The sequence below is a fragment of the Arachis stenosperma genome, chromosome 9, assembly GCF_014773155.1.
Source record: "Arachis stenosperma cultivar V10309 chromosome 9, arast.V10309.gnm1.PFL2, whole genome shotgun sequence".
Lineage (NCBI taxonomy): Eukaryota > Viridiplantae > Streptophyta > Magnoliopsida > Fabales > Fabaceae > Arachis > Arachis stenosperma.
In genome coordinates, this window is record NC_080385.1 from 160723128 (window position 1) to 160867306 (window position 144179).

Sequence of the window (144179 nt, forward strand, 5' to 3'; positions counted from 1 at the left end):
ACGTTTTATTTCATATTAAAATCGTCCTTTTAACTTTTTATGGACAAAAATACCCTCCACCACTACCAGCACCTTTACCACCACCGTCAGCACTTTTACCACTACCAAATACACCAAATCAGATTCAAGAACATCAAATTAGATTAAACAACATCAAATTCACCAACAAAATCAACACACAACAACAATAAAGTAAAAAAATAACAAATCAAAATTAGAATTAGAAACAAAGACAGAAGTAGAAGCAGAAAAAGCAGAAGGAGACACAGAAGCCGAAGAAGTAGAAGAAGCAGAAGCAGAAGCAGAAAAGAGAGGGGGAAGAAGAGGTGACGGCGAGCCATTGACCAAGGGGGGAGGAGTCGCTGCTGTCACACGTGTCGTCGTTGCCATCATGACGCACCCAAGGGAGAGAGAGAGAAAGGGACGTGAGCCAGTGACCAAGGGAGAGGAGTCGCCGCCATCACACACGTTGCCGTCGAGGTGAGGAATGCGTCGCGCCTAGCCGCCGCTCAGACTCATCCCGCCGCGAGGTGGAGGTCGTCGCATTGCCGCTGAAGAGAGAGAGAGAGACAGACAGAGCGAGCCCACGAAGATGGGGAAGACGCGACGGTGGTGGTGAGTGGTCACCAGTGTTGCCGCCGCTTCCATCTCCCCTCCCCTCCCTCCCCTCTTCCCCTTCCCCTTCCCCTTCCCACCCCCTTTGCGTACCCTTTTCCTCCCCCCCAACGCATTCTATTCTTTTATTTTTTTGAAAATTTTATAATTTTTTATTAAAATAGGGATAATTTAGTAATAAAATTAAAAAGAATGATTTTAATATGAAATAAAATGTTTGAGACGATTTTAAATAAAAAAAATTACGTTAGAGACAATTTCGATTCCGACTCTAAATATTAGGGACCAAAACAATACTTATCCCTTATGTAATTAAACATATCTCTTTTTAGTTTATTTGAAAATATCTAAATTAATATCAACCATTAGTAAACAACAAAAGAATAATTTATTAAGTTGTAAAATTAGCTATTTCAACATATCACTGCAATAATTTAGACATTCATGGCATAATTATTTAACAAAAATTTCTAAAATTAGAGATAAGAAAAAAATAATTATAGAATACTTAAGAGTCAAGATGATTAATTTTCTCTTAAAATGACCTTAACTAAGTATACATCTTGAATAAAATAGATTATTGTGAGGGATATGTGATAATGGTGATCACTTCGATAAAGATGCTTTATTCTCTTGTGATATTGAAAAATTTAATATATGACAATTATGATTTTTCCTTTTTTTCTCTTGCACTTGGAAATAAAAAAGAGACAGTATCATTTTAAAATTGCTTATCAAAGAGGTACGTTAGTCTTAGCGCAAAAGTGGTAAGAAAGGGATATATGCTTAGCTTCAGTTTTCAATACAGTAAGGGTAAAGTATATTTTTTGTCCTTAAAATTTGACAAAAAAATTTAAAAATATCCATAAGTTTTATTTGGTTTTAATTTTGTCTCAAAAGTTTTCGATTTGCATCAAATATATTCATAACGGTTAATTTTTCAAAAAATTTAAAATCAATTCAACAACAATAACGTAAGAACAACCCTCAACACAAGCAAATCAAACATAATTGCATTATTGTTAGATTGGTCTTAAAATTTTTTGAAAATGCAGCTGTCGAGAATATATTTGATACAAATCGAAAATTTTTGGGACAAAATTGAAATAAAATAAAATTTAGGGATATTTTTGAAACTTTTACCAAACTTCGAGAATAAAAAGTATACTTTACCCATACAGTAAAAGAAACATTCGAAGAAAAAATATTGCTTAATTGAGATGGTCAATATAAACGGTTGTGAGCAATTAACTTATTTCGTTGTTGTTATGAAATTGTGTTTTTATTATCTACTTATTATTCAAATTAATTTGGATACTTACTTTTTTGTTGTTAAATTATAAATTAGTTCTTCATATTTTTTGGTCCAATTTGTTCTTTTTGGTATTAAGTGATTTTTTTACTGAAAATTTAAAACAACCAAACAGCAAAAGAAAACAAAGTCCTAAGGGATTCAGAATGTGTGATGCTGCGAATGCAATTTCAAAGTCGTCTTTGTCATAATTTTCGCTACTATGTGTGCATCTCGCAAGATTAAGCAAAAATCAACGTGCCACTTCCAAGTCATGATATCTCTGACTTTAAGCACCAAAAGATCTACACACCCATCATTATCTTGAGAATTGTTAACAAGAATAAATGCCTCCTGACAATCCGTTTCGCAAATCACATCTCTTTGTCCCAAGTCCGAGACTAAAAGAAATCCTCTCCAAATATATAGCAAACAACTCTCATTGAAAAATATTGTAGCCCGCTATTGTTCCCAAATAGCTTTGTTGCTAATTTTCGTTTCCATCTCTGTTAACACAGGCAAAACCAATTCGGTCCCTAAAACCAGAATAACTAGCATTACAATTGATTTTAAAAGCACCCATCATAGAAAGAATAGAAACTCGTTGCAATTAAAAAACATTCCAAAGCTCCTTCTCGAAGACTAAAACCATATGAGTCACTTTAAAAGGAGGCCAAAGCTCATGATGGTTAAAAATCTCATTGTTTATAGCTCTCCAAATTCACCACAGACTAAAAAAAGAATCTAAAAGGGTGTTGTTTGCTATGGGACAAGAACTAGTTCTCCAAATCCAGAGGATGATTGAAAATTTCTAGAGTCTGCAAAACAAACTGAGCTTTCGAACAATTTCGAATACAGTAGAAAATTGTTTCCTGGCAAGTCAAGCAATTAGGGCAATTATCTATAGGTGAAAGGCCTCTCCTAAGACAAAAAACAGTAGTGAGCAATGCCTCTCGCAGACAAAGCCAAGCCAAGAATTTGATCTTTTCCGAAACAAGCTGACGCCAAAGTCAAAGCCAATTCCCTCTCTCCTTCTATTCAAACATATTCTTACAGAGCCATAAGTAACCATTATGGACATCATAAACCTTAGACGTCTCACTAGACCAAGCTTAACCTACCATTGAACCCGCTTGCACATTTGAGTTGTAGGAGAGAATGCTTTCATGCAAAATCTGGTGAAAATAGAATAGACCTTCTCAAGGTGCCACGCTCCAATCGATCATAGATCTAAAATCCGGAGATCCGAATCAGAAATGTGAACATAATCCATCTTATTACATAGTTTTCCCCCTTTCCTTTATTTAGAGAACCAAAATTTTTAGTCCAAATCTCTAATGTACTACTTAAAACCATCCTTTAAAATATTTTAAATTTTACATAGACTTCTCCAAACATAAAATCTGTTATCTGTAAAGTAGCAGAAAACGTCACAAAAAAATAGTATTTAGTTGACAACAGATAAACTCAAAACTTGACATATCATGTTTAAGCATTTAAATTAGGTTAAATAATAGTTTTTATAATTTTATTTAAACTAAAGAATGACAAGTCATGTGTTAACTGAAATTTTTATATAAAAAGACATATATAAATTGGATTTAGTGATTTTTTATCCTACTGCTATAATAATTTTTGTTGTATTTGATAAGAAGGCTACATTATTTTTGTGTTTTTCTATTTTTGTGGATTTATTTTTTTCATACAAAAATAAAAAAGCGGGATGATTGAATAGCCTCCGAATTTTACATAATTATTAAATAAAAAAAAATTATATTTAAAGTGAAGTTTAATAGTAGAGATAATAATGAATGAGGGTTATTATACATATCAGTTTTTTTGGTATATAAATTCATATAAGTTGGTCTAAATTTAACAAAAATGACCTTCAGTTTAGATTGGGTGTAAACACGCGCTTTCCTAATCTCTTGAATAACATAAACGGTTCTTTTTCCTCAATCAAAACTGCAATGCTCAAAATTCAAATAAGGATCAAAATTTTTGAAAATCGTCGCAAAAAGTTGAAGGAAGTTGCGAAGCTGAATTCAGAAAGAATTATGAGAAAATGAAATAAGAAGATGATGAAGAAGAAGCAGCAGAAGATGAGGAGGAGGAAGAGTTTTGAATTATGCATAACTTATCAGCATACATACACCGAAAATTCTTAAACAATACACTCAAATATCTTCGTGTTACACCCAAATTTGTTGCAAATACAAAAAAAGGTTTCTTGTAATGCTGTATTTTTTTCTTCTTCTTTTTTCCTTATTTCTTTCTTTCTTTTAGTTTAATGAATATAAGTTCATCATCTTTCAAGTAATTTTGCAGCATTATGTGTTTTTTCTTCTTATTTGTTTGATTTTTTTTATTCTTGTTAAGAAAGTAAAACAAGAAGAAACTTGAGAAGGTAAAATAAAAAAGAAAAGATGAATAAAGAAGAAGAAGAAGAAGATGGTGATGATGATGAAAAAAAAAAAAAAAGAAGAAGAAGCAGCCGAAGATAAAGGAGGAGGAAGATGAAAAGTTTTAAATTATGCAGAACTTATGAGCACATACATACACCGAAAATTCTTAGACAATACACTCAAATATCTTCATGTTATACACAAATTTGCTGCAAATACAGAAAAATATTTCCTCTACTATTGCATATTTTTTTCTTCTTCTTTTTTTCTTATTTCTTTTTTTTTTTGTTTAGTTGAATGAATTTAAGTTCATCATTTTTCAAGTAATTTTGTATCATTATGTGTTTCTTCTTCTTCTTTGTTTGATATTTTTTGTTTTTATTCTTGTTAAGAGAGTAAAACAAGAAGAAACTTGAGAAGATAAAACAAGAAAAAAAGATGAATAAGAAAAAAAAAGATGATGATGATGATGAAAAAGAAAAAGAAGAAGCAGCAGAAGATGAGGAGGAGGCAGAACAAGATTTTGAATTATGCAGAACTTATCAGCACAGATACACCAAAAATTTTTAAACAATATACTCAAATATCATCATGTTACACCGAAATTTGCTGTAAATATACAAAAAAAATTCTTTAATGTAGAACTTTTACATTACATTCAATTCAAACCATCAATGATGAACAACAATTTTCACAAACAAAAACAACATTATTCACCTACAGAATCATAAACTACTAACGAAAACATTAACTAGAATCGAACCACACTTTAGCCACTTGATTAAATTCAAAACAATAATCAATTTCGTTCTAATTCTATTGACAATCTGAACTTGAATTACTCATTATCTTTAACAACGAGATAATTGTTTAAAACTGATTTTAGAGCTTGATTTAAAAAATGTACAGAACGAACGAAGAGAAAACGCAGAGAACATAGATCGAAAATGTTGAGAAAATTCGAAAAGGAAAATAAAATTCTTTTGAAAAAGACAGTTATATATTTGCACGTTGATTAAAAAGTTAGTTAGATTAAGAGGCGTATAAGGTGAATTAGGGTAAAATAATTTGTACAGACTTATATAAAAAAAATGATACGTGAGAAATAATTGATAATGAATACTTATTTTACTTTGAAAAAGTATAAAATGATAATTACTTACTAGTCTCAAATTAAACTTTCATTTTAATAACGATTTTAAATTTTTTTTAAGATAGTAATTACTTTGTGTATTTTTTTAAATATTTAAAAATATAAATACAAAATCTATGCACTAGTTTGTTTAAATTTACAAGAGAATATGGAATTAACAGTTTTTCTCTCAATTTCCCAACGGTGCCTTGTTTAATTTTTTTTTTCTTTTATTATTTTTTCCATCTTTCAGAGACTACCAAATGGGATCAGGACCGGTCGATAATTAGGGTTTGAAAATTTGATTTCATTGCGAATTAGGGTTTGTGATTGACACCTCGTTCTTTGTCTTCGCTCCATCCAACCCCTGAAATCCATCCACTTTTGCTATTTGTTTCGATCTCTTGCCATGGCGGATGGCTTCTGGAATCGGCAGCAGGCGCTTCCTCCTTCTTCCGCTATGTTCAAACGACCTCGTACTGATTTCGGTTCGTTCTTATCCCTCCTCCCCCGCCCAAATCCCCAATTTTCTTCAATGATGTTTACTTTTCCCGTTAAATGTCACGCATCGTCGCTGAAAAATTCGTTTTCAATTGTTCAGATGGCAAAAGTTGAAATTTTTTATTTGGAAATTTCTTTTCTTGTAGTAGTACAATTAGATTGATCTGTGATAGCGATTTTGTGTTCTAAGGAGCTGAAATTTTGTTGAGGTTGTGGTTATCTGAATTGTGTAACTTAGGGCACGGGGGATGTGTTGTGAATTGTGAAAAGAGTAAGTGTTTCTGTGAGCTTTACACGGAGGATAGTTTTTATTTGCAAATTGAGAAGGGGTTTCATGATGATATCTCCTTTTAAGCAATAATTCTTGGATTCTTATAATGCCTTAATGGTAATCAAATTGGTTGGCGACTTTGTTGGTAAGTGATGTATCAATAGATTATAGCGCCTGCATATCTATATCCTGCCTAGTATGTTTTCCTTCGAATTTGAGTTACTATTGTTTTAGAAAGTTTAATAGGTGAATATAATCATACTAATCATTTCTCGCTTTTGTGCATGGTGAATTGGTAAAATATTAGTTTTTGGGCTTTCAATATTAGGATTTGATGTAAGAACACAAAGGATCCTGTGGAGTTTTGAGTGTCAATTCTGAAAACAGATGAGCTATTCTAAAATGAACAAGTTGGACAGACTAAGAATATAGAGTTGCTGCCTGTTGTATAGTTGGTTGTTCCAGTAGTAAGTTTGAAATTCCGGAAGGTGGAAGGTGCATCTTGTAGCATGGACGTCTTATTTTTTAAGAGTATTTTGCATTGTAATTGTGGGGCGCATGTGCCATTTAGTTTGTGAGTCATGTAGCATCCAGCATAATTTTTAGTTAGATTTGGTATTTCAGTGTTGTCGGTGATTATCATAGTAGAAAAAGCTATGGTGTATGATATTGTAAATAGATGGAAGTGGTTTTTGTTAGAGACAGAGTGTGTGCTTCAGCTTTAGTTCTTTTTGCTAGTGAATAAATTGTAAGAATAGATTTTGTTTTGATGCAGAAATGTCAGCTTCTGGTCTGACTTCGGGTAATGAGATGCATAATTATATCACTCGAGATGATGACCGCCGAATGATAAAGGACACAAAAACGCTTGGGTCTGCTTATGACCGCTACCTTCAGAGTGGAGGGGTAACATCTGAACCCTTTTTATTTACATGATGCTCTTGTGCCTGCATGCACCTCCGTTGCTAGTTGTTGAAAATATGTCATGTTTTACTTTGAAGCAGCTTACATCTTTTAATTCTGGTGGAGAAGCTAGTACAATTGGCAATGTTGGATTAGGAAGGAGTGTTGGTGGGTTGCCAGGTCCTTCGCTAGCTGATTCTGCTGTCATGGGGCGTCCTGGGGGTGGTCCCCCCGATATTGCACGAAATGGAAGGAATGTCAGTTATGGTGGTCAGTTAGATGCAGTTTCCAGGCCTGGACCTGAGACAGTACCGCTACCACCAGATGCTTCAAGTACTTTATATGTTGAAGGTCTTCCGTCTGACAGCACGAGAAGGGAAGTGGCTCGTATCCTTTTGTTGTTGATTCTGATTTACCAGATATGTTTATATTTTATTTTCTCATACCTCTCTCTCTCTCTCTCTCTCTCTCTCTCTCTCTCTCTCTCTCTCTCTCGCAAGTTATTCAAATTCCTTAATGTCATCTTTAGATATTTTCCGCCCTTTTGTTGGATATAGAGAAGTGAGACTTGTGAGCAAAGAATCCAAACGTGTAAGTGTACTCTGTAACTTGTCTTGCTTTTCCTGGCTTGGTTTGTCACTATTCTGGTAGCATTTTGAAAGTTCAATTATGTTCTTCATGATGAAACTCCTGGTCATTGCAGCGTGGTGGAGATCCTTTAATCCTTTGTTTTGTGGATTTTGCAAACCCAGCTTGTGCAGCTACTGCTTTGAGTGCCCTGCAAGGTATCATTTTGTTTCCTGCCTGTTATAGGAGATTAATTTTCATGTTCTAATTATATAATATTCGATTATTCGGCCTTCTATGTTAATATTAAGTAGTAATAAGTTTTAAATACCCTATAATTTTGAATCAAAAAATAATTTAGTTATACTGAAATTCGATAAACAACTGCAGAAATATGATATGCTTATTTGACTAAGGAAATTTCTCGATGATCTATTGAACTATAAGGATATCATCTTAAAAGTTGTAAATTATTGTTACAGTGGATATCATTACTTCATATTTTAAGGTTCATTCAAACTATAATGCACAGTAAATAAGTTCCAACTTCCATGATTTCTTAGAATGAGCAGACCAAGCTACCATCCTGCTCACTAATGACTACACCATCGTGATTGAAATGTAATCCTGTTCTCTAATGCTATGGCTTTAACTTGGCACCGTGAATTCCCGATCATCAAATATCGTGAAACTTTTTTTAATTAGTCCAATCCCCAAAATTCTATTCATTTTAGTGTAGTAGGTCATGTGCGTGGTCAGCAGCAGGTACTGGTACTTGCCATATTCGTTAGTACTTTAGTCATTCAAAGCTCGTAGATTTGGATATAATTGGTCAATGCTTTCTTCACAAAATTATGCTGACCCTGTGGTTGGATGGCACAGGTTATAAAGTGGATGAGCTCAATCCTGAGTCCAGTCACTTGCGGCTCCAGTTTTCACGGTTCCCCGGCCCTAGATCTGGAGTTGGACCTCGCGGCAAGAGGTGAGCTGGTTCACCTAAGGCATTTAGTTTTTTATGCTCATCATATTGTCCATGTCCTTTGTACATCATCTTCGCGCGGGTGCGAGAGTGTTCGTTAAATGCTTGATGCGTGCGAGTTTGGTTTAGTGTCACCCTCGTGGCTACAATCGCGACTAGAGTCCTTGACATGCGCATAGTATTATACTATTATTAGAAAGGCCGAGTAATGAACTCCCAATTACATTTGAGCAAATCTAACAAACAGATTTTGGGGTGGTCGTAGCCAAATACCGGTGTTGTATAAATATTGTTAAGTTTAATCTGAAACAGGATTTCTTGTTAATCGTAGCATTTGCTTTGAGATGTCCAAATAAAAAAGTTTGTTTCTGATTGGCAAATAATGTGTCTATATCCTTGGTATGAACTCTTTGGGAGTGTTCGGTTCTTGTTTTTGTTTGAGTAAATAACTATTTTTGACCATAGAAGATTTAAATAAATTCAGTAACCATCAAAATTTACCTCTGATTGACAAAACTAATAAAATGTTAACTATTAAAAAATTCCGCAAATATCCTTTTTCCTTTCTTCTTTCCTTCTCATTACCTCTTTCTCTACAGAAATTCTCCCAACAATAACCTTTCTTCACATTCTCCTTACTCTTGCTCCCCCATCTTTAAACCCAAGCTCTACCATCTCTACTGTCTGCTACTTTCTCTTCTCCATAACCAATTGTCCTACCACTACCGTACCAAAGCCACCTCCACAACCATCAAGAACCCGCCAAAATTTCAAACCTTGAAAATCAATGAGCACATCACCATGGTAGCTTCCTCGGTGGTATCATAAGTACCCAACCATAACCAGCCTCATGCGCTGTAGAGAGTTTTCGATGAGAGAACGATTGGTATGTCCTAGAATCGGAGGGTCTTGTTATCTTGTCATGGGAGGCGGAGACCAAGAAGGGAGAGTCTGAGAAGGACAGATATGACCTGCTCAAGGCCCTCCTACTCTATCAGATTGCAGTGTCGAGATTGTGATGTAGGATTTATTTTCTATTTGGATTCGATTTTAAAGTGTTTTTAACAGCACTGATGGTGATCAGCAAGAAAATTTTATAGAAAGATGAAGGAGAAGGGTATTTATAGAATTTTTTAAATAGAATTAATATTTTGTTAGTTTTATTAATCGGATATATTTTTGGTTATCAAATTTATTTAAATTTTTTATGACTAATTTTGTTAGTACCTAAATCTTCTTTTATGGTTAGAGATGATTATTTATTCTTTTTGTTTCTATTTTTAATGTTTTTCTATTTTAGTATTTTATTCTATGACCAAACACTAGAAAATATTGAAAATGTTTGTTTTTTGTTTTATTTATTTATTTTTATAAAATCTTAAAAAAATATAAATCTGTTTTTTTTTTCTTGGTCATGAAAATCAGACTTATCATTTACCTTTCCTTTTTTTTTTTGGACTGACATTTACCTTTCTAAAATTGACTCCATTTTTGTCGTTCACTCTCGGGCCACTTGACATCAACTATATTTATGACCTTCTCTTTGGTCTTCAATCCGTTTTTACAAATATTATTTTATGATATTTTATAATTTTTTCATTTTTGGGCCTTAAATCAATCTTATATCTCAAACAATTAAACTAAATTTGGTAGACTATTGGGCTTATGTACTGACCAAAATAATAGAATACCGTTGGGCTTATGGGCTTGTGCAGATAATGGGAAAATGACATAATAGAACGCTCCACTATAAATACCAAAAAAAAGGGACGCTCGTCTATTTTTTTCCTCTAGGTATGTGAGTGTTGTGTAGTGGGTTTCTCGTTTCCCAATTCCCAATGAGTCTGGTTTTATTTTTTTGGTGTCTTTTAGGCTCCGTTTGGTTGATGTATTTGATGAGACATAGACACAGAGACACAGATATTAAAGACATGGACATAAAATATTTGTGTCTATGTATTGTGTTTGGCAAAAATAAGAAATTAGACACATATATTTAAAAAAGACTAAATTACCCTTCATTCAACCACAAGTTTTATCACTATTACAATACACCCATTATCCCAAACAATGCATGTCATCACCATTAAATTTTTATTTCTTTTAATAATTTTTTATTTCTTCTAATACCATCTTAAATTATCATTTAAATATTAAATATATAATTATTCTTGAAAAAAATAGAAAATTAAAGTTCAGAATTTATCAAAGATTAATCAAAATTTAAATAAATAAAAAAATTAAATGTACAATTTTTTTTTTGAAAAAAATAGAAAAGTAAATTTAGTTGTAGAATCTAAAAGAGAAAGAGGAAAAAAAATTTGGGAAGATAAGAAGACAAATTTTAAAAACTCAATAAGGGTAAAAGAGTAAAAAATTAGTGTCTCACAAGTTGTGTCTCAGTGTTTCACCAAATTGGAGGTACACAAATTTAGTGTCTCCGTGTCCATCCGTGTCCTCCCGTGTCCTTCGAAAATCTGTGTCTCACCAAACCAAACAGCAGACATGTGTCACCGTGTACCACTGTGTCTATGTCTCAGTGTCTGTGTCTCAGTAACCAAACGCTACCTTATTTAGTTGGTTTGTGTGACCTAATGTAGTTTCTAAAAGTTAATAATTTCAGACAATTTTTTTTTTCAATTTTAATGTATTTGGACATAAATATTATATTTTAATATTTTAACAAGAAAATAATATAGAAACATTTTTGGTTTTTGGTTTCCTTGTTTTAATGAGGATACTGATATCCTTTCTATTTGATGCAATTTATTTTAACTACAATTTACATAGTCTTTTTTTCCGGCAATTACAATTTCCATCATCTTAAAAAAAATGTTATATTTAAAAAAAAAAAATTTAATACAGGAAGTATTTAGAGAAAGATATTTATTTGAAAACACTTTATAACAATTTAACTTAAAGAAAGCTTAAAAACTATGGCTTAGGCAATAGATTATCATTTCGGATGATGAAAATTCAGTTCCATCTCTTTCAAAAATCGACTTCACATTGGTTTATATATAAATTTCTTTGACAGTTTGTGTAGTCGGCAGGTGGTCCATTCTGCTTCTTTTACGTACAAAGATTACACAAGTGAAAGAAAATTGGCTATGGTAAAAGACTAATAAAGTTAAAGCAATTATTGTTCATGTCAGAATAAATAAATAAATAAATAATTGTTATTGATGAGTACTTTGTTTTGTTGTGATTATAATATTTTCATTGCAAGGAAAAACAACTTCTTCCATTTTGATGATTGATTATATATCAATAAAACGTCCCACACATTAAATATCACACATCCTATATAAAGTTCATTTATTTTTTCGATTTTTTCCTATAAAAGTTTATATGAAAGTTACATGGTATCCTATAGTTGGACTACTCATGAACTTGCTGCATTACTTTCCTTGATTGTTAGAAAATTGGAAGATGAAATTTTAATTCACTGAACTGTAGTGTTATTTATTTATTATCCATCTGAGTGGTTTTACTTACTAAAAATAGAAAAAGAAAAATTAATACACATCAGCATGATATCAAAAGACTAATAGATTGAACCAATGGATAGCTTCAAGTGCTATTTTTATTAATTAGAACTATAAATGCTAGTCTTATATAATTTATCTCTGTCAGCCCTTTTTCCCTTGGCATGATTGTAACTTGTCAGAATTTAATAATTTTCTTTATTTTCTTTTTCTTATTTTGTAAAATCTCCCAAAGCTAAGCAATAAACAAAATAGCCAATAAAATCATCATCCCTGCTTGCCTAACCTTAGCCATAACCCACTTTGTGTTTTCTTCTTATTTGTTGTATTGATTACAGTGGGGTCTCTTTTATTCAGTACTACCAGGGTTGTATTTTTTTTTAATTTTATTTTAATTTATATTTTAATTTTCTCCAATGTATTGGGGATTCCTTTGCCAACATCTATGTCCAACATACTAGGACATTGTAAGAAGTGTGCAGTTAAATTTCATGGTTAGATCTGAGACTATGACTAAAGACTTATATATGTATTGGGAATTTTTTGGGATTCCTTGGACTGTAGTTCAATTCCAATGCCATGAAACTAGGTACGTATGTTTTATTTTAGTTAAATAATTATATAATTATAATACATAGCTTAATTTGATTCTGTGGTGATGTGAAGTGATGAGTGAGTGATGTGCAACTTTTAATTGTGCTACAAGAATTATTTATTTATAGCAAAAGAACAAAAGGAAAAGCTTGTGTAAGCACCTTTAATAATAGGGGATCATTACTTGAGGAAACAATGGTTCTTTATTTTCTTTAATTTTTTTTCACCCAAAAGGTGAATGATATTTCATATTTGGTGCTGTTGATTGCATGCACATGAATATGATTGCACTTCAAAGCTCTGGGGCCAAGCAATGAGAGGGAAAAAATGGAAAAAGGCAAGATCTGGATAAAATCACACTTGTCCCCATGTGCTAAACCTTGCATTTTTTCAAACTTTGGAAATCTTTTTCTCTTTATTTGCATGGCATCTGCAAAAGCATATACTCCTTATATTATCATTTGTCTTCCCTTAATTAATTAATAATTATCATCAACACTTGAGTTGCGTGCAACAATATCATTTCATTAAATATCACCACTTGATCTATTTTATGTATGTATATATATATAGTCATTTTATAGGTTATTTTGATCCTTTAATTAAAAAAAGAAAGAAAGAAAGAAAAATCCTTACCAACTAGGGACATGATTTATAGGAACTAGGGAGCATTATTAGGTTTTTAATTAGAGATGAGTCTTGATTATATAGGTGTGTATTATAAAATTGAGTAATTATTAGTGTGATTAAGGAGGAATATGACGGTGTCAGCAATAATTAAGCAAATTTACGAGTCTTTAAGAAAATGTTTTTGGATTCTTTGGGGGGAGGTGGCTAGCTATATAGGAAGAGAGGTAATTAAGGCTTTAGGAAAGAAAATGGAAAGAAAGAAAATAAGAGGAAAGAAAATGAGAGGAAAGAAAGTAGAAAGAAAAGTAGAGTTATTTGTATGGTGTTTGGTTCTGAGAATAAGATAAGACATTGAGAATAAAATATAAATGATAAAAATATAAAAATTAGTTGTATTTTATTTGATGATAAATTAAAATAAATTATGAAAGTTTAATTTATTCTCATTTTTTCATTCAAAAAATTTAGAAAAAAATATAATAATAATAAAAATATAATTAAAAATTTATAAAAAATAAATTGTGTTATTCGTTAATGTCTAGTGTTTTTGTCAGTATAGATATAAAATACACTAATTTAGTATTTCTAACAAATATAATTTTATATTTTTATATTTCTGTTTCAGTGTCCTATTCTTATAAACAAACATCGGCTAAAAGAGATGAAATCAGGAAAGAGAGATACCTTACAAAGTTACAATTTTACATATTCATATAGTGAAAGTAGAGTCCACCATCAAAACACAACCAAATCCTTTATTACAGATATACTTTATTAAATTATTAAATATATTTTTTAATTTTTTTTAAAATAACTTAGTATATTTAAATGAATTACTTAACCTAATATATGTAAATATTTTTATTATTATTTTTATATAAGGATATTTTCGTATAAATAATAATCAAATAAATAAATAAATAATCGAGTACTGGAATCATATGAAACTCGGAAACCTTTAGAAGAAGCCAAATACTAAACACCAGATCGAAACTGAATCTGAAACTCGAGGACCTTTGAAGGGAGGCCACTGGCCACTTTGACTTCGGCTGCTTGCATTTTTGTTGGATAAAGATACTAAAAATATTTTTTTTTTAAATATTTACATGTGTTATATATTATTGAACATCTTGATTAAATCAGTTAGTAATTTATTTTTAATAAATCAGAATAAAATCGGCTTATGATAATAATAATAAACTTAATTGTTCGAATTATAATTATTAGACTCGATTTGATTCGATGGATTTATACCATTTAAATTGAATCATGTTTAAATTTTTTGATAAAAAAAACAAATATATTCTTGATTTTTGTTTAAAAAAATTATCACAATTGGATATGTAAATTGATCGGTTCGATCAGATCTGATAACAATTAAGTTTATTGTTATTGTTATAAAAAAAATTGGTTTTATTCTAATTTGTTAAGAAATTAAAAAATAACTGGTTCATTAATACGTTCAATAACAATGCCACACATAAGTATCTTTACAAAAAGATGTTTTACGCATTTAATGGGAGCATCCTCATTTTTTTTTCTTTTTATATATTTGATATGTGGTGTGGATGCAATAACAATGCCATTTCACTTCTATTTTAAGGCACTCTTCAATTGGATTATCAAGCACTTTATATTATAGGTTACATGTTACTTATTTAAACTATAACTTGTATGATACACTTATTTTAGGTTATGTAAAGTATATTTTGTTTATCTTTAATATTTTTTTAAATATTCTTAACATTTAATTTTATTTCTAATGGTTTCAATTCATTCAATTTTATTTCTAACGTTTTTTATTTGTATCAAAATTATTTTTTAAATTTTTTTTATTTTATTCCTAATATTTTACATAGAATTAATTTTGACATAAATAAAAAATATTAAAAATAAAATTGAATATAACTAGATGTTAAAAATAATTTTAAAAAAATCCTAAGTATTAAGAATAAGTTAAAACTACTTTTTAACTCTATTATTAAAGTGAATTGAGTGTCCATTAACACTCCATTCTTTAATTTATAAAATCTTAAATACCCCAATTAAATTAAAATAATATTAAAAAGATAATAACTAAAATGGTTTTATTTAATTTAAAATTTATAATTTTATGTATGTAACCTTTATAATGATATATTAATTATATCTAATATTATATATTTATTATAGCATTAATTAATGAATATAAACAAAAATAAAAATAAAAAGTAAATCATGACTACCTATAAATCTAAAATTTTAGCCCCAAACATTTTTGTTAAATTAACGCACTTAGTCTATTAATTTAGAGAGGTAAATTTGTAAATACTTTTAGCTCCCATCAATTCTGATAGCTACTTAACCTTATGAAATTATAGCCGTCCGATCCACCTTGTGGCAGTGATGGAGTAGGTGTAAAATCTGCAGTGCCACATGGAATTATTTCTGTGTCGGTATAAGAATAAACTAGAGACTTTAATTATCATCCTTTTCAATTATTTATGCCCCATTTTTCAAACATGAATAGAGCTAAGTCAGCTAACCAAGCATAAAACAAAAATGAGAATGCATCTTCATTTTCTCTTGTATTATTTTTTCTCCGATTCCCCGAGTATAATTATTAATTAATTAGTGCCCTGTAGCCATCAAAAGAATATGTTTTTCATTTTTCACCTTGCTACCTTGGCATCTTTTCTTCAATTGTCTTGCTTTCACATTGCCCATGTATTAAAATAATTAAATCAATACTCCTGTTTAGATATAATTAGTTATTTGAATTTTTTTAATTAGATGCCTGTTATCAATTAAAGCAAACAAAAATTATTCATAGTGATGATGATGATGATAAAAAGGGAGAAGTTATTTATTAATAGTTGATGATAAATTCATAGGGAATTAATTAATTGAAGACAACAGCATTGACTTAGAATTGTGTTATAGGACTTGAGTCCAAATTTTAACTAGAATAGTATTTGTTACTCTTATAATAAATTGCATTATATTTATAGGATTTAGCTATTTTATGTTTTAAGAATATATTTATACATTTAATGTATCAAAAATATAAAATAATTATACTTTTCATAATAATTTTTAGTAAAATATTTTTTATAATATTTTAAAATTGCATCCTTATTACATCATACATTAGTAAGATACATATTTATACCTCATTTTACTTTAGGAAAATTTTTAAGTATATCAGTATACTAGTATTTCAGTAATTTTTAATCGTTGATCTTAATTATAAAAAATATATATAATATATATAATTAAGATTCATAATTAAAAATTACTAAAATATTATTATCTCAGTATACTTAAGAACTTTCCTTTACTTTATAGTATATAGTAATAATTTTCGATATACATACATTTTGAATAAGCTAAGTACGTATAGTACAAGAGTTTGACAATAATATAGTATGCAAGTTTCTCCAAGGAATATAATATAATCTTGATTGCAACTTGCCACAGATCGGAAATGATATGGACTCCACTAAAAATAATTAGTTATCGTAATTAATTGTGTAAGCACTTATTTAATTTCAGTAACCTTATGAATATCTCAAAATTGTACTAATGCATAAACGACTTTGTACGAATATCTCAAATTTGACCTTATAAATTAAAATAATGTGTACTGCATTTAGAGCTTAGCTGTAAAAGCCAATTCAAAGTTTTAAAGCGGTTTTGCGTGGCTTCTAGTGCTATATGTGTGCACACCTCGCAGACACCTTGATTGATGTTTCCCCAAAATTCACATGTTAACTACCCTACCAACTATTAAATAATCAAATTTTCTAGTATAGTCTTTTAATAGTTATACTTTTACTAAACCAATTCCGTTCTTATTTATGATATTTATTATCAGAATTTAATTTTAATACACAATTAGTATAAAATAATTTTAAGAGTCATCAGATAAAAACGTTTAAAATATTTTTTTAAAGATATTTTTTTAATAATTAAAATTTAACATATATAATCAATTAAATCATGTTATTTTTGTCAAAATTATGTTAGACAAATTAATTTAACCAAAAAATAGTGAATTAAATTTTGAACTGATCTAAATTAATATTATTTTTTTATAAAAAATTACTATAATACCATTATTATAGAGAATGATTAACATACTCTTATTATATATATATATATATATATATTTTTTTTTAAAAAAATTCTAAATTCTAACCCTACGATAAAAAAATAAAGGACTAAAATTTAGGATTCTCAAAATTAATATATATAATAAAAGTATTTTAGTCATTTTCTATAATAGGGTATTGTAGTCATTTTTTATAAAAAATATTATTAATTTAGACCAATTCAAGATTTGATTCACTATTTTTCGGTCAAATCAATTTGTCTAGCCTAATTTTGACAAAAATAACACGATTTAATGGATTATATGTGTTAAATTTTAATTATTAAAAAAATCTTTATAAAAAGATATTTTCAGCGTCTTTATCTGAGTAGCTCCCATAATTTTATACGTGCACTAAATCATATATAACTACATTAGTAAAAATAATTATTTTTTATTAACTGTGTGAATGATTATTTGAAAGAATGGATGTGATTGGATGATTGTGTAAAACGTTTTATACTGTGTCAGTTTATTAAAATTAATTTCTTTTTATAATATTAATAAGAGTAAAGTATCGTTTTTGTCCTCAACATTTGGGGTAAATCTTATTTGTGTCTTTAACGTTTAAATCGTCCTATTTGTATCCCTGACGTTTATAAAAGTAATTCAATGTTATCCTACTATCAATTATACTAACAAATCAGATTATATTTTTCAATTATTCTCACTTGGATGTATTCATGGTCAATTAGGTCTCACTAGAATGTGTGCGATTTTAATTTTATACCCACTATTTGTGTTTAAATTCAATTATGTCCCTAGAAAAGTAAATTATGTAAATGTTGTAGAAATTAGTTTTAATTTTTGATGTTGGAGTGGATCATCGATTTTATCCCAAACATTTGTATTCTAACTTCAAGAAGAGATTTTTAAAACTCAAACTAAAGCGTTTATGATGTGTAATTGACGACAGAATAACATTGAATCACTTTTACAAACATTATAAATACAAATAGAACGATTTAAACGTTATAAATACAAATAAGATTTATCTCAAACATTGGGACAAAGACGATAACTTACTCTATTAATAAAGTGTAATCATACCATTATCATTGTTATACAATAGATGCTTGGATGTTGTGATAATGGAATACATGGACCCAACAATTAAAAATACATCACAAAAGTCTTCCCCGAATAATCCGATCATGAATTTTGATTGACAAACTCAGAAAATTACCATAATAGGTTCATCTATCTAATCTAATGATAATAACAACCTATAGAATAAAGTGATCCAATTAGTGATTAGTCAATGTTATTACTACTAACATGTAATTTTTATTTTGAAATTTATCGCGTTGTCTCGAGTTTGTCTTATAATGAATCTGTTATAGATAAAACCAACTTATAATAATTACGTTCACGTACATTACTTGTTTTCTATTTATTGTTAATATTAAAACAAATAAATAATATATTCATTAAATATATAATTATTTAAATATCTTATCTTGTCAATTTAAATTTTTTGAAAAAAAATCTTATAACATAATATTAAAATTTATCTATTTTTTTATTGAGCCACTTTTTTACAAATATTTATGCTCTAAATTATCATTTTAGATAAAAAAGAATATTATATTGCAGGTCTTATATCTCTTAAATGTAAAATATTTAATTAAGCTCATCCAATTTTAATTCTAACGGTTTATTTGAAACTTGTAAGAATTAATCCGAAATCATTTCCGATTTTAATTTTTAGTTTCATGTCATCATTATTTATTTATTTTTAAGGAAAGAGAGATTAGTTCTAGATTATTCGTGAACCTACTTGATAAAAGTGTATTAATCAAACGGCATATGCTCGTGACACAGCGTGGTAAAGGGCCACAACTCAAATGAAATTATGACATCTTTGTGAGGATAATTAATTAATACACTTTTATCAAGTAACACGCTCATGAAAGTTAAATGCCTTTTGTTTCTAATTATCTTTCCATTTAACAACCCGATTTCATTAAAATCCCTTGGTTGTTGCCTTCCCTTTCATATAATATATATTAATAATATTGTTCCTTTATCGATTACTATATGTTATACTGCCCTGACGGTGGATTATATATCAAATCATCTTGTAAGATACTCCTATTTTATATAATAAGGCCTTGATTATATTAGGTGTCATTAATTTATATAACTTATATTAACACCATGTTCTGCTTAAATTACTAATAATTAGTCAATGACTGATTAATTAAAATTACCCACGTTTCATTACCATTGTTTGACTCTACTAAAGTAACATCATCTAGTTACGTTGCTATCTAGCTAGGCCATATTTTAAATTATTTCTTATAAAAGGTAATTAATGTACTAATGTACGTATCTGATGTAGTAAACATATATTATCTTCTAGTTTAATTTTATTATAAAAGTATCTCTTCTAATTATAGTTTAAATTGATAAAAAAAAAATATACATAAATGTTTATATCACTAACACATGTCCTCATCGTAAAGTTTCTTTTGAGTTACATAAATTTTTTATATAATTTTTTTTAATTATCTTATAAATTTTACCTTTTTAATAATAATAATAATCGAATTTTAGATTTTTAAGATATAAACATTCTAATGCTGTATTATAAAATAATTTTTTTAAAATTTAAACTAATAAAAAAACATGCGTGAATAATTATATCTTTATCAGTCTTATCATTTAACATTGTTGTTAATATAGAACTAACTCACAAGACTAGTTGTGTGTTAATTAGTTCAAGAAGACAAGAAACATTATCAGCTAAGTTATATATTATATATTAATGATGATATTATATTTAATTTAACGATGCTTAGATGATATCTTAGCTTGTAGAGTTACCGTAGCGTTGGTTTTAGATACATTATTATTGAAATAAAAGTGATATTCTTTCCGAACCTTTATGACTAGGTAGCACACTCGGTAAAAGACAAAATGATAAATGATAAGTCCAACCAAATTTTTTTACTTCATTAAAGGGCATAAAAATCAGGTGCTACTTCCATTTTTCTTTCCATGTTCTTAAACAAGTGAGGTAATATATGATTCCCTCTCTCAACCTTTTGAAGAGCCTCTGATAACTCTTTTCAGTAGAAAGAAATGTTCTTTCATCATTTTCCATGCCCATTCCCCCTGCCATCACGTCTTCTTTTTGGGGTGAAACAATGTTTTATTGTATTCAATAATTCGTACAAAGATGATTGAATTAGTTGTAAACTATTCTTTTTTATTACTAAAAAAGATATGTTAAGATAGGAGAGTAAGTGAAACAATGAATGCAACTTTTTTTTACCTTAAATAAAAAAAGATATAGTTTGTTATGGGTTACAAGTAATACCATATGTATCTATGATGAACTGTCATTTCATTTCACCCTATAGACCGATACAAATTAAAAGTGAGAGAATATAATTAATCAGGTCTAAAGGTTCCAGAACATAGCTAGGTGTGTAGTATGAATTAAATAATTTAAGTTATCCAAAATATTCTGTTTGATTTATTAAACTACGTGGCGAGGTTGATGTACATGTACAATAATATGAGCAATAATAATAATAATGTATGTAACGTAGAAGATATTTTATTGGATTTAATTACAGAAATGGACAACCTAACCCACCACAAGCTGTGAGGATGGAAATTATATTACAATACCAAGAGTAGAATGCGAAATAGTTGACCAAGAATTTTCAATACCTAAGTATAATACTTTAGACGGTAAATAATCAAATAATTAAAAAGGTGGAAAGTAAAAGGCGTCATATATTGATGTCTTTATCCCCAAAAAAAGGGTACTATTAACTATTCAGAGATAATAATAATAATAATGATGAGGCAATGCCATGCAGAATGTGCAAGGAGTGGACTAGTCTATACTCTATAGTCTTGGATAGTAGAGTGTCTCAGTTACCATAAATTTATGAATAGAATTAAAAGAGAGAGAGAGAGAATGGGGAACAGATAATAAAAAAATCATTGAGGCTGCTATGGGCCATGTAGTGGTACATGTTTCTTCAAGTTATCCAATTGGAAACGAGTTTTGCTTTCACAAGTTAATTAGAGGCAGCTACCATGCATTTCACACTTAGATAATCAAGTTATTTATCAATACTTTTTCATATCGAATTCAAGAGATTGATAATATCACAAGATTACAATACCTAATTAATGGAGACATAATAAACCCTACTTTGTGGAATATTTTGAATTATTAGCTACATTTAGATTTAGGATTAAGTAAAAATATATCTTGTTATTTCTTAGTTTTTCTTTGTTTTAGTAATATATTATTATTTCTTAGTTATTAGGTACTTAATTAGCTTGGAGGGTCCATGATTAAAACGAAGGAAAAGCCCGCGCGCGCCTTGAGTCTAATTGGTCCCCGGAGAAAACAAATAAGTAATAATTTACTTTGTTGAAAACAAAGCACATAGGACAATCGTTATTTAATAGTTAATAGTTTGAGTTAATTAAATTAATTATAGCATGGTGAAAAAATATAAAGTAGATGTTAAGGGGGGTAAAGAAAAGCAATCTATATAAAGGGAGTGGCATTGGGTTGAGAAAGAGCAAAAGCAAAGGTTACCCATTTGGAAGAGAAAAACAATGAGGTCCCTAATGGCCTCTTCTCTCATCCTTGCATTGGCAATGCTTTCTTCTCTAAGCTTGCAAATCTCCGCTGATAACTACCTCTATTCATCACCCCCACCACCCAAGTCTCCGCCGTACCATTATTCTTCCCCTCCTCCGCCGCCTAAGAAGGCACCTTACTACTATCACTCTCCACCACCACCCCCTAAGAAGCCTTACTACTATCATTCTCCACCACCACCGGTGTCTTCACCTCCACCACCCTACTACTACCATTCTCCACCTCCGCCGGTGTCTTCACCACCACCACCATATTACTACCATTCTCCTCCTCCACCACCTAAGAAGCCTTACTACTACCATTCTCCACCTCCTCCACCAAAGAAGCCTTACAAGTACTCATCACCACCGCCGCCGCCATACCATTACTCATCTCCTCCACCACCACCAAAGAAACCCTACAAGTACTCATCACCACCACCACCGGTTCACATTTATCCCCCTCACCCACACCCACATCCACACCCACACCCTCTCCCTCACCCATATCCACACCCTCATCCTCACCCAGTGTACCACTCTCCGCCACCACCAAAGAGGCCTTACACGTACCCATCTCCTCCACCTCCGGTCCACCACGTACACCCTCACCCAGCGTATCACTCTCCTCCACCTCCTAAGAAGCCTTACTACTACCACTCTCCCCCACCACCACCAGTGCACCATCACTACCCTCACCCTCACCCCCACCCTCACCCTCTCCCCCACCCTCACCCTCACCCTAAACCAGTTTACCACTCTCCTCCACCACCCTACAAGTACCCATCTCCTCCACCTCCAGTTCACCACCACCACCCTAAACCCCCCTACAAGTACTCATCTCCACCACCACCAGTGCATTACCCTCACCCTCACCCACACCCACACCCTCACCCTCACCCCCTCCCCCACCCTCACCCTCACCCGCTCCCCCACCCTCACCCACCTTATAAGTACCCATCTCCACCACCACCTGTTCACCCTGCTCCTTACATTCCTCACCCAGTTTACCACTCTCCTCCACCGCCTTATAAGTACCCGTCTCCACCTCCACCGGTTCACCCTGCTCCCTACATTCCTCACCCGGTTTACCACTCTCCTCCACCGCCCTACAAGAAGCCCTACAAGTACTCATCTCCACCACCACCGCCATACAAGTACTCATCTCCACCACCACCACCATACAAGTACTCATCTCCACCACCACCACCACCACACTACGTTTATGCATCTCCTCCCCCTCCTTACCACTATTAGATAACTTAGTTTAGCACTCTTGGTAACTTACTTTCTTTCTTCCTTTCTTATCATCTCTTATTTTTTAAATAATTTTATTCTTCATGCGATAACGGTACCTATTTAATATCGTAAACAACTACATAATTCAGTCTCGCTATATTTATCTCTACGTAAAAATGTGTTACCCTTTAGTATAATAATACAATCATAACATATAAAGTCTAGCTAGTTAGTTCAAGATATATCACTACTTTTTCAAAACATGAGTTTTTGTCTAGCTAGTTCAACATATTCTCTATGTATAATAAAGTCTGCACAAAAAAAACAAAATAGGAACATTTTTTCTCATTTAGGTTTGGTTATGATGACATGGACTTGACATGCTAACAATGATACGGCCGGGTCTACTGGTTTTTTTTTTTTTTTTCTTGTAGGGTATGAGGAGAGAATATATAAATATGTGAAAATAAAGAAAGCGATAGATGGGGATTGAAGAGGAATGAATGAATGAAGAACACACAAGAAGAGAAGAAGATTATTATGCAATTGCAATGGAAGCAAAGTTTCCGCGTTTTGGCTTTCGCATAATAATAACAATAATATAAGGCGTTAGTTTTATTATATGTTTCTATCATAGGATTGGGTCAAGTCATTTTCTATGCTTTTCTTTAATTTACGAATTATGCTTTGTATTTTTCTATTTTGACAGTTGTAAAGCACTGCTGCTTATTATATATATATAAAATTATGGATGATGTATGATGGTCCATGCACGCTTTCCTGTTACCCAATAGTACAAATGCATGCATTGTAGTTTTCAACCTCTGCTGCATTTTGCAGGGGGTTGAAAAACTAATTATATGTCAAAATTAAATAAAATCTATTCTTCCATTTTCGTCTCCCAAAATGCCAAAATATGTTCCTCCGCTTCTTTTGCCGTAAAAAACAAAATACTGTACACAAAAGAGAATTAAAAAAATATCCATTTAAAATTTTCAAAGAGTTTTATAAAGTATGTGACCATTTATTTGTCTTTATTTAATAGATCTTGTTTTTGTGTCGAATAATTTCATTATATGGAATAATATACCTGACAAGAAGGTTAACAATTAGATCGTTATTATCCTGTATAAAGAAAGGAAAAGAAGTACGTTCAAGGCATGTAAGTGAAGATTATTATTTGAAGGTAAAAAAAATATGTGATAGTACATGATAACTTTTTTTTTGTTTTTTATTAAAAAAAGTAATTAGCTCTTTATCAATTTTTTTTTCTTTTCACTACAACATTATTTTGTCTAAGACGGTCAAAATAAATTACACCCGTCGGATTGTCGTAAATGGAGAGATGTTTTATTAAAAAATTAGACCTGCAAAATAAAAAATAGATGAGTTTCTCTTTAATTCGAAAAAAAAAATTATTCTTTGATTTTATTTAACCTGTTTATTTTTATTTTTTAAGAAAAAGTTTCAAAAAATCTATAACCAATTTCATTTTTCACCTAAGAATAAAAATTAAGAAAATGGATTATAAATTTGATATTTTTGTTCCAAAACTAATTTTATTTTTTTAATAAAAAAATATAAAAATAAAAATATATTTTTCATAAAATTTAATACAAATTTTAAAAATATCACTAAATTTTATTATTTTAATTTTATCTCTAATATTTTAATTTAATTTAATTTTATTCCTCTCATTAAACTTTGCTTATATATCAACATATGGTCGATATTTATTTTTCATATTTATCCTACAAGGACTATTCTTGACGAAAAAGAAATTTATTATTTCTTCAATTGAATAAATATTTCTCGTGGTTTCAAAGTGAAGGATGTGATATATATCGTTATAGACGATGGAGAGTTGGAGACATTCCCCCTACCTATTTCTTTTTCCTTTTTTATCAGTGAGACAGATGTCGCCCACTTACTTGCTAAAGAAAAGTCAAACAAATTTATTCATATTTATAGGATATTTATCAATTATTGGGTTATTGAAATAAAAAGAAAATAAAAAGATATATTTACAAAAGAATTTAATTTTGATATTAGATAATATAAAACAGTTTTTTATTTATATTTAATTATATAATAATAAAAAATTATTTTTTATATTAACCGTATAAATACTTATTTAAAAAAAACAGATATAATTAAATAATTTTGTAAAATTTTTAATTTTACAGTGTATATTATTAAAATTAAATTCAAAATAAAACCGAAAAAAGAACTAGAGACTCAAACCAAGTGTATTACTAAACACGGAGTGGACTAAAAGTAATATTATCAAAATAGAAGTAATAATATCTATTTATCGAATAATATTGTGAAAATTATATATAATTAAACTCATAAATCATATCATATAAAGTTATACTCGAAGGTGAGCGGATATTACACTGAAAATACTCATATACATCAGAAAATCAGTAAAATTTATTTGTTATACAAAAGCATATATACAATTAAATATTTACAAGGTAAAAACACTTATATATATATATTGTAAGTTATTTAATTTTGACTGCATCAAAAGTAAAACATTTTAAAAAATATTAATAAGCAAACTAAACTCAATAATGATCAAGACACCAAAAAAAAAAAAAAACTCAATAATTATGTTGTACCTAATAATAAAAAGTGATGGTCCTATTTATTTGTCTTTCTCTTCTTTAGTCCCGTTTGCCGTTGTTAATTGGTAAAAGAAAAAATAAATAAATAAATAAATAATGCATGGCATTAATTAAGTCAAGAAATAAAAGAATGGACACCGAATCAGATTTGAAGAAAAAAGACCAGACACTTGGTTGAGTGAGTTGTGAGAATGGCGAGTTTGTCACTTGCTCCACGTTTTTTCCTAACACCTTTGGACATCACACATCTAATCACAAACATTATTGAGATGTACCAAGACCCTACCATCCAACATTTCATTTCTTATTGTGCCACATGATCATCCATGTGATCGAGTTGGTGAGTTTGTGACGCTCAGATTATTTTGTCTCTTATTTCTTTATCTATTTTTATTTTCTTGTCATGAATCTGGACACAAACTTTAATTAATAAATTACTCATATAAAATTAATAATAAGAGCCAAATCCATCAAACAAGGTTTTAAAAAACCACTTGATTATCAACCCGATGGAATAAAGGTTTCATGGTTTAAAAGTTTAATCAACATTTAATTAAAATTGAATTGAATATAATAAAATAATATATTTATATATTAATATTGTTTTTTTATATTTTATTATTTTAAATCGATTAATCACTACAAAATTAGATCAATTTCACTGATTTATCGAATTTTTTTACTAATCTACTGTTGATCATCTAAAAAATTTTAAGTTGATAAAATGAAGTAATATGAATGGTTATATACACTATAAAAATTTGATAAATTAGCGATGAATTTTTGCGAAAAATATTTTTTGTCACTAATTCGTCACTAACTTGCAAGAAATTAGTGACGCATTAACGACAAAATTAATGAGCGGTCACAAAAACAAATTTTTCTTGTAGTTAGATACTTATTGATTTATTACTAGGTTAAAAAGAATTTGCGATGACATTTGCAATTGTAGTTCAACTAATTAAATACATATTATTTCCTAGCAAATTAGTGATTATTTCGTAACTCTACTTTCTCATTTAGAATAGCTTTGTTTTAACGACAAAATTCATACAAATTTGATTAAAGATTTTCAAAGATTAGCTATAGATTTGTTACAAAATGTGACAGATTTGCGATCATATTAGCGGACAACTTGTGATGAATTAGGTTAGGAAAATTCCTTGCTAATTAGCATCAACTAAGCATTCCATTTTATCTACGAAGTTAGCTTGGAAAATTAGCGATGATTCTGCTGCAGTAGAGTTTGTCGCTATTTAGCGACTACCTTTTAGTATATTTCTTCTATGGAATTAGTTTTTACTTTAGTGACGGATTTACGATTATCTATTCATTAGCTAAAAAACTTTTCAATGAATTAGTAACTATTGTATTTGCATTGCCTCACTGATCTGCGACTTATAATTAGCAAGGAAAGTATTAATTGTTAAGTGGTAGTTAATCTGTCACATATTATATTTTGCGTCAAATTAGCGATTATTTTACGATTCTTTTTGTAGTAGCTAATAAGCTATATTCTTGTAGTGTATCTTTAATAAAAACCTCTTTTTGAGGTTATTTTTTACATATAAAAATAATTATAGTGTAACTCAATAAAATAGAAGTTTATAAAAATATTTACATTGCTATGATATAAGTGAAAATGACAGGTTGTGTTTTGCTTTTTCAATTTTTTTTGTTTGTTTTTGTTTTTGAAACACAAAATGCGCATTTTGTGTTTGTTAACCTTTTCTTTTTTTTTTTTTTGTTTATTTTTTGCCTACTTACAAAATATAGTGGAACCTAATTAATGTTAGAACCGTTGCAACCATCTCGTTATAAATTTTTGGCAAATCAAATTTTTTGAGTAACAATTTAAAAAAATTATAATAATAATAATAATTAATTAAAAAATAATACATAACAATAATTAATAAATAATAATAATAATAATAATAATAATAATAGTAATATTATTTATCTTAATACTATTCATAATTATATATAATAAAAATATTAATAGTCGTACCATTTTCCAGTTAATAATAATAATATAATAATAATAATACTAATAATAATATAATAATAATAATAAATATAATAATAATAATAAAATAATTTAATAATATATTAATAAATATTAATAATATATTATTAATATAATATTATGATATTATTCTGAATAATAATAATAATATTAATAATATATAACAAAGACAGTAATAATAATAACAAGAATAATAATAATAATAGTACTTATTAATAACAAAAAATATACTAATTATACATTATTCATAATATGCTAATTAATAATAATTTGTTAAGAATAATATATAACTCATGATTATGAATATATTAATAATATATTATTTAAAATAATAATATATTATTAATAATAACAGTTAACAATAATAATCATCATCATTAATATTAATATTATTATTATTATTAATTAATTAAATAATAATAATAATAATAATAATAATAATAATAATAATAATAATAATAATAATAATAAAACTAATAGTTAAATTATAACAATCTACTAATAAAATACAAATAAATAAATTTATTTATGATTAAAATGCAAAAAAATAGTTATTCATTTAAGATATTCATATATTTAATAATATTTCTTAAGATAATGTAAAATTACAAACCATTTTTTTTCTCTAATTTTATTCTTCACTCGCTCAAATTACTCTCTGTTTTTTATGGTCTACTTCTTTCTTCCTCATAACTAGGGGTGAAAACAGGTCAGGCCAGGTTAGGTTTTACTCTTAACAGGCCTGGTTTGTCATGTAGTTAATTAGTCTGGGCCTGACCTGCAACTTGTTATAGACTTTTTTCAAAGTACTAAGTTTGGTTATTCAGTCTGGCCTGATCTATAACCTGTTAAAAAGTCTGATAATTTTTTTTACAAAAATTAAAATATTATTTTAAAAAATTATTTTTCTCTTAACAGGCCTGGTTTGTCATGTAGTTAATTAGTCTGGGCCTGACCTGCACTTGTTATAGACTTTTTTCAAAGTACTAAGTTTGGTTATTCAGTCTGGCCTGATCTATAACCTGTTAAAAAGTCTGATAATTTTTTTTACAAAAATTAAAATATTATTTTAAAAAATTATTTTTTAATAAAAATATTTATATGTAATATGTCATATTAAATATTTATAAGAATTTTTAAATTTTTAAAGATTTAAAATATACAAAAGTATTTATAATAAAATATAATAAATTTAAAAGATATCATAATTGTATTAATAATAAAAAATAATTAATATATTTAATTATATTTTAACAGGCCTGCCAACAGGCTAATAAGGCTAATTAGTGAGCCTAGCTTATTAACATATTAAGGCTTTTATAAAGACTTGAGTCTGTGCCTATTTTATAACAGGTCAAGCCAAATACAGACTAGATTGTAGGCTCCTGACAGGCCGCCTACCCTATTTCCATCCCTACTTGCAACCGAAATGCAGAAGTAAAATGTAGTGATGAAACAAGCTTACCTTCCTTGGAACTAAGACGCATAACGTGCTATAAAAACTTTTTTTTTCCTTCACCAATACGTGCCGGACATGCAAGCTACTTCCATGCCAATCGCAAGCCGTGTTTTGCTTTGCACACCTGTCAAACACAGGTCACGTTTGGTCATCTTTAAATATTATCAAATAGTACGTCTTGTCTGCATGCAGGGAACAAAAAACACGTTTTCACATCTGATTTTTCTCCATACCAAACGCGGTAGTGTTTTGCAACAACCTTTTTTTTTTCTTCCATGCAAAACGTGCTTTGCATTTTGCAGGTCTCCGAGCTTACAAATCCACATATGTGGATAACACACTATGCACAAATATAGTTTGATTTTTGCATAGGTTTTTTCGTTATTTATTTATTTATTTTATTTTTTAAATTTACTAACGATCGAATTTTAGACCTTTTAAACACAGAGAATTCTGATATAATATTATGAAATTATTCACTCCAAAAATTTAAATTGATAAAAAATAATATAAATAATTATATCTAATAAAACTGCTCCAATAATCAATTTTCAATTAATCTTATATGCCACTAACGAGTTGTAACTCAAATGACATAATTTTTATTGTTCGAATCTCACTTCTAATTTAAAAAAAATTTATATGCCAATTTGATTCGGTCTAACTTTCAAAACCACCCCATAAAGAAATAAGTAGAAGTGAAGTTTTACCTAGAAACAAAAATGGATTAATTAAAATCTTAAAAGACATTTTTCTTTTTTGATGGGTTTAAATAAGATTTTGTAAAAGAAAAGTATGAAGAGCCAATGGAATTTTTGTACAATATGTACAATTAAGGTTTATGGAAAATTAGAGATATAATTATTAGTGTTATCTTCTTTTATCAGCTGAAGTTTTTGGGATGAGTGGTATCATGACATGGTATTAGAATGTTAGATCTAAAATATCAAGAGTTCGATCCTTGGTGAGTATTCGGATGGTTATTCTAGATAATATGAAAGATATTTATTTTGTAACTCAATAACCCATTATACATATTATATAAATAATCCATTGTCTCCTTCACGGAATCCAATATGGAGATGCAGTATTTTATCGGAATCTTTATATCCAGACTCCAATAATGAAAGAATTTATGGACGCAAATTGATTACGAAAAGAGAATTTATTAGCTCCCTTATTCTCAGAGTAGCAGAGTAGCTAGCAAGCTAGCAGTGTTAGTCAGCAATGACAAAGCTCTAGATTCTAGAATACTCATTCCTTTTTAATAGGGAAGTGGATTTTAATTTAATTTGGAATCAACTCTCTATCATTAGATTTTAGCCTATATATATATATATATAGTTATACACTGTTTATCTTATTGTGTATTAATTATTTGTTAGACTTCTTGTCACTTTTGTTTAATGAAATCGAAGACTAAATTTTTCTTTAATCAATATTTACGTATTTAGTCAACAAAATAGTTTATAGTTGGAGAAAACAAATTCAAAGAAAAAAGTTAGATTATTGTCAATTTTTTACCAATAAAATAAAATAATTTTCAAACAAATGAAAAAGGTATTACACAATACACACTGTCTACATTGTCGTTGACCTTTAGCTCCATAACTCACTTCACTTCGACAATTTTTGCTTTTTCGCTTCCCCAAAGATGGAATATATATTTTTTAATTAAGTTTAATTGATTTTGCTCAAACCATCCTGAAATTATGGAAGGATCAGCGGAATCATGAATTTTTTACCCGCTTAATCAAGGCGTACGTTGCTCTACAAGTCCAATACTGTAATGTTCATTAATTAATGTTTCTTGAAAATTAAGAGAAAATATCAGACATCAGAGAGACACAAATTATTATTAGTATCAACTGTTTAATACTACTATGCGTTAATCTTATATAGGAGTAATAATCAATGCTGTGGAAGATGTGGGATAGTTTATGCATGCATGTACTTGCTTAGAATCTTAGGTTTTAGTGTTTTACATGGGGTTAGTTATAGTTATAGAAAATTTTTAAATATTTCTTAAACATATTTAGTATTTTAATAATTTTAATCGTTGATTTAATTAATATATTATATTTTTTAATTAAAATCAAATTATTGAAACACCGGTGTTATAAAAACATTTAAAATTCTTCCGTGAGTTATAACTTGCGATGCAAAGACCTTTTATTCTTCTTATAATTATTATTAATTTTTCTAACTCTCATTGCCTGATTTGAAAGTGTACGTATCTAAAAAAATTTACATGACTCTTTCTGCATCTAGGTAGGCGATATTTATCAATGATTACCTTAGGATCGGGTAATATTGAATGTTTTGAATAAGGTGAATTCTATAGTACTTTTTATTATTGTGCCTAAATTATCTAATTTGTTTTTATAAATAAAAAATAAGATATATAAAATAAAAATAAAATATTTAAAATTTATTAAATATTATTTTTTTACTTTTTTTAGTAAGTTAGACACCATAATTTAAGCACCATAGTATTTACCTTTAAATAATCAAAAAGTGGAGTAAAAATTGTAATAAGTGAGACATGATGAGACGCATAGTAGGGTCCAATAACAGTTCCATCATAACGTGAAAGCATGATCCTGTTTCATTTTATGGGACCCTCTATAATTTTCGACCCTTTCTTTACCTGCCCTCAAATCCTCAATGCTTATGGAGGTAAAGTTTTTTTTTTTTTTTTAATAAATATATGCTATTCTCAAAAGCACAAATATTTTATTTTGTATTTAGTACATTTAAGAAATTATGTGTGTGTTTGTAATTCTAATAAATTCAAGGTGTGTTTTAAAATTAATTTATACTTTATAGTTGTTAGAATTAAAAATTTAATATAATCTCATATATTAATAAATATTAAGATTTATCCTTAATTAAATTATAAATACCAAATTTTATTCACAATTAATTTTTTTCTATTTATATATGTTATGATCATTTTAAATTTTAAAAATAATTTTACAATGTACCATTGTTATTATGTATATTTATTAAAAATTATTTTTAATTTAATTTAATTTACTAAATATAGATATTATAATTTTTAGAAAATTAAATTTCAAAAGACAACTCTGATACCAAATCTATGTCTTGCAGAAACGATTACATTCATGTCTAATTAAAAATAAAAATAACAAAAGTCACATACTCTGTTTCTTTTTTTTTTTCAATTTGAAATTTGATTTTCCATCACATAAACTGACAAAAAACTTGACCCTAATTCATAAGGGATAATCCGGGCTGATTTTTATTTTATATAAAAATTATTGTTTTATTATTTTCGATTATAAAAAAATTGTGTATTTTAATTTAATATAAAAATAATTACAAATTGAAGATTTAATTTGTATGTTTAAAAAAAATTAATACTGAAATATCAATCGAAAGATCAAATTTATGTTTTAAAAATTAAAGTTTATAAATTAAAAAATCGGTTTTATGTTTAAAAAATTTTAAAAAGATTAAACTTTATAAATGGAAAGGTCAAATTTATAATTTTTATATAAAAAAATATACTAAATTTTATATATTATTAAAAATATTATTATAAATTTAATATCAAAATTAAAAAGCGGATGCTCCGCATAGGATTTTAAAAATGAACAATAAATTAGCTGGTTGACCCCTGACATGAGACATGTCCTATGCATTTGTTAGCTTGTCCATCAAATCAGTTAAATTATTAAAGGCCCACCAATGAAATTAGGTTAACGTAAATTTCATTGTAAGAAAATGAATGGTTTCTGGGAGTCGATGCCGAGTTGCTATTTTCGGTGTCAATTTTTGAGTTTTTGTGGAAGTCTGAGTTTTTCTCCAAGGAGATGTCCAATTGCGCAGAGCATGAGCAAGGAACAAGGGGGGAGTGTACCTGCAAAGGCACTCCGAATATTAAGTCAATATTGAGAATTCAATCTCTCCTTTGAAGATAAAATATCATACCTTTATAGGTGAGATAAAATAGGTCGGTTACGTTTCTATTGATCATCTGAATTGAAGATCAATTAATAGGTTTTAACAAGTGATAATGTCTGATTGTAACGTATAACGTCGAGTTATAACGTAAAGTGCCGAGTTATGGTGTAAAATGCCGAATTATGACATCGGATTTGTAGCGGCCGTATCATAGCCCCCAAACTTAGCCTGGCTATATTTTGATAAAGCAGGTTGAGCTTTTTTTTAGTTATAACTTGGCGATTTGAGTTATAGGTATGGAGCCCCCAGATCAACTTACTTTATTAAAATAATGAATAATTTAAATTTTCAGACATAATTTGAAGTTAATGTGTATTGAAAAGTGTAGTAGTCTTGTCATTGATTGTGCCTTTGATTTGTCCGATCAAATTTTGAATCGTTGATTTAATAGATGCAACGGTTAGGTTTTTTCATGGAACCGAGTAGTTAATTTGAAAAGTTGCTGAGACGATGTTGATAAAAGTGAATTGGTTGGGTGAGAATATTGAGTTAGTTCACTGTTGTTTAGTGATTTGATTGAGTTTGATTGCGCATGTGTAAACGATGCGACTTTGAATTAAAAAGTTGTTGCGAATGGATAAGTGTTTGTACTTGTATGATATGTGATTGAGTTTGTTGACTGTTTATAGTCATAGTTCGGAATTGAAGACTGAGTTTGATTGCGCATGTGTAAACGATGCGACTTTGAATTGAAGAATTATCGCGAATGGATAATTGATTGAAGATTGTGTTTGATTGCGCATGTGTAAACGATGCGACTTTGAATTGAAGATTGAGTTTGATTGCGCATGTGTAAACGACGCGACTTTGAATTGAAGAATTATCGCGAATGGATAATTGATTGAAGATTTGTTTGATTGCGCATGTGTAAACGATGCGACTTTGAATTGAAGATTTATCGCGAATGGATAATTGATTGAAGATCGTTGATAGTCATAGTTCGGAAGATAGTTGATATAGATATAATGATAGTTGATATAGATTTGACAAAGAGTGATAATGATTGATATAGAAATGATAAAGATTGATATAGCTCGGATAATTATTGATATAAATATGAAAACAAAGATAATAGATATAGATTTGAAAATAGAAAAATAGATATAGGTCAGCGAATAGGAATAACAGATATAGGTCGGCAAATAGAGATGACAGATATAGATCGGCAAATAGAGATAACAGATGTAGATCGACAAATAGAGATAACAGATATGCAAATAGAGATGATAGATATGGATCAAAAAATAGATATAACAGATATAGATTGGCAAATAGAGATAACAGATATAAATCGACAAATAGAGATGACAGATATAGATCAGCAAATAAATATAACTGATATAGATCGGAAAATCAGATTTAGATCGGCAAATAGAGATATCAGATATAATTTGGCAAATAGAGATATCAGATATAAATTGACAACTAGAGATAATTGATAAAGATCGGCAAATAGAGATAACAGATATAAATCAAAAAGTAGAGATGACATAAATAGATCGGCAAATAGACATAACAGATGTAGATCGGAAAATCAGATATAGATCGGCAAATAGAGAGATCAGATATAAATTGGCAAATAGATATAAGAGATGTAGATCGGAAAATCAGATATAGATCGACAAATAGAGAGATCAGATATAAATTGGCAAATAGAGATATCAGATATAAATTGGCAACTAGAGATAGCTGATAAAGATCGACAAATACAGATAACAGATATAAATCAGAAAGTAGAGATGACATATAGATCAGAAAATCAGATAACAGATATAGATCGGTGAATAGGGATAACTGATATAAATCGAAAAATAGAGATGACATATAGATTAGAAAAATAGAGATAACAGATATAGATCGGCAAATAGATATATCAGATACAAATTGAAAAATAGAGACGACAGATATAGAATTAAAAAATCGAGATAACAGATATAGGTTGAAAAATAGAGATGACAGATATATATTAGAAAAACATATATAGATCGACAAATAGATATAACTAACAGATATAAATGGGCAAATAGGGATAACAGATATAAATCAAAAAATAGAGATGATTGATATAAATCGGAAAATAGAGATGACCGATATAAATCGAATAATAGAGATGACCGATATGGATCGGCAAATAGAGATTTTTGATATAAATCGACAATTAGAGATGATTGATATAAATCAGACAATAGATATAACAGATATAAGTTTGCAAATAGGGATAACAGATATAAATCGGAATATAGAGATGATTGATATAAATCGAAAAATAGAGTGACTGTTATAGATCACAAATAGAGATTTTTTTATATAAATCGGGAATTAAAGATGATTGGTATAAATCGGACAGTAGATATAACAGATATAAGTTGGCAAAAAGGGATAACAGATATAAATCGGAATATAGAGATGATTGATATAAATCGGAAAATAGAGATGACTGATATAAATCGAATAATAGAGATGACTGTTATAGATCGGCAAATAGAGATTTTTGATATAAATTGGCAAATAAGATGATTGATATAAATCAGACAATAGATCTAGATCGACAAATAGATATGACTGATATATAAATTGAAAAATAGAGATGACTGATATAAATCGGCAAATAGAGATGACTGATATAAATTAGAAAATAGAGATGACATATATAGATCAGAAAACAGATATAGATCAGAAAAACAGATATAGATCGGCAAAACAGATATAGATCGGTAAAACAGATATAGATCGGCAAATAGATAAACCAGAGATGAATTAAAAAATAGAGAGATGACAGATAATGATCTGAAAAACAGATATAGATTGGCAAATAGATATACCATAGATGAATTGAAAAATAAAGATGACAGATATTGATCGGAAAAGCAGATATAAATCGACAAATAAATATATAAGATGATTTGAAAAATACAGAGATGACAGATAATGATCGAAAAAACAGATATAGATCGAAAAAATAGATATAGATCGGCAAAACAGATATAGATCTACAAAACAGATATAGATCGGTAAATAGATAAACCAGAGATGAATTGAAAAATAGAGAGATGACAGATAACAGATATAGATCGACAAATAGATAAACCAGAGATGAATTGAAAAATAAAGATGACAGATATTGATCAGAAAAGCAGATATAGATCGGCAAATAAATATATCAGATGATTTGAAAAATACAGAGATGACAGATAATGATTGAAAAAGTAGATATAGATCGGAAAAACAGGTATAGATCAGCAAAACAGATATAGATCGGCAAATAGATAAACCAGTGATGAATTGAAAAATAGAGAGATGACAGATAATGATCGGAAAAATAAATATAGATCGGCCTTTTTCGGGCCTTAATGATTTACCATATGACCTTTGTTTACAAAGGTGCAAGTAAGTTTGAAGTCATTGGAAGGAAATGTGGCCTATAGAAAGAAGGGTGTTTATTTAGAGGCCCCACGGTGGGTGCCAATTGTTCTTGTATGGATACCTGAAGGGAGAGCTCGGTCCCTGGGAGTCGACGCCGAGTTGTTATCTTCGGTGCCGACCTTTGAGCTTTTGTGGAAGTCCAAGCTTTTCTCCAATGAGATGTCTAATTGCGCAGAGCGTAAGCAAGGAACAAGGGGGAGTGTACCTGCAAAGGCACTCCGAAGATTAAGTTAGTATTGAGAATTCAATCTCTCCTTTGAAGATAAAATATCATACCTTTATAGGTGAGATAAAATAGGTCGGTTATGTTTCTATTGATCATCTGAATTGAAGAGCAATTAATAGGTTTTAACAAGTGATAATGTCTGATTGTAACGTATAACGCCGAGTTAATGAGTTATAACATAAAGTGTCGAGTTATGGTGCATAATACCGAATTATGACATCAGATTTGTAACGGCCGTATCAGATACTAAATGGTGGATCGGAACTAAGGTTCAGAAAATTCAGTTGATTATTGAATTGTTTTAGTTATTGATTTATTAATTTAGGAGTTTAATCGATTTAACTATAGTTTAATTAAAAAAATTATTTTATAATAAAATAATAAATAAAATATAAATAAATATATTAAAATATAATTACAATCTAATATAAATTTTAAAATATTATCTAAATTAAAAATATTATATAAACCATAATATTATGATTTTGTTTAAATATAAATTCAAAAATTAAATAACAAACAACCAACTAAATATAAAATGTCAATATCTAAATTTATCATCAATCATCAAAATCTATCATAACTTGCTGCATATTTATTTTGTTAATATCATCATCTTCATTTTTACTATTTGGACTAAAAAATCAGATGATGCAGTATAAAATATATTATTACTATCACCACCACCACCACCACTTTGATCTAAATCAGCATAAATATCGTCTAACGAAATATATAACACATTATCAATAAATTTTTTAATAATTAAAATTATCGTAATAAATAATCAGAAAATAAACTATAATACTCACAAAGCAAGTCTTCAATATTACTAGAAAAATCAGACTCTTTTTCAACAACCTCTTTCGTCACCAAAAAGTCAACCAAATCAATACTTTCATAATCAATTGGATTGTATTGTACCTTTTGCTTTATTTTTTATCTTTTCTTTCTAACAAATTAAATACAATATATGATAAGCATAGTATAACATATTAACTGTACAAAATCTAATGATATGAAATGAAAGTATGAAACATATATTACCTCGATTTAAAACGCAAATTATATGTAACATACACAATATCATTTAGCCTATTATGTTTCAATCTATTCCTTTCTTTGTATGAATATGATAAAAAAAAATTTTCAATTCCTTTCACATCCTAAAAAAGTAGATGTTTGGCTAAGAATGCGAACTGCCATATTTTGTGAACATAGAGCATAATTACTAAACAACATTCACCATTCGTTTACAAGTTACAATCCCATAACCCAACTATTAATTATCAAATTAAAGGAAAAAAACATAAAATAAGTTACTATCAAACAGATATTCTTACCAAGTTGAAGTTTTTTTGCGGCTTGAAAAACTTGAGGCCTATCATAACTTTCCTTTCGATCTCTATACAAATGTATTTGGTAAAAAAAATTTCAGGCCTATCATAGCTTTCCTTTTGATCTCTATACAAATTTATTTCTTTCATTACCTCAACTAAATCTAAATTATTAACCTTACAATGCAATGTAATAAGATCAAGTAAACCTCGCATGACATTAGGTGCTTCTTTATAATTTTCATTGAAAAAAAAAGTAGGATTCAAGAAATAAGCCGCTGCATGAAGATTTCTTTTCAAATATTTGTCTCATCTTGAGTTGATAATCTCTGTATAAGGTTGATATGCAGTCTTACTATACTTGAATAGGTCAATATATGGTTTAAGACAAGCATCAAGGGAATGGTTCACAAAATCTCCACTGTGCTGGTTTGGAGCTGGATTCATCCAATCAAAATCTGACTATTCTTTGTTTCATCGAGGCACAGTTAAGAAACTTGTAATGGTGTTGGTTTATGTTGATGACATCATAGTGGCAAGCAAAGATGAAGAAGTCATTGCTCAAACAAATCAAATACTGTAGAATCTATTCAAACTGAAGGTGCTAGCTCCTTTCAAGTATTTTCTTAGTTTAAAAATTGCAAGATTCAAAAAACGCCTATGTCTTTTTTAAAGAAATGATGTCCTGTATGTCCTTGTTGGATGATATTGAATTCTCAGATTTCAAACCTACTTCATTGCCAGTTGACCCTAATGTAAAGTTAAATGCCTCAAATGGTGAATTGCTTCAGGATACCTAGCAGTATAAAAGTCTGATTGGTAGACTGCTTTATGTCACTATTTCTGGACCTGATATATGTTTTGCAATTAATAAGTTCAACCAATACATATCTGCTCTAAGAACTATCTGTTCTAAGAACTACACATTTGGATGTGATACACCATGTATTGCGCTACTTGAAAGCTGCTCCAGGATAAGGATTGTTGTTTTCATTATTATCATCTTTGATTGTCAAGGCTTATGTTGAAGTTAATTGGGGAAGTTGTGCTACGTCCTCTCAAGTATTTTCTTAGTTTAGAAATTGCAAGATTCAAAAAATGTATATGTCTTTCTCAAAGAAATTATGCCCTGTATGTCCTTGTTGGATGATATTGGATTCTCATATTGCAAACCTGCTTCATTGCCACTTGACCCTAGTGTAAAGTTGAATGCCTCAAATGGTGAATTGCTTGAGGATATAGGGCAGCATAGAAGTCTAATTAGTAGGCTACTTTATCTCACTATTTCTAGACCTGATATATGTTTTTCAGTGAATAAGCTCGGCCAATACATATCTGCTCTAAGAACTACACATTTGGATGCGGTACACCATGTATTGCGCTACTTGAAAGCTGCTTCAGGCTAAGGATTGTTACTTTTATCATTATCATCTTTAATTGTCAAGGCTTATGATGATGCTAATTAGGGAAGTCGTGCTAGATCCTCTCAAGTATTTTTTTTAGTTTAGAAATTGTAAGATTCAAAAAACGTATATGTCTTTCTCAAAGAAATTAATCCCTATATGTCCTTGTTGGATGATATTGGATTCTCATATTGCAAACCTACTTCATTGCCACTTGATCCTAATGTAAAGTTGAATGCCTCAAATGGTGAATTGCTTGAGGATGCATGTCAGTATAGAAGTCTGATTGGTAGGCTGCTTTATCTCACTATTTCTAGACCTAATATATGTTTTGCAGTGAATAAGTTCAGTCAATACATATCTGCTCTAAGAACTACACATTTGGATGTGGTACACCATGTATTACGCTACTTGAAAGCTACTTCAGGCCAAAGATTGTTGTTTTCATCATTATCATATTTGATTTTCAAAGCTTATGATAATGCTAATTGGGAAAGTTGTGCTGAAACAAGAATGTCCACAATCGGTTATTGTGTGTTTTTGGGTGATTCCTTAATTTGTTGGAAATCCAAGAATATGATACAGTCTCTAGAGATCTAGTGCAAAAACAGAATATCGTGCTCTAGCTAATGTTACTGCTGAGGTTGTGTACGTTGCAAGGTTACTCAGAGTTTAAAGTCAAAGTAGAGCCATCATTCACTTTTTGTGATAGCATGGCAGCCATACACATTGCTGAGAATTTCACATTTCATGAGCGCATAAAACACGTCGAAATGAGTTGTCACTTCACGCGAAAAAGGGTTTAGAATGGCATAATAGAATTAGCTCATCAAATTGCAGATCTTCTAACAAATTGTGTCCAACCAACTTTATTCAAGTCCTTAATCAGCAAATTGAAAATTATTAATATTTTTTCTTCAACTCTAGGGGGAATATTAGATATTAAGTAAATTGTGATTAAACGTTTGTTTAGTCATTTAATTTAGCTATAGTGCTATTAGCTATATTTAGAAGTTAGTGAATACTTAGTTAGTCAACTAATTAACCGAGTCTTCATCCGTTTATTCGTGTATATATATCAGACTAAGCACCATAATGCAGAATTGATTTTTTCCCAAATTGAACAAATACAGTTGCTAATACATTGTTTAAGAGTATGTCAAATTTTATTTTAGGTCCATAAAATATCATATTATGAAATTATGTATCATAAAAAATTTGAGTTTATCTATCCAAATTTTTTTTTTGAGTTTTAATATGAGATTTATCATTTTAATATTTAATTTCAATTCAATTTAAATTTTTGATATTATTTTTAATTATTTTATTTAATAAACTATATAAATAGCAATATTTAATTAATCTTTTTTAAAGTGATATAGTTTTTTATTGATATGAATCTCATTTTTAATATTATATCTAATAAAAATTTTAATTTTAAATTAGTTCAATTACTATAAATAATACCAAAAAAATATTTTTATTAAAGTTTCTCAAAATCCTATCATAAAAAATGAGCTCAATTATAGGATCGGCAAAGAATTTTTTTTGGTGACTTAAAAGAAAAATAAACAAAAACTAAGAGAGAAAAAAAAATAAGAAACTGCTTAAGAAAGGCAGTCCTACTGAATACTACTCTCAAATTCCTTCCAATGCAACGGAAGCTCCACTTGGGGAGAAAGGGTCCTCATTGCGGTGTCCAAGACATGATATCTCAGATTTTTAACACCAAAGGATCAATAAACCCAGAGCAATCTTGTAAATTATTGACAATAGTAAAAGCCTCCACACAATCTGTTTCACATATAATGTCTCTTTGTTCCGAGTCTCATGCTAAAAGAAAGCCTCTCCAAATAGCAAACAACTCTCCTTGCAAAATGCTACGACTCTCAATTGTTCCCAGACAGCCTCGTTGCCACATTCCCTTCCAATCTCTACTAACACAAGCAAAACCAACTCGAGCACCACTGTCAGGAGCCCAGGATAGCTAGCATCACAATTAATCTTAAAGGTACCCACTGAGCAGGGAATCCAAGAGCCACTAATGGTTGAGGGGATAGAGAGTCGTTGCAACTCAAAAATATTTCGGAGCTCCTTTTTCAAGGACAAAGTCATACCAATCACCTTGTCTGTGGTCCAATGCTCGTGAGGATAAAAGATCTCGTTATTCCTCGAACACCAAATCCACCAGAGACCAGAAATGAATCTAAAAGGACCCTGTTTGCTATTATGTAAGAACCAACTCATCAAATTTACTGGTTGATCGGAGATTCCTAAAGCTTGTCAAACAAATTGGGCTTTTGGACAATCCCGAATATAATGTAATACCGATTCCTGACCTGAGAAACATCGTGGACAGCTATCCATGTGCGAAATACCCCTCCTAAAACGAAATACAGCAATAGAAAGAACCTCCCGAAGACATAACTAGGCCAAAAATTTATATTTTTCTGATACATGTTGACGCCAAAACTAAAGCCAAAGAATTTAAATGCTTTTTGTGACGTTGGTTTGAGGAAAATTGTCAAAGCGCAATAAATAAAGCAAATGGAAATTGAAAAGGAAAAGACGAGAGGCAAACAAAAAGGTAAGGTATTAGTGCTAATTAGTCCAAACCTAATTAAACATCAAATCTAAGTAAAAAGATGTGTCAGCCTAAATGTAGCTTGCCTAACAAAGTACATTGCAACCACGCATCGGACTAATAGATATAACGTCGACACCATAATTTTAATTATATTAAAAAAATTACTTCTTTACCTTTTATTTCGAAAATAAATAAATCTCTCATTAAATTTAATTACAAATAAATTCTTAAATTTTGTAAACAGAAAAGACATAAATCTTTTCGTACAAGATTCAAACCATTATTAAAAAGATCTATATATCTTCTATTTATAAAAGTCAAAGGTTTATATTTTAATTTGATAAAAAACTTATTTATTTTTTAAATAAAAATTAAAAATTTATTTGTCTTTTTTATAATTATTTTTATCGCCGCGACTGCATCGCCGGTCACCCTAACAGCGTTAGCGGGACCCAAAAATGTTACCATAAGAAAGAAAATGAAGCTCTCTAAAAACTAAAATTTTGAGAAACGAATGAGTTATTGAACCATTCTAGTTTACTGGTTTATTAGTCTAATCAGTCTAACTGTAGTTCAATCAAAAAACTATTTTATAATAAAATAATAAATAAATTATAAATAAACATCCTAAAATATAATTATAGAATAATATAAATTTTAAAATATTTTTCAAATTTATACCATGAAATTTAGACAAATAATCTCTATGACCTAAGAACAATTAAAAAATTATTAGAAGACCAACAATCATAGTTATTAAAACTAAACCGGTAATCAATCCGGTCATATGACTGGGTCATTGAATCACTGATTCAACCGGTGGATCACTAATTTACCCGGTTAATTCGGTTATAATTAAAAAATATATAAAATTATATAAATAAAATTAAGATAATGTTTTAAAACTTAAAATACAAGTTTTTACAAATATTAATAATCTAATATCAATTCTTAGACATAATAAACTAAGCTCTAGTACAAAATACTGTCTCAATTTAAATGAACAAGGGCGATCAAAAGATTACACATTTTGAAACTACAAGTCTTTGCTGATGATGCTTGTTCCTGAGATGGCGGTATTTTTGACCGTGAGTGATAATCAACAACAAATTCAACTATTCAGTATTCACCTCTATTATCCAGCAACAAAATTCAATCCAATGATGTTATCCAGCGATAAAAGAAAATGCTCAGGTTCAGCAACAATTGTAAAAAATTAAATATAATAGCAACAACCACCAAGATTCAACAAAAGTTATAATTAAAATTTGCTCAGGTTCAAGAACAATTCTAATTTATTCAAGTATTCAACTGTTATCCAGCAACAAAAAAATTGCTCAGCAACAACTGTAAAAAATCAAATACAGCAGCAACAACTACCAAATTCAACAAAAGTTATAATTAAAATTTACTTAGGTTCAACAATAGTTCTACTTTATTCAAGTATTCAACTCTGTTATCCAACAACAAAATTCAATCCAATGATGTTATCCAGCAACAAAAGAATATGCTCAGACTCAGCAATTGTAAAAAATCAAATACACAGTAATAATCACCAGATTCAACAGCAATTCTAATTTATTCAAGTATTCAACTCAATATCCAACAACAAAATTCAATTCAATAATGTTATTTAGCAACAAAAAATTTGCTCAGGTTTAACAACAATTGTGAAAAATCAAATACAACATCAACAAGCACTAAATTCAACAATAATTCTAATTAAAATTTGCTCAAGTTCAACAACAGTTTTAATTTATTCAAATTTGACACTGAATTAGTGAAAGATCACGGTCGAAAATTCGAACGGAGTTCACCCGGTTGATTGGTTTCGAGACTGCGACGAAACAAGAAGATAATGACCACCACCACCACCCAACGGAGCAGATGCTGCTAGACTGCTTCCGTCTGCTTCTGCCGCTAATGAAGCGAATGCAAGAGCACAAGACCACGACGACAAGCTTATGAGCGCGAGACCGAGAGAGTGACGAGGTGAGCCTGTGAGAGACTGAAAGTGACGCGATGAGGGTGAGACATGAGTGAGGCCGTAGAGCGTCGAGAGAGAAGAGAGATGAGACTGGGAGTGGGGGTTCCATTTAGATTAGGTTTTAATAAAAAGGGAGGGGGAAAAAGCATTTGAAACGATGCCGTTTGTAGGAAAATTAAAAAAAAAAACACAACCCAGTCTAGGTTGTATTAACCGGCCGAATCACCGGATTTGATGAAAACCGACCGGGTTGAACCGGCTTCCACCGGGTCTCATGCTTATTCGGTTCAATAAGTGGCTCGACCCGAATTGATGACCGGATAATCGGGTTTCTGGTCAAACTGGCCGGGTCGAGCCAGGTTTGATAAATATGCCAACAATAACAAACCAACCAATTATAGCAGTTCATAACCACCCACTCAACATATTAGAGTCAGTGAAATAGTTACCTTTTATTTTTTATCCCATCATACTTGTAAAGAATACAATAGTATGGTACATTACATTGCAATGCAAAAAAAAAAAGTGGAAACTATAAACCAAATGATAATTACATTGAAATGCTCAAATAAAATAAGAATTCATCAATGTTCAACAGCACAATATAGCTACGTAACTAGCTTTTAATTAGTCTCAAAGCCAAGGCTTAATATTTCTATGAAAAATGTTTGGTTCATAGATTGACCTAAAAATGAGAACAAGCAATGAAAGCTGCAACCAATTGTATAACGCAACTAGAACAGAGGCAAGCAGAATGATGGGAGTGACAATCCATGATCGGTTTTGGAGCATAAGGAAAAGAGCGACACAAAAGACAATTGCTTTTTGATTAAAACTATCATTTATAACTGAAATCAATAAAATTTAAACAACAGCAACACAGCAGAGTCAAAAATCAAATAATTATTCAACAAATAATCATTCATAACTAAAATCAACAAATTGACACCACAGTGAAAAACAACAGCTCTCATAAATCCAATATAAACACCAACAGCCCAACAAAACCAAAAATCAAATGAATCAGCAATAAAAATTAAAAAATAACAATAAATAATCACCCTAAACCCTAAAATCAATAAATTTATTAAGAAAAATTCAAAAACAGCATACTCAAAAATAAAAAATAGCATCAATAGCATAACAAAGCTATTTTTATCAATAATTTCAACTCAAAACTCATGTAATCTTATCAATGATTTCACATTCAGAAATTAAAAATTTAGAACAGAGCCTAAAAAGAAAAACTCCTGTGAGCACTACTACTAATCTTCGAGAGCAGTGGAGCGTAATAGAGACTAGGACGATGATGAGTAGCGAGAAGACGACAAGCAGCTTGAATGAAGAAGCCGCAGAGGATGGATGCTGCGTTGAGATAGAACAGAAGGTTTGATTTTGGGACAGGATGAAGAGAGAAGTCGCGGAGGCACCGACAACTACGAACAGCAATTGTAAAATCGTTAAAGAAATTAGGATTTTGGTTATAAAGTGATGTACGAAAGAGGAGAGTTAGGGAAAAGTTGCGTGACTCACGCATATTTTTTCTTTTTTTTTTTAAATCTATCAAAATGATGTCATTCGGTAAGAATGGTCGGTTTTCACTTCAGTCCAATCGTTCAATTTTTGGCCAGTTCAATAATATTTGGTCGATTTTTTAATTAGCAATTTTGGACATAAAATTAAATTGTTGATATTGTTGATTCCGATTGAATCGATTCAACCGATCGATTCGGTTCAACGGATCGATTCAATCTAATTTTTAGAACTATACTAAAAATTGCTAATAATCTCGATAGATAGAATGTTATATAATCATACTTACATCTCATTATTTGGTTGGTGATGGAATTTATGGGTGTAATAAAATGTCGCAATCTTATCCTATAAAAATACAAATTACTTATTCAAATTCAACTTTTTGAAAAGCCACCCGGTCTTAATCATTTATATGACAAGCAATGTTTGATGAAGAAATTTACAATGTCAAAATAGTATTTACACTTTACACTATTATTATTTTTAAAAAAATAATCAGACCAGTGTGTAGTTTTATTTTACTCTTTTCACGAGGTTAATAAGACAGATAATAAAAATGATGAGTGCCAGCTAAATGAAAAAACTGAAGCGAGAGCTTAATAATGAATTGACTGGACAAATCTCCACATCTCATCAATAACCGAAGCCATGTATATGTGTGATATTTGTCATATCCATTGTCTCATAATTCCTATACATGTCATAAATCATAATGCACAGTTTTATTTATTTAAATAATAGTTATACTATTCTACAACTTAGAGAGAGAAAAAAAAATAAAGCAGCCATAATATTAGGAGATTAAACTCACTTTTTAATTTGAATATGGAAGAAAAAGTGGTGTTAGACTCAGATGTGGGGAATACAGGTGCTTTACAGCCATGTGGTGTCAGTGAATTGAACTCGGACCATGCGAGTTCTTCCTTTCATAAAAAAATTGATAACAACAAACAACTCGGAGGGTCCGTTTTCTAGCTTTCGAAATTCATATTTGTCTACCCACAAGTCGGACCATGCAATTTGTTAAGCAAAATTTTAAAATCAAACAACTCGCATGGTCCGATTTGTGTACTCTGAATTTTTTCAAATTTTTTAACACAAATCGGACCCTCCAATTTGTGTACTCTGAATTTTTTTAACTTTTTAAACACAAATCGGAGGGTCTGATTTGTGTACTCCCACAATTTTAAAAAACACCAAAAATTATCATATTAAAGTATATCACTCATTTTATTTCCATATCAAAATTTTTTAACCGATGAAACTTGATTAGCAACTTGATATGGTAAGAATAATTATGGTAGTAAAATTGGAAACAAAATTATATAGTGGGAGATAGTATGGGGTCACTCTACTTTATCTAAGTGTCATGTGAATGTGATATATATAAAGAATATGAAAAGAAAAAGAAACGACAACCCATAAGATGCTCAAATTAAGGACAAATGAAAATGAACAAATCTAAATTCCAAAATGTATGTATCATATCAAGTTTTAAGCTTTTTATGAGGTCCACCAAGTTGTTTCATTTCTTTAAGCTTTCAACAAATCTTATGTTTATAACCAAAACTACAAGAAGATGGAGAAAAACTTAATTAACAAAGTGTTCCTTTATATATCTTAGTTATTTAATGCTCAATAAGGAATAATTAAACTTAAGCATTTTACTGTAGAATTATTCCTTAATGCAAGGTATTATCAAACTGATGACGAGTAACTAACTAATTAATAACATAAAAATAATCTCCTAACATGTATCAATTTTGGAGAACGCAAATGCATTAGTTTTGGAGAAAATAGAAAATCCGACGTTCTATAAAAATAACAGAAGTAACAAAAAAAATAGTAAACTTTGGATTTTTATTTTTTTATACTCTTATAAAAAAGTAATTAACTAGATTAACATGTTAATTTTTAAATTTGAACTATTTATATAAAATGTAACAAAAATGAAAAATACTAGGAAATAATATCTTTAGTATAAAAAAGAAAGAAAAAATTCACTAATGTTAGCTAGTATTGATAAATGAAAAGAGCACTATACAACTATTTAGAAAGAAAAGAATCTAGGAGACCAACTACAATATAAATTAACTCAATCAATTTTTTATTTTTAATTTTAAAATTTAAAAAATTAGGATAGTAGGATTTTTTTTTTTTTTGGTAATGAAAAATACTTTTTAACTAGTTAGCTCTAAGTTAACTAGATCTCTAATTGGTTTCCTAGCGGGATGATTTAAAAGGTTAAGAAAGAAAATAATTGAAAAAAAAAAAAAAAACTGGGACAGGTTGCTACTCTTAGAATGTATTTGGACAGGTTGAAAGCAAAATTGAAGTGATGCAGTCAATTTCAGTTGGTTATGATTTCAGTTTTCAACTTTATTATTTTGCACATGAGACTGGGTCCTGCAAATGAATTTGGACGTGTTTATGGTAACCATCACACAATGACTCCAATGGGTTATGAACTTATGAGTAGTGCCTATTGGTCAAAGTCAGCGTTTGTCCACACTTGACACTTCACAACACTCTCATTACATCAACTCAAAGTCTCAACACAAATGCTACACCAACAACTAATAGTTTGTACAACTATTGCAAATACATGTATTTTGGAATAGTTATGTACTATAATGTATTTCTAAAACTACCCATTATCCAAACTACACATATTTACAATAGTTCACACAATTAAAATTTAAATTTTCATGTAGCATTTGTGAAGTCTCAAACTATGGGATTTAGACTATTTATACTACTCTAATTATATCTGGATACTAGTGTTTTTTTTTGGTATTAGAATACTAGTATCCTTTTTTGGTATTTAGGCTACTAGTGTTATATAAATATAAGTCCATTTGTTGAAGTTACAGTTGGGCCTATGTTATATTATTATTCTCGTATATAAAACTACTATGTTGGGTATCGGGTTCTTTGTCTTCAGATGCTAAGATGGGCCCTGCCTAAATTTTAGGATAACCTAATATAAAGTCCGATCGGTCTTGTTTGTTGATTGGGTATAACTGAGCTGGATACAGTAAACCGAAAACAAATTCAGCTGGTTTGATCCCAAAAAAAAGAAAAAAAAAACCATTAGCAAGATACCGTTGATCACCAAAAAAAAAAAGATTCATTAGGCCGTTTAAGTCATTATCGGATAATGGCAAAAAATCTGCAGTTGGAAAAAGTTTTAATAGAGTCAGATAATTTACAATTAATTCAATCAATTAAGTCAAATTCTTAGATAGGTGAAATACTAGCTTATTTAAAGGACATAGCACATCTTTTGAAAGATTTACCGGATGTCGGGATAACCTGGACTCCAAGGGAGGGAAATCATTTAGCGCATCTCATAGCAACACAAAGAGCTACAGGTATACTTTCAAGCAATTGGCCAGTGAGATTACCAGCGACAATTGAAACCCAATTGAGAAGAGAAGCAGAGAAAGTTATAAGAATTGAAAGAAGGCCTACACATCACGAAGGTGCAATCGAGCAAAAGGGATACCAGATGTTAACGGTACCCAATCAGGTGGTCATTGAAGTCAGGAAAGGAACCGGAAAGGAGCAACGGACAGAGGAGCAACCTGCGTTTGAACCAAAAGACAGTTTTAAACAGGTATAAAATCAAAAGTGACAAAAATACGGCAAGAAGTTTACATCAGAATTGAGCAATTTAGTAGAGAGGAACTCCCAGTGAGAAATTGTGAGTTCCTTCACCCTTTGCAACAGAGCTTCCATCAGAGGCGCTGCCAGCGGAGGAGACCTGAGCAAACCGACACAACCATACCATGCATCGAATTCAGATCTCAAAAAAAAATAAAAAATGAAAGAAGATGTTGAAAAGAAGACCGGTCTGAAAAAGAAGCCATAGGTGCATAATTTTCAACTCCTTTTTCATTCAACTTCCACAAGAATTAAGACATTAAGTTACTAGCGTAGTGTAACTGTCTTTGTAAAAAAGGGGATCTGGGTTTGGGATGGGTGGGTTGTAGGGTTTGGGTAGGGTTGAAGGGCTTAGCCCAAGACCAAAAAAAAAAAAAGTCATTATCGGGATTAAATTTTTTATTTTTGTGTGTATGCATTTGAAAATCAAGCCGGTTCGAATGCAGCTTGTAGGACAAAATACCGTATAAGTTATGGCTCATTGGCTGTCACATCAGCGTCTAAAGTACTTTTAAAATCTATATAAAAACATCAACAAAGTGGTACCCTGATTTTTTTGCATTCAAGCTTTTTTTTTAGCTATCCAATCTGCACCTTGATGGCCTTCAATCTAATACTTCTCTCCACTGTGTTTGGGTGCTCTTTCAGATTTCTACCTTTTCTAAGAACCTCCACAGATGCCTTTGAGTATGACTCAAGAATAATTTTTTTTGAATCCCAATTCCCAAACGATTTTCAAAGCATAGCATATTACCAGAAATATTGTTGTTTGTTGATGATGTTATGGAAGCCAACATATCCCGTCTAGTTCTATTGTAATTTTTTTTTGCTCTGACCTCATTATTCTTTTCCTTTTTTTTTGTTTCTTGTCGTACATATTAAGAATTAATCTATTGCAAATTTAAATTTTATTTAAAATTTTGTTATTGACCAATGAATTACTGCATTCACAAAGTAGAATTCGAACTTCAATATTTATGAATTTGTTAAAATTTTTAATTATCAAAAATAACTTATCAAATTTGACTTTTGAAAAATATCTTTTTAAAAGTTGTAAAAATATTTTTTTAAAATTTATATATAACAATAGCCAGGTACTAAAATGTCAGCATTTAAATTTTTCGGGTACTAATTTGGTCATTACCTCTAAACATAGAAATATTTGGTAACTAAACGAAATCAATAAAAAACAACTAAAATTTATCTTATTTAACATTTATTAATTATTACAATCATTAATAAATATTAAATAAAATAAATTTTAATTATTTTATTTATTTTCCTAGTATTACCAAAAATATAATAGAAATTTGGAGGATATTAAATTCTTATTGCTAAACATTGATTTAAAAGTTTGTTACGTTGATGATGGTTTCAGTGGCTAAGAGAAGGGGGTTGAATCTTAGCCCCCTTTTCGCTTGAATACATTTTCTGGTCTTTGAGGAGACTTTTCTGTTTTTAGCTCGTTTCTAGTCACGAGACATTTTCATTTTGTCTCGTCACTTGGCACGAGACATTTTTGGATTTTGCTCCTGAACAGTAGAAACAGAAATGAAGTAGGAGAGAAAGAAGATTACACCCAGATATATCCTGGTTCAGCTGCTAAGTGCAGTGCAGCCTACATCCAGTCTCCATCACAACAATGATGGAATTTCACTATAATCAACTTGATTACAAACTATAAAATGCTAACCCAACTTATAAGGGGATTCCCACAGAATCATGAAACACAACACAGATGTACAAAGGAACTCTAAGGACATCTATGGCTTTTTCTTTTAATTTTGCGCTCTCTGCCTTTTTCCGCTCTATGGCTTTTTCATACAAACCTCACTGTTTGCCTTTTTCCATGAGACTCAAGACATGACAAAATTAAACAGAAAAATTATAAAACAGAAAACATTGAAGGAGAAGAAAATCTGTAAGCTTAGGTAGCTATGAGACTTCTATGCCTTGCACTCTCACTTTCTTTCCTTGAATCAAACCATGACTGTTCACCATTTTATAGAGAAGTGAAGCCTTCACAGTTGAAACACAAAACCGAGCTTAGCTTCTTTTCCTTCAAAACAAACCGGTTCGGCCACAGAGAGAGAAGAGGAAACTCATGCAAAAACCAACATGCAAATACCTCTAGTCCTTCCTTGGTCATCACTCTTCATCAATCCGAGCGCTCCATCCTTGGCTTCCTCTCCAAGATGGATTTCTGGCCCTTGATGCTTCATGATGATGATGGCTTCATCTGCTCAAATCTCTGCCTCTTTCATCACTTCGCCACTCTAGCTACTTCCTGTGGTGGTTGAGCAGAATCAGAGACAAGCCATACCTCCAAGAATCTCCTCCTTGCTGGCCGAATCTCCTTCTTTCTTTTTGAGTATGAAGAAGCCAAGATCTCATCACAAAATCTTACCAAAAGTGATAAGAATCTCAGCCACTACATACTTTATATTTTCTTTTTCTTGATGCCATCATCACAATGGTACTTTTTCTTGGTCCTAGCTTCTCTGTGATTTTTACTGATAGCTTACTTCATTCCTCCTTTCCTGCGAGACAAGACCGAAAGAGAGAGGAGAGAGAACAGAGAAAAGCTTGCTATGTAACTAAGGAAGAAAATGAAAATGAGTTAAGTTTACTTACTCATGCCTAGTCTCTGCTTCCTTTACTTGCTTCTACCATTTTCTTCTCTGACAGTGAGGTGACCAAATACAAAGAGAGAAGAGAGAGTAGAAAGAAGAAAAACAATGGAAGTAATGTGTGATATAAATTATAATCAATTAAAATCAATTAATCCCACTTTCCATACTTTTGCCTTGTAACGTGCATATTTCAATAAATGCCATCAAATCAATTTTCAGATTTTTCTCTTTCCATTTACCAAGGCATTAAACACAATTGAATAAATTTGAAATCCATTCCTTAGTGGGAGATTGGTGTCCGTGGAAACATGCAGCTATATAACAAAAATTGGAGTTCACCATGATGATAAAAGAATAGCTTAACCGTTGGCCCCATTTCCTTTTTAATTTTGGACTAACCTATTTGGTCTTGCACCAACAATTGATTTAGGCCTATACCATTAAATCTGACTCAACTATCACCCACATATTCTTAGATATATTTTTGCACACGGCTGAATTTTATTTTTCCATTGGGCTTGCTATTTTTTCGGCCCGACACAAAATTTACACAACAAAATTATTAATTAAGCAAGTATGAATTAAGATCAAATTAATAATTTTATAATTAATTATTTTTAATAATATTTGTTTATCATCAAATTAAATTAGAGTTTTTCAAACTTATCAGTTGATTTATTAATGTAATATGTGGATGTATATATTATTTTTTGTCACTTTGATAGTTGAAATTAATATGTTGAATGTAATTAATTGTATCTGATATATCTTTAACTTGAATTCTTGAGTCGATGTTAATTGAATATTAATTTATAAAATCAAATATGAATGTCCACGATAATGTAATTTGTGTAAATGAAATTGTTAGCAATAGTTTTTATAAGTATTGTATGGTTAGATAAATCTATATTTAATACGAAAATTTGATTGTATCTATTTGTGAAGTTTAAAAATTTAGAAATTAAATGACGAGTATTTAGTGAATTATCTTTATAAATTATACAACGTGAAATATATGCTAAGAAAAACTTAGAAATTAAATTATAGACAAACATTGTACTAACAATTGTTGGGTCGACTGTGGGGAGCTCTCGACAATCGGGGAGAATTTGGGGAAGAATCAAGTGAGAGAATATAAGATAAAAAGACACCACATCTAACTCAAAACCTTAAGATGTCAAGTTAATGGGTCTCTCATCTTATAAATTCCTCACTCTTCCATACTTTCTTAGATGTGAGACTAATTTTAACACTTCTCACACTTTCAACACTAACAACAATTTGTTCATGTATAAATGAAGGCAGGTCTCATAAATTATATAAACTATACATTATTGATTAATGTTTTTTGATTGTTAATTGTTGTGGTAATACTTGTTATAAAATTGTTAACGACAATATAATTTTTTAGATAGAATAAATTGGTGAGAAAAAGAATACCAAATTTTTTTCATTGGCATAAAGGGAAACTAAAGTAGACAATTTTTTAGAGGATAATTTGGTTCATAAGAATGATTTTAAAAATGTTTAGCCTCGTTCCGACAAAAATATTTTTCCATATGATGAGGATGTGTTGAGTTTGAGTACAGATGAGATATTGAAAAAGGTCTTTCAAAGCGAAGAGCGCACGTATGATGAGTTCTACATGCAATTGAAAAAATATATTTATTATATTTTGATTTTGAACTCTTAATCTTCCACTGTACTACTTGAATGGATATTAAATATAATTTAAATATTTATAGAATTAATGATTAGTCAATATAAAATTTATCATCTATAAGAATGAGTTTGAGCTCTACGATTATAGGAAATGAATTAGATAAAACCTTGACCAAAAGATTTAAATGAATATGGATTAATCAAAAGTTAAAAAGATAGAATAAATTATATTTTTTTTCTTCAATTTTTAGTAAAAATATTATTATTTTATACTATCGAGTCGTCGATGAGTATTATTAGACACTAATTTTAATAATTAAATTTAGTATGACTAATTCATTATCCACCGTGGATACACATAATGCCATTATATTATCAAAAGAAAAAACATTTTCATTAGTGTATTCAAGTATTAATATCTAATCTATTTTATTTCAATAAAATTTTTACCACAAAATATTAATATACATATATACCAATTATCCATTAACATAATTTTTTTTAATTTTCAGTTCAAAACAAAAATATTTTAAAGTATTGCATTCAATTTTTATATACATATTTTTAACTCCAATTTAAAAATATTTTGGATTTAAGATTTTCAAATAAATCTCATAAATCACTTTTTAATTACTGGAGAGTATAAAATAAGTCATCATCAACTCTAAAGTCTATTAATATATAATACATCTTAATACATATATAGATACCCCAATTATCCCTTCAAATTTTGAATTTTTTTAATTTTTCAATTCAATACAAAAATATTTTAAAATATTATATTAAATTTTCTTTTATTCATATTATTTTTTGGGTGAATTTTATTTTTGGGTCATAAACATTTTGTTTTTCTTAAGTTGTCATAAGCATGTTGTGGTGTTTTTCTAGTCTGATCGATAATAAAACTTCCATCCTCCTTTGAATCCTTTCATATTTGATCAATTTCTTTCTTTAGCACGTTAAGTTATGCAATACGATAAGCCTAATCATTAAAAAAACACAAAGGTCCAATGGCAGCCCATCATCAGACTAATTTCACAAAAAACACAAGGTCCAACAACGGCCCATCATCAACACTAATCTTACTTGACTTCATTACCTTAAGTCTTTAAGAAAAAGTATGAATTTAATCTTCAGTATTTTTCACGTGCATCCAATTATATAACACTATATCAGTAAAAATAATTATGTTTTAGTTAAGTATTTATAACCTTTGTGCTATAAAAAATAACCAATAAATATACATTGTTGTAATTTAAAATCAAATTTGACTGAATTAAAATATCTTAAGTGTGAATAACAAACACTTTCAAAGACTTAAAAATTTATAATTTGATTTAGTGTTGAATAATTTTTCATATGAAGACTAATTTTCTAAACCTCTAGAAGGCAATCGGTTAATAAAATGGCAGTTAAAAAAGCATCATCCCAATACAATAGAGGCATGAAGACAGTAAAGAACATAGCTAAATTTATCTCTGTAATGTGTTTATGTTTTTTTTGTTGTCTCATTTTGTTCGAAAATGTAAAGACAAGACATTCTATAAAAAAATATCTGATTCAATAAAAAAATTAGTAAACACATTAGATGTAAACTCCTTACTGTTATCAGATTGAAAACATTTGATTTTGTGGTTTGTCAAATTCTTCATTAAAACTTTAAATTATTTAAAGGCATTGAAAACCTGACTTTTATCAACAAGTAAAAATAGACAAGTGTATTTTGAATAACCTTCTATAAAAGTAACATAATATCTGTAGCCTAAATAGGAAATTAAGGGGGTTGGTCCCATGCATCTAAATAAATAATTTTTAAGGAATGATTAAATGTAGAAGTACATATAAAAAAGAAAATTTTATGCATTTTAGCATAAGTATAATGTTTACACACAACTTAATTAGAACTAAAATTGTGAGTTTTATTAGTTTTGTCAAGATTACAATTATTAAGAATATGCTGCACAGTTTTGTGAGAAGCATGACCCAATCTTAGATGCCAAAGATTAACAAAATTACAAGAAACAAAAAGTAACAGAGGTTTTTGATCATTGCTTCTAGATTTGGGGATAGTAACATTATGAAATTGATAAATCTCTTGATTTCGAAAATTTTGTAAAAGAATCTTCCTAGAGTTCTCACATTTAACATAGTAATGTCGAGCATAAAATTCAAGAAATACCTGATTGTCCTCAGCAAATTTACCAACACTAATTATATTCTTAGTTAATTGTGATGAATAAATTAAAAAATATAAACGAAATAAACGATTAGAATCTTTAGCAAGTAATAAAGAATTACTAATGTGAGTAATATACATATCTGCCCGATTGCTTATCCAAATTTGTTCAAATTCTTCGTATTCTGTGCTAGTGATGAGTAAATTGAAGTGATCATTAGTAACATGATGAGACTTGAGAGGCTCCTGTATCAGGATGCCATGCCTCATAAAAAAGAGTGAATGGAACAACTGTGTAAATAAAAGGGATATAAAATGATATTGTTGGAGGAGGTGAAATGCAAGAATTCGGTATGGAGGTTGAAATTGAAAATTGTTGAGGAGTTTGAGTAGCAGATTGATTTATTTAGGATTGAGAAGGAGACGGAAAGTTGTGATCAAATCGGTAAAATAATGCCATGCCACATGTCCAAATTTTTCACAAACTTGGCATTGTGGCCGATTGGATGGAACGGAGCCTTTGCCACCTCTTCTAGATCTACCACCCCTTCCTCTGCTTCCACCAAAAGAAGACTGGGTCATATTTACTTGCACTGGAAGAGATTTAGGTTTTCTAAATTTGGTAAGCATATTTTCGTGAGAAAGAACCATATTCTCAATTTCAGTAAGAGAATATATCTCTGGCTTGGTATTAACAGTTGTTTAAAGTGATTCATAGTCTTCATTCAATCCGTCTAAAATAATGTTAAAGTGTTCTTCAGATGAAAGAGGGCTTTTCAATGTAGCAAGAGAGTCCGTCAAAGTCTTGATATTCGAAATGTACTCTAAAACTGACAATCCATGCTTCTTGACCTGTTTTAATTGCTTCTTGATCTGTTTAATATTGTATGTGATGGATTTGGCGAAGTAATCTTCAATTCTGCTCCAAATTTTATGACATAATGGATACCTGACTATCTTGGTTGTAAAATCGGATTTCATAGATGCAAGAAGAAAGAAAATCAAATTGTAATCTTCTTGGTGCCATTGTTTGTAGGTTGGTGATTCTGTTCTAGCGAGTTTGTCAGCAGCTGATGCAAATTGTAATAAAATTGACTCATTTAAAAGATGACTCTCCAAATATTGTTCCCTTATTGCAGCGAAAGCTTGTTGTTGCCATGTCTTGAAGTTCTTCTCTCCATCTTATTTGTAATAGAGTTTTGAAAGGATTTGAGAGTGAAAATTGAAAGAAAAGATAAAACATTGTTAGTGGTAGGTTCAGCCATGGATCAATGTTAGATTCTTGATACCATGATATGCAAAGAAATCTGAAAAACAAGTATAACAAGCAAATAATGAAAAAAATGAATTGTATCAAGACTAAAAAATGATTATTAATTATTCTTGATCCTTGTATATTGCTATCTTTTACATTGACCACGTATGTAAATAGTCATAAAAATAGATATGATTGTACAACTATGTAAAACATTTTATATTAGCAATGCACCAAAATTAAACTCAAAAAAATATTGAGACCAACTCCCTGGTAAGACAACATAAGCCAACTCTCTTTTATTTTTATTTTTGAAATTCAAAAAATAAAAAAAGTAGAGGATTAGAATTTTTTTGTAACAGACCTATTTTTTAACTAATTACCTGCAGTTGGTTGCACGCCTAGTTGATTCTCTAGCAGAATCATTACCTTAAAAATAATGTTACACATCCAAATATTTTTGTTAACTAAGTCTAACTAAATTAATTTAACATCAATAAAAATCAATTATGAATACAATTTTACTAGAGAATCAACTAAGGATAAAGTCAATTCTAATCAACTAGTTAAAAAATAAATTTGTTACAAAAAAAACCCTTTCATTATCTTAACTTTTTAAATTTTAAAATAAAAAAAATTAATTAACTTATATTATAATTAACTTTTTAAACTTTTTTCTGAATAATATTACTCTAAATTTTATTATTTAACTTAATTAAGCTTAGTTCATACAAAAACTTAAATATATACTATCGTTCTTACCTTAATTACCATATCTTATTATAAAAATCATCACGTGCGTGAGGCATAATAGACATAATAGGCTAGGGAGAGACATTGTCTCCTTCAAAAAAAAACACACTTGCCAATTTTTTATTCTGCCACCTCAATTCTATACATGTAGAATACAACCCCTCTTCTACGTTGGAGAATTGGCCTTTTTGGTCCCTCATTAAAAGGTTATAGCCTGTGTATGCACAACAGCCACATAAGAACTTGCCTACTAACGTTAGGCTTAGCTTGCTGATGCAGAAGGCTGATTAGAGGTGAGAAAACGAGGAATGATGGGAGAAGCGAGGAAGAAAACAGTTTTTGCTCGTGGAGAAAAATGATCGCTGATTAGAGGTGTTCTTCCTTAATAATGGTGGTGGCCCAGAACTCATGGCTCATTCATGACTTTGTTGTCCCTTTCTGTTTGCCCATCCATCTGTTTGGGCGATAGTTAGGTCACTACTCACTAGCTAGGTGTGTCTATATATTTGATAGTTGCTCATTTGCTGTATTTGGCTTTTAATTAATAGGTGGTTATTTTAAAGAAGATTTTATAATTATTATTATCGTGTAAAGATATTTTATTTTTATCATTGGATAATAAATTGTGAGACTTGATTTTTATGTTATGAAAATTTGATTTTGTTTTTATGTTAGTTGTCGAAAACCTAACACAACCCTCGTTATTTATCTAGGCTTGGAATTTGTTATGTACTTCAAGTGTAACATAGACGAAGTTAAGAATTAATTTTTATATGTTATAAAAATATTACCTTTATTAAAAATGTGGCAAAACAAATAAATCACACTATTAAATAAAGATCATCATAAAAAAATATTTTTGACATCTTTATTGAAATAGTTACAAAAAATATATTTCTACGCTAAAACTAGTTTTTAAGATTAATTATTATATATATTTATATATAAATATATATTATTTAATTTATTTTTAATATATATTTTATATTTTAATATATATTTTATCAACTATATATAGAATTAGTTATTAGTATAAAATAAATATTAAAATATAAATACATTTTAAAAATAAATTAAATCACATATGTATTTATACACAAATATATTAGTAATTAATTTTAGTGTATAAATAATATTTTTAAAGGTATAAAATTCAAAAATATTATTCATACACAAAAATTAATAATCATTAATATATTTATATATAAATACATGTATAATTTAATTTATTGTTAATGTATATTTTATATTAACGATTGATTTTGCGCATTACATACTATTTATACTATAAATAGTGTGTGTTAATGTCGCCACTATTCTTCGCCTCTACCAAACAGAGAGACTTGGAAGAATCAAGGGAAAGAAGGTGCCAATGGCATTGACTCCACCACCTCATACAACAACAGAAGAGGAACAAGAACACAATAACAATAATGGGTGCCACATGAACCTCGCTATCTCCCCTAACTGCACCGGGGAGCCACTAGCAAATTTGAGTGCCGTCATTAATCACTATCTCCACACTCTAAATCACTTCAACTTGCGCAACTTGGGTAACCTTTAATTTTGATTTTAATTCTTAATTATATATCAATAAAGAAAAAATGGTTATTATGGTAACTACCACTTTTGGCAAGAAGTTCATACATTATTAATAATCATGTGTTTGGTTTGTATACTTGCGCAGGGTACCCCACGAATCAGAATTTCAACTACGATGCATTGGCACCATTGCTACAATTTCACCTAAACAATGCAGGTGATCCATTTGTTGGGAGCAGCTTCCGTCTAAATTCAACATCATTTGAAGTTAGTGTTCTTGATTGGTTCGCTAATTTGTGGGACATACAAAAGAATAAGTATTGGGGATACGTCACTACTGGTGGAACTGAGGCCAATCTTCACGCCATTTTAGTAGGGTCAGTTTCTTCTTCTTCTTATTATTATTATTAAAATAAAAAGGCGTATTATCCTAACGGCACATTGATCTATCTAGGAGAGAACAATTTCCTGATGGGGTTCTATATACTTCAGAAGATTCACATTATTCAATATTTAAAATAGCAAGAATATATCGAATGCAATGTGTTGAAGTTAAAACTCTTATCTCCGGTGAGATTGACTGTGCTGATCTAAAAGCTTCACTACTTCATCACAAGGACAGGCCAGCCATCATCAATCTTAACATAGGTTTTGCTTGCTCTCATCACTTTTTTTTTCTATTTTTCTTTTTTCATAAGGCATTTCCTAACTTAGCAAGCTAAGAACTTTATCACAAATCTATTCTCAACATTTATTTAAACAGGCTATTGAGCTAATAATTAGATCAATCAATTTAATTATTTGCTCTCATCTTTAACATATTATGAAATCAATAAATTTATGCACCTATTTCTGTAAAGGGTTTTTGTTATATGTATACAGGTACAACGATAAAAGGAGCTATTGATGACATTGATCTTGTAATAAAAACACTTGAAGAAAATGGTTTCAGTCGTGATAGATTCTACATTCACTGTGATGGAGCTTTATTTGGAATCATGCTCCCTTTTCTCAAAGCAGTGAGTCACAATTATAAATAAAAATAAGCATGTACACCAGAATAAGTCATATTTAATAAGAATTTTTTTTAATTATAAGTCGTATTTTATTTTAAAAAAATTTATTTATATTTTTTTAAAAAATTTTTAAAATAAAATACGACTTATAATTAAAAAAATCCTTGTTAAATATAGTTTATTCCAATGTACCTGTGTATTTTTGGAGACGATGATAAAGGTTGTCATTATTAAATATGACTTATTTTTTTTAATTTATAATTAAAAAAATCTTTCAAAAAGTCATGCTTGTTGTTTATATATTTTTATGTACTCCTATATACTATTTGGAGATGATGATAATGGATTAAAATTGATTAAAAACGTGAGATTCAAAAAAGTTGAAGGGAGTTCGCCGGAGTAAGGCGAACTTGTTCTAAAAAAAATGATATTTAAAAAATTAAAGTTTAAAAGGTGTTTGGGGAAATATTAAATTTTTTTTATTTTATTTCAAAAAAATCCTCTTAAGCTTAAATATTACATGTGCGGATATTTGTATTTTCGTTTTCCATGCTTATTACATATGGTTAAACCAATTATACTCCCAAGATTTTATGTCGTTTAATTACGATTCATATGCTACTCACTAAATTTAGTGTAATTATGATTGAAAACTCTTTATATAAAAATTAAATTGTTATTCCACAGGCATCAAAGATAATAAGTTTCAAGAAACCCATTGGAAGTGTGAGTGTTTCAGGGCATAAATTCTTGGGATGTCCAATTCCCTGTGGGGTTGTCATAACGCGTTCAGAATACATGAATGCGTCATCAAGCGATGTTGAAATCATTGGTTCAAGGGATGCAACAATCACAGGTAGTCGATGTGGACATGCTCCAATCTTCCTTTGGTATGCTATCAAAAAGAAAGGCTCAATAGGGATTCAAAACGAAGTGGAAAATTGCATAGCCAATGCACGTTATTTGCACAACCGACTAAGTGATGCTGGAATTGGTGCAATGTTAAATGAGCATAGCAACATTGTTGTGTTTGAGAGGCCTCTTGATCATCAATTTAGTCGTAGGTGGAACTTGGCATGCCAAGAGAACATTGCACACGTGGTGGTCATGCAGCATGTTACCATTCAAATGTTGGATTCTTTTGTTACTGAGTTTCTTCATAAACAATCATTTTCACGGTTCGAGGATTATGGCTCTTTTCAGCCTCTATGCATCGCAGAAAAAGTTGGCGCTGCAAATTGTTCTTGCTCAATGCACAATTTGATATCTTGATTGAAATTAATTATTCGTGTTGTGCTAGCATATTGTATACGAAGCTTACGATAATTAAGATATTGACATGTATGATTTTCGTAGGCCAATAACCTATAGTTAGTAATTCTGCCCTATTGAAACACCAATAATTAATTATTTATTTGAGAGCCACTCAAATAAAAATATCTAAAATATTTTTTTTTAATTTTTTTTAACAATTAAAATTTATAACATATGTAATCAATTAAATTATATTATTTCTGTCATAATTAGATCGGACAAACTGATTTAGTAAAAAAATTAATGAACAAAATCTTAAACAAATTTAAATTAATACTTTTTTTATAAAAAATAACTACAATATCCCTATTATAGAAAATAATCAAAATATTTTTATTATATATATATATACTAATTTTAAAAATCTTAAATCTTAACTCTATGATAATATAGAAAGAAGAAAAAGATTAGAATTTAGGGTTTTTAATATATATATATAATATGAATATTTTAGTTATTTTCTATAATAAAAATATTGTAATATTTTTTTATAAAAAAATATTAATTTAGACCGATTTAAGATTTGATTTACTAATTTTTTGGCCAAATCAATTTATCTAATCTAATTTTAATAAAAATAACACAGTTTAATTAGTTATATATATTAAATTTTAATTATTAAAAAATATTTTAAAAAAATATTTTAAATATTTTTATCTAAAGTTTCCTAATATTTTGTATTCTACCACCATTATTTTTTCACCTAATATACGGGCCCTTATAATAATAATGTACTAATACATTCACCCACTAATCATTTTGTATTCTAATTTCTACCACACCATTATTTCTTTACCTAATCTACGGGCCCTTTATAATAATGTACTACATATACACCCATTAATGTTTTGTATTCTACCATCGTTATTTCTTTACCTAATCTACGGGATCTGTATAATAATTGATATGATGATATATATGGTGAATTTTATCTTATTTTCTTCACGTTATTTTTTTTTTATTAATTGACTTTATATTTTTTTTAAATTTGATAAAAGTGTTATTTTTATTATCTTTATTAAATACACTTCTTCTTCTTTAATTTTAAAACTCTAATTCCTTTTAAATTCAATCACAATTTTCAATCAATTAGGATAGGATTTTAAATTTGTTTTTACACTTTTAACTTTTAATTTCAACAAGTACATTTATCAATTTTTTAATTCTCTCTTTTCTAATACTTCTTTTAGTATTTTGTATTTATGATTTAGATTATATTTCAAAAAAAAAAAAGATGTCATGAAAACCAAAAAATATTAAGTTCGGAGAAAAGTAAGAGGATATGAATATGTATGGTAGATATAAATTTAGGACATAAATAAAATTCCTCTAGGTAAATAATGACATGAATAATAAAATAATTAATTAATATTTAAGACGAATGTGAATATTAAAATATTTATTTTATTTTATCTCATTGTTATTTGGATAATAATTTAATATTTTTTGTGATAATATAATAGTTTAATATGCTCTTACTAATACACCAACTTTTTTTTTAAACGGGAAAAGAAGAGATGTATTTAGTGGGATGATAAAAATGACAATGTTATTAAGTTTTAAGAAAAATATAACCTCAATTAAAAAGAAAAGAGAAAATAACATAAAATTTAAAACTCTGATAAAAAAATAATTTATCAATAATTATTATATATATCATAAAAAATAATTTACTCTTTATTTTAGAATAGATACAATAGAATTTACTATATATATATTCATGATGGAGCATAGAGCATTCATTAATTTATGATGCCTGCATTTAAAGAGTTAATGCAGGTGAGTCGGTGACCCATTTCTAGGTAGCAATTGCTCTCTAAACTCAACTCATTTGAACCCATATATATGTAACAAATTATCTGAAATAAATGAATCATAAATTGCACATGTGATGATGTCCAATTACATGTGGAGTTCGTTGTAAAACAACTCTCTTAGGAATAATAAAAGGAAGATTCTATGGTATTTATAGTTGAAAAAAAGTATAGTATGCTGATTATATGTGTCAAGAGAAGAAGAGTGACACGTAATTTTATATGTTTGTTTCTACTTTACACTGTTATTTTTACACACATAGTCACAGTTACACATAATTTTTTGTTTTTTATTATAAACTAAATTACAGCATAATATTTTAATTAATTTTTGAAAAGCTGAAATTTATTTTTGATAATGGATTGAATTTATTTAATTTTTAGACTTTTAACTGAATTTATAATAGTTGATATTTTATAGACCAAAGCTTGATTGAAATCATATATAATAAATATATATAATTTCTTAAAACTTAAAAAGAATATATATAACCCCTTCCGTACAGTAAAAAAAAGATATACGACGCAACTTTTTTTAATGTAATTTTTTATAATTAATATCCATGACACATCAAAATAGAAAAAAAATATTCTTAAAAAATTAAGAATAATTTTATAAATCCCGTAACATTGGTTATTATAAAAACTATTTCATAATATTCGCAAAAGCTACTCAAATAATTAAAAATTGAGAAAAAAATTTATTACTAATAATAGTGTATAGAATAAACTAAGTGTGAGTAACAGTAATTTTATTTTTGATAAAATTAGAAGTTATGAGAATATGATATCTTCTTGCTTTTAAGAATTTGAGTTTAAATTTATATTTAGTATATAAAAAATATTATGTACATATTAAAATTAATTATTATGTATTTAATCATAAATACATGTATTGTATGTTTAATTAATTTTTAAATTATTTTAAAAAATGATCACATTAAAAATCATTTACCAAAAAAAAAACATTTCTTTTAAAAAATAAGTTATAGATTAAAAAATGAGAAATGATAATTTTATTCCTATTTTTTGATAATGTTACTCTATATATAATTTTTTTTGGTGTATCTTTTTTTTTTTACTATACAGGAGTTATATATATAAAGAGCAAATAGCTATTTCTGACCATGAAAGATTTGGACGCTGACAAAATTGACCATAAAAAATTAAAATTAAAGTTATATCCATATAAAATAAGTTTTGTTCGACAAAAATAACCAATTATTACATTTTTGTTCATAATTCCATAAACACTCCTAATCTTTCATTTCCCTTTATCTCTAAAACCAATCCTTAACCCTATCAATCTAACCCCGCTCCCTCTTCCTCTTTCTTTACTCTTCAACCTCACCATCCCCTTCCACCATCACCATCCCTTCCATCCCCCTTACCCTCCCTTTCCTGTCGACTATCACCAACTCTAACACCACTACCGCTTATATCTTTCCCCACCTCTCCCCTCTAACCACTTCTTTCACTGCCATTGAAGACCCTCCTTAGCTTCTTCAGAAAGAAAAAATTTTTCAAATTAGAAACCCAGTGTCGATGATGCTTCCGGATTTGTCGATGCCGTAGTTAGTGAAGTTCTGGCCGTCTTCATAGCCAGTGAAACTTTGGCTCTTGTCTCGCTTGGAGAGATTGGGCTTGAGGTCCAGAAAGAAAAGAAGGTGTGTGGCTGAACAAAACTCAGGGAGGTGCGTGGTGGGGGCATTGGTGGCAGCGAGTTTTAGCGGCTTGGATGGCGGTTAGTGGTGAGGCCTAGTAGGCGAGGAAGGATGGCTTTGGAAGCGTGTTTCGAATGGCTTTGCCCCAGTATCGCAGCGCGGATTTTTGTCTACATCATTGCCGCTGCTAGAGAAACCGATCTGCATGTTAATAATGCGTTTGATGAGAAAAATGTTATTAATTTCTTTCTCACTTTTCAATTTCAATCAAATAATGTGTTAGACTGAAAATTAATATAGAAATTTTAATTCTAGCTACTTGTACTTAAAAATTTTTGTAACAGGATTCCAATTTGCAGGCGAAATAATTATTGATGATTGATGATGGATAATACATATATAGTAAGTACAACGGAGTTTTCAATTTGAAAAGTTTTTCTTCTCTGGAGAAGCTGAGGAGGATCTTCAATGGCGGTAGAGGAAGTGGTTGGAAGGGAGGGTGGGGAGGAAAATGAAGCGGCGGTAGTGTTGGAGTTAGTGATGGTTGACAGAGAAGGGATGGTGAGGGAATGGTGGTGGTGGGGGGGATTGTGACCGCAGAGAAGATTGGAGGGTAGAGGCAGAGGAAGCAAGATAGGGTTAGGGATTAGACTTAGAGAAAAGAAAAGATGAAAGGTTACAAGTGTTTAAGGAATTATGAACAAAAATTTAATAATTAGTTATTTTTGTCGAACAAAACTTATCTTATATAGATATAACTTTAGTTTTAATTTTACATAGTCAGTTTTGTCAGCGTTTAAATCTTTCATGGTCAGAAATTGTTATTTACTCTATATATAAAATATTCTTTTTAGGTTGAAGAGATCATATATATTTATTATATATAATTTCAACTAAGTCTTGGTCCAAAAAATATCAACTATTATAAGTCTAGTTAGTAGTCTAAAAATTAAATAAATTCGGCCCACTACCAAAAATGAATTTCAATTTTTCAAAAATTAATCAAAATATTAAGCTGTAATTTAGCTCATAATAAGAAATGAAAATTGTGTGTGTGATGATAACTGTGTGTATAAAGCTAATAGTGTGAGGTAGAGAGAAGCACATCAAGCCACGTATCACTTTTTTTTTCTTGACACATATAGTCAGCATAGTATGCTTTTTTCAGCTGTAAATAGTAGGGGTGTTCGCGGTGCGGTTTGGTTCGATTTGGAGGAACTTAGGAAGGCTTCGATCTAGGATTTGGAGAGGGATTTGGAGAGGGAAGCTGTCGCGCATGGGTTTGGCCGTCTGGGGAAGGAGAAGGATCAAGGACGTGTTTGGGGGACAGAGGGAGTGGGGGTGTGGGTGTGGCCGTCTCACACTCTCATGTCTGGGTCTGGGTCTGGGGGTGGGGTAGGTTTAAATTTTTAGGATTTTGGAAAGAACTGGTTCGGTTCGGTTCGGTTAGGGTTTTGGTGGTGAGAACCGAAAACCGAACCGAACCGTAAAAAAAAACAACATATAATTTTTTCAGTTTTTTTTAATTTCGATTAATTCGATTTTCAGTTTTTTCGGTTCAGTTCTTCAATTTAGTTCGGTCCGGATCGGTTTTGAACACTCCTACTAAATACCATAGAATCTCCCATAATAAAAAACATCCAAAGGCAATAATAAAACAACTCTCATATTTTTGTTAGACTATTAGTACAACAAAGAAAAGCAAATTTTAGTTTAAATGACGGTTTGCGGGGTTGATTCTTAAAACATTAAACGATAAAATTTTCAGGACCCTCGATTTAAATAAAAAATATTAAATAGTTATTTTTGTAGTGCTAGTGAGATTGTCTGCACTGATCTAAATTAGTCTTCGCTGCTATTATTAGCTTGCTAGCTTACACAAGGACAAGCTCACCATCATCGATCATAGTAAAAAATGATGAGACAGAGAAATATAAATGAATATGATTTTGGTGAATGATTATTTTGTTTTTCAAACACCACCATTTTATACATGTTCTTGCTTTCAATCCACCCTTTTCTTTATTTTTAAACCGTCGCTAAATTCAAGTGACACAATTTTTAGCATGTTTACCGGTGATTATAAAATTGCCGACATTATTTTATTATTTTATTATTGTTCAAAATTTTTTTTATAGTTATTTTTAATTATTTATTATTGTTCAAAATATAAGTTCTAATTTTTTTAATCTCTCTTTCATCCCATAAAAAGAAAGATTTATAGACTTACATCTTTATTATATAATTCACCATAATTTAAATGCCATAATTTTTTTCTTTACCTAAAAGTTTTGAATTCGAATCTCACTTCTAATTTAAAAAAAAATTAATTATTATATATAATATATAATATTTAATTTATTTTTAATATATATTTTATATTTTAATATATATTTTATAAATTATATTATATATATATCAAAATTAGCTTATGATTCAAAAAAGTTATTCGTATACCAACATAATAATAATGTATTTATATATAAATATATGTGTGATTTAATTTATTTTTAATGTATATTTTATATTAACTATTGATTTTGCGCTTAACATACTATTTATACCTATAGAAAAATTATCCCATATTCCGCTGATGAAAAGTTGAACATCATATTCTATGTACGAATAGGTTTTCGTTATATATTTGTCATGTAGTGAGGTGTTAAATTACCATATAAGCCTCTGAAATAGCTTTTAAATTACTCAATTGGTCAGCTCAAAAACCTTGATAGAGTGGAAAATAATTTCCAGCTTAAATAGCAGCTTAGCTTTGGGACTTAAATATGTAAAGTTTCCCCATCTGTAAGCATGAGTTGCTAATCCATGAACAAAAGAATTCATTATCCTCTCCTCTCTTCTCTCGCCGTCCGATGCTCTGGTGCTGTGCAACACCCCTTCGCCGTCGTGATCCGCTGCTCCAACTGCTTCGCGGTCGCTAAGGGGCCGTGATCCGTGACCCGTAATCAACCGCTGATGCCAGTGATTGCCGTCGACGGCGCCTGCTTCTGATTCCAGCTTCAAGTCCAATTGTTGTGTGCTTTCAACCCTTTTGCTTCCCTCTTTTGATTTGTGCCGATTTGAGACCCTGCTTAGCTCTTTTTTCAAAGGTTTACTTAGCTCTTTAGATCATGCATCGAGCCACTACGATTCATGTATAATTTTTTTAAAATTATTGCTGCTAGCATATAACATATTTACAGTGTTGCAAGTAATAATTTATGTAAATGTTAATAGTTTGGGAATATTGTCTATTGTTCACAGTTTAATTTGATTATTTGATATTGTTGAAGTTGATCGTTTAGCCGTCAATTATAACTATTATTATTAGATAAAATATGACTATTTGTATAAATAAATTCACAAACCATCTAATAACTGATGGATTAAAAAGTAATTTATTATGATAACTATGTTTGTGGTGGATGTTTGTTGTATAATTTCTGTGATTTGTGATAATTTTTTTTGTCAAACTATAATATACGTGAACATGAGCTTGTGCACTGAGGAATCCATGAATTATCATTGAAATTGGCTTTGTGCTTCTTGTGTTTTCTTGAATATAATTTGTGAGATGTGAAGAAGATGGAATTTTCCCTTATTTTGCTTGTCATGCATGATCCGTTATATTCCGGTTTTACCTAATTGAATTTAACATTGCAGAATCTAATCTTTTGTTTATAAATATTAGTATATAATTTGTCTAATATAAATCTTTTCAAATAACAAGACACGAACAAATGTTGTGGATTTTTTGCATATACAAAATTCGCAACATAATTCGCGAGTGATACAATGCCGCAAAAATTGCATATAATTTTTTCAACAAGTTTCGCAAGTAATGAATGTCCAATGAAAAGTGAAACTAAACCTTTTAAGAATCTGACAAGTAGTTCCACTATAACAAAAACTACTTGTAGATATCAAAATATTTTGGCTTCATGTTTAACATTTGCAAGTATATTTAGTTGTATATGATTCTTAACTAAAATCTGAAATGAAAACTGCAATAACATTCGCAACTAAGAAGTTAAAGCAAAAACTGGTTAAATAAATTCATTAAAACTATTCTTATATAAATAACTACTGCAATGTGATGTACATTAACCAAGTTAGATAAAATGAAAAGTAAAAAGGACTAATTAACAGTTTACATAGCCAATCAAGTATTCTTCATAAACTATCTTATCAAACGTCTAAATATTACTAATCATGAGTCTTCAAGCACATTTTATTAATCATTTTCATTTTCATAACTTTGATCTTAAGAATTAAGATGTATATCTAAGGCTATAAACTCAGCAAGCGCTGCCTCCTCTGTTCCATCATTTGGATGCTTACAATCGTACCCTGCAAATGTAAAGACAACATATTGTTCAGCCAAACTCAATGGAGATATTTCAAGCTTTACATTTTTAGATTTGCTTTTTCATCACTAATTAATAGCTTACTCATTTCAACCAAAAAAGTGTAACAAGAATACATCAGAACTTAAAAAAGAATTATTGAATTCGAGCAATCAAACCACAGATTTTTAAGGTCACAACAATGTCAATTAATCTAAGAAAAGGTAAATTATCAGAAAATAAAGAAAATTCAATGGATAATAAAATAACGTATAGAATATAAATAAAAAGAATTGAAAAAGGAATATAATCTCCTACCTCAAAAAAAATCATGCTCAAGAAACAACTATAAGCTATAGTGAAAAGACATAATAACATCAAAATTCAAAACTTGCATCAAAGGTAAATAAATTAACTCTTGGACATAATGAGAGCATAAGCACATGATCACAATAACCTTAATCTTACTATATGTTCCATCTTGTCCATGAAAACCATTGTCCAGAGAAGACAAAATCTTGCTTTGCATGCTTCCTGAGCAATCATGAATGTAGATTAAAATAATTTGATTATAACTTGCTTTCTGTTCATTGATTGAAAAATATTAGTAAGGCAAAAAACTCACCTTCAGCTCCACAATGATTGTTCTTTATCCAATATTCTAACAAACCCACTAAATCAGTGTAAAAGATACACAAATCACTAAATTAGTGTTAAAAGAAATACAAATCCTCAATCTAAAATCACATTATTATCACAAAACTGCTTTCTACGCAAAACAAATCAAATCTTAATCTCCCAAAATTATTAAATAAACAGATGCACGTTGATGAGGTAGAGATGGGAGGAGGAGTATGACGATGGAGAGACATGGATGCACAACGAGCCCATGACAGAGTGAGGCACGACTAGCCCTCGACGGAGAGAAGCCGAGAGAGCCGAAAGGAGAGGGTGGGCAGAGGGAGACTCGTAGACTGTGGGGGTGTGCTGGTGAGGAAGGGGCAATATGAAGGCTGAGGGAGGGTGGAGACATAGGCGCAGAGAGCTACATTGAGACGATTTCTGCTAAAGGCAGAGAGTGAGAAAAAGAGGGTAATAGAGCTGGAGAGAGAGAAAGAAAGTTGGACACACACAACATGCTTAATGTTTATCTAAACCCTTTATATATTTTAAATTAAATCTGATTGGTTTTAAAAGAATGAAATATGATATTTCACTAAAGCAAATGGCATGTCAGAACCGCTTCCCTATACTATAAATAGTGTGTGTTAATGTCGCCACTATTCTTCGCCTCTACCAAACAGAGAGACTTGAAGAATCAAGGGAAAGAAAGTGCCAATGGCATTGACTCCACCACCTCATACAACAACAGAAGAGGAACAACAACACAATAGCAATAATGGGTGCCACATGAACCTCGCTCTCTCCCATAACTGCACCGGGGAGCCACAAGCAAATTTGAGTGCTGTCATTAATCACTATGTCCACACTCTAAATCACTTCAACTTGCGCAACTTGGGTAACCTTTAATTTTGATTTTAAACAGAAACGCATTTCTGTGACTTTATTATTCTTAATTAATACATTGTTAATAAGTCACCAAAAAAAAAATACATTGTTAATAATGTGTTTGGTTTGTACTTGTATGTGCAGGCTACCCCGGTAATCAGAATTTCAACTACGATGCGTTGGCACCATTGCTACAATTTCACCTAAACAATGCAGGTGATCCATTTGTTGGGACCGGCTGCTCTCTAAATTCAACATCATTTGAAGTTAGTGTTCTTGATTGGTTTGCTAATTTGTGGAACATACAAAAAGATAAGTATTGGGGATGCGTCACTACTGGTGGAACTGAAGCCAATCTTCACGCCATTTTAGTAGGGTCAGTTCCTTATTGTTGTTTACAATTGTTGTTGTTGTTATTATTATTATTATTATATATATAAAAAAAAAAAGTGTATCCTAACGGCACATTGATGTAGGAGAGAGCAATTTCCTGATGGGATTCTATATACTTCAGAAGATTCACATTATTCAATATTTAAAATAGCAAGAATGTACCGAATGCAATGTGTCAAAGTTAGAACTTTTGTCTCCGGTGAGATTGACTGTGCCGATCTAAAAGCTTCACTACTTCATCACAAGGACAAGCCAGCCATCATCAATCTTAACATAGGTATATCCTCATGCCTAGCAGTTTAAAGACTGATTCGTCTTAGATCTGAACTCTATTTAAAGATTTGTTACTAAACAATGAACTTCTACATGTACAAATTATTAGATAAATCTAACTTGATTACTTTCTCTCATCTTTGATATATTATGAAATCAATAAATTTATGCACCTAATTCTGTAAAGGGATTTTGTTATATGTATACAGGTACAACGATGAAAGGAGCTGTTGACAATGTTGATCTTGTAATAAAAACACTTGAGGAAACTGGTTTCAGTCGTGATAGATTCTACATCCACTGTGATGGAGCTCTATTTGGAATCATGCTTCCTTTTTTCAAAGCAGTGAGTCACACTTAAGTTTAGGGCCAACAACTTTATTAAATTTTAGTCAGTATGTAATCAGTAAAAGAAAAAATGAGTAATTTCACATTATTAGATAAAATCTCACACCATTAAAAATATATTAATAGTTATTTGATGACTACAAATCACAAAAGTTGCTATTTGTATTTGGAACCACTTAAATAAAAATACTTAAAATATCTTTAAAATAAAAATAATTTTTAAATAATTAAAATTCAACATATATAATTAAAAAAATTATATTATTTTACTCAAAATTAGATAAAATAAATTGATTTGATAAAAAATTGATGAATTAAAGTTTGAACCAATTTAAATTAATATTTTTTTTAAATAATTAAAATATTTTTATTATAAAAAATAGCTAAAATTATTATATATATAATAAAAAAATTTAGTTATTTTTCTATATAAAGAGCGTTGTAGTCATTTAATTATCCAAAATTATTAATTATGATTTAATTTATGTGGTTTTCTAATCCATAAATAAATGACACTTATTTTTGGAATTACATGGAATAATTAATAAGGTTAATTCTATAAAATTAGTTTAATTTATTAAAAGTCAAAATGTTTATAATTATTTTCTTAGAATTATAATTAATTAGATACTTATCTAAAGTGACAACAGATACTAGTATACATCCCCTCATTAGAGTAATAATAACATGTAATTATATCTATGTCCATCTAAAAAATATACGAATAAACAATTATTTTACGAGTTTAATTTTAATGTAGTAAAAAATATTTCAAAATTATTAATCAAATTTATGTGTTTAAATTAAATAAATTTTTAAGTAATAAATTTAAAAATTAATATTTAACTTCTGTAAAAATTAGTATGATTGATTGTTTATGTATAAAACTCTTTCATAAAAATTAAATTATTATTCTACAGGCACCCAAAGTAATAAGTTTCGAGAAACCCATTGGAAGTGTGAGTGTGTCTGGGCATAAATTTTTGGGATGTCCAATTCCCTGTGGAGTTGTAATAACCCGTTCAAAATACATGAATGCTTCATCAAGAGATGCAACAATCACAGGTAGTCGATGTGGACATGCTCCAATCTTCCTTTGGTATGCTATCAAAAAGAAAGGCTCAATAGGGATTCAAAACGAAGTGGAAAATTGCATAGCCAATGCACGTTACTTGCACAATCGACTAAGTGATGCTGGAATTGGTGCAATGTTAAATGAGCATAGCAATATTGTTGTGTTTGAGAGGCCTCTTGATCATCAATTTAGCCGTAGGTGGAGCTTGGCGTGCCAAGGAAACATTGCACACGTGGTGGTCATGCAGCATGTTACCATTCAAATGTTGGATTCTTTTGTTACTGAGTTTCTTCATAAACAATCATTTTCACGGTTCGAGGATTATGGCTCTTTTCAGCCTCTAGGGGTGCACATGGGCCGGGTGAAGCCGGGTTTGATAGGACCCAGACCCGACCCGAAATATATACCGGGTCTATTTATTAGACCCGAACCCGACCCCTAGACCCGATGAAACCAATACACTTTCGGGTCACAATTATACCGGGTAAAAACCGGGTGAAACCGGGCCGTTAATATTACATTACGTTAATACCTTCTTGTAAGCTAACATGTAAAAATATCCAAATTTCCAAGACTCCAACCATTATTTAACATGGTAAAATTCACTTAGAAAAATATAATAAGAACCAACCCTTCTTTAAAATTAAAGCATAACCACAATCAATATTAAAGCAAAACCACAATCAATACTAATATTGTCTAATAATACCAAATATTTAAATCAATACAAATAACACAATATTATGCATTAGTCTAAAGTCTTATGCATTCTAAACATAAAACATTAACTTATAGTCTTATAATGACTAATAACACAAAATATTAAGGTTTACAATACTTAAATTCCACATAAGAATAGTCATGATCCATCACTAATAACACAAAATATTAATTGTGTATGATGACCGGGCCACCGGGCCGACTTCGGGTGACTCGAGCTATGGCCCGGACCCGACCCGAAATAATGACCGGGTCTATTTTTGAGACCCTTACCCGGCCCTAAACCCGATGAAATCACACCAAATTAACCCCTAAAATGTTCGGGACCGGGCCGGGCCTTCGGGCCGGGCCGGGTCTGTGCACCCCTATCAGCCTCTATGCATAGCAGAGGAAGTTGGCGCTGCAAATTGTTCTTGCTCAATGCACAATTTGATATCTTGATTGAAATTCATTATTCGTGTTGTGCTAACTGCTAACATATTGCATATGAAGATTACGATAATTAAGATATTGACATGTATGGTTTTCGTAGGCCAATAACCTATAGTTAGTAATTCTGCCGTATTGAAACACCAATTAATTATTTGGGAGTCACTCAAATAAAGACATTTAAAACATCTTTTTTCAAAAATATTTTTTAACAATAAAAATTTAGGAATCTGCTACACATATAAGTCTTTTTAGCTTACAAGCTATACAAGTTGGCCCAAGTTCAAGAAAAAATACGCACACCACTCCTTTAAAATTGAGCATCCAACGCACGCGCACTTGTAATCGTTTTCCACAACACATTCATTATGCTGCACTCTTCCTCTTCTGAAGAAACATTCCAACTCCTCGCGAAGAGTATAAGAAATCAAGAAGAAAAGATACAAATCTCCACAAAAAAAAAACGAAGAAAGATTATTGAAGGCATTATTTTACTGTTCTTCTAGGTTTTTTCTCTAGATTGTCTCTGTCATGTGCCTCATCCTTAGCTAGCAAAACATTAAAAGATTTCAAGAAAAAATATACTGTCTCCTCCTGATATTGGGTGTATTTCTGTAATCCTTTGAGTGTATTTCTGTAATCGTTTGACTTATTTCTGTAACCGTTTAAGTATATTTCTATAATTATTTAGGTGTATTTCTGTAATCGTTTGGATGTATATCTAAAGTTCCATTATCTTCAAAATAATTTCAAAGCTTAATTTCAGAAACCATGAAAATCGAAAAAAACAGAAAGAGATCAAGGACAAAAAAAGAACGCACGAAGGAGATCGAATAAATTTGGCAAGAAACACGAAAAAGGAAACGAAATCTTTTGAAAAATGGAAGTTATATATTCACGCGTTAATTGATTTAGATTGATTTAAAAGTCTGTTAAAGAGGCACGTAATATAAGCAGCGTTTAGGAAGTTTCGTTCTCTTCAAGCTTGTAAAACTTGTAAGCGCAAAACACTTGTATGTAGAGATTAATCCTAAAATTTAACATATGTAATTAATTAAATCATGTTATTTCTGTCATAATTAGATCGGATAAACTGATTTAGTCAAAAAATTAATGAACAAAATCTTAAACAAATCTAAATTAATACTTTTTTTAATAAAAAATAACTACAATATCTCTATTATAAAAAATAACTAAAATATATATATATATATTAATTTAAAAAACCCTAAATTTTAACTCAATAACGATCCTAAATCTTAACTCTATGACGATACAGAAGAAAGAAAAATTAGAATTTAGGATTCTCAATAAATATATATATATATATATATATATATATATATATATATATATATAATATGAATATTTTAGTTATATTTTATAATAAGGATATTGTAGTTATTTTTTTATAAAAAAAATATTAATTTAGATTGATTTAAGATTTGGTTCACCAATTTTTTGGCTAAATCAATTTATCTAATCTAATTTTGATAAAAATAACACAGTTTAATCAGTTATATGCTTTAATGCACGGACACTGACACGAACACGGGACACGCTGACACGCGAATTTTAAAATCTTACATGACACAGGACACACATACATATAAAATATAAAGTATTTTTTAGATAAACTGTAATGATACTTTAATATTTTATTGATATTAAAATATAAATTAATTTTTTAAATTATTTTTAATGTCTTATTTTAATTATATCAAGTATTTAAAATATTTTGTTTTAATAAATAATAATATATACTATATCTAAATTTATTTTAAGAATATATATTAAGAATAAGACCGGACACGTTGATACGTTATGGTATTTAGGTGTGTCCAAGTGTATCCGGAGAAATTTTTTTTTTTTATTGAGACACGATTTGGACATAGCCAGGGACGGACCCAGGCACAATAATGAGGGGGCACGTGCCCCCATGGTGTTTTTAATTTTTGTTTTAAAAAATATAGTTATATATAATATGTCTCCATTTTAAATTTTAAATGACCCCACTACAAATAAAATAAATTCAATTAGCTAAAGTTTTAAGTTTATTTTTTTTATTTTTCTATCATTTTGACTATTATTTCACCTAATCAAATTTAATTATTGTACCGTCACTCTTTTATTCTCTTAAACCCTCTTCTTATTTTTATATTTTTAACATTCTTTTTCTATTCATTATCTAGTGGTTATCTTCTCTTCATCAAAAAGTAAATTTTAAATTCTCCAATTTTTTTATATAACTCTTCATGACTCTGTATCTTTTAATTTCATTGTTTTTCTTTTTGATATTTTCAATTGTAATTTTTAATTCAAACAATTATAGTTTAGGTATTAATCTAATATTTTATTTTTTTGTGAATTTATATATTTTATTTTATTCTCAATTTATTCATCTTTATTATTTATTTTTTATCTTTTATTCTATTATATGTATCTATGTTGCATATAAAATTTTAAAATGAACTGATTAATTTACTAATTTAGAATATATTTTTTATTTTTAAAAATAATATTTTTTATTACAATATATAATTAAACAGATGCATAAAATCTTTTATCTAATATTATATTAAAATTAAATTAAAAAATATATAACAAATTTAATTATTTAAAAAAAAAAAGAAAAAAATTGTAAATTATGTTTCTATTATTTTATATAAACATATTTTTCATATAAAGATTTAATTTTTCTAGTATTTATATATAATTCTAATTTCAAATTATAAATACTAATGTATTATTAGGTGTTAATGTGCCAGTTAATTCAGTCTTTTATTATTAAATGTCTATAAAAGATTAGTTAGGATAATAAGTTATCTATAATTTAATTAAAATATTTTAATTTCAAGTTTTAAAAATAAAAATATTTTGTTATAAATTATATATAATGAATAGTATTTTAAGAATAAAAGTGTTCACTAACTCTTTTTAATTTTTATATCTCCATGTAATTAATAATATTTAACAAAATTTATTTAATATATATATTTTTGCCTCCACTCCTAAAATTTTATGGGTCCGTCACAGGACATAGCAGACACACGTGTCGGACGAGTGTCCGTAAGGCTCCGTTTGGTTGATGTATTTGATTAGACATAGACACAGAGACACACACATTAAAGACATGGACATAAAATATTTGTGTCTATGTATTGTGTTTGGCAAAAATAAGAAATAAGACACATATATTTAAAAAAGACTAAATTACCCTTCATTCAACCACAAGTTTTACCACTATTACAATACACCTATTATCCCAAACAATGCATGCCATCACCATTAAATTTTTATTTCTTCTAATAATTTTTTATTTCTTCTAATACCATCTTAAATTATCATTTAAATATTAAATATATAATTGTTCTTGAAAAAAAATAAAAAATTAAAGTTCAGAATTTATCAAAGATTAATCAAAATTTAAATAAATAAAAAAATTAAATGTACAATTTTTTTTTGAAAAAAATAGAAAAGTAAATTTAGTTGTAGAATCTAAAAGAGAAAGAGAAAAAAAAAGATTTGGGAAGATAAGAAGACAAATTTTAAAAACTCAATAAGGGTAAAAGAGTAAAAAATTAGTGTCTCACAAGTTGTGTCTCAGTGTCTCACCAAATTGGAGGTACACAAATTTAGTGTCTCCGTGTCTATCCGTGTCCTCCCGTGTCATTCGAAAATCTGTGTCTCACCAAACCAAACAACAGACATGTGTCACCGTGTACCACTGTGTCTATGTCTCAGTGTCTGTGTCTCAGTAACCAAACGCTACCTAAGTGTCGTATCTAAAATGTGTCTGATACGCAAATACGACAACTCAACAAAATATCCATACTTCATAAGTTATATGTATTAAATTTTAATTACTAAAAAATAATTTTAAAAATAGATGATTTAGATGTTTTTATCCGTGATTTTATATTCTACCACCATTATTTTTCACCTAATATACGGGCCCTTATAATAATAATGTACTACATATACACCCACTAATCATTTTGTAATCTACCACACCATTATTTCTTTACCTAATCTACGGGCCCTTTATAATAATGTACTACATATACACTCATTAATATTTTGTATTCTAACACCGTTATTTCTTTACCTAATCTACGGGACCTGTATAATAATGGATGATATATATGGTGAATTTTATTTTACTTTTCTTTAAATAAAAAATAAATTATTCATTATGATATATACAGTAATTATTAATAAATTATTCTTTTATTAGAATTTTAAGATTCACGTTTTTTTTAATTGACTTTATATTTCTTTTAAAATTTGATAATAGTATCATTTTTATCATCCTTACTAAATACACTTCTTCTTTTTTAATTTTAAAATTCTAATTTCTTTTAAATTTAATCACAATTTTCAATCAATTAGGATAAGACTTTAAATTTATTATATTCTTACATTTTCAATCTTCAATTTCAACGAGCATATCTATTAATCTTGAAGCTCTCTCTTTTGTAAAACTTTTTTTAATATTTTGAATTTATGATTTAAATTATATTTCAAAGAAAAAAGATGTCATAAAAAAGATATTACGTTCAGAGAAGCAAGAAGGTATGGTCTGTATGGTATATATGGATTTGGGCAATAAAATTCCTGTAGATAAATAATGGCATGAATAATAAAATAATGGTTTAATTATTCTGTTAGTTTTTATAGTTTTGCGAAATTTTCAATTAGTTTTCTATATTTTTTTTTAATTAAATTCTGTACCAATTTTTTTTTCAATTAGGTCCATTTTGATAGTAATTGGCTTAATTTTATAAGGACCCAACTAAAAAAAATTGGTGTAGAAACCTAAATAAAAAAAAAGTGTAGGGATCCAATTAAAAAAAAAAATTGGTGCAAGGACTAAATTAAAAAGAAAAAAGTATAGAGACCTAATTAAAAATTTTGCAAAACTATAGAGATCAATAGAATAATTAAATCTAAAATAATTAATTAATATTTGAGACGAATGTGAATATTAAAATACTTATCCCATTTTATCTCATTGTTATCTGGATAATAATTTAATATTTTTGGTGATAATATAATAGTTCAATATGCTCCTATCAATACCTTAGTTTTTTTTAACGGGAGAAGAAGAAATGTATGTATTTAGTAGGATGATGAAAATTATACTGTTATTAAGTTTTAAGAGAAATATAGCGTCAATTGAAAAAAAAAAGAAGATGATATCAAATTTAAAGTTCTGACAAAAAAATAATTTATTAATAATTACTATATATATCATAAAAAAAATTATTTTTTATTTTAAAAAAAGTATAGTAGAATTTACCATATATATATTCATGATGGAGCATAGAGCATTCATTAATTTATGATGCCTGCATTTAAAGAATTAATTCAGGTGACCCATTTCTAGGTTGCAATTTCTCTCTAAAGTCAACTCATTTGAACCCATATATATGTGTAACGAATTATTTGAAACAAATGAATCATAAATTGCACATGTGATGATGTCCAATTACATGTGGAGTTCGTTGTAAAACAACTCTCTTAGGAATAATAAAAATCATCCAAAGGCAATAATAAAACAACTCTCATATTTTTGTTAGACTATTAGTACAAAAAAGAAAGGCAAATTTTAGTTTAAATGACGGTTTGCGGGGTTGATTCTTAAAATATTAAACGACATGATAAAATTTTCAGTACCGTCGATTTAAATAAAAAAATATTAAATAGTTATTTTTGTAGTGCTAATGAGATTGTCTGCACTGATCTAAATTAGTCTTCGCTGCTATTAGCTTGCTAGCTCACACAAGGACAAGCTTACCATCTTCGATCATATAGACAAAAATGATGAGATAGAAAAATAAAAATGAATATGATTTTGGTAAATGGTTATTTTGTTTTTCAAACACCACCATTTTATACATGTTCTTGCTTTCAATAATCCACCCTTTTCTTTATTTTTAAACGTACGAATAAATAATTATATGAATTGAGTAAAATAATAAAATCTTAAAAAAATAAAATTATACATCAAATCATACGTATATATAATATCTTCGTTATATATATCTAGAATGAGTACAAGAAATAAGATTTTTTCTATAAAAGATACTATCCTTATTACAAGGGAGGCGTAAAATATTGATTTTTTTTTATTAGTGGCAGTTTTAAACCGTCATAAAATCAAAGGTCAGCGACTAACTAGACCGCCATGGTTATGGATGTTGAGATTAGATTTGGCAGCAGTTTTCAGCCATCGTTTCAACAAACTACCGCCAAATTCGAGTGACACGATTTTTAGCATGTTATTTTTTATAGTTATTTTTTATTATTTTATTATTGTTCAAAATGTAGGTTTTAATTTTTTTTTAATCTCTCTTTCATCCCATAAAAAGAAAGATCTATAAACTTACATCATTAACATATAATTCACCATAATTTAAATGCAGTAATTTTTTCTTTACCTAAATGTTTTGGATTCGAATCTCACTCCTAATTTTCGAAAAAAAATAATTATTATATATAATATATATTATTTAATTTATTTTTAATATACATTTTATATTTTAATATATATTTTATCGACTATATTACATGTATATCAAAATCAGCTTATGATTCAAAAAAGTTATCCGTACACCAAAATTAATTACCAATGTATTTGTGTATAAATATATGTGTGATTTAATTTATTTTTAATGTGTATTTTATACTAATAACTGATTTTAGTGACTAATTTTAGTGTATACATAGTATAGCGTTCTATAAATAGTAAACAGAGACTTGAAGAATCAAGGGAAAGAAGGTGCCAATGGCATTGACTCCACCACCTCATACAACAACAGAAGAGGAACAACAACACAATAACAATAATGGGTGCCACATGAACCTCGCTATCTCCCCTAACTGCACCGGGGAGCCACAAGCAAATTTGAGTGCTGTCATTAATCACTATCTCCACACTCTAAATCACTTCAACTTGCGCAACTTGGGTAACCTTTAATTTTGATTTTAATTCTTAATTATATACCAATAAAGAAAAAATTGTTATTATTGTAACTACTACTTTTGGCAAGGAGTTAATACATTATTAATAATGTGTTTGGTTTGTATACTTGCGCAGGGTACCCCACGAATCAGAATTTCAACTACGATGCATTGGCGCCATTGCTACAATTTCACCTAAACAATGCAGGTGATCCATTTGTTGGGAGCAGCTTCCGTCTAAATTCAACGTCATTTGAAGTTAGTGTTCTTGATTGGTTCGCTAATTTGTGGGACATACAAAAGAATAAGTATTACAACGGTATATATAGAAACAAAATATTAATTTATTAACAATCACAGGTAGTCGATGTGGACATGCTCCAATCTTTCTTTGGTATGCTATCAAAAAGAAAGGCTCAATAGGGCTTCAAAACGAAGTGGAAAATTGCATAGCCATAATGCACGTTACTTGAACAATCGACTAAGTGATGCTGGAATTGGTGCAATGTTAAATGAGCATAGCAACATTGTTGTGTTTGAGAGGCCTCTTGATCATCAATTTAGTCGTAGGTGGAGCTTGGCGTGCCAAGGAAACATTGCACACGTGGCGGTCATTTAACATGTTACCATTCAAATGTTGGATTCTTTTGTTACTGAGTTTCTTCATAAACGATCCTTTTCACAGTTCGAGGATTATGGCTCTTTTCAGCCTCTATGCATAGCAGAGGAAGTTGGCGCTGCAAATTGTTCTTGCTCAATGCACAATTAGATATCTTGATTGAAATTAATTATTCGTGTTGTGCTAGCGTATTGTATACCAAAAGAGAAAGTATTAGGAATCAATATTAATTGTGTACAATATGTAAAATAGATAAAAAAATATAATTAAAAATCAGATTATTAATTAATTATTTAATTTTAAATTTTAAATTTTAAAAGATTAGAATTTGTATTTAAACACATTCACACTATGTACGGTTATTTCTAATTTTACCGTAACCTCTAATACACGTTTAAAACTCACCGTCATCTTCTCCGGTCCTCATTTCCCGTCATTGAATTTTTCGTCGGCCATACTAACGCCGCTGCATCCTCCCACCAACACCATCTTCACCTTCACCGACTAGTCCGATGCGCCTCGCTCTCCGACGCTCAGCCTAACGTTGCTGCCGCTTTTTCGTGCGCCTCTCTTCCGGATCGGCTTCGCTTTCTTCCATTCCTTCAAACCTCCTCTCACCGATAATACTACCATGCTCCTCTTCTTCTTCGAATTCAAACATGGTTAGCTTCTTTTATATTTGAGCTCTATGCTTCACAACAGCTTTCGTCATGCCTAGTCCTTCAAAACTATGTTTTCACCACAATAATTGTTTTTTCTCGTTATTCATCTTTTTCTTCTATTTTAATGGTCAATTTAGAATGATCATTTTAGTAGGTATGTGGATAGTTATTTTAATTTTTATATAGATGATTATTTTGATTGGATTAAGTTTAGTTATATATAATTAAAATATATTAGATATTCAATTCATTAGATATACAGATGATTATTTTTATCATTAAGTACATTTAAAATCTTTACCAAATCTAGCATTAGTCCAACTTACTTTTTTCAAGCTTTTATTTTAAAAACTCGTGTATAGTTATCATATAATTAAACAAGATCAATTAATACAAAAATACTATTTATATACCAAAACTAATTACTATATATTTTTATATAAATACATATATAACTTAATTCATTTTTAATATATATTTTATATTTTAATATATATTATATACTAATAACTAATTTTAATAGTTAATTTTAATGTACACCTAATATAATTATCATTAATATTATGTTGTAACCTAAATGCACTGGGCTGATGCATTAATATTTGGCAACACTAGTACTCTAATAGTCAATCGTAATACATATAGTTAGTTATTGACTATTGTCTATTGAGGCATTTCTCTCTGAGTTTGATTTGGAACCATCCATCCATGCTTTCCAAAATTGAGTTTCATGACGCGGGTTATATCTTGTACTTAATTTTATTTCCAGGCTTCACCCATCATAATCACGTTTCTTTGATGCTGCCTAATCCGCTGCATTTGGCTTTTAATGAATAAAATTAGGCAGTTTGAAGCGAGTTAAGCCCATTTAAAGTCAATTGAATTGACGAGATTTTGAATTAAGGGTGAGTTTGAATAAACTCAACTTATTAATTCATGACTTAATTATATATTATTTATTATAATTATTTATATTAATAAATATATTATGTATTTTATATTATGTATAATAATAATAATATATAATTTTACATACAAATACATATTTTTTATATATAATAAAATATATAAATTATAATTAATAGATATATATTAATAATTTTTTATACGAAATTATATTTATTTATATATAATTATTAATTATATTCAAACTATTTTAGTCTATTCATGAGTTTAAATTAATTTATGTAATTTTGATAAGTTAAATTTAAATTTTGTAAATAGATTTAATTGTTAATAAATCAAATAGTGAGTCGAATTCAATTTTTGGTAAGTCGAACTCAATTTACTTTATATCTAAATCTAATGTGTGTAATGAGTGGCGTTTGATGTTTTTTCTATAATTTAAAAGAAAAAGGTTTATGATTCTTTTTAAGGGCCCATTGTGTATATATACCACAAAAGATATGTGGTATTAGCTGTTAAGTGTTAACAATAAATTGAATCGGTTTCGTTAACAAACTAATTGAAAAAGAAAAAGAAAAAATTTAAAAATGTAAGGTAATTGTTGATTTAAAAAATTGATTTCAAATTGTTTTAAATTAATATCTATCACGTTTTTTACATCACATATAACAAGGAAGATTATTTCACAGAAATCAAGGGCACTGCTATTGATGAATGGAGAATCTGCACACGATCAGGGTGGGGACGTAATTATTTACTCGAAATTCAATGTTTATTAGTTTAATTTGCATGCATTCTGCGTTGAACGAGCTAGCACAAGATAAGATCTGCAACGATGCATATATATTATTTAATTACAAAGAAAACGTTGTGCTCATCTTTCATCGTACACTAAAGACCATAATCTAAACTAAATTTTCTGAAATTTTGTTTTTTTGTACGTTTAGTTAGCATTATATCAAAAGCTAAGAATCTTTATTTGTTTTAAAATATGTATGAACTGGGTTACGCTCAGGATTGCAGAATTGAGATGTTGATGTTATTTACATGGTGCACCTATTTTAGTAATAGCTAATTTAGTAGTTAATTTTTAAATATATAATATTTTTATATAAAAATTATTTATATATTAAAATTAGTTATTAATATTTTTATATAAATATATATTATTTAATTTATTTTTAATATATATTTATATTTTAATATATATTTTATATTAATAATTAATTTTAATATACATATTGAATGATTATTTTTTATACTATATTATTTCTCATATATTAATAATATATCTTGTATTCAATCTCTAACGAAGCATGCGTATCACGTGGTAGCTAAATTGATGAGGACTCAATAAGCAAAAAGTAAACCATTTTTTAGGTCATGGGAATTGATGAGGATCGGGTATTTAAGATACTGAAAATCACTCGATCAATTGAGAATCCATTGCCACTCTAACGACTTTCCTCAACTGTCTCCATTATTACAGATATACAATACCAAGCTCATCAACCGCTCCTTTCATTATTATTGAGGTCCCTGTATATATTTAGACCGCAAAAGAAAAATGATAGGCAGATAAGTTATTTTTTTAATTAAGTCTAATTATTTTTTAATTAATTTTTAGTATGTTATTAAAATTATTGGATCAATTTAATTATTAAAATAACTTAGTTATGTAGTATTATTGTTTATATATATAGGTATCATCAATTATTATACAGGTCCGTATATTAGGTAAAGAAATAACGGTGGTAGAATACAAAATAGGGTTAATAGCCAAATTTATTTATGAAAGATCACTTATTTTTTAAATTAGTTTTTAAATAATTTTTTTAATTATATTAGTCATTAAAAGATAAACATAAGTCAAATTGGTCCGTTCGTTAGTTAGATGATGACATGTCACGTTAAGTGTCATGTGACATGATGTCATGATAGATTAATGCCACGTGTCACAAGATGATTGGTTGACGTGTCAGGTTAGTGACATCTGACATGTTACGTGTCACTTGACATGTAAACAAGTTATTTATAATTAAAATAGTCCCTAAAAGTCTAGACGTAAATCATTTTTATTCCTAAAATTTTAAAAGTTAATCAAATTAGTCTTTATATAATTTTTTTATTTTTCTTTATGATATTAAATTTAAAATATTTTTTAATAGTATTAATTTTAATATTATTTTTTAGACTTTAATAAACAATTCTCTTAAGATAAAATAATTAAATAATTAAATTATTATAATGTTATTTTTTATTTGTATTTTAAAATTTTATATTTTTAAATTATAATTTTTTGTAGTGAAATTTTTTATTTAAATAAATTTATCAAATTATTGTTAATTATATATTTAAAAATTTAATATTTTAAATTTATTTGTATTTTAAAATTTTATATTTTTAAATTGTAATTTTTATAATTTATGTAAAAAATATTTTATATTATATTTTATATATATATATATATATATATATATATCGTATATTTGTCTTTTATAAAAAAATTAAAATTCATATATTCGCCGTGTGATGTCGTGTGATATTCCATATTTCGTATGCAATGTCAATGCAAGAAATAAAAGCAAATTAATTTTATTATGGAGCCACAGTTTGTGTTGAACGACATTATGGAGAGGAGAAAAACTTTACAGTATAGTGTCAATGCAAACAGAAAAGGGACCGAGCGAGTTACCCTAGTCAAATTGGACCGTGCGAGAAGTGGATTTCACGCGAACCGTTCGAGTTGTGGAAGAGTTGTCCACGCGTCGCACGCCCATGGCTCCCCAGAACAGTGCCCCCTTTAACCCCATAAGTCGTGGTCCTATCCTCACTTTCCCCTTTCTTCCCCACCTAGCGAGTTGCATGCCATCTTTTTCTTTCCTGAAACCCTGAAAGTTTGGTGCTTCTCATCTGTGGACTGTTCCAAAAATTTTGAAAATGTCAAAGAGATCACAAACCAGAAAGATTGATCATCCGAAGCTTCACATTGTAAAATATCTCAACTATTCTGATTATGTAAGTTTATTTGTTAATTTTTTTATATTTCATAGTTCTGTTTATTATTTTTGAAGTTTAGTTAAGTTTATTATTGTTAGAACTTCAACTGAGAATGATTGAGTTTATAATTGTATTGATAGAAATTTAGAAATAAATGTTTAAAAAAAAGTGTAAATGTAGTTGATTCTTGTTTAAAATGGTTTATAATATAATAGGTTATAAATAAATAAAACATATGTTTTTAAAAAATTTTGGAGTAATATTAGAAGTTATAATTAAGTAGTTATAGTTAATTGTAGAAATTTAGGAATATATGTTTAAATAATAATTAGAAATATATATGTTTAATTTGCGTTATTCTTGTGGCTGACTTTTTGGTAAATATAATGGATTAGAAATTAAAAAATAGGTTTTTAGAATTTTTTGTAATAATAGTAGAAATTATAGTTAATTAGTTAACTATTATAATTAATTTTAAAAATTTAGGAATACATATTTAAATGATACTTAGATAAGTGTGTTTAAGTATAATTAATTCTTGTTTACAATTTTGTTCCAATATAATAGATGAGTGTTAAAAATTACTTGTTGATAAATTTTTGTAATAATATTATAAATTAGAGTTAAGTAGGTAGTTGTTATAATTAATTTTAACAATTTAGGATTATATGTTTATATAATAGTCCGGAATATGTATGCTTAAATGTAATTAAGTGAGTGTTGTGGAGAATTTTTTCAATATAATAGTTTAGTAATAAAAATGATTTATTTTTAATTTTGTGTAATAATTTTAGTAATAATAATTAATTAGTTAACTGCTATAATTTCGTTCTATAATTTTTTGGATTAATTTTTTTGGAATAATGTGGACAGAAATGTGTTATTTTAGGGGAAGTTTTAGTATTATCAGTAAAATTATATGTTTTAATAAGATATGTTTACATTATGTATGATAGTTGTGTAATCACAATCGTGATTTTGCTATGCGTGTGCAGGATTTACGGATGTTGACATGTGATCACCTTGTCCCTCCGAATTGGTACAATGAGAGGGTGGAGGAGCATTTACGATCTACTGGTTTTTACCATGTCGCCCAGATTTGAGTTGTTCAATGTCAGAAAGCACTGGTAAACGCTTTAGTGGAAAGGTGGCACCCGGACACACATACCTTTTACCTTCCGGTTGGTGAATGTGTCGTGACACTGGAAGACGTGGCTATGATCTTCGGTCTTCCGACCGATGGTCTTCCAGTGACAGAGATGACTTTGAGTAGTTTTGAAGCCTTACAGACGGAGTGTCTGCACCAATTTGGGGTCGCACCGTTAAAGTCGGAGTGTTGAGAAAGCGGCATAAAACTTACGTGGCTACGAGATTTAAAAGAATGGATACAGTTGATTGATGAAAACAGTATACAAGTTACGTTAAGTGCCACATCATGTTGTTGATTGTTTTATATGCAGGTGGCACCCGTACTCCAGATGTGACAGGCAAAGGCTACAACCTCAGGATTGATCCACCGCGTCGTAGCACGAGTCGATACACTCCGTCTGTGTTCAAAAAGGCCGCGAAAAATGCAAGAACATCGTCACCTTTGGAAAGTGGACAGCGAGGAAGTAGTTGTAGTGTAGTTAGTTTTATCTTTGTATCAGTTATCTTTCGTCATGTATACCGTAATTATCTATGTATGACTGAAGTTTTCTAAATACCAACTAAGTATTGTATGTTTCAGTTGATGTTTCTGAATTTCATTAACTATTATATGTATGATGAATTTGCATGTGATGCTTTACTTGGACATAGATTACAATGATTCTATTATCATAAAGTACATTAAAGTAGGTTACAATGATTCTATTATCATAAAATACATTCCCTATGATTACAATGATTCAATTATCATAAAGTGTATTGAAACATGTTACAGTGATTCTATTATGGGAAAGTACATTGACATAAGTTACATTGTTTCAAATATCATATAAATCTCCAAATATTTTTTCAACTGACTTTTACTTAGCCAACCATGCTTTTCGATAGCTGGCGGTGTAGTTGAACTTCGACTGCACTTCTGCAATAACTGATTTTACTTTTAAAGAGGGGTCAGCCTCAACCAACGGCTTTATGGTTTCTGCAATTGTATTTGAATCAAGCTTTGAATGATCCTGGGAAATGGTTGCTCTGGTACAAGTGTGACTACCGTTGTACCTCCTAATAACCCAAAAGTACTTTCTGCTGATCATGCTAACTTTGATAAGCCAATCACACCCTGACCCGTATTGTGTACACTTCGCATAAAATGTCAACGGCTCCGACTCATACACACGGTAGTATACAGATCTTCGGAAGGTATACTCCTTCATCGCCTTAATAACAGCTTCCTTGTAACTGAATTCCATCCCCACGGCGAATTCACCATCTGCGACAAAAGGAACTTCTGCCAATACAGCAGTCATACCATAAGTATTTTAATACACGATTGTTTAATGACCAAAATTAAATATTAAATCAATACTCACAACATCAATAATGATATACAAACACATTAATACATACTGTTAACTAATACAAATTAACTAAATAAATAACAATAAATACTAATCTTTCAAATAACTTCATAAATACTATAATAAACACTCATTAGTAAATCCTAATTAACTAAATAACTAAATAAATACAAATTAACTAACTAAGTAAAAATAAATAGTAATCACCTAAACAACTAAAATTAAATACTATAACAAATGCTCATTAATAAACCTTAATTAGCTAAATAACTAAATAAACACAAATTAACTAAATAACTAAAAATAAATATTAATCGCCTAAATAGCTTAATAAATACTATAATAATTACTCATTAATAAATAAACCATAATTAACTAAGCAACTAAATAAATACAAATTAACTAAATAACTAAAAATAAATACCAATCGCCTAAATAACTTCATAAACACTATAATAATTACTCATTAATAAATAAATCCTAATTAACTAAGCAACTAAATAAATACAAATTAACTAAATAACTAAAAATAAATACCAATCACCTAAATAACTTCATAAATACTATAATAATTACTCATTAATAAATAAACCCTAATTAACTAAGCAATTAAATAAATACAAATTAACTAAATAACTAAAAATAAATACCAATCACCTAAATAACTTCATAAATACTCTAATAAATACTTATTAATAAATATTAATTCACTAAATAAATACTGCACCCTAAATACTAATTAACTCAATTTATTTTTATCTTAAACTTGCCTAAATAAACTATTTTACAAATGCTAAACGAGTACCTGCACTCATATAGTCCGGAAACTCCGGAGCATGCATGGCTTCCAAATTCAAAACTCGCATGAAAGATGGCTCCTCAAATGGCACTTCGTTCGCGAGTGCATTTGCAATGTCTGTCACATTCGGAGCCACACTGTCGTTACCTTGATCTTCATCTCCGTCTGGACCAACGACTTCGTAATTGCTTTCGAACTCTTCCTCACTGTCACTATTGTAGTCTTCCCGTAAAATATTTTGGTCGTCTCAGATTGTTCGAATTCAATGTATAACTCGATGAACGAGATTTGAGCACGACTTTCAATATACATTGAAAACATCTCCTGCATGCTCGCTTCGTCCGTTATATATTGCGTCTGAAATTGAACGAATCCACCAAATACTGGTACAGGATATCTGTATAAAATATATGATATTTTTCTTGACATCTCCGAATCAATCTTCTCACAAATCACACTTTTAAGCTCTTCAAATGAAATTGTGAACGGAATAACAACATCCAACGGATCTTCACAAACGAATTTTACTCCTTCAGGCGTCTGCAATAAAATCTGACCAAAATAATACACTTTCAAAAGAATTCTATCATCCATTCTTCTCACTCAATTAAATAAACACAAATACTTCACTATCAATTTTTTCCTATCCAAGCCAACCAGCTCCACACCAAACCAAGAGGAAGAAGAAGAGAAGTCGAAGAAGATGAAGATTGTTAGATCTGGTCGACGGATTAAGATCTACTACACCTTCGCAAGTGTATATATACACACACAAATCGGACCAAGCGACTTCTGTAACCTAATTCAAATAAACTATATAATAATGAAAACGGACCATCCGATTTTTTTTAGTGAAAATAAAAAAATTTCCTCCTCCACAACTCAGACCCAGCGAGTTGCTCAACCTAAATCCAAAAATTCATTATCAAAGAAAACGAACCATGCGATTTCCTTAAAGTAATATAAAAAAATTTTGTTCATGTACAAGTCACATGGTCCGATATCCTTTATGTTATTTTCATATCTTCTCGATCTCCATGCAAAACGGATCATCCTATTTGCTCAAAGAAATCTAAAAAAAAAATCATATGATCCAATTTCTTATCACTAATTCTGAACAAAAAAGCTGTCCCACATATTGGTCTAACTCTTCCTCATCCCATAATCTGACACAACACACCCAGCTCTTCCATAACAAAAAAAATAAGCCAGAAATAAACAATCAGTGAATTATAAATGGGTAGTGCTAGGGAGCCAATAGCCTAAACGTACAATGTGTACAATGGGCTAAATCTTTGATCCATGAATAAAATGAATATCATCGATACTATCCAGAATAATCATCCAAATACCAAGGATAATAAACATCTCATGTCATAAAATCACTCATCCCAAAAACTTAAGTTAATTTTGGAGTTCACCAAAAATCGAACTCTTGACCTTTCGGATCTATAACTCTAATACCATGTCATGAACCCACTCATCCCAAAAGCGTAACCTGACAGAACAATGTAACACTAATAATCATATCTCTAATACTTCCTAAACCTTCATTATTCATATTGTACGCTTAGATTATTGGTTCCTATACTTTCTCATTATAAATTAAAGCAAGGGAATCATCAGCATAAAAAAAGGGAAAAGGGGGAAAGAGTTATCAAAATGGCCAATTTATTACCAAGACAAATCATGGTTTTATTTTATATTTAAAAAATGAGCTGTACATACTTAACACTTCATGTTTACTCATCAAGTTGCTGTGTCGCTCAAAGGTCTAATTGAGCGTCATTTTTAGCCATGTCACTAATAACGATAATGCACAGCATAGTTTCTCCACACACATGAATTTGAAGACTAAAAAAGGTTATTATGTTATATAAATTCATACACCTACAAGAATATATAGTAGTATGTACTTCAACAATTTATAAATAAATTACCATTTAAAAATATAAAATTTTAAAATATACATAATATAAAATATTTTTTACATAAATTATAAAAATGACAATTTAAAAATATAAAATTTTAAAATAAAATGAAATTTAAAATATTAAATTTTTAAATATATAATTAAAATAATTTGATAAATTCATTTAAATAAAAAATTTTCATTATAAAAAAATTATAACTTAAAAATATAAAATTTTAAAATACAAATAACAAAATAATATTATAATAATTTAATTATTTTTATTATTTTATCTAAAGAGAATTTTGTTTATTAAAATCTAAAAAATAATATTAAAATTAATACTATTAAAAAATATTTTAAATTTAATATCATAAAGAAAAAATAAAAAAAATTATATAAAGGCTAATTAGATTAACTTTTAAAATTTTAGAGATAAAAATGATTTACGTCTGGACTTTTAGGGACTATTTTGATTATAAATAACTTGTTTAAATGTCAAGTGACACGTGGTATTAACATATCACGTCATCATGCCACTAACTAACGGAAGGACCAATTTGACTTACGTTTTATCTTTCAAGGACTAATATGACTACAATGCAAAAATCATTTGAGGACTAATTTAAAAAATGAGTGATATTTGAGAGACAAATTTAACTATTAATCCGTACAAAATATTAATGGATGTATATGTAGTACATTATTATAAAGGGCCCGTAGCAGATTAGGTAAAGAAATAATGGTGTGGTAGAATACAAAATGATACATTTCTATTTGTATATATAAACATTGGTTAGATTCCACGATTGAGTGAGGCTGTAATATAAAACATCTTAGAACACCACAGGTAAAAATTAAGGATAATAATGGAGAATTCCGTGGGGGAGAGTAGCACCACCGCGGCCGTGACTTCCATATATCATGGCTTGCCATTGCTAACAACAAGGCTTGTCAGTAGTAACAACACCAACAATAATAATAATAATACACAAAACAAAATGAGTCTTGTTATCAATGGCGACAGCCACACACAAGCTCATTTGGGTCAAGTAATTACCCACTACTTGGCCTCATTGCAACCCCACAAGCAACGCTTTCTTGGTATGTATCATAATTAATACTACAAGGCTACCAGAATTCATTGTTTTTTACTTTATCTATGTATCAGGGTACCCGACGAATGAGGAATTCAACTACGAGGCTCTGGCTCCATTGCTTCATCTTCATCTTAACAATGCAGGGGATCCGTTTCATGGGAGCAGCTTCACTCTGAATTCAACAAGTTTCGAAGTGAGTGTGCTTGATTGGTTCGCTCATTTGTGGGACATTCAAAAGAGTGAATACTGGGGATATGTCACCACTGGTGGTACTGAAGGCAATCTCCACGGCCTCTTACTTGGGTCTCTCTCCATCCTTCTCTCTTTATTTATTATTACTACTTAATTAACACACTAAACATTATTATTATTCATTATTATAGGAGAGAACAATTTCCGGATGGGATTCTTTATGCCTCCCAAGATTCCCATTATTCTGTATTTAAGATAGCAAGAATGTACAGAATGCAATGTATCAAAGTTGCAAGTTTGATTTCCGGTGAGATTGATTGCCGTGATCTCAAGGCTTTGCTACTTGCTAACAAACACAAACCCGCCATTATCAATCTTAATATAGGTATTCTTTCTTTATTTTCCTCTTCTTTTCTACACTACTCACTAAATATCCATAATTAATTAATATATATAAATTATTGCAGGGACAACAATGAAAGGAGCTGTTGATGACATTGATCTTGTAATAAAAACACTTCATGAAACTGGTTTTAGTCGTGATCGATTCTATATTCACTGTGATGGAGCTCTGTTTGGAATCATGCTTCCTTTTCTCAAAGAAGCAGTGAGTAAATAAAAAGTTTTCCTTGATTTGATTACTATATATATTATTTTGAAAGAAAATAACGATGGTAGTGGATGGTGCAGGCATCAAAGATAAGTTTCAAGAAAGCAATTGGAAGCATAACGATATCTGGGCACAAGTTCTTAGGATGCCCAATTCCATGTGGAGTTGTAATAACACGTTTGGAACACATGAAGGCGCTATCAAGAGACGTGGTTGAAGTGATTGCATCAAGGGATGCCACAGTCACAGGAAGCCGTAGCGGGCATGCTCCGATCTTCCTTTGGTACAGTCTGCAGAAGAAGGGTATAATTGGAATTGAGAAGGAAGTTGAAAGGTGCATAATGAATGCACGTTACTTGAGGGACCAACTTGGCAGTGCTGGAATTGGTGCAATGCTGAACGAGTTGAGTTGTACGGTTGTGTTTGAGAGGCCTCTGGATGATGAATTTGTGAGTAGGTGGAGTTTGGCTTGCAATGGAAACATCGCGCATGTTGTTGTCATGCAACATGTTACTCTTTCAATGTTGGATTCTTTTGTGTCTGAGTTTCTGCAAAACAGAGTCATTTGGTTCCGTGATGGACTTAGAAAGCCTCTCTGCATTGCAAACGATGTTGGTGCTATCCATTGTACATGTCCATTGCACATTTCAATTAAATTATTGGACATATAGTATAAATTGAAGAGCCAAATTTAAATATCGAAGTGGATTATTTTATAAAATTGATATATATGCTGGTAGTAGTTCTTCTTTTACTATCTTTTGAAACCTCAATTTGAAAGAGGGAGGGGGGGGGGGGTATAGAAATAGGTTTCATGTGATTTTGTATGTGATGTTTAGTATAAATTGTGGTAGAGACTTACATGTAAAATTAATAATTAAAGATGGGTAGAAAAGAATTGTTAAATAGTTTGACATGTTTTACTAAATTATCATATAAGAATTCTTAATTATCAATTTCACATGAAATTAATTGTACCTATGTTTTTACTTTAAATACCATTAGATGATAAATTAATCAAGTACATTTAATAATTTAACCATTTTTAACTATTAACTTCACATGAAGATAATTGTATATAAGTTTTTACTGTATAATATTTGTCATATAATATTGACAGTAAATAAAAAATATGAATAATGCTAGATAATTAACTAAGTTAATTTTTTTAATTATTTAACTTATCTTAAATAATTCTGCCTATGTTACATATGCGTTATATAATCGGTCCCAAATCCAGATAAAGGAGGAGGGTTGTTTTAAGCTTTCGACAACCAACATAAAAACTTAGCTGAATCTTTATGACATGGATCAAAGACGTTATTGCGCTAAAGCCAGGTCGTTACCCAGAAGCCACGAGCTGTATGGCTCGCGTACAGTGTCAAATGAGCCAAAGCCCGCTGTATTGGTATCCAGGTGTAGTGTTAAATGAGTAAGTGTTTCCGTATTTTCGTGAACGAACAAGGGTAAATAAACTAGTTCACAAAGAAAAAGGTAATAGTAAAGGTCGGAGTGACAGAATATTGAGATTCGGGACATGGAACATATGCACTCTAATAGAAAAATCCATGGAGGTGGTGGATACCATGACAAGGAGAAATATTAACATCATGTGCCTACAAGAAACAAAATAGGTCGGCGCGACAGTTAGGGAGTTGGATACCTCCAAGTTCAAACTTTGGTATATAGGAAAGGTGAAGAATAGGAATGTGGTAGGTATTTTCGTGGATAAGCAGTGAAAGAATGACATAGTGAATGTCAAGAGGGTGGGTGATCGAATCATCTCTATCAAACTTGAAGTGGAAAGAGGTAATTTTTCATGTGATTAACGTCTATGCATCACAAGTGAGTTCGGACGAACAGCACAAGATAAGTTTTTGGGACGATCTAGAGAATTTGGTCCAAGACATACCTTCGGGAGATAAGATTTTTTTAGAAGGATATTTAAATGACCAAGAGAAGTGACTGGGTGTGAAAGTATTCACGGACGCCATGGTTTCGAGGTAGTCAATACCGAGGATAAAACTATTTTGGACTTTTCTTTAACCTTTGACCTTCTCATTGCAAATACATGTTTTAAAAACAGAGACGAACATCTTATAACCTATAGGAGCGGCATGACAAGCTCTCAAATCGACTTCTTCTTGTTGAGGAAGTCGATCGAAAATTTTGCATTAATTGTAAAATTATTCCGGGAGAGAGTTTAATAACACAATATACGATGTTTGTCATGGATGATGAGTTTGGAAAACTCCAAATTAATATTTGTGATGACTAAACATTATTAAAATTAATAAATTGCAAAATTATTAATCTGAATTTTTCATTTAACATATATTGACTAAATAATTTTGCTGCAGGTTTCATTTGGGCCAGAATGAATATTATTGATGCAGGCCCAAGTAAATGCCTTCTTGTGTGATAAAAGCCTGATCCATAATTACCAGGAAAGCAAATGCTTTTATTGGGCCAAAGTTCAATAAGCCAAATGTGTTATGCATGCTGAGATCCGAAAATATTGTTTGGGCCAATTTAAATCCTAATATTACCAAGCCCAAACATTTCTTTGATGAAAGCTTCCAAGTCTAGCCCGAAATCAAGTTTGAATGGAAGCATAAAGGCTTCTTGCTCTCCAACGGATTCCATTGCTTGCTAAGAATGGATTTCAAAATTAATATGCTAGTCTTGGAACTATGAGAGAGAAATTGATTTTGATGTGATGGGAATCATTATGATTACACGTTAATCCACCAGGGAGTAAAAGCAACTCTTCTAACTTGCAACATATCACTTTAGTGCTTTTACTTTAACTTCATAATCTCTCTCATCTCTTTCTTCTTCTCTCTTCGGTTAATACACAGGAAACAATGGCCTCCATGGAAGCAAATGAAAGCTACCGAAGCAAGGGAAGGACAAGCTACAAGTCCATCACTATGATGGCAAGAAAACAAAAAGTATGTAGTGGCTGAGATAATCACCAAATATGGATAGATTTGGTGAGTTAGTCTCGGATCCTCCATACCCAAAAAGAAAAGAAGATTCGGCCAGCAGAAGGATCTTGGAGGCGTGACTTGTCTTCGTTTCTGATCAACCACCACAGGGAGTAGCTAGAGTGGCGAAGTGATGGTTGAAGGCAGAGATTGAAGCAGATGAAGTCATCATCATCATGAAGCATCAAGGGCCAGAAATCCATCTTGGAGAGGAAGCCAAGGATGGAGCGCCCGGATTGATGAAGAAGGATGAACAAGGAAGGACTAGAGGTATTTGCATGTGTTACCTCTTCTCTCTGTATGGCCGAACCGGTTTTTGTTGAAGGAAAAGAAGCTGAGCTCGGGTTTGTGGTTCAACCGTGAAGGCTTCACTTCTCTATAAAAGAGGTGAACAGTCATGGTTTGAAGGAAAAAGAGTAAGATTTGAGAGTGCAAGGCACAGAGTTCTCAGAGCTTCCTAAGCTAGTAGTTCTCTTCTCCTTCAATGTTTTCTGTTTAGTATTTTTCTGTTTAATTTTGTCATGTCTTGAGTCTCATGGAAAAAGGCAAACAGTGAGGTTTGTAGAAAAAGCCATAGAGCGGAAAAAGGCAGAGAGTGCAAAATTAAAAGAAAAAGCCATAGATGTCTTAGAGTTCCTTTGTACATCTTTGTTGTGTTTCATGATTCTGTGGGAATCCCCTTGTAAGTTGGGTTAGCACTTTACAAGTTGTAATCTGTATGATTATAGTGAAATTCCATCATTGTTGTGATGGAGACTGGATGTAGGCTGCACTGCACTTAGCAGCTGAACCAGGATATATCTGGGCGTTATCCTCTCTCTCTCTCTCCTACTTCAATTCTATTTTCATTGTTCAAGATGCAACATCAAAAATGTCTCATGCCAAGTAACGAGACAAAATGAAAATGTCTCGTGACTAGGGACGAGATAAAACAGAAAAGTCTCATCTAAAGTCCAGCAAGTGACAGCAAAAAGGGGGCTAAGATTCAACCCCCCCTTCTCTTAGCCACTGAAACCATCAATTGATTTTCGCATTGAGAAAAATTTAAGGAAAAGACATCATACGAAGAACCTAAGAATGAGGTGGTGGTGAATGAAAGGCAAGGAACAAAGAAGCTTCCTAAGATGGGTAGGAGAAGAGGCGAAGTGGGAAGGGGATGGAAGCGCGGAGGAGATGTAGAGGGAGATGACAGAAGTTATTAGAAAAATAGCAAAAGAAAGTTTTGATGAATCTAGAGGGATAGAACCAAGAGATAAGGAGTCCTGGTGGTGTAATGCAAGTGTACAAGAAACGATAAAGACAAAAAGGGAGTGCTTTAAAGAGTGGTCTTTGTGCCACAATGCAGATAATTGAAAAAAAATATAAGGCGGCTAAGAAAGAGAAAAAATGGTTGTAAGTGAAGTAAGAACAAGAGCATATGAGGGTTTCTACCAATTTTTAAGCACGAATGAAGGAGAAAAAGGTATATATAGAATCGCAAAGATCCGTGAAAAAAGAATGAAAAACTTAGATCAGGTTGCATAAAGGATAAAGATGGAGAGGTTTTGCCTTAAGATGAGACTATCAATGAAAGGTGGAAGAGCTACTTCTACGAATTATTTAATGAAGGATAGAAGACTCTTTTGAGCCTTGGTCAATTATGAACGAGGGAAGAAGATCAAAACTTTGACTATTATCGAATGATTCGAGACTTCAAGGTAAAAAAGGCTCTAAAGTGGATGAAAAATGGTAGGATAGTAGGACTCGATAATATTCCAATTGAAGTTTGGAAGGGTCTTGGAGATAAATGCATCAGTTAGTTAACAAAATTATTTAATGAGATGTTAAGGTCAAAGAAGATGCCAGATGAGTGGAGAAAGAGCACATTGGTACCTATCTACAAGAATAAAGGGAATATATAGAGTTGTAGAAATTATAGAGGGATCATGAGCCATACCATAAAATTATGGGAAAGAGTGATAGAATGAAGGCTGAGATAAGAGACACAAGTAACAGAGAACCAATTTGATTTTATTTCAGACAGATCCACCACCAAAGCTACATATTTGTTAAAAAGGATGGTGAAGAAGTATCATAGTAATAAAAGAGATCTACATATGATGTTTATTGATTTGAAAAAAGCGTATGATATAATACCAATGGAGGTCTTTTGGAAGGTTTTGGAAAGGAAGAGTAAGGATCACATATATTCGTGCAATTAAAGACATGTATGATAGGATTACAACTTTTGTAAAGACTGGTGTGACAGAGAAATTTTCTATTTGTATAGGATTACACCAGGATTCATCCCTAAATCCATACATTTTCACATTAGTTTTGGAAGTACTCATAAAATATATCCAAGAGCCTGTGCTATGGTGCATGCTTTTTGTCGATGATATCATTCTTATGAAAAAGTTAAGGGAATACCTAAATAAGAAGTTAGATTTATAGAGAAAAGATCTAGAAGTGTATGGTCTACGCATAAGTCGTAGCAAAATAGAATATATGAAATGTAAGTTCAAACTTATTGATCAAACTTCAATTGAAATTAAATATGTTCAATCTATTGCTGAATGAATCTTTTCAATTGAAAAGTCTAATTGATCAAACTTTAAAGTAAAGATTTCTACTACTTATAGCAAGCAAGAGCATTGAACAGGATTCAATGCCTCTCCATTTCTTCTGCCTTTGTCACCTACTGTTAACAATTATTATTACTTTTATTTTGGTGAAAATTTCTATTATTTTGGTTTATTATTTTAAATATTGATTATTGTGAATCTTTGTTTTATCTTCTTCTTCTATGTTTATACATGCTTAATCTTTGAGCATCATGTCTTTATTTTAATTTATTATGTCCAATGATATTTAACACAAAATATATTGAGACAGTAGTTGTCTATAATTAAAAATTTCAGACTCTTATTGGGAGGTTTTGATGCACACCATTAGGTTAGTAGCTGTCTGTGAGCATTAAAATTTTTTAAGGCACAAGATCTGAAGGAACTCAACATTTTTACCCACTTATACTTGGAACTTTATGTGACAAAGTTTATTTGGTTTTGATAAGACGATGTGACTTAAATAGTGCTTTAGTTATTTTAGTGGCTTAAATTTATTTTACTCTATTTTATTCTTAATTATTTAAAATGTTTTATTAAATTTTTTTGGTTGAATTTCTTTTAATTGAATGGTTGAATTTTTGTTATGCTGGTATTTTTTGTTCAAATTGGATTGTTGAACTTTTATTGTTGAATTTGGATGGTTGTAATTGGCATTGAACACAATTCAATAATTTTTGTTAAATTGTTGAATTTTTGCTGTGATATTGAACTGATTTGTTGAATATTTATTGTTTTTATTTTTTCTGAACAGAAATAGCATCGAGCCAAGCTAATGTAAGTGAGAATCCGACTAACATTTCAACTTCTCAGTCAGAAAGTACAACTAGAATTGCTAGTAAAAGAAAAGTTGCTAAGAATATTCTTGGAAGTAGAACTGATGTAGGATGGGAGCATGGAATATCTATTGGAGAAGATGGAAAGAAGATAATGTAAATACTGTCATAAAATTTTTTCAGGAGGAGTTTATAGATTGAAACAGCACTTAGCAGGAACTTAAAAAGATGTTGGAACTTGTATAACTGTTAGTGATGACGTTAAAAAATAAATATAGAATGTTGTACGTGAGTTGCAAATAAATTCGATGAAAAAAACAAGCATGGGTGAGGCAAGGTGACACTACCAGTGAAAAAGAAAAAGAATTAGATGGCAACATATTCAAGAAAATACGCATTAGTACTCAAACAACAATCAACAATATATTTAAGAAGAATTTGAGAGAGAATGTATGTTTAGAGATTGTTGCTTTTTTCTACAATAATGATATCCTCTTTAATGTATCAAAGAGCGAGGAATGCAATAGAATGTTTGAGAAAGCTATAAGATATGGGCAATGATTCTAGTCACCATCCTACCATGAATTAAGGGTGTCTTTTTTAAAGAAACATATGGAGCTTGTTCAATAATTACTAGAAAAATATAGAATATATTGAAAGTAGGTTGGCTGCACAATAATGACTGATGGTTGGACAAATAAGAGAAGACGGACTATCCTAAATTTTTTGGTTAATAGTCCTAAAGGAATTTTTTTTAATCTATTAATACCTCTCATATTACTAAGATAGCTGACAAAATCTTTAAAATGATAAATGATGCGGTTGAAGAGGGTGGTGAAGAAAATATCATCTAAGTTATCACCAACAATGCGGCAAACTATAAAGCTGCAGGAGAAATGCTAATGAAAAAGAGAAAAAAACTGTTTTGGATGCCTTGCGCAGCACATTGTATTGATTTAATGTTAAATGAAAAAAAAATAACACTTCCCAAGGACACAATTTATAAAAGTAGAAAGATTACTACTTACATATATGCTTGTACTACTTCACATCCACACTAAGGAGAAAGATTTGGTGAGGCCGAGTATGACCCATTTTGTAACTTCTTACCTTACTTTAGGATGCCTCAATGGCAACAAAGGTTCTTTAATAGGAATATTTTTTTCTGATCAATGGACTTCTAGTAAATTTGCAAAGACAAAAAATAGAAAGATAATTGCAAGTGTGGTGTTGAATAAGATGTTTTAGAAAGAAGTGGTAATTTGCTTGAGAGCTGCTTACTCTCTTCTTCTTGTGCTTAGTATGGTGGATTCAGAAGAAAAACTGACAAAAGAGTTTATTATGAAGAAATCAAACGTGCAAAGAAAAAAATACAAAATGCATTTCAAAGAGTTGAAACAAGGTAAATTGCCTAACTATTTTTTTATTAATGCATGAAAATATTTTTATTTTGTAACTAATTTATTAATTTTTCTATATTTTAGTTATATACCTATTTAAAATATTATTGATGTAAAATGGGACAACTAATTTCATAGGTCATTACATGCTGCAGGTTATTATTTGAATTCTCGAATTCATTATTACTCTGATTTTAAAATTGCTTATGAGCTTAAGAAGCCGTTTTATGCTTGTATAAAAAGGATGACAAAAACTACAGATTTAATCACTAAAATGGATGTTCAACTTGAAAATTTTAAAACTCGAAAAAGGTTTTTCGATAGTAAAATAGCTTAGAATGTAATTTTTACTGAAATTCCAGCTCATTGGTGGGATTCTTATGAAAATTAGCATCTGGATGTGAACGCAATTGAGCGCTTTTGAGATGATTAGTAATTAAATATAATTTGCATTTTACTTCTATAAATTTGGTTGTTAATTTTTCAATTCTATCTTATCGTTTGACTAATATTTTTTATATACTTTTGAAAGGTTCACACAAAAAGGAGAAACTGTTTGAAGGCTAAAATCATGAATAATATTGTGTTTGTGATGCCAAACTCAAGATTCGCAAAGAAAAAACAAGAGTAAAAGACATATCGGTCCCTGACCTTTTTAAAATTGGACATTTTCGTCCCTTAAGATTTGAAAATACTTTTAAACTCCTCACCTTGTAAAATCTGGGACAGTTGAACCCCTCCGTTGATTTGGGTTGAAAAACGTCATCGGAGAAGGCTGATGTGGCTGGGAGGAGTGTGACCTGTCCGTTTAGGTTGCTGAGCTGGAGGGGATACTAAAAGTTGAAGGACAGATCGATCCCTCACCCACAAAACGACGTCGTCCCCTTCCCTGAGCCCTATTTGATCGAAAACCTTGGAGGAAGACATGGGTGTTGATGCTGCGATCGTCCATGATGAGTGAAGGGAGCTCTTCATGCACAAGACCTGGAGGGGGATCTTCATGGGCTGTGCCAGGAGGATGTGAGCGAGTTGCGATTGCGCCCAAGTGTTACTGTGGCGTCTACGCCATTATGTACAAGTCAAGAACGACTAGTAACCCTAATAGAGTGTTTCTTGGGTGTCCACTGTTCAAGGTAAGTGAGCGATTTTTACAGTAGTTGGCTTATAGTGTGCTGGGTGTTAATGGGTGATTCACTGAAATTTTGTTCCAGGCTAAAGAACCGTATTGCCGGTACTTTATGTGGCTGGATGAACATTTGAAAAAAATTAGGGCCATCGAGTTTGAAGCCTTGGGTGCGGTGGATGAAGCTGATAGAGTAGCCATTGAAGAACAGCTGCTTCGAAATAAGGATATTGAGAAAAAAGTAGAAGAGTTGGAGAGGAAGCTGTTGTCTATTGAAAGCCAAAAAAAATTGAGTTTGTGGCATATAATTGTGATTGGTGTAGTAGTTGTTGTTGTTGCTGTATGTATGTTTAGGGTGTAAACATGATTGATGTTCATGGAGTTGGTTGTAATGGTTGATGTAAAAATGGTTGATGTACATGGAATTGATGCAAAAATGATTGATGTACATGGAATTTGTTGTGGTTGCTGTATGTATGTTTTTTTTTTGGAATTCTTTGTTGCTGTATGCATATAATTTAGAACATTAAGACATTATTCCAAGCATTAAACAAGATAGTAATTCTGGATAGATTTAAAGCAAAACGTTATAATGACATTGTATCTGAGTTAATCCAAAACATAGCTAAACAACATGAGTTAACTCCAAAATATGATAATTTCTGGTTGGCATGTAAACAAGTTTGCCAAGATTACTTCGCTAATAAGCATTGTCTAATGTCATGCTAATAACTAGCCAAAAAAAAAACACAAAAATCATGCTGCCTTGTTCACTTCTTCTGAGGCTTGAGAATTCTCTTTGTGGCACTGGTAGCTGCTTTCATGGTCTCCTTCGAGGGTCCCCTGCTGGTTGGAGTTTTTCTATTGTGTGGTGTTGGATTTGGTGGTGGATTTGCACTTGTTGGTGGTCGAACAATTGGTTGCTTGGGTCTGAAAGTATGTGCAGCAGCATTGGAGTCTGGTTGGTCCATTCTTGGCAGCTGGGATGGAGGTCTGAATGGAGTCTGTGCTGGAGCTTAAGGTTGGGCCATAAATGGTGCAGGAACTGGTGCAGACCCAGCTGCCTCCCCAGCAATAGGTTCACCCAATGTTTGACCCTGTGACTGATTTTGATGCTATGTAAGAAAGACACAGCAATGTAACCAAATGGGGGGTAATTAGTGCTTAAGCAGTATCAATTTTGTATTACTGACTAATAATAAGAAGCGTAAAATGGAGGGGCTGATTAGTGCTTTACCAAATGAGGTCTAAAGCATTTTTGGGTGCCGGCTTACCTCTAGTTGAGGGGCTGATTGTGAAAGGGGAAGCAGCACCAGAGCTTGTGAGTTGTCAACTGTCTTCTTGGGTTTCTTCTTCTTTGGTTTTCAGTTCGGGTTGCTTGGAGCTCCTTTACAAGTTTTATAATTATGCCCTTTCTTGTTGCACTTGCTACATGTAACTTGGAAGCTCATTTTCAGCTTTTCTCCTTGAATATGAGCTTCAGCAGGGTCCTTGTTGCGGTTGTGCACCTTTGGCCGCCCAATAGGCCGTTTGATAGGTGGTGGGGCAGGCCTCAGCTGCTCAGTTGTGGTCCAGAATTCTTCACTTGGAACGGGCTTGATGCAATGTGCATATGTCTTGTGAATGGACTCCATACACAACCATGGATGCACGTAATCCTCAACCTGGTCATGCCTCTTTCTGATAGCAGCAATAGCATGTATGCACGGCATGCCTGCATAAACAGCAAAAGTTACATGTAAAAAAGCATAATTTTACATACGACCAAAATATATTAGTTGGGCTTAAAGTCTTTACCAGTTAATTGCCAGGTGTTGCATGAACAGGTGTGCTTGATTAGATCCACGTCCACTTTCGTCTTCTTTCTTGTGACCTCAAACCTTTTTCTTTCATTGTCCCCCACCCACTCAGCTATCCACCTACTGCTTGGTTTTATTTTCATCTGCAACCTTTTCTCTTGAACTGGTGCTAACTTACCCCTATGGTGTTCTAACAATCTAATGTGCTTGGTCATCCTTCTCATTAAGTAGCACCTAATCTCCTCACACATTGTCAAAACAGGTTTTACTCTGTATTTTACTACCTTTGCATTGAACACTTCACACATATTATTAGTCAGGTTATCCACCTTGGATCCATGACTAAAATAGGCTTTAACCCAGGTGGTAGGTTCAATTTCATCAATATTCCCATGCCGCATTGTTTACCCCCTTCAGCCTATCCATTTTCTCCTTAAATTCTGGTTCAGTTGTACACCTAGCACACTCCCACACAATGTCTCTAATGTGCATGTCTTTGAACCTATTAATAAAGTTCTTCCATATATGCATGACACAGTTTCTATGATGTGCCCTTGGCATTACCTCTTTTAAGGCTGGCAGCAGGCCCTACTCATTTCCACCAACAATTAAACAGCATTATAGGCTACCCTAACAAACTCTAGAACTAAGCACATTATAAGCTAAGTCAATAACACCAAAATAAAACAAATAGGCTAACTCAATAAACACCAACATCTAGACATGTTATATGCTAATTCAATAAACAACAAGATACGAACAGATTATAGGCTATTTTCCTAAACATCAACAACTAAGCAGATTATAGGCTAAGTCTATCAACACCCACAACTAAGCACATAAAGGAAAGCAAGATTGTTACCTTTTGCTGGTCGGACATAAAGTTCCAACCGAATTGGGAGGCATCACCCAGGTCTTCCTGAAGTAGTGTCAGGAACCATTTCCATGACTCCTTCGTCTCAGATCTTGCAACCGCAAATGCCACAACATAGAACTGATTGTTGGCATCCTGTGCCACTGCTGATAGTAACTGACCTCCATGGTATGTCTTAAGAAAGGCCCCATCTAGATGGATGAAAGGCCTACATCCACTCTTGAAGCCTTGCTTACAGCCCTCGAAGCAGATATACATCTTGTCAAAGACAGGAAGGGACTGAGGGATAGGCTTCACATCAATTCTTGCTGTTGACCCAGGATTACTCTTGAGAATCTCCATCCCATACTCCCTAAGCTTTCCATACTGTTCTTTTTCGTTTCCCACTAGCCTTTCCTTGGCTTCCTTTACTGCCCTATATACCATCTTCGGATGCACAACTAAGTTAAACTCTTCCCTGAGGAAATCAGTTGCCTCATTAGTTGTCATATGAGGTTGACTTCCCATTCGCTTTTCCACCTTCTTACTGATCCAGTGTTGATCAGCAGCATTACTACCCAGATCTCTTGCACATGTGTGCTCAGACTTGTAAGTCTTAACTTGGAAGCATAGCAGTGTTTTGTTGTAAGATAGATGTGCCAGCCATGGACAGTTTTCACCTCTGCATGCAACTCTTACCCTTTCCTTATCATTCTTTATCCACAACAATTCTCTCCCCTCAGCTATGAACATATCTTTCACAACCTCTTTGAAGCCATCTATGGTTGCAAACTTGGTACCCACCTCAAATCTCCCCTCTCCAAATCCATAGTCTTCATTAAACACTGGAAACTCATGCTTGTCTCCCTCATCCTCTGAGGACACTGGTGTGTGAAGGTCCTCAGATGCATACTCATAAACCGGGTCATCATCATCTGATTCCTCCTCATTCACATAGAGCCCTATTGGAGGCCTGTCATTGGGCTGCACAGATGGAACATCTTCTTCAGCATGCACAGCAGCACCAGTTTTTTGGGGCTTGTGATGAGGAACACTTCCTTTGGGCTTCACTGTGGGCCTGGTTCTTTTGGGCCTCGCACTAGGCCTAGTTCCTTTGGGCTTGGCAGCACCTGCAGTCTTTCTCCCAGCACCTCTCTTGTTCCCACTTGACTCTGCCCCTGGCCCTTCCTTGACAGTGACCCTTCTTCTTAGCATCACTTTCTCCTTTCCTTTCATAGTGCTTCTTTTCTTCATCAGATCATTTTCCTCATCACAACTAGATGAGTCATCATCAGAACCAGTTTCAGTACCATTCGGAGAAGGTTCATACAAGTCGTCCTCCCCACTACCATTCCCATCCCCTGCTGTCGATGGTGATGACTGAAGCTCCCGCATGATACTGTCCACATCAACTGCATCATCAAATTCTTCCGGCCCCTGTTCTGCAGCAGCTTCTTCTTCCACAATCTGTGGCTCATCAACAGCGTGATCGAAGTAAATATAGAACTCGTTGATATTTGAGTTCCTCAACTTGTTCTCCCGCATTTCATTGATTCCAGCATCCCCTCTCAGTATGTGCAGTCCAGACTCAAGATCATTACTGGTTGGGTCATACCAATAGACTGCCCTGTATGTTGCATAGTCCAGACCCTTGAATAGTGTAACCAAATCCCCAAAATTTACAAAGTCCAAATCCATCTCTGGAAATTTTTCAACCTTCCCACCAATATACTCAAGAGTGCCACCGGGTCCTCTACCAAAATGACCTCCATGGTAAAAAATAGGTACAGCATATATATCAACCATCTGCATTACGCACAGATATAGCAATCACACATTAAACCCTAGATCAAGTGCCTGAGAATTTGAAATAAGTTAAATCCCTATAGAATTTTTTCCAGTCTTTTCCCCGAAACAGAGCAAGCGATCATCACTAACCCCAACCCCATGCATTATATTCTACCAAAGACTTAAACAAGAACGAACAGTGAGATTCGACTAATACCCTTACCTCTGTAGCAGAAGGCAGCTTCTTGCAAGACGAAGCCTGTCAAATCCTTCGCCACCCGCAACGTCCACTGAGCACACAACACCTTCTCAACGAGTTGAAGACGTTCTTTTTTTTGGAGGGAGAAAGAAACTGTTTGTCTTCAGGTAGGGTTTTCAGTAATTACAGGCGTGGCTTCTGGGTGTTATGGGAATAACAATACGTGAAATCGGCTCAGGGAAGGGGACGACGTCGTTTTGTGGGTGAGGGATCGATCTATCCTTCAACTTTTAGTATCCCCTCCAGCTCAGCAACCTAAACGGACAGGTCACACTCCTCCCAGCCACATCAGCCTTCTCCGGTGACGTTTTTCAACCCAAATCAACGGAGGGGTTCAATTGTCCCAGATTTTACAAGGTGAGGGGTTTAAAAGTATTTTCAAATCTTAAGGGACGAAAATGTCCAATTTTAAAAAGGTTAGGGACCGATATGTCTTTTACTCAAAAAACAAATTAGAAGTCTTGGTTATGACTATAGTCTTGACGAGTTGGACTCTGATGAAGAGTAGATTGTTGTTGACAAAGATAGAAAAAAAGAAGATTTAGATGTGCTTTAATTCCAGATCCTGATTTAAATGATTGAGCAAGTTGTAATAGAGTTGTTGGTGTCTCTAAGGATCCTTTGGCAATTTCTTATCTTGATGATGATGAGTTTGAAAATTTTTTTCAAGGACCTCTTTCTCCTGCTCCTGATAATGAAGATGATAATGCGGAAGCTTGTGAAACTCGTGAAGATTTTATGACTGATGATGAAGAATAGAATGATTATTAAATGGCTTGTTTAAATTTTAGTTAATTAGTTGTTCATTATAGTAATTTGGTTGGTTTATTTGCTACTTGAATTTCTTTTAGTATCGTATAAACTTGTAAGTTGTGAATTTGTGTTTTGATTTGTGAGTTGAGTTGTAAATTTGTGTTGAATTGTGATTTTTGATTTGTTATGGTATATATTAGTTATAGTATTATGGATAATTCAATTTATTTGAAATTTATTTTATTATTAGCTATGAAATTAGTTTTTCCTATCAAAATTTTCAAAATTTTTATATTTTACAAGTTATGTTTACGTTCCGTCTTACAATTCAACGAATTATAATTCTAAATTAGCTTAATAAGTTGAGATAAAAATTACGAGTTCACTACCTTACTTATATGTGGTAGTGATGACGATGGAAAAAAAAAAGTTCAGATATCATAAGCCAAATTTAAAAAAATTACCGGGTTTTTTAAATGAAGAGAAAAAATATTACATTTTTGTTTTTTTATAAATTTAGAATATAAATTTATTATAAAATATTATAATTAATAAATTAAATTTAAAAATTGATTAATAAGTGACTGATAAAGGACGATGAATAGCATTTTTTCTTTAAGAAATAAACATTATGGAATAGAATTAGAAAATATAATATTGTAATTCTATAAGACATGTATTATACATGTTTTTTTAAGACTTAATTCACCCCATAAATTTAATTACGGTGTGTAAAATGAGTTACTCACAAATTTTTTGTTAAATACAATAAAAAACATTTAATCTATTTTTACTTTCACACAATCAAGTTTTATATCAATGATATTTTATAAAATGATATTCTCTATTTCTTTTCTGTGTATGGTGAGTGATTTTATGATAATACTTATAAAAAAAAACCAATTTTAAGAGATATAACTTTTCAATAAATCATCCTTTCAATAAATTACAACTCTAAAAAAAACAATTTTTTTAATATTATTATTATATATATATATATATATATATATATATATATATATATATATATATTATATATATATATATTATTACGGTAGGTAATCGGAGATTAATGGATTGGATGGTGTTGGTTGACCCAATCGCTTGAAAGAGGAGGCCTTCGAGTGGGTCTGCACCTTGGGGGCCTCCGTCCGACTTGCGTGCGTGAAAGAATGGGGGGTGGTACCTGCAAAGACACTCCGATGCCTAAGTCAGCAAAGGATTAAGCAGGTTTTAGAATGTATTGGAACTTAGAGATACTTGAGGAGTGTCAGGGTATTTATAGTGGTGATCCAATAACCACCGCTGAAGTAGTTCCACCTTTTAAGGTGGATAACCGTCCCTTTATCTTAGGGAAGTTGAGATATGGCTCCTGGAAGTGGGTAGAGAGATTTTAGGGGCAGTTACTCATTTGAATGAGTGCTTATCTGCCAGCTAACCTTCGTCCCGACTTCTTTGGAGCAAGTCGTGGTGATGACCGACTTCGTAAGACGAAGATCGGTGCTGGGTGAGGCTCAATCCTTTGGATTAGGCCCTTCGTTTGGACCTGGGCCTTTACTATTGGGCTAGGGTATGAACAGTGCCCCTACTCGAGCCCAATTTCTTTTTAAGATTTGGGTTCGAGTATTCTACTCGGGGTCGTAGCCGACTTGTAGGAGGTCCGACGTGATGGTCTGAAACCGACGTGACTTTTCGTAGCCTTTTGGTTCTGACAGTTACGTCTAATCAAGCGTCGTGTCCGTTAGGGATGTGCGTAAGGATTGATGGTCTTGGTAACGGTGCATTCTCATTAATGACTGCCCCGCTTTTACCATTGTGCCCCTAACGTGCTTATAAATACTTTCCCTCTCTTTCATTGTTCCGTTTTTGCGATTTTTCAAATCTCCTCTTCATTGGTTCATGCTGTACTCTTGTGTTCCGAAGACTTTCGCTTCTTCCAACCTTTATTTTCAGATAAAGGTTAGCTTTTTCTTCTTCTGTAACATGCCTTATATTTGCATGCTTTTATTTTGTAGATAAGTAGGTTGGTTTGTAGATTTCTGTTTGGTTCCGTATTTCCTCCCTTTAGAGACCGTATTTTTTTATTTTTCTTTTCTTTTCTCCTTGTAGGTTTTTGTCACCTTTTTAAGAAAAGAAATGGCTTCCGTAGATGTTCTCTCCCAGTGGGTTGATGTCACGGTCCTAGGGGAGGAACCCTTGGTCGATACTGAGTTTATCACCCACCTTCGTACTCGCCACAGAATTTGTACTTCTGAGGAGGACGAGCCGAAGTATGAGTTGGTAGTCCCGGGTCCAGAAGACCGGGTTTGCTTTGGGAGGGCCAATGAGGCGGCCCCTCATTTTTTCTTTATGTATGAGTGTATGATCACCCGTTTGGGTGTTTTTCTTCCTTTTTCAGACTTTGAGATGTCTGTTTCGCATCACTGCCGAGTTGTCCCTACCCAGCTTCACCCCAACTCTTGGGGTTTTTTGAAAATTTATCAATTTATTAGCCAGGCTTTGGAGTTCCCAACCTCTCTGAGGATTTTTTTTCTATCTCTTTCATATGACCAAACCCTTCAGTGGGCTAAACAATAAGCAACAGTGGGTGTCTTTCCGAGCCATACAGGGTCGGAGAGTTTTCACCCTTTTTGACGAATCCTTCCATGACTTCAAAAATTATTTTTTCAAAGTTCAAGGTGTAGAGGGTCACCACCCCTTTTTTCTGGATGATAATTCTTCTCCTCGCTTTCCTCTATACTAGCTGGAGGCCTCCCCTTATGAGAAATATGGTCTTGATGACCTGGATGAAGTAGAAGCGGCCATTGTGGGGTTCCTCCGAGAAGTGTGGGGGAGGGCCCCATATTTGGACACTAAAAAGTTTCTCCAGGGGTCTCCGACCTTTGTCCAGGCACAGCTAGGTAGCTTTTACTTGTTTGTTAGATTTCCGACTTGTCTGACTGATCTTTCTGACTTGTCTAATCTATTAGCTATTGTTTTTCAGAGATGGCGAAGACAAATGCTCAGGAGTCTTACCAGAGAGTCCAGGAGGCCAAAGCAAGGTCTAGCGCCAGGACTGGTGGCGTCAAGGCGGTTATCTCTCCTCCCCCTCCTCCTCGAAACGTTGGGACTCCTTCCCAGCCCATTGTGATTTCTTCTTCGGTTTCCTCTCAGCCGCCCCCCTCTGCTCGACCTTCTCCTGAGCCAGAGAAGAAGAAGCGCAAGACCTTAGAGTCTGGCTCTTTTGGTGAGGTTAAGGCGGATGCTCTTGCATTCGTCCGAAAGAATATCTACCCCCATGCTCACATAAGCATGGATGATGTTTCTGTTCGACACCACCTTACCACTTTGGTTGAGGAGAGTCTCAAGGCGGCAGGGATTTGTAGCAAACTCTTGGATATTTTTGAGAAGGCTCCACTCAGTTCTTTGGGAATGACCTCGAGGGTCGAAGAGCTGGAGGGGAGGCTTCTTATGTTTCAAGAGCATGAGAGGGAGTTGAAGGAGGAAGTCACCAAGTTGAAGGAGGAAGTCTCCAAGTTGAAGGAGAGAGATAACCTCCGGGAAAAGGAGAGGAAGTTGCAAGCCCAATGCAACATGGAGGTGGACTTGAGGAAAACAGCGCAGGCCAGCTACCAAAGTTTATTTGATGATCTTGTGTCTGTGAAGAATGATCTGCTGAATTCTCGGAAGGCCTATACCGAGTTGGAGGACTCTATTGCTGATGGCGCCGAGGAGGCTTGGAGGATCTTTAAGGAGCAGGTCGGAGTCATTGCTCCTGACTTGGACCTTTCTCCTTTAGATCCTGATAAAGTCGTCATTAATGGTGCCATTGTGGATCCTCCTGCCCCCGTGATTGTTTCCAAGTCAGAATTGAAGACTCGCGGTCAGAGGATCATTGAGTCCCCTCCTCGCCCTAAGGACGCTCCGAGCTCTTCTACTATTCCTCCGACTTCCTCTTCATCTCCTATGGATGCCTCTCTTCCCGGTCCTGGTGGTGGTGATCCATCTATTCCTCTTCCGAAAAAGTAATTTGTTGGCTATTTGGGGGCCCGGCCTGTGGGTCCCCTCTTTTTTAGACTTCTTTATTTGTGTTGGTGGTGATGTTTTGAACAATTTTTTGGCCTTTTAAGGCCGTAAACAAAACACTTTATAATACCCTTTTTAATAAGGGTTTAAAAATAAATACCCTTTTTTGGATAAGAGTTTAAGTTACCTTATGCGTGCATGCTTCTCTGATTTGTAATTTTTTCGAATTTTCCTTGATCTTTTCTGGGAAAAAAAAACTTTTCTTGGGCTTGTTTTGTCTTTCTGAGACTTTTTGATCTTTCAGGACAGCCTTTCAATCTTTTCTTGGGTTTTTTTCCTATCTCTTTTGTTATTCCTAGTACTCAATTTTGTTTTATTGAGTTTTCATGATTTAGGCTACTTTTGTGATTCATTTTTGCTTTACTCGGTTTTCCATTTCGACTTATGAGTCGGAATGTCTCCGAGTTTATCATGATCAACTTCTATAACCTCTTTACACCGACTTGTACCTCGTCGTTTTATCCTGACGACCATCTAGGTCGGTTCATGGGATTTTTACGTTTTGTCGAGCTTAAGTCGGCGCGTTTCGTCGAAAGGGAAAGAAAACAAAAAAGGAATTTATAAGAGATATTTGTAAGATGAAAAAGATCTTTATTAATTGGGGAGGTACTTTATTTCTACTAAGGGTTTTTGACAATCTATTTCCCTTAGCCCCTTACTATGATGCCTCGTTAAAAACCCTTCTCCAGAAAAAACCCTTTGATTTTGGGAAAAAATCATGAAGTTGGGAAAAGAGTACATCAGGGAGTAGGGTTCGCTTTTAACTGTAGTACCTTTTCATATTACAAGCATGCCACGACCTCGGTAACTTGGTGCCGTCCAGGTCGGTCACCTTATAATAGCCTTTTCCTAAGACCTCATTGATTTTGTATGGTCCCTTCCAATTTGCAGCGAGCTTTCCTTTCCCTGATTTGTTGACTCCAATGTCGTTTCTAATCAAGACCAAGTCACTTGGGGTGAATGCTCTTCGAATGACTTTTTTGTTGTATCTTGTAGTCATCCTTTGCTTCAACGCTGCTTCTCTTATCTGGGCTTCTTCTCGGACTTCTGGGAGCAAGTCGAGCTCCTCTTTGTGCCCCTGTATATTTCCGATCTCGTCATGGAGAATCACTCTTAGGCTTTGTTCGTTGACTTCTATTGGTATCATGGCTTCTACGCCATAAACTAGTCGGAAGGGTGTTTCTCCAGTGGCGGATTAGGGGGTCGTCCTGTAAGCCCATAGCACTTGTGGGAGCTCTTCAGCCCAGGCTCCTTTTGCATCTTGTAACCTTTTCTTTAGCCCTACCAGTATGACTTTGTTGGCTGCCTCGGCTTGCCCATTGGCTTGCGGGTGCTCCACCGAGGTGAACTGGTGCTTGATTTTCATACTGGCTACTAGGCTTCTAAAGGTAGAGTCGGTGAACTGGGTTCCATTATCTGTAGTAATGGAATAAGGTATCCCATACCTTGTGATGATATTTTTGTAGAGGAACCTCTGACTTCTTTGTGCGGTGATGGTGGCCAATGGTTCTGCTTCTATCCACTTTGTGAAGTAATCTATTCCCACGATCAGGTATTTGACTTGTCCTGGCGCTTGGGGAAAAGGACCTAACAAATCCATTCCCCATTTTGCAAAGGGCCATGGAGAAGTGATACTGATGAGCTCCTCTGGGGGAGCCACGTGGAAATTTGCATGCATCTGACATGGTTGGCACTTTTTCACGAATTCCGTGGCATCTTTCTGCAAGGTCGGCCAGTAGAATCCTGCTCGGATTACTTTCCTAGCTAGTGACCTTGCTCCGAGATAATTTCCGCAGATTCCACTGTGGACTTCCTCTAACACCTCGGTGGTTTTTGAGGTCGGTACGCACTTTAACAATGGTGTTGATATCTCCCTTCTGTAGAGAATATTTCTCACCAAGGTGTAGTGTTGTGCTTCCCTTCGGATCTTCTTAGCCTCTTTCTCCTCCTTGGGGAGGATGTCGAATTTCATGTATTCGACCAAGGGGTTCATCCATCCGAGGTTTAATCCGACCACTTCAAAGATTTCTTGTTTGTCTTCTATTTTTACCACTAAGGATTCCTGGAGAGTTTCTTGGATCAGGCTTCTGTTATTTCCTCCTGGCTTGGTACTTGCTAACTTGGATAGGGCGTCTGCTCTGCTATTCAGATCACGAGTTATGTGCTTGACCTCGGTTTCTGCAAAGCGCCCAAGGTGTTCCAGAGTTTTTTCCAAGTACCTCTTCATATTTGGGTCCTTTGCCTGATATTCTCTACTTATTTGGGAGGTCACCACTTGTGAGTCGCTGTATATCATCACCTTTGTAGCACCGACTTCTTCTGCCAGCTTCAATCCAGCAATCAAGGCTTCATACTCTGCCTGATTATTTGAAGCTGGGAATTCAAATTTTAGGAAAACCTCTATCTGGGTTCCTCTTTCATCTACCAATATTATGCCTGCACCGCTTCCTGTTTTGTTGGAGGATCCATCTACATAGAGTTCCCATGTAGTTGGTTTTTTCTCCTGATCCCCTGCGTATTCTGCAACGAAGTCGGCGAGGCATTGGGCTTTAATCGCCGTCCGAGTTTCATATCTTAAGTCGAACTCGGAGAGCTCTATTGCCCATTGAACCATTCTCCCTGCAACATCCGTCTTTTGGAGGATTTGCTTCATGGGTTGGTTCGTACGGACTCTTATTGTGTGAGCTTGAAAGTAAGGTCGTAGCCTTCGTGAGGCTACTACTAAGGAGTAGGCAAACTTCTCTAGTTTGTGGTACCTTAGCTCAGGGCCTTGTAGAACTTTACTGATGAAATATACTGGATGTTGGCCGACCTCGTCTTCTCTTATCAGGGCTGATGAGACAGCCTTGTCTGCTACAGATAAGTATAGGACGAGGTCTTTTCCAGCTACGGGTCGGGTCAGAATAGGAGGTTGGCTTAAGAACTTTTTGAACTCCTGGAACGCCTCCTCGCATTCAGGGGTCCATTCGAACTGACATCCCTTTCTCAATAAGGAGAACAGTGGAAGGGATTTTAGTGCTGATCCTGCCAAAAATCTGGAGAGGGCTGCAAGTCGGCCATTCAGCTGCTGGACCTCTCTCAAACAAGTCGGGCTTTTCATTTCCAGGATAGCTTTATACTTATCGGGATTGGCTTCGATCCCTCTTTGTGTTAGCATAAACCTTAGAAATTTCCCTGCTTCCACCGCGAAGGCGTACTTTGCGGGATTTAGTCTCATCCCGTGCAGCCTTATGGTGTCAAAGACTTGTGAAAGATCTGACAAGAGGTCGACTTCCTTCTTGGTCTTTACCAACATGTCGTCGACGTATACTTCCATTAAGCTCCCAAGGTGAGAGACAAACACCTTATTCATCAACCTTTGGTATGTGGCCCCTGCATTTTTCAATCCAAATGGCATGACCACGTAGCAGAAATTAGCTCTGGCTGTGATGAATGATGTCTTCTCCTGATCTAGCTCGTATATCGGGATTTGGTTATACCCCGAGTAGGCGTCCATAAACGACAAGTATTGATACCCCGAGCTGGAGTCTACTAGGGTATCAATGCTTGGTAGCGGGTAAGGGTCCTTGGGACATGCCTTATTTAAGTCGGTATAGTCGACACACATTCTCCATTTGCCATTTTGTTTTTTGACTAGCACTACATTGGCTAGCCATGTTGGGTACTTGACTTCTCTGATGAAGTCGGCTTCTAGGAGCGCCTGTACCTGTTCTTTTACTACTAGGGCTCGTTCAGGGCCGAGCTTGCGTCTCCTTTGTTGTACAAGTCGGGACCCCGGGTAGACCAAGAGTTTGTGGGACATGAGCTCGGGGTCTATCCCAAGCATATCGGAAGCCTTCCAAGCAAAGAGGTCGGAGTTTTCTCTTAGGAGCTTAATCAATCCTTGTTTTAGGGTTTCCCCTAGGTTGGCTCCTATGTGAGTATTTTTTCCTTCCTCTTTGCTGACCTGTATCTCCTCGGTTTTTCCTCCCGGTTGTGGTCGTAGCTCTTCTCTAGCCCTTGCACCACCGAGCTCTATTGTGTGTACTTCCCTGCCTTTTCCCCTCAGGTTTAGGCTTTCATTGTAGCATTTCCTTGGCAATTTCTGATCTCCCTTCACCGTTGCTATCCCCGCTGAGGTCGGGAATTTCATACAAAGGTGGGGAGTGGATACCACTGCTCCAAGTCGATTTAGGGTAGCTCTGCCGATTAAAGCATTATATGCTGACTCTACATCGATGACTATGAAGTCTACACTCAGAGTCTTTGATTTTTCCCCTTTTTCAAAAGTGGTGTGGAGGGGTAAAAATCCTAGTGGCTTTATTGGCGTGTCGCCCAACCCGTACAAGGTGTCGGGGTAGGCTCTTAGTTCTTTCTCATCTAACCCTAGTTTGTCAAAAGCGGGCTTAAAAAGGATGTCTGCCGAGCTTCCTTGGTCTACTAGGGTTCTGTGGAGATGGGCATTTGCTAGGATCATAGTTATTACCACTGGATCATCATGTCCAGGGATTATTCCTTGCCCATCTTCTTTTGTGAATGAAATGGTGGGGAGGTCGGCGGATTCACCTCCGACTTGGTAGACTCGCTTGAGATGTCTCTTGCGAGAGGACTTAGTGAGGCCCCCTCCTACAAACCCTCCTGAGATCATATGTATATGTCTCTCCGGAGTCTGTGGTGGTGGGTCTCTTCTATCTACATCATCTCGCTTCCTTTTTCCGTGACCATCCGACCTTTCTATGAGATATCTGTCAAGCCAACCTTCTCTAGCCAGCTTTTCTATCACATTCCTAAGGTCGTAACAGTTATTTGTGGAGTGACCATATATTTTATGGTACTCACAGTAGTCGTTGCGGTTTCCCCCTTTTTTATTTTTAATGGGTCTGGGAGGTGGCAGTCTTTCAGTATTGCAAATCTCTCTGTATACATCCACTATAGAAACTTTTAGAGGAGTATAAGAGTGATACTTCCTTGGTCTATCGAGACCAAGTTCTTCCTTCTTCTTAGTTTCCCTCTCCCTCTCTTTTGTTGAGGGAGGGTGCCCAGGTCGCCAACTCGGGTCTCTCAGCTTAGCATTTTTCTCCATATTGATGTACTTTTCAGCTCTTTCCTGTACATCACTTAGAGAGACGGGGTGTCTTTTAGATATGGACTGTGAGAAGGGACCTTCTCTAAGTCCATTGACTAACCCCATTATGACTGCCTCTGTGGGCAGGTTTTGAATCTCTAAACATGCTTTGTTGAACCTTTCCATATAGGCTCGTAAGGATTCTCCGACCTCCTATTTTATTCCCAGGAGGCTCGGTGCATGTTTCACTTTGTCTTTCTGGATAGAGAACCTCATCAAAAACTTTCTTGAGAGGTCTTCAAAACTGGTGACTGACCTCGGGGGGAGGCTGTCGAACCACTTCATCGCTGCTTTCGATAGAGTGGTCGGGAAAGTTTTGCATCGCGTAGCGTCGGAAGCATCAGTTAGGTACATCCGACTTTTGAAATTGCTTAAGTGATGCTTCGGATCCGTGGTTCCATCGTAGAGGTCCATATCGGGGCTTTTGAAGTTCCTCGGAACTTTTGCCCTCATTATGTCCTCACTGAAAGGATCCTCCCCTCCTAGGGGCGGTTCTTCTTGCTCGTCACGGGAGTTCCGAACTTTGAGGGAGGATTCTAACTTTAAGAGTTTTCTTTCTAACTCTTTTCGTCGTTCCATCTCCTCTTTTAGGTTCTTTTCAGTCTCCTTTTGTCGCTCCCGTTCTTGTTCTAATTGTTCCAGGCGACTGTGGACTAATCCCATGAGTTCAGTTGCATGGGAGGGTCCCTCTTTCTCTGATTCGTGCCCTTCTGAAGAGTTCACCTTCGGGTTTTTTACTCCGGAGGTACCTTCCCTGTGTTGATCATTGGTTCCCTGGTGGAGGGTCAAGTCTGCATCATTATTACCTGTGTCCAGATTCTCTTGTTCAGAATCTGACTCCACATGACCCTCTTCGAGAGATCTGTCCGCCATCACTGGTTGATCTCTCGGTTCCCCGGCAACGGCGCCAATGTTACGGTGGGTAACCGGAGATTAATGGATTGGATAGTGTTGGTTGACCCAATCGCTTGAAAGAGGAGGCCTTCGAGTGGGTCTGCACCTTGGGGGCCTCCGTCCGACTTGCGTGCGTGAAAGAATGGGGGTGGTACCTGCAAAGACACTCCGATGCCTAAGTCAGCAAAGGATTAAGCAGGTTTTAGAATGTATTGGAACTTAGAGATACTTGAGGAGTGTCAGGGTATTTATAGTGGTGATCCAATAACCACCGCTGAAGTAGTTCCACCTTTTAAGGTGGATAACCGTCCCTTTATCTTAGGGAAGTTGAGATATGGCTCCTGGAAGTGGGTAGAGAGATTTTAGGGGCAGTTACTCATTTGAATGAGTGCTTATCTGCCAGCTAACCTTCGTCCCGACTTCTTTGGAGCAAGTCGTGGTGATGACCGACTTCGTAAGACGAAGATCGGTGCTGGGTGAGGCTCAATCCTTTGGATTAGGCCCTTCGTTTGGACCTGGGTCTTTACTATTGGGCCAGGGTATGAACATATATATATATATATATAAAGTAATATTTAAAATTTTTATTTTTAGAGTTATAATTTATTAAAAAATTATGATTTATTGATTTCATATATTTTAAAAATATATTCCACATTGTGTTCTTCGAGTGTTCCATATGAAGAACACTAAGCAACACTTCACCTTTATTTACATTACCCTACCTAACAGTTTTCTCATCCCTTTTTAATTATACACATGTTATCAGTTCTCACTCCAACATATGAACGAAATATAGTGGTGGTTGTTTTTCTTTTAGACAATGGTAATTAATAGCAGCCAAACGAATTTTGTTGCGTGTGACCAACCACTGCCCCATGTTCTGATAAATGCTTTAGTGGCAGTTTGTAATTAAGTAATTTTGTAATTTCACATATGGCAATTTGTTAAATAATTAAATTATAATTAATTAAATAATTATATTAAATAATTAAATTATAATAAATTTATTAATAATTATAGTAATTAATTATATTAAATAATTATATCTTTATTTAATTAATGATTTATATTAATTATTTATATTAGTTATTTAAATTATAATTAATATAAATAATTATAAAAAACTAATATTAAATATTATTTATATTGTTATATTAAATTATAATTAATTAAATTTATTTACATGAAAAAATAAATTTAATTTTTACACATTATAAAATAATTTTTGGTTAGATTATTTATTTTTTATAAAATTTAAAATGCTAACTACATTACAAAATTAGATATTGTAATACTAGTGGTTAAATAGTTGTTGTACTATTATTATATATGAAATTATTATTATTTTTTTAATCTTAATATTTTTAATAGTAAATTATTTTTGAATTTATATTTTAATAATATTATTGTAAACAAAATAATAACTACATTAATTTTAATTACTTTAATTAATTAATTAAGTGGGGCCACAATAGGAACCAGAGTTAGTTCCTTCTAATAGAAAAGAGAGAGATACTTTAAGTTTCTATTTACTCTTTATGACACAAAAACTAATGTGGAGTTATTTTTTATAACATGTGGGCTATAAATAGAGACTGAAATGAGTTTCCTACTAGAGATATTTACCTAATATTAAAATTTATTCTTTATACTATTAAAATCAAAATATTAAAAATTTATTCTTTATAATAAATTAATTAATATTAAAAATTTTATAATAAATTTAAATATTAAAATTAACTAATATTGAGTAAGTAAAAATTTATTCTTCATACTATTTATTAAAATATTTGCAGCTTTCCTATAAACTGCCAATAATTTATTTTTTAAATATTTTTATTGGTTTATTTCCTTTTTAGTTATTTTTAATATTTTCAAACATTATTTTGTATATACTCTAAATGGCCAAACATTCCTATATCTTAATTGGAAGCTAGTAAGACTAGCTAGCTGGTGTAGAAAATTAGGTGAAGACTTATAGTTGTGCAATGACCAATATTTAAAAGATATTTAATAAAAGAGGAAAAGAGATCAAGGGGCAACCGGGCAAGATTTTTTGTTGCGATGGCTGACGTAATAATTTACGTTCAATGAGGGTGGTACGTTTTGGATTTTCCTTGTATCTATACAAGTACGTTAAAATGAAAAATATTAAGAGTTTTAAATTATCTTTTTAATTTCTAAATACAAAATTGATTTTTTCTATGTGTATAGAAATAAAATGTAATTTATATATTTTTACTTACTTGATAAGAATTAAAAAGATAAATAAAATAAAAAATTAAAGAAATGATATAACCAACACTAATGTGTTGTTAGTTAATAGAGGAAAAGATAGAAAGAGAAATAAATGGGCATAAAATACTTATTAAGTAAATATTAAATTATTAAATATAGTTAGTCACCTCTTTTTTTTGTATTTTTACTGAGTTTATGTTGTTTGAGTTAATTATTTTTTGAATTAATTAGTATTTATTATTATTATTTTTATGAATTAATTTTAATTTGTTAATTTTTTAAGTTAATTATTGACTTATTATTAATTATTGTTAATTTTTTGAGTTTATTATTGTCTGAATTAATTATTTTTTGAGTTAATTAGTGTTGATTGTTGTTAATTTTTTGAATTAATTTTAACTTGTTAATTATTGACTTATTGTTGATTGTTGTTAATTTTCTGAGTTTATTATTATTTGAGTTAATTGTTTTCTGAATTAATCTTAACTTATTAATTTTTTAAGTTAATTATTGACTTATTATTAATTATTATTAATTTTTTGAATTTATTATTGTTTGAGTTAATTATTTTTTGAATTAATTTTGCTGAGTTGATTATTGTTAATTTTACTAAGTTTGAATATATGAACTTTGATTTATTTGTTTAATTATAATTTGTGTGTTGTTTATGTTTATATTTTGCAATTAAAGGTGTACAGTCTTTTATTCTAGAAAATGCTCCTGTAGATATGTAAGTTAATAGATATACCATTTCAGAGTCATATATATGTAAGTTATTAGTGAATTATTTAGAATCTTAAATAGATATACTATTTGTGTAATTAATTTTTTTTTAATATTTTATTATCTAGAGGGTTTCAACTATATAATTTATTTGGCCACCATGAGATATCTTGTTTTTTATATCGAATTTTATGTAAGTTTGTCTTTTTTGGATTTAGAGTATATGTTTATAGTCCTATTTTTTTTTTCATACACGAGTAATTATTTTTTTTATTCTTAAAATTTGATGTGTGAATTTATTTGTAAACTTTTAACGAAAAATTATAGACAAATTATTATAAAAAATTGTAAAATTTTGAATTTTATTAGTTTAAAAATTATTGAATTTAAACATTTAAAATTATATATTGAATTCGTAAACAAATTTTTTTAAAAAAAATTAAAATTTAAGATTACCGTTGAATTTATCGAGGAATAAATCCAACGGTAATAAGATCAGAATTTTGTCAATAAAAAGTTAATATCCCCATTAAATTTTCCGGTAATTAGCAATGGATGAAAAAATTTGCCAGTAAATAATTATCGGTGAGATTTTTACCTTCGAAAATTTGACGGTATTCAGTATTTTTATTTGTGGTGTGTGCTACATTAATAAATTTTGGTTCCGTCAACAAAAAAATGATAGAAGGACTAACGTGATTAATTTAAAATATTTGAAGAACGAATTTTATTTAAAAAAGTATTTTAAAATTAATTTAGAGAACGAGTAATCTTTTAAGAACAAATTTGACCATTTATCTTTTATGATGGTGTTTATTCTTGATATTTCAACTTTGGAAAAATATAATTTTTTTTAATTCTAGTTTTATAGATATGGATAGATAAATGACTTGGATAGGGTGTATCTGATCGAGCAAGGTGGTTGATTAAAAAATATAAAAAGTGAGTTAAATGATAATTAAACACTTACAAAATAATTATTTATTATGTAATAAAGATGAATATTCAAATTTCGTTGTTTTTATATAAAATTAATAATAATAAGCCGTTAAATAATTTAGTCAAATATAATAAATAATTTTAAATTAATAATTTCATATCAAAATAAGCACGTGCGTTATCACCAATAGTAAATTAGCGGCATTTAAAAAGTTGCACATTTAAACCGTTGAAGATATAACTTAAAAGGAACCGACACATCTAAAAGAGTAGTATAACTACTCGTACTTAAATTTATGTGGCCTATATCCACGTTGCACCAATAATTTAGTTATAAGTAGTTAGCTATGTTAATTTTTTGATTTGGAAGTATATCTACTACCATTTCTCCCTATATATACATAAATGCATGATTTGAAATATGGTCAAGCTCGATCACGTATACGTGTAAGTAGAGAAATTAGAGATGGAGAATTCAAGGCCCAATGACACACCACTTGTGACTTCCATTATTCATGCAGCCTCGGCGGAGTTGTCGCCAATCAGTAACGGCGGCAACGGACGACAAATAATGAAGCTTGTTATCAATGGTAACAGCCACACACAAGCTCATTTAGGTCAAGTAATTACCCACTACTTGGCCTCACTACAACCGCACAGGCAACGCTTTCTGGGTATGTAATTGATACCGACCGATTTACACAATCAAAATCCAATCATATTTAAATTTTTTTATAGAAAGATAAATATATTCTGATTTTTGTTTTAAAAAGAAAATCATAATCCAGTGGGTGGATTATGTAATCTAGTCGTTCCACCAGATCTGATAACAATTAGATTTATTATTATTGTTATAGAGTTAAAAAATTCAAAAATAACCAATTCATTAATACGTCCAATAATAATACGATACCTAAATGTCTTCATAAAAAAATATTGTACGCGTTTTGATGGGAACACCGTATGGTTCATTAATTGCAAATTGCATTGCATTGCATGCATCGACATGGTTTATCTATGTATCAGGGTACCCGACGAATGAGGAATTCAACTACGAGGCTCTGGCTCCATTGCTTCATCTTCATCTTAACAATGCAGGGGATCCGTTTCATGGGAGCAGCTTCACTCTGAATTCAACAAGTTTCGAAGTGAGTGTGCTTGATTGGTTCGCTCATTTGTGGGACATTCAAAAGAGTGAATACTGGGGATATGTCACCACTGGTGGTACTGAAGGCAATCTCCACGGCCTCTTACTTGGGTCTCTCTCCATCCTTCTCTCTTTATTTATTATTACTACTTAATTAACACACTAAACATTATTATTATTCATTATTATAGGAGAGAACAATTTCCGGATGGGATTCTTTATGCCTCCCAAGATTCCCATTATTCTGTATTTAAGATAGCAAGAATGTACAGAATGCAATGTATCAAAGTTGCAAGTTTGATTTCCGGTGAGATTGATTGCCGTGATCTCAAGGCTTTGCTACTTGCTAACAAACACAAACCCGCCATTATCAATCTTAATATAGGTATTCTTTCTTTATTTTCCTCTTCTTTTCTACACTACTCACTAAATATCCATAATTAATTAATATATATAAATTATTGCAGGGACAACAATGAAAGGAGCTGTTGATGACATTGATCTTGTAATCAAAACACTTCACGAAACTGGTTTTAGTCGTGATCGATTCTATATTCACTGTGATGGAGCTTTATTTGGGATCATGCTCCCTTTTCTCAAATCAGGAGTGAGTAATTAAATTAATAAAAGATTTTTTTATTATTATTTGTGTCAATAATCAAAATTTCTAATTTTTAGAAGAATTTAGTTTTTATTTGTTGTAAGTGATACCAATCAATGAATCATATTATATTATCATGATTGAAAATGAATCAAATTAAAATGAACTAAATTAAGCCGAATCAAGTTAAGTTGAAGTTTGACTTACAAAAATTGAACTCGACATTTATTAACAAACAAATATGTTTATAAAGCTCAAATTCGATTTATCAAAAATTTACTAATTAGCTCAAGTTTACGAATGGAATCAAATAACATGAACAAAAAAATTTATAATTCTATATAAATAAATTTTAATTTATATACAAAGAATATCAATTATATATATTATTTATCTATGAATTATAATTTATGTTCTTTATCTTAATTATTGTAAAATTATATATGCGCATGTAAAATTATATATTATTACTATAAATTTAAAATATTAAATACATAATAGACATATTAATATAAATAATTATTAAGATCGTCTTGACAAATTAAAAACTTATATTTAAGGATAAAAATTATTGATGTATATATTATAATGATACATAAGCAGAATTAACTTGTGTACTCAAACGTAAAATTATTTAGTAAAATTATATATGGTGTAATTTAAATAATTTTATTTTTTTTAAATATGTATGAATAATAATTTGACAATTAAAATATTTATGCGTGATTGTAAATATATCATCAGCAATATATATTTCTCAATTTATTTTTATATTTTAAATTTTTAAATATGTCTGTTTTATTATTGAAAGACATATTTAATTTGAAATAAAGTAACAAATTAACTTGAATCAATTACAATGATTGATATCACATTTAAGAATTGTTCTTATACATACATGAAAGGCTTCCCAATAATAATAATAATAATAATAATAATAATAATAATATGATAACTGAAAATGTAAAATATCAATTAAGAATAATGATTTATTTGACAAAGATTTATAAATTTAAATAGGATATCGTTAGGGAGACAATGGACTATTTGTATAATGTGTACAATGGGATAACAAAATGAACATCCTTCATACTATCTAGAATAACCATATGGGGTTCATCAAAGATCGAACTCTTGACCGCTGCAACTGATGGAAAAAGATAACACTAATGATTATATCTCTAATACTCCATAAACTTTCATTGTACACATTGTATAAATATTCTATTGGCTCCTCATACTTTCCCATTTAGATAATATATCATAACAGAATCTGTTTAAACAAGATATCATTAAGAAAAAAAAATAGAATTCACATTATCATTATATTTTTCATAATGCTGCATAGCTAGCTTATTTATTTTAGTAATCAAGTTCAATAAAATTGGTCTAATAGTTTATTATTACAAATAAAAACCAGTTGAAAAAAAAAAGAAACGCATAAAAAAAAGACTTAATTAGATTTAATTACAAAAATAATTTATCCACCTAATATTTTTTATTTTTTAACTTTTTTTATAATTAGTTTTTGTGGCAATATAAAGAAAAGGTTAAGAATCTAATACCTTTAAGAAAATTGTTGGTGAATAATTAATGGCACATACAGGGACCAAAGATAACATTCAAGAAACCCATTGGAAGCATAACAATTTCTGGACACAAGTTCTTGGGATGCCCAATTCCTTGTGGCGTTGTAATAGCTCGTTTAAATTACATAAATGCCCTATCAAGAGACATAGGATACATTGCATCAAGGGATGCAACAATCACAGGTAGCCGCAGTGGCCATGCTCCAATCTTCCTTTGGTATAATCTACAGAAAAAGGGCATAATGGGAATCAAGAATGAAGTTGAAAATTGCATAAGGAACGCACGTTACTTAAAGGATCAACTGGGAGATGCTGGAATTGGAGCAATGCTGAATGAGTTTAGTAACACGGTTGTGTTTGAGAAGCCTCTTGATGATGAGTTTGTGAGTAGGTGGAGTTTGGCTTGCAATGGAAACATCGCACATGTTGTTGTCATGCAACATGTTACCATTCAAATGTTGGATTCTTTTGTTGCTGAATTGGTTCACAACAGATCCATTTGGTTCCAAGAAGATGGGATCAGAAAGTCTCTGTGCATTGCAGATGAAGTTGGTGCTGTAAATTGTTCTTGCGCATTGCATAAGGCTAATATGGATATTCAACCCAACAACTATGCTCTACAACAAATCAAACAAAATATGTAGAAAGAGCAAATTATCATCAAAAGTACACTTGAAAGAGTCATTAACGGACATCATCAAAAGGTTTTCCAAGGATATAAAAAAAATTCAAGTGTTATCATTTTTTTAAATTTTTTGGGTGTTCTTTTTTATTATTTGGAATTTATTCGTATTTGAAATTGTTTTAATGAATAATAACGTATTGTATTTATTGAATATTCTTATTTAATAAATATTAAATGCTATATATTATAATTATTTTAAATTTGACCAATGGCCTAAGCGTACATCTTTGGTCCATGAATAAAATAAACATCATCCATACTATCCAACTAATTTTGGGATTCACCAAGAATCGAACTCTTGACCTTTCGGATTAGAACTCTAATACTATGTTATGAAACCACCCATTCCAAAAGCGTAACCTGATAGGACAATGTAATACTAATAGTCATATCTCTAAATACTTCTTAAATCTTCATTGTACACATTGTACGCTTAACTCATTAGTTCTCTATACTTTTTCTCTCTATATATATTTTATTTCAGCACGTGCACGCACACATATATCATTGTTTTTTAATAGAATATGATTGGCTTTGCAATTATGAGACCTGTATTTCAAGTTTTACATCTATTAACATAAGGATATTTATTTATTATGTTATGTATATATTAAAATTAGTCATTAATATAAAATATATATTAGAATAGAAATACATATTAAAAATAAATTAAATTATATATATATTTATTCATAAATATATTGATGATTAATTTTAGTGTATAAATAATATTTTTATAAGGATATAAAATCTTTAACTTGTCTTATGAGTTAGTTTTTAAGAATCAGTTAGACCCATTTAATTAATCCCGCATCTTAAATTTGGGGTGATTTAGTTTTGCCGTATTATTGACTTTAATAAATTAATTTTCACTATTTTTAGTAAAACTTCTTTTCACGGTGTATCAATTACGAGCCTGCTACCGTTCAAATTTAACACAACAATGTTCTAGGAGACATGTTAAAGGGAACAAATTAAATTACAAATACCTTTATAAATTATTAGAAGAAAAAGTATATGAAACTAAAAAATTATCAGCCAAAAATTAAACAAAATCACATTAATTTATATTAATAAATAATTTTAAATTTTTTAAATTCAAAATTTAAAAAATTTAAAATAGATTAAGTAAATCTAATTAAAACCTATAAAAATCTTCTTTTTCTCTCTCACGTTAACCTACTCACCTCCAACAATCACACACACAGATCTCTCTCTCACACCGTCAGGTCCTCTCTGTCTCCCCACCGTGACTCACTCCTCTTCTATCACCGACATCTGACTCGTCGGATTCGCCATTGTCGACAAAAATCGCTTCCCTTTTGTAAACTAGATGTGTTATGATCAGAGCCGCCGTTGCAGTTGGAGTTGAATTTGAGCTCGATCCCTAAGGCGGTGGGACTCATGAATCATTACGCGCTGGGAAAAAGCGCGTGATTTACACTTGGGTGGACAACCCGGAGAGTCAATGTCCAAGGGAGTGCGCGAAGTAATTCCTCTGAGAGGGATTAAAAAGTTCAGGTATATCGGTCAATTGATCATGTATCTGCTAGTCAAATGTTTAGAAAGCTTACTGCTGAGAGAAGCATACATGAGGCTTATGTGGAAGTGATTAGGCGCGCCGATAAGCTCATATATATTGAGAACCAATATTTTATTGGAGGGTGTCATTTATGGGAGAAAGATAGTTATAGTGGCTGTGAAAATCTGATTCCAGTTGAGATTGCACTCAAGGTGATTAGTAAGATCAAAACAAAAGAGAGGTTTGCGGTGTACATAGTAATACCAATGTGACCAGAAGGTGCTCCTGAAAGTGAATAAGTTCAAGATATACTGCATTGGACCAGAGAAACAATGGCAATGATGTATGGATTAATTGGAAAAGCAATATAAGAAATATAAAAAAATATTTATTTAATATGAAAAAAATATCCTAATACTTAACAAAAGAAATATTTAGTTATATTTTAGTAAAAATAATTAAATATTTATAAAATTTAAAAATAAATATGAAATTCTTAAAGAAATAGAGACATTCATATTTGCAATATAAAAAAATTTGAAAAATATATAAAAGAACATCCATTTAGTATGAAAAAGAAACATTCTAATACTTAGTAGAAGAAACATCCATGTATATTAACTCGTAGAGATTTTGAATTCACCCAAAGGTATTTAGCTTATTTTTTGCTAATACCCTTTTGGTTCCTATCATTGTTCTTATTAGAATGAAGAGAAAATATAATAACAACGATCAATAATTAAATCTTTTAAGGAAAGGTGTTCCTGCCTCTCAACTCAACAAAAAAGGGACTTTAATAATTTATTGGAGACTTTTCATTCCTTCTACGTATGTTCTGCTAGTTAGGTCGTTGGAGGGTTGATGAACTCTTCTCGTTCATGCCATTAATTAGACACCACTTTTGGTTCAAAGTGCATGTGGAATGCGCACTAGGATTCAATTAACCAAACAAGATATGAATTATGAATGATGGGTTATCTTATTAGCACGCATTTTATTACCTACAAATCTTTGTCGGGCTCATGGTGTACAACACACGCGTCAACATAAATTTATGAAAAATATGTTTTAATTGGAGTAGTGTAACTTTTAGATTCTTCTTATTTACTTATATTACGATTTATGAGACTCATGACTGAAATATTTATGATGTTAAATCATATATAATATAAAGTGAAAATTCAGGTGAAGTCGACTTTATGTAAAGTTGATACCTTAGAGTCACTAGATGAAAATTTAGTCAAATTAGTCAAATCATCTAACGACTCTCAGATATCAACTTTACATAAAGTCAACTGCCACCTGAGTTTCCACCATAATATAAATACAAGAATATTGATTTGATTTCTCTTTATATTCTCCTAACTTCTTATTTAACCTGAAAATAGTTTTTTGTTGATATAAACTCTAATGCAATGCATGAAACTGGTCTTAACTTTTTTTAAGTATTATTTCAATATTACTTTGACTTAGAAAGGTATTGAGATCAAATTGTGTATGAAATTGACGGAAATCTTCTTCCTTTACTGAAGATTTTTATTCCGACAGTTTATCGATCACCTTCATTTATCAAAAGATCATTTAGATTATCTTGTCTTTGGAATAACATTCCCTTACCAAAAAATCAGTTCTTTAGTTCTTTAATGCATATAAGATGGTTATTATAATATTAAATGTATATGTAATAAGAGACATTATATTATGACATATAAATGCTAGCATCTATATTAAAAAATATTTAAAATATGACATATAAAAAAAATATAAAACCCTGCCACTAGTGAAATTCATGAAAATTCTATATATATCCTAATATAAATAAGCATGATTTGTTAGTTAAGAGAGACTTGTTTTATGACTAAACTTTGAGTGTATTTTGATATAGGTATAAATTTTGTCTAAGGGATAGATTCATTTTTCTAAGTACATGCATGAGATTAAGATTTTAGGTGATTAGGATTTAGTTAAAAATTGATAGATCATAAACCATTAATAAAAATAATACGAGGAACGAATAAACAATGAGTTATGATGACTGGAATGTCTTACTCGATAAACTCAATATATACATAGAAGTTGTAGAAGATATATAGATCCTATGCAAATTTTTGAGTTTGTGTTGACTTTACTGTAAAAAGGAAATATTGATATTTTTGGTATTTGTAATTAACATAGTTCAAAGAGGATATTTTCTCATACAATATATGAATGAAATTTGTGAATAGTTTGGCGAAGAGTTTAGAATAATTTTAGGAAGTAAGACAAGATAAGAATTTTTCTTATAATAAAGTGGAAAAAGTATATGAATGACAATTTGTAGAGACAATAGAAAATATAGGAGATAGGTCACCTAGCATTTTATATAGAAAAGGAGAATAGAATGTGAAATGAAGGACTTAAATAGCTCTTAGGTATGCGCAAGTTGCATTAGAAGAATCTAACTCGCGTTTAGGTAAAATCTTCAATTTGAATTGTCACTTTGCAAGTCCTATAAAGTTTTCTACGTTTGGAATTTGAAAATATCTATTAGGTACAAATTTATATAAAATTGAGTTAGTTTTAGACGACAATCAAATAATTATAGTTTGAGATATTTATGAAATACTGTTAGTATATTAGACTGATTAGTTATTGTATAATTTTTTATTATGAATTTGTAATAAATTTATCTATCTAATTAAATTTGAATTTTATTTTGTACTAAACTCAAAGAATAAAACTTGTTTTTTCATCTTTTCATATAATTAAAGAATAAGATTATTCAAATTCAATAATTATAAAATTAGTTATGATTATATTTTAAACGGTTAAAAATTCACTAAAGTTATTAATATTTTTATATTTTCAAATTTTAAATTAAATAAATTAGTTTTTTAAATATATTAATTTTTAATTTTTTATTATAAATTTAAAATTTAAATTATTATAATTTTAATTAATTAATTATTGAATAATGAGCATGATTAAAAAAACTCGTATGTTACACTAAAGCCTTTTTATTCTCCCAATAATGCACTCTTTTAGGTGTTTAAAAATACCCTTTAGATGTTTAGTTAATTAACTAGTGACAATATATATAATTATTAAATATATATAAAAATTAATTATTAATATAAAATATATATTAAAATATAAAATATATATTAAAAATAATTTTATAATATATGTATTTATATATAAATATATAGTAGTTAATTTTAAGAGCGAATTTTAGTATACAAATAATATTTTGTATAATTAAACAAAGCTATGAAAAAATACACGGAAAAAAAAAAAGCTATAAGAAATTTGATCTTTCAGCGTCATGCTCTCTCTTTTTTCTTTTCTTTTTCGTTTTGGCCTTTTCTTATCTAACTTTTGGCTCTTTTAAAAGAGTATGACAACAACGGCAGCACTCTCTTAGCGATGTCTACATTTATTTGACCACCAAATAAAGAAACATAATACTAATCTTCTCAACTATTTAAGGAAATACATTCGCCCCGGCCCTTATATATGAAGATTATCATATATATTGGAAACTACGATATCACTCTTTCTTTTCTCGCTCATTTTTATGCAAAAATAATTAAACACGTAACAACTCCTTCCATTTTCTGTGTAACTTCAATTTTTTATTTCTCTTCTGGCAGAAGAGGAATCTGAAACCTTTACATCCATCATCTATATATGTAAAGGTCCTTGATTTGGAGTTGAAACACCGATAAAATGTAGTATATATGTTCAATAAAATTGGATTCAATCTTAAACATTCTTAAAGGATGAGAACTGTCTGAAATCTATAAAAACTATCAAAATTATATCTTTGATGGACCTAAAATTTATAATACAGTAATGTTAGAGAAAAAAAAAGTCAAACCTTATCTTATTTAATATTTATTAATTATAATAATTAATAAATATTAAATAAAATAAATTTTAACTCATTTTTTTTTGTTATTAAATATTTTCGTTTATAATAATTATCTTATAAGTATAATTATTCATTAATTGATTATCACTTTGTTGAAAACGAAATCATTACAATCAATTAACCAATAAAGTATGTCGTTGTGTACGTGCATAAGCATTCAACTTCAGTACGCCATTTGTTGATAAAATATATATATAATGGATGTCCCTACTTACACTTAGTTGCATACTTTAGTACATTTATATAAGAAATGCTAGGACATTATTAATTTTTTAACGAATATTGACTCAATATTTTATTTTTATATTATTAAAATTTAAAATATAACATTTAAGATTTAAAATTTACGAAATATTAATAAAAAATAATAAATTTTATTAATCATATAATATTTATTAAAGATATAATTATTTATATTATTTTTTTATCCAATTAAATTTTAAAAGAAATGATATTATAACATAATATCAGAACTTAATGTGAATCGAGAATTGGATCTAATGTTATATCTGTATTGGGGTTTGATGAGACAAAAAATAATTAAGAACTCTTTGATATTTTCTTGAAGTTAGCTAGATGTGAAGCAATGAAAAAGTTGAATTAATAATACAAAACAATAAATAAAAATGTTTACGTTTATAACTTTAATTAATTTGCGTCTCTAGTAGAATGAGATAATGCTTATTATTGCAGAGATTGATTGCTTTGGTGGTCTTTACATTCCATACTCTTTCTCTTTTGTGATACACACAATTTTAGTGCTTTCCTCTTCAGCAATCCATATAACTTGTGCTTCCTTTGCTCTACATCACCCTGTGTACTTATCATTCTACATTATTGATTCATATTACTTAATTCTCCTTCTCTAGCTAATTGCATTGGAATGATATATATATATATGATTCAAGACATATATTATTATGTAGAGAATTTTTATATATTTATTTCTTGTTACTTCTTCCATTCTACCAAATAAAAAGAAATTGATATGAGTATTATATATATGTGAGTCTAAATTAAAAGAGTGTGTTAGTTATAAAATTAGTTATGTTTAAGTGATATGAGTTATCAATACGTTTTGTCATTTTGTGTGTCATGCAAAATTCATGAGCTTGAGGTCAGGTGTAACTTCCCATATAGAGATGATCTATATGAGATGGTCTCTATTATCATCATGACATTCTAACATCCACGTGGACCTACCAAAACCCTAATTTTCTGCTTTCATCTCTACTTGTACTTTGTTTTCAATAATTATGTTGCTCCCCATGATCTTATAAATATATGAGCAACCACATATACATATATATATAGCTAGCGTTTTTAAAATATATTTTTTTAATTTTTTTTTCTATTTAGTAGTTACAAATTATATATTCATGTAAAAATAATAGATGAAAATTGATTTTTAAATGATAGACTAAATTATTTAATATAATACTCTCAATATTTTAATAATTATTTTAATAATATAAGAAGATATTTTTACGTGAATAATCACTAAATCAAATCATTATTTCCTTTTTATTTCCTTTTGTGAGCATAAATTAAAGCATAGTGAATTAGTTATATATATACTCTTACTTTTTCATGAATTAATATGTTTATTAACAATTTAGCATTATATATATTTGGTGACCCTCACTTGTCTCATCAGGAACTTAGCATGCGTTACTCCAAGTGATGACCAGTATATCTGATTCTTTATTACCAACTTTTTAATGCATTCATTAAAGGTTAATTCAAGAAATGAGAACTGGTATGGAACAAACAAACATTTGACCGATCGACGAATAGTCTTGACTTTTGGATCAAAAGATAATATTTAAGATATCTGAATTCTAAAATGTGTACAACTTTTTATGTTAATTAAGTAGGGTTTTGATATCTAAGAGCGAATACTTTTTTACATTTTATCAATTTTTACATTTACACATATACACAAATGACAAATCAGTTTAGTTTACATCTACAGAATCTTGCACACACATTAACAGAAAAGGAATATTAAAGAGCCATCAAAATATATTATTTTTATTATTAGTTAGTTATTAATGATTAAAAGTATATTGTTGAACGAATTAGTTTTTAGTATGTTGGGTTGAGAGATACATGGACAACTAAAAAAAGATATCTTATTAAATTATTAAACTAAAAAAATTGAGTTAATAATTAAGTAATAACAAAAAATAATAAATTTTGATAATTTTTTAATATTTTCAAATAAAAAATAGGTATATATATAACAAAAAAAATTAAAATACTATCAAAATTTATTATTTTTTATTAAAGCTTTTAACCATCAGTCTAATATTTTTATTCTAGCAATCTAATATTTTTTTAATTCATACTTTTAAATATTGTTAAGTAACTGATCCTATTTTTAACTCATACTTTTAATATGGCTAAGTAATTGATCCTGTAGCATTCTTCTATACAGCTTTATATCTAAATAAACAACATATTATTACTATATCATCCGGACATTTAGTATTTTCATTTTTCAAACAATAACTTCTCTCGCCCATATTTCGTCATGTCTATTGACTCGGCCTTCCAATTATAAGGCTAAAAGCTCAAATAATTTGCAAAAGGCGAAAGCTAGCACACACAGCTTTTTTATTTTATTTTTGTTAAAGAGAAAAGGACAACAAAAGCTTGATAGCACACTTAGTGGAGAAATCCCACTTTTTTTTTTCATAGTAACCAAAATTTCAACCATAAATACCATTAAATTGTAGCGTGTGTTCTCCACACTTTAATCATCCTTCATCATCCATCATTTTTCAATTTTCATGGCATTCAATCATAGTAATAATAACAATCATAGTTCACCAGTTAATAACGAAACCAAATTTGTAGTGAGTGACCTTGAGCAACAACAACAATTATCAAGAACCCCAGAGAACGAAGAAGAAGCAAATAAGGAGGAGGAATTTGATTACTCAAAAAGATCCCAGTGGCTGCGTGCAGCGGTGCTGGGAGCGAACGACGGGCTGGTGTCGACGGCGGCTCTGATGATGGGAGTGGGAGCAGTGAGAGAAGACATGAAGGCCATGGTGTTGTCGGGTTTCGCAGGCCTTGTGGCAGGGGCATGTAGCATGGCCATTGGTGAGTTTGTTTCTGTGTATTCACAGTTAGACATAGAAATTGCTCAAATGAAGAGACAACAACAAGAAGATGAGAAAGAGAAAGAGAGTTTACCGAACCCTTTGCAAGCAGCGGCAGCATCAGCTTTTGCATTCTCGGTTGGTGCAATGGTTCCTCTTCTTGCGGCATCTTTTGTAAGAGACTATAAGCTCAGGTTGGGACTTATTTTGGGGTCGGTTAGTTTTGCTTTGATTTTGTTTGGTTGCTTGGCTGCCACTCTTGGTAAGGCTCCTCCATTTAGGTCTTGTGTTAGGGTCTTCTTTGGTGGTTGGTTAGCCATGGCTATAACTTTTGGCCTAACCAAGTTGATTGGCTCAAGTGTCCTTTAACTACTATCTTTTCTCACACAAGTTTTTCTTGCTAACTCGGTGTCTAATTACATGTTAAAGGTGAATCATGTGTATTCTGTTATGTACATATATTATTGTATAGAAGATATTCTATTTACTATTGAATAAAATATAGAGCTCACTTTGAATAATTGATGAGTTCATATGATCATATCACGTTAAATTATAAATAGAATATGAGCTGGTATAATATCTCATACTATATATATTCGGTGATTACTCACATAAAATTATTTTTACGTAAAAAAAATTATTAAATAATAATTTAATATATTAAATTATTTAACCGTTGTTAAGTATGGTCATTTTCATATACCGAGTGGTCATCGCATACCCTACTTCTGCTTTAAAGAGGCCACTTAAGGATGTGTGTGGATGGAAAAATTATAAATAATTCCCATAAAATTTAAGATAAAAATATCATATTTTTAAAGTTTAAAAAACTATTCTTAAATAAGTTTAATTTTAGAAAATTAAAATACCATAATTTCAATTTCCACATTTTTTCTGGATGTATTTGATTTCTAAGAGAATGAAATCGGAATATTCGCAATAATCAGTAAACGAAGCTAAGGGTATATTTGGGCCTTTCTATTTCTACACGTTAGCATGCACAACACAAGGCAGCTAGCTATTGGGATTCGGAAATATCTAACTTAGCGTTTCAGACTTTCACTTATCATTTGAAAACGAATAATAGGAAGTCATGCTGCTTCAGTTATGGAAATCTATTAATCTTGTACGTTATGAAAGCTTGATGGGAAGTGCCCCTCTTCTGAGCAATGGCAGCCAAATGAGGAAGCTTAAACCCATGCTTTAGAAAAGAATTTTACCCCTACTACGAACAAAACTATTGGAAGCAACGTTCACCCAATAACAAATTAAATAGGGTTTTAGCTACACTGAGCTTGCCTTGATGAGAATGGATCACAACGAAACATGGCAATCATAAGGAAACGATGATGATTATGTGGAGCCTAGTTACCCTGCTAGGCTGCTACTCAATAAAGGCGGCGAATGATGATGTAGTTGACTCAAAGTGTCAAGTTTCTACAAATGAATATGGTCAGACACTAATGAAATGTTTGCCCAAAAAGATTTCAGATTTGATAAACATGCTGATATATTCAGAAACATAAACAAAATTTCATACTCCACATGGGAAAAAAGTGTGTCTCAAATACAAAGGGAAATATAACAAGAATTTTACAGCAAGTGCCACAGAAACAAAAGCTGATTATTTCTTCAGTCACGCAATAATTACTCCCGTAAAATTTTAGCTTCGCCTCAGTGAACAATCGCAACAGATTAGAACAATTTGTCAGCTTCAGCAAATATATCAAAATGTGTAGACCTTTTTTGCTTCTGTGTATACCACAAACCTATATATAAAATAGTAATTCACAAAATTTGAACCTTCATATCGTACCATTTCTCACCATTTTAGCCTGAACTTCCCGGATGACAAAGTAAAGGAGTCACTAGTGCAACATGTACCATTTACTTTCAATGCTCCTTATCTTAGTCATTGCAACATCTTTATTGGTCTCCATGGTGGATCCAACCACTTCCTCACATGAACCCTTCAAAGTCTTGTACAGAAATAATTCATAGAAACCATCTTGTGCTGAAATGAATGTTTCAGTGCCCACAAAACAAGTCTCTGCTCATTGAATCTTGAAAACATTCTTTAATTTCACAACAAGCCTCCATTCTTCAGTGCTTAGATCATCCTGTATCAATTGATAGATTCAGTTTTATGATACTAGTACTTGAAAAAACCCATAAAGAAATGATTAAAATATACGAGCTGCAACTGACGCGTTTACTTATAGCTTACCCGATAATTAGCTTTGAGTATGTCGATAGACCTCCGAGAAATATGGCTTACAAGTTCGTCATCTATCTCAAAATGCCTCCCAAACATTTTCTGTTGCTCTCAGGATTGCTACCAACAATCTGTAAACCCAATTGGATATGATTGTAAGACCAAAACAAAGGGAACTAAAAATATACTAATAAACAAATAAAGAAATAAAATGCACTCCCCTTTCCCGGCCACTTATCCTTTATTTCTACTCTCTCTCACTGACACAGCCAAAAACTGACCACAGGTAAGGCTTAAATTGTTTGAGACATTTAGTACCAGTATAATAAATAAAACTACCAAACACACCAAATAATTTTAAACAGCTTCTACGAGGGCACCCCATACATATACATTTAATTCCATTTTAAAACTTTGTAAGCCATGGAAAATCGATTTTCTGTAGGTATGTACCTTAATAGCTACTTTCAGCCCCTTCTTTGCATAATCAACTGGCTTGTGGTTATTTTCAATGGAGGCAATGCGGCCAATATCAATGAAGTCTCTAGAAGGAATACAAATTGGAGTCCCAATCTGTCAAATAGAAGATATTACATACAAACTCAGAAACCATGAATCACGAACAAAACAAAATTAACAAGGTTCCCTCATTATACTAACCCTAGAACCCAAAAAGATAAAGTCGGTTTTAATGGTAAGAAAATTCTTTCAAGACAAGGTTAGAAAAATCTCAATCAGAGCAACAGTTGGGTTGACTGAGATCATTCCCAAAAATAATGATGCAAACATGAAACATAAGGACATGCAGGAATGAATAAGCAATCTTATCTGGAAATAATCATTTTCATTCTACTGTTCCTACTTCTGCATTTTAAAACTATTCGATAAAGAATATCCTTAACGTATGCTACAAATAAAGAAATATAACTGCCAATTTGTAGCCAACAAGAACCCTAAACCCAAAAAAAGTGTTCCGTTTTTTTTTTTCAGAACTGATAATAAAGCTACTCAACAGTCAACACATAATGCAGTAATATTGAGAAGTTTCTGGAATAGAAGAGTACCCTCGCAATGCCTTCAAGAACATCAACTCCCAAAACAATTGGATCCTTCTTGTTGAAAACACAGTTTGGTAAAATTTTCAGAACACATGGGAAGACTGCCTCATCGGCAGATTCCTTCTTTTTCTCCTCCTTAATGTTATCGATATAGGCCTTAAATTGATCAAACAAATGATAAATGATATCAGCGATAAAAATTTTCACACCCAGTTCTTCTGCAAGGTCCCTAGCCTCGGGAGTGACTTTGACATCAAATGCCAATATAGCGGCATATTCTCGTTTCTTTTCAAGCATTACGCTTGCCTTCATAACATCCTTTTTATGCACAGGGCCAATGCTTATACCACTAACGGGAATATTCACTTCTGGTGTTTTCAAAAACTCCAGCAATGCTTCCAAAGAACCAAGGGTAGATGCCTGTACACAAACTCCCTCACCACTCCTGTCAATCCTGCTCATGACTGATCGCATATCTTCCATTGCAGATTCTTTAATATCGTCCAAATCATCATCAGGCTTCACAACATATAAACCAGTTCCAGCAATAGCATGTTCAAGCCCCTGAAATATAATGCAAAATAAGATAAAAATATTTACAATTTATGAACACAGGAACCATTGAGACATTATGAGGAAAAATTAGGATGAAAAGAAGTCTGATCAACATCACCAAGTACCTGGGCAGTGATCTTTATACCCATTGCAGCTTTGATTTCTTTGTGATGAAGAAATGTACCCTGAAATTTATATCATCGTTACTAAGCTGTAGAATATATGTCTGAATAGAGTACAATGTTCAAATATATAGAAGAAATTGGATTATTGACTTCGAGAATGAGACATGAAAATGATTGGTTCAGGTAACAAATTTAACTTGTTTTGTTATAGAATTAACATAGTTGCACAAAAGCAACAAGAAATAAAAAGTATAAGAAAAGACCGAACCTTAACACGGAGTTCCTTCATTGGATGCGGTGTGAGTAAAGCTCGAATTGTTGTTACAATTGGCCCCTATAATAGAAAACTTCATTAGCCAAAGCAGGAGAGCATGTAGTTAGATTAATGCCAGAGATTGTGACACTTGCCTGCATTCCACAGACAACTATTTGGTCTCCTTCATGAAGAACACCATTAACTAAAACAACATCAATAGTAGTTCCATGGCCTTCAACAACCTTGACCTCCAAGACAGTGCACTGGCAGCCACAATCAAACAACAATCAGGCCACTGGAGTTAAGTCAACTTAAAAAGCAATAAGCCAGTATTACATATTATGAGACAACACAGCTAACCTGCACTTCATCACTATAAGTAAGTTTCTCAGCCATTGTTTTTTGGGTCCATTGAACCAATAGTAACAACAAATCAGGGATTCCTTCACCACTGAAACATCAAACACTCCAAATATCAATAAAACAGCCACCCAATAAGCATTAAAACAAAAAAAAAAATCATAGAACTACCCTAGATACCACTGGAGGAGATGATACGAAATGGTAGAGGCTCAACTAAAGGCCCTCCAAAACAATCCATAGTAACAGTGTCAAACATTACTAAAACCCTTTTGTTCCACGCTACCAGGGGTATTATGGCTACAGGCCTACCACAGTTACCTTATTGCACTTGTAGGTACAATGTTGAATGTTTCTCCCATTTCCTTGTTTTTATAATACAACTCGGTATTTAGTCCCTGTTCCTTCAATTGAGTAATAATCTAGCAAAGAAACAAAAGAAACATTAGGCTGGGACTGTGGCAGACAATAGTCAAAATTGTCTAGTAAAACAAAAAGTATACAAAAAGAAACATTTTAAAACCTGGACGAGCCTGTGATTGAACTCATTTTGAACATCCTTGGTTTGTTGTTTCATCGCTTTGATAATTGGAGCATTGCGACATGTTTTCCACCCATAAAGCCTGTCAACCTGCAATGTTGCGAGAACAATATGAAATAAATAAGCATTGATAATATCAGAAGAATTTAAGTATCAACTCAAAATTTGGAGACAAAAACCTCACCTTATTCAAGGCCACAATGAATTCTGTATTCCTCATTTTTAATAGATTGAGTGATTCAATTGTCTGTTGCTCTAAGCCATGCATAATGTCAACAACCAAAATTGCAATATCACATAGCCCTGAACCCCGAGACCTTAAGTTAGTAAATGATTCGTGCCCTGGCGTATCAATAACCAGTAGACCAGGAACTTTTAGTTTTGCATCAGCTTTCAACTCCTTAGTTCTTTCACGTATGTTGTCCGCAGGGAAGTATGTTGCACCAATCTGCTGTGTGATACCACCGGCCTCACCCTCTTGAACATTAGTACCTCGAATGCAATCCAGCAGCTTAGTTTTACCAGTATCCACATGCCCCATGATACAGCAAATTGGAGAACGGAGGTTCTCTCCACTCGGCTTAGGAGACACAGAGGACTTTTGCGTTTCTTTTGACTGAGCAAGCTTTGTAGGTTCCCTTGGCAAAACAGATTTTGGTGGTTCTGAGTTATTCTTGTCAGCAACAAGCTTTCTATCTATAATTTCTTCGGTCACAGGATTAGAAATTGTTTTCTTTGTTGCAGCTGTTATATAAGATAATCCAACCAAAAAAAGAAAAAAGTATAGTTAAAAATCAATATATATATTTTCCAATTTAAGCAAGATTATAAACCAAAAACCCTTCAATTCAACCCCACACACTTCAAAACCATGCCTAATAATAATAGGTATGGAGACGTTGGATGCATGTTCCGTGGCATTTAGCATAAACACACAGAAAGAAGTTATTCTGCATTTGCACACAATTACAGAAAGAAGATAGGTAATGCACATGCAACAGGAGGATCTATCGTTGTAAGCATTTCAAAATCAGACAAACAAAATCATATTCATAAAGTACACCATAAAAAGAGGTTTGGCATGAATTCATCTGCCAGTTGAATCCCAATAGCCCACTTTAGTGGCAGCAAGTGGCATCATAAACATAATCAAGAAGGCACTTGCTGACCAAAACCCACAAACCAAAACCTGATACTGGATCCAAAATTCAAAGATTCTCCACTTTTTAACTTTCTGTTCCCATACATCATACTATATTCTTGGAATAAAAAAATCACATTACTTTCAATCATCAAAGAAATATCAGATATACAAATCTTACCAGCATTGTTCATAGTTACAGCAGTCTTTGTCTCCTTTTTGGCAACTGGTACAAGCTCAGAATCTTCATCAGCAAATGCACCCTTGGCATTCAGATTAACATCATCCCAGCTTTTTGCATCCCATTCATCCTCTTCTTCATCATCATCTACTCCATTGTCTTCAACAGCTTCCAGAGGTTCAACTTTCTCCTCCACCTGCTCTACCACGTTTTCTTCAACCTTTTCTGGTTCGTCTGAACCTGCATCAGTGGCTGTCTCTTCCTTTGCTTCAAGGCTTTCAGCCGTCTCAACCGCAGCGGTGGCGGGGGCAGCAGCACCATTCTGCTGATGATGGGTTGGTTTCGACTTCTTTGTCTGATATATAGGCCTTTTGGCTGGTGCACCAGAGTCCCCACCAGGGACAGTCACACCTCCTGTGCTATTAAGAAACTGCTTCCTCATTAACTCCAAGCGGCGAGCCTCCTCTTTCTGCTTACCAGTTAGCAGTTTACCTTCTTGCTTCTTTCTCTGGAGCTTCTCCTTTTCTTTCTCCTTCTTCCTGCGTCTAGCTTCTTCAGCCTGTCTCTCAAGTTCCTCCTGCCTACGTCGCTCCTCTTCTTCCTTCCTTAACCTCTCCTCCAATTCTTTCTTCTGCCTTTCTTCAGCCTCCTTCCTTCGTGCTAATGCCTCTTGCATCTCCCTAACATGCTTGGGTATTTTCTTGTTGTCGACTGCTTTGGCCTTTGAATCATTCTTCTTAGCTTCAGCAGGCTCGGCCTTAACTTCTTTAGCTTCATTTTCTACTGCAGTTCCAGCAGCTGCAGCTGCTGCTGCTGCCGCCTTCTTCTCCTTTTCCTTTTCCTTCTTCTTTTTCTTCTTCTTTGCAGCAGCTGATTCTACTGTCTCCTCTTCCCCCTCCTTTTCACCCGCAGCATCAGTAGCAGGTCCTGATTCCGAAGCAGGCTGAGCCTTATCATCCTGCTGAACTTTATCATCCTGGGATTGAGGAGCAGAAGGTTTAGCTATTGGAGGGCCCTCACCAAGCTCCGCGAGAATCGCATCTAAATCTTCCTCCTCTTGAGCAGTTCTTCCACTCTTGTTTTTCTTCTTCTTCTTATTTTTGGAGGTTTCAGTGACTCCACTCTTATTTACATTGTTGTCAACATCTGCACTACTAACTCCAACACTAGGTTGCTCAGGCTCAACAGTTTCATCACATGGTTTGGCACTAGTTTTCTTTTTAGAAGACTTCTTCTTACCCGAAAACGCAACCAAAACATCATCTTCATCCTCACCGTCTCTAGTAGGCTCAGCTACAGAATCATCTTCTTCATCGGCAAAAGCTGAACTAAATGAAGCCTTCTTCGTAGACTTTGATGACTTCTTTTTCTTACCAGAGAAGGTAATTGGCATGTCCTCACCATCCTCATCTTCCTCCTTTTCATTCTTAGCCTCCTCCCCATCGTCAATATCACCAAAACTAGCTGCTGAAAATGCAGCAACACCACCCTTCCTGCCACCTTTAGAAGACTTCTTCTTCCCAGCAAAAGCAATAGCTGGTTCATCCTCACCTCCACCACTATCCACCACCTCCTCCCCATCATCAAAGGCCGAGGCAGAGAATGAACTGCCTTTCTTCGATCCCTTCGATGGCTTCTTCTTACCCGAAAAACTAACCACCAGCTCATCCTCCTCCCCACCGTCATTATCACCATCATCAATAGCATCAAAAGCTGAGGCACTGAACACACTGCCACCACCTTTTTTCGAGCCCTTAGAAGGCTTCTTCTTCCCTGTAAAACTAACCACAGCCTCCTCGTCCTCCTCCTCCTCAGCGTCACCACCCTCACCAGTTATCCCAGATTTGTCATCGTCTTCATCATCACCACCATCACCGTCATCATCACCAAGCAAGCCAAAACCAGATGCAGCAGCGAACACACTGCCTCCACCACCTTTCTTAGATTTACCCTTCTTCTTCTTCCCAGCAAACACAATCCCAGCATCCTCATCCTCATCATCGTCCCCAGCCGCACTAATTGCCACATCATCGTCATCATCTTCGACGTCCTTACCCTTTGCCTTAGCTTTGGCATTATCCTTTTTGCCCTTCTTCTTGGCAGCTGGTGGTGCCACAGGCTGCGGCTCCTCGGAGAGGTCACCGATGTCATACTCATTATCGTCGACAACGACCTTCTTCTTCGATTTGCCGCCTCCCTGTGATGCAGCAGGCACGTTATCGTCGTTGCGTGCCGTAGGCTTCTTCCTACCCATATCCGATTGTTAGGGTTTCCTTCGTCCTCTTATCCTCCTCCTCCTCCTCCGTCCCCTATCACGGGAATTAGAGTCGGCGCGTGTCAAAAGGACAAACGAAATCTCGTTCCTCTAATAACGGGGAATTTAGAATCGGATCATCAATAACAAGATCGCTTAAAACAAAGAACGAATTGGATAGGCGTGGGGGATGGAGAATGAAAGAATCTGTTCCTTACCGAGATGAAGCAAAGCTTGAAGTCTACGCAGCGTAGAGGAATGTGTGTGAGAGTAGCGGGGCAGGGTCTAAATGCAACAATAATGGAAGAGGCTGGAAGGAACAAGGAAGAAGGAAGTCACAGCTAAAATTCAACAAAACCAGTGAAACTCATGCGGGTAACACAGTACTCTTGGAGTCTGGAAAGACCAATAAATGCCTCTTTAGGGTTCTCAATTTGTTTATTTTTATTTATAGGCCCAATCCTAAGCCCATAGAATTGCACACAACACGGCCCTTATTTAACCCCATTCCGTTCGGTTGGTACATATCTTTGCTTGTGTTCATTGGTTCCAACTTCCAAGTCTAAGAAAAGATAGAGAATGATGTTTTGGATGAGTTTTTTAAAAAAAAGATATTTTTTGAATTTTTTTTTAAATTTTATAATAAAAATTAATTATATATTTAGATATTTTATATAAAAAAATTTTATTTATTAATGATGTTTGGATATAATAATATATAAATATTTTTTTATTATGTAAAAGTTATCTTTTAAAAAAAGATATAATTATAATTTTTTTTAAAATA

The 144179-nt window shown here is 31.3% G+C and overlaps 9 protein-coding genes across 9 annotated transcripts; 8 read left to right on the forward strand and 1 right to left on the reverse strand.

The window, feature by feature from the left end:
- Positions 1–5636: 5636 nt before the first annotated feature.
- On the forward strand, positions 5637–8989 carry LOC130950533 (RNA-binding protein 2-like). Its single transcript, XM_057879057.1, has 6 exons — positions 5637–5931; positions 6991–7121; positions 7220–7505; positions 7648–7709; positions 7822–7903; positions 8568–8989. The coding sequence occupies exons 1-6, from the start codon at positions 5853–5855 to the stop codon at positions 8669–8671; spliced, it is 744 nt and encodes a 247-aa protein (XP_057735040.1). The 5' UTR covers positions 5637–5852; the 3' UTR covers positions 8672–8989.
- A 13061-nt stretch (positions 8990–22050) lies between these two features.
- LOC130948709 (extensin-2-like) lies at positions 22051–24255 on the forward strand. The gene is made up of 2 exons (XM_057877553.1): positions 22051–23404; positions 23799–24255. The coding sequence occupies exon 1, from the start codon at positions 22102–22104 to the stop codon at positions 23380–23382; it is 1281 nt and encodes a 426-aa protein (XP_057733536.1). The 5' UTR covers positions 22051–22101; the 3' UTR covers positions 23383–23404; positions 23799–24255.
- A 15765-nt stretch (positions 24256–40020) lies between these two features.
- On the forward strand, positions 40021–40461 carry LOC130950344 (uncharacterized mitochondrial protein AtMg00240-like). Its single transcript, XM_057878849.1, has one exon. The coding sequence runs from the start codon at positions 40021–40023 to the stop codon at positions 40459–40461; it is 441 nt and encodes a 146-aa protein (XP_057734832.1).
- Positions 40462–59488: 19027 nt separating this feature from the next.
- On the forward strand, positions 59489–61946 carry LOC130950346 (serine decarboxylase 1-like). The gene is made up of 5 exons (XM_057878850.1): positions 59489–59669; positions 59804–60035; positions 60113–60306; positions 60541–60674; positions 61362–61946. The coding sequence occupies exons 1-5, from the start codon at positions 59489–59491 to the stop codon at positions 61944–61946; spliced, it is 1326 nt and encodes a 441-aa protein (XP_057734833.1).
- A 9201-nt stretch (positions 61947–71147) lies between these two features.
- LOC130950347 (serine decarboxylase 1-like) lies at positions 71148–82291 on the forward strand. The gene is made up of 7 exons (XM_057878851.1): positions 71148–71328; positions 71463–71694; positions 71795–71988; positions 72194–72330; positions 73253–73706; positions 81517–81527; positions 82208–82291. The coding sequence occupies exons 1-7, from the start codon at positions 71148–71150 to the stop codon at positions 82289–82291; spliced, it is 1293 nt and encodes a 430-aa protein (XP_057734834.1).
- A 10471-nt stretch (positions 82292–92762) lies between these two features.
- Positions 92763–94542, forward strand: LOC130951347 (serine decarboxylase-like). The gene is made up of 5 exons (XM_057879999.1): positions 92763–93028; positions 93096–93327; positions 93408–93601; positions 93684–93823; positions 93907–94542. The coding sequence occupies exons 1-5, from the start codon at positions 92794–92796 to the stop codon at positions 94495–94497; spliced, it is 1392 nt and encodes a 463-aa protein (XP_057735982.1). The 5' UTR covers positions 92763–92793; the 3' UTR covers positions 94498–94542.
- Positions 94543–122570: 28028 nt separating this feature from the next.
- LOC130951250 (serine decarboxylase-like) lies at positions 122571–126132 on the forward strand. Its single transcript, XM_057879894.1, has 5 exons — positions 122571–122810; positions 123163–123394; positions 123475–123668; positions 123751–123890; positions 125491–126132. Exons 1-5 carry the CDS (start codon positions 122603–122605, stop codon positions 126115–126117), a joined length of 1401 nt encoding a protein of 466 aa, XP_057735877.1. The 5' UTR covers positions 122571–122602; the 3' UTR covers positions 126118–126132.
- Positions 126133–134365: 8233 nt separating this feature from the next.
- On the forward strand, positions 134366–135205 carry LOC130951251 (vacuolar iron transporter homolog 1-like). Its single transcript, XM_057879895.1, has one exon. It carries the CDS (start codon positions 134389–134391, stop codon positions 135070–135072), a length of 684 nt encoding a protein of 227 aa, XP_057735878.1. The 5' UTR covers positions 134366–134388; the 3' UTR covers positions 135073–135205.
- A 993-nt stretch (positions 135206–136198) lies between these two features.
- Positions 136199–143790, reverse strand: LOC130951831 (eukaryotic translation initiation factor 5B-like). Its single transcript, XM_057880569.1, is given in 14 exon segments — positions 136199–136826; positions 136934–137032; positions 137035–137052; positions 137375–137494; positions 137986–138543; positions 138660–138719; positions 138928–138993; positions 139068–139178; positions 139276–139366; positions 139597–139697; positions 139799–139906; positions 140001–140560; positions 141139–143503; positions 143611–143790. Coding segments are annotated over 13 exon segments (4212 nt in total). The 5' UTR covers positions 143393–143503; positions 143611–143790; the 3' UTR covers positions 136199–136760.
- Between the last annotated feature and the right edge of the window lie 389 nt (positions 143791–144179).

What these genes read in the sequence shown, in the direction of transcription:
- LOC130950347 (XM_057878851.1), top strand. Translation starts at nt 71,148, where the DNA reads ATGGCATTGACTCCACCACCTCATACAACAACAGAAGAGGAACAACAA. An exon ending in CTTCAACTTGCGCAACTTGG is followed by an intron (nt 71,329 to 71,462) that starts GTAACCTTTAAT and finishes TTGTATGTGCAG; the next exon opens with GCTACCCCGGTAATCAGAAT. An exon ending in CATCATCAATCTTAACATAG is followed by an intron (nt 71,989 to 72,193) that starts GTATATCCTCAT and finishes ATATGTATACAG; the next exon opens with GTACAACGATGAAAGGAGCT.
- LOC130950533 (XM_057879057.1), top strand. Translation starts at nt 5,853, where the DNA reads ATGGCGGATGGCTTCTGGAATCGGCAGCAGGCGCTTCCTCCTTCTTCC. An exon ending in CACGAGAAGGGAAGTGGCTC is followed by an intron (nt 7,506 to 7,647) that starts GTATCCTTTTGT and finishes TGTCATCTTTAG; the next exon opens with ATATTTTCCGCCCTTTTGTT. An exon ending in TGAGCAAAGAATCCAAACGT is followed by an intron (nt 7,710 to 7,821) that starts GTAAGTGTACTC and finishes TGGTCATTGCAG; the next exon opens with CGTGGTGGAGATCCTTTAAT.
- LOC130951347 (XM_057879999.1), top strand. Translation starts at nt 92,794, where the DNA reads ATGGAGAATTCCGTGGGGGAGAGTAGCACCACCGCGGCCGTGACTTCC. An exon ending in CCACAAGCAACGCTTTCTTG is followed by an intron (nt 93,029 to 93,095) that starts GTATGTATCATA and finishes TCTATGTATCAG; the next exon opens with GGTACCCGACGAATGAGGAA. An exon ending in TTCCTTTTCTCAAAGAAGCA is followed by an intron (nt 93,824 to 93,906) that starts GTGAGTAAATAA and finishes TGGATGGTGCAG; the next exon opens with GCATCAAAGATAAGTTTCAA.
- LOC130950346 (XM_057878850.1), top strand. Translation starts at nt 59,489, where the DNA reads ATGGCATTGACTCCACCACCTCATACAACAACAGAAGAGGAACAAGAA. An exon ending in CATCATCAATCTTAACATAG is followed by an intron (nt 60,307 to 60,540) that starts GTTTTGCTTGCT and finishes ATATGTATACAG; the next exon opens with GTACAACGATAAAAGGAGCT. An exon ending in TCATGCTCCCTTTTCTCAAA is followed by an intron (nt 60,675 to 61,361) that starts GCAGTGAGTCAC and finishes GTTATTCCACAG; the next exon opens with GCATCAAAGATAATAAGTTT.
- LOC130951250 (XM_057879894.1), top strand. Translation starts at nt 122,603, where the DNA reads ATGGAGAATTCAAGGCCCAATGACACACCACTTGTGACTTCCATTATT. An exon ending in GCACAGGCAACGCTTTCTGG is followed by an intron (nt 122,811 to 123,162) that starts GTATGTAATTGA and finishes TCTATGTATCAG; the next exon opens with GGTACCCGACGAATGAGGAA. An exon ending in CTCCACGGCCTCTTACTTGG is followed by an intron (nt 123,395 to 123,474) that starts GTCTCTCTCCAT and finishes TCATTATTATAG; the next exon opens with GAGAGAACAATTTCCGGATG.
- LOC130950344 (XM_057878849.1), top strand. Translation starts at nt 40,021, where the DNA reads ATGTCCTTGTTGGATGATATTGGATTCTCATATTGCAAACCTACTTCA.
- LOC130948709 (XM_057877553.1), top strand. Translation starts at nt 22,102, where the DNA reads ATGAGGTCCCTAATGGCCTCTTCTCTCATCCTTGCATTGGCAATGCTT.
- LOC130951251 (XM_057879895.1), top strand. Translation starts at nt 134,389, where the DNA reads ATGGCATTCAATCATAGTAATAATAACAATCATAGTTCACCAGTTAAT.